Source organism: Anabrus simplex, chromosome 3 (genome assembly GCF_040414725.1).
Source record: "Anabrus simplex isolate iqAnaSimp1 chromosome 3, ASM4041472v1, whole genome shotgun sequence".
Taxonomy (NCBI): Eukaryota; Metazoa; Arthropoda; class Insecta; order Orthoptera; family Tettigoniidae; genus Anabrus; species Anabrus simplex.
This window is the reverse complement of record NC_090267.1, coordinates 329297804-329439955: the sequence shown is the minus strand read 5'-3', so window position 1 is coordinate 329439955 and position 142152 is coordinate 329297804. Positions and strand designations below refer to the sequence as shown.

Below are 142152 nucleotides of genomic sequence, written 5' to 3'. Positions count from 1 at the left end.
TTCAACTGTATTTGTTTTATCAACTTGTGTGCAGGTACTAACCATTTTTTTCTTTCCTCCCATTTCTGATCTTAGAACCTGATCAAATCTTGCCTTAGTCCTGTAGCATCTACTAGTTGATCGCAAAAGATTGTTAAGTTTTAAATAGAATTTTAAATGAGTTTCATGCTCCTGTAGATGGTTAAGTGCTCGCTTTCTGTGCTTATTGTTTCAACAGTGATTCCTAACCTATTGCCATTGCCATTTAACACTCCCACTTCAGGCGTGTTACATGGACATTAACCAGTTGGAGACAATACACAGGCACTGCCATTCCACAGCTTCCAATTGCTGTTATAAATGGAAAATAGGCAATACCCATCCTGAGTTAGAAGTTTGTATGTCTTACTTTTCCTCATAAATGGGGCTAGTTTCTTTGTTGCAATGTATTTAGTGAGGTTTATGATGTTCCTTGCAAATAACTGGCCATATAAGATTGTTATTTTTTATGGTGAGGAATGATTTTTTACAGACAGTGGTATTCACATTTGTAAATATGTTGGCTCCAATATCAAATCTCATCGCCACAAGACCTATCTGTGTCAGTGCGACGTAAAACAACTAGCAAAAAAAAAAGTCAAATCACGATGAGCCGGGCTGAGTGGCTCAGACAGATGAGGCGCTGGCCTTCTGACCCCAGCTTGGAAGGTTCGATCCTGATGGTATTTGAAAGGTGCTCAAATACGCCAGCCTCATGTCGGTAGATTTACTGGCACTTAAAAAAACTCTTGCGAGACAAAAATCCAGCACCTCGGTGTCTCCGAAAACCGTAAATATAGTTAGTCGGATGTAAAGCAAATATTATTATTATTATTATTATTATTATTATTATTATTATTATTATTATTATTATTATTATTATTAAATCACGATGAACAGTTAGTGAGAATTGAGTAATTTGCAGAACAGGTAAATGAAATATTGGACGAAAGTGATTGTGAATTTGATAAAGGAGAATCTATTGCCAGTAATGCTGATAGCAGTATGAGGGAAAGTAATGACAACAGTGTGGAATTTGTTAACGAAAACAAAACATATGATTGGATTTGGATTGCAGACAAGAAAAGCATTTTAAAAATCAATTTCACCGGTAAACCTGACATATATTCATTGATTTCCAGATAGCTGAGTGATTTGTCTTTAGAGGTGGTCATCGTTGATCACTTCTTGGGAGATGAGTTTTGGACACAGTAAGTAAAACAAACAAGTATGCACTCAAAATAAATGGACAGAGGTTACACTGGGTGAAAAGAATTCAGTGTCCAAGGGTTAAAGAATCTCTTTTTTGTAACATTTTGACAGTCCATATTTCTAAAGACAGATAGTGTTCAAGGGATATTAAAGGCACAGCATCATTATCAGGTATATTAAAAACTATAAGTGTTGTTGCAGGTCATCAGGGTCCTTAAAACTAAAATGGCTATTCAGAGAGGTAGCATGTGACACAATCGATTAAATTTATTAAAACTAATGTACAGTTATTGCAAGAGCACTCTAGTTTGAGTTTTCCACTTCTTCAGTTTGTAATCATTAGGTTGAACACAAAGCCACTGAGCTCGATAGCTGCAGTTGCTTAAGTGCGGCCAGTATCCAGTATTCGGGAGACAGTGGGTTCAAACCCCACTGTTGGCAGCCCTGAAGATGGTTTTCCGTGGTTTCCCATTTTTACACCAGGTAAACTTTGAGGCTGTACCTTAATTAAGGCCACGGCCACTTCCCTCGCTCTCCTAGCCCCTTCCTATCCCATCGTCGCCATAAGACTTATCTGTGTAGGTGCGACATAAAGCAACTTGTAAGAGCACAAAGCCCTCTGATATGGCCTCTCACAGCAGAATGTGGTTCCCAGAGAAGTTCACTCTACAACTCAACTCAACTCGTATGCCACATTTCGCATGGTCAGGACTGATCACTGATACACTCCCATATGACTTGCTCCCGACTCGCTGACTGTCTTTCTCTCCCCGGCTTCACTCTTTTGATAGGTCAGCGAAAGATTCTTCCTGGAGGATCTCCCAATTTCCACTTCTGGATATTTCTGGCCGCCTCTCAATTGTTGGCTGTTTCCAGCATCTTCAGAGGACCACAACCAACTTAGGTATTGGGTGGTGTGAATAAAAATGAGCACGCACTCTTTACTCGCGAATTTAGAGCAGGCACTCGCAATGAGGTGAATAAAAACCGCCTGTCGGAAGCAGTCACTCGCAGCAGACCTGTGACCTTGAGCACACGCTCCCGTCGCTCGAGTAGCAGAGTGGGTACTCCAGATTTCTGGTGAATAAAGATGAAGCAGGCACACTTTCCGGTAAGCGCCTGCTCATGTTCCCCAGAGCTAACTCAGTAGGTGGCTCCAAATGATAGTGTCAAGTTCAGTAGCATGGCAGAGGTGATGGTGGTGGTTAATCGGAAAAGAAAATTATATAAACTTCGCAGAGAATGACTTCAACTTGATTACAGAGTGTTATGAAGGTCCAGTAATGAGCATGCTGAAGAGCCTGCGTGGCTCAGATGGCAGCGCGCCGGCCTTTCTCCTTTGGGTTCTGTGGTTCAAATCTCGGCCACTCCATGTGGGATTTGTGCTGGACAAAGCGGAAGCGGGACAGGTTTTTCTCCGGGTACTCCAGTTTTTCCTGTCATCTTTCATTCCAGCAGCACTCTCATTATATTATATTACATTATATTATATTATATTATATTATATTATATTATATTATATTATATTATATTATATTATATTATATTATATTATATTTCATCTGTCATTCATTAATCATTGCCCCAGAGGAGTGTGACAGGTTTTGGCAGCCGGCACGATTCCTATCCTCGCCGCTTCATTCATTCCATTCCTGACCCTGTCAGATGACTGGAAACAGACTGTGAATTTTCAAGGAGCATGCTGAATGGTTAGCGGAGCATTTCCTTGGGCACTCCAAACAAACAAACAAGAGGTGGTGCACTAACATATGAAGAAAAAATGTAAATCTTCTTGCGTTTTTTTGGTGACCCTGGGTTTCAGAGTGGAGTTGGTGAAGAGATCTCGGAGAACTGTGTCAGAAACATTTTCACAGGTTTTGACATGAACAGAAATGAAAGCAGATTATTAGATAAAATTCCAACAAATGTTGCTTAGATGCAGGAAGCACGGGCTAAGTGACAAGAACGTTTGAGCTTCCCTTATGCTGTCGGAACTGATGAATGTACTCATGTACAAATTCAGAAGCCACATGTTCATGGGAATTACTACATTTGCAGAAAAGGCGTCCCTAGCATTAATGTACAGGCCACTTGCAATGGAAAGGAAGAATTCAACCACCATAGATGCATCACGGCCTGACTCTGTCTATGACTTCCGAATTTGGAGAAACTCCAATGTTCGCAGAATTATGACGCCTCTGTAGGAAGTCGAAGGGATGACAACTTCTGCAGATCTTACAACTTGCTTACATCACGCCGACACAGATAGATCTTATGACGACGATGGAATAGGAATGGCGTAGGAGTAGGAAGGGATCAGCCGTGGCCTTAATTAAGGTATAATCCCAAGATTTGCCTAGTGTGAAAATGGGGAAACCACGGAAAACCATCTGCAAGGCTGCTGACAGTGGGGATCAAACCCACTATCTCCCGGATGCAAGCTCACAGCTGCGCGCCCTTAACTGCACGGCCAACTCAGCCTGCAGATCTGGCTCCTTAAAAATTTCATTCAATTGTCAATATATTATTTTCATCATCATGAACGTTTGTTATTTACGTCATAGGCCTACCATTTTCCTCAATTTATTAATGTGATATTCAGGCTATGATTTCCTACCTTTCAGACGGCAAATTGTAGGGTTATTCTCCCCCTGCATCAGATTCATCAGCCGCTTCTCCCATTATTTTAAAAATATGCATTTGTTTCCCGTACGCTTTAATTCTACTTTATATTTCAGTCTTGTTTTCATGTTTTGTAATTTTTTACCAACAGTTGTTGGACGGAAATTCTTCTTCTACCGATTCTCCCCCCCCCCCCCTCCCCCTGCCTCTGTGGGGTCCTGGGTGTGAATTGTGCCGCACATGTGGATTTGGCCCTGTTTTACGGCCGGATGTAATCACTATTGCGTGTTTCTGCGATGGTTGGTAGCGTAGTGTGTTGTGCGAATATGAAGAGGAAAGTGTTAGGACAAACACAAACATGCAGTCTCTGGGCCAGAAGAATTAATCAGATATGATTAAAATCCCCGAACCAGCCGGGACCCTCTGAAGCGAAGGCCTCAATGTTGACCACTCAGCCAATCAGACAGTTGTTGGATGGAAATGTTTGAGTTAAATTTAGCGAGTAGTTCACAATGAACTGCATTTATTGCACCTGTTTTCTTGTGCTTCTTATCCGGTAACTGTGACTTTGAAAACATAATTTTATGTTCCTTTAAAATGGAGATAAAAGCGGACTGGAATTCCACACTGTCGTTTGTCATGTTAAGCATTGAACTACCCGGAAGTCATCGAAGTGTTATCACAGTCTAAGGTGTTATATACATGGCACGTGTACGACCTTGATCAGTGACACTGAGTGGCTGTTCCAGACACTCGAGTGTACGCTGTACTTCCGCTCTATATTTTTATTCACCGCAAATGCGGAGTGGAAGCTCATCGGCAGGAAGACACTCAGGCACTCACTGAGCACACGCTCACTCGCTCAGACTCATTTTTATTCACACCACCCATTGTGTGCCCCAACAATTCACCACCTACCGAGCTAGATAGCTGCAGTCGCTTGAGTGCGGCCAGTATAGAGATAGTAGGTTCGAACCCCACTGTCGACAGCCCTGAAAATGGTTTTCCGTGGTTTCCCATTTTCACACCAGGCAAATGCTGGGGCTGTACCTTAATTAAGGCCACAGCCACTTCCTTCCCACTCCTAGCCCTTTCCTGTTCCTTCGTCGCCATAAGACCTATCTGTGTCAGTGCGTCGTAAAGCAACTAGCAAAAAAAAACTCGTCAGGGACGCTGGCCTCACTCACATTGTCGTCTCCTAATGTCCCCTACACCCTGGCCCTCATTATCACAATATTCATCTACATAATGAGAGAAAATTCTGTGCCAGATGCCTCCTGAAAGTTTTGGTTAACTCTTTTATGACCTTTTTCATAACCAATAACATGAATTATAGGCTCTGTTAAGAGCCGGAGCTTTTGTTAGCATTGTGTTCGAGTTCATTAATACACGAGAGATCGCACCCGCGGCAATTTGCTGCACTTTTTAAATATTTAATAATTTAGTTGCTAGCCACTGTAGGCCATAAGGCACTCGTTTCATCTCTCCCCTCCCTCTCTCCCGTCTGACCCTGCTGCGTTCTGAAGTAGTTTAAGTTTTCTTTCACTCTCGCATCTGCCGCGGCAAATTGCCTTCGAGCGACCCCTCGCGTAGTTTATTCTTACATGACTGCATTTCCAAGAAAGTTTCTTAAGTAAAGTTCATGAGGTTTATGGTGGCTTTCCGTGAAGGGTGTTGCTGTAGTTTTATCTTGAATTGTGACCAAACCATTTATTGAAATGTACAAATGCAAACGTTGAGGCAATTTGCTCACGTGCGACCTCTCGCATTCTTTAAAAACTCACACAATTTTATCAGATTTTGCAAAAATATTTCATTAATTTTTTACATTGAGAAAATATTGTTACTGGGTAATTGTTAGTACTTGTTGAAAGGCAGTTAAACAGGGTACATGTTTATATTTTTATCAGAGCATTCACTGCAAAAGGAAAATAGCTGCTCGTTAGAATATTAAGCGTGAGCAATTTGCCTTCGCGCGACCTCTCGCGTGTTAAGACAGGCAAGTCTCTCCATTGCATCAGGAAACTTGACCATACTTTACTTTGCTTTCATGCCCTCAAAAGAACTCATGCCTTTTTTTACTCTTCTTTTAATCCTCTTGTAACCTATTCTATTAACTTGATCTGGATCCTGTCTTGATGAGAAAAAAATGTTTTAATTCCTGGAACTTGATAGCACTGCCCAATACCATAAAGTAGATCTCTCGAATTTAAGCAAAATGTCTCATTTCACTCAGCATATGTCCAGAAGACTCTTCTGTGTTGAAAGACTCAGCAGTTTGTTATGACAAATACTATGACCCAATGCTTCTCATAGCTCCGCATGACATTCATATGCATTCCTGCCATGGGGTACTACAATTTTCATGTATGACCACTTACACAGTCTTGGACCACAGCCACGTAACTCGCTAACTTTTTCGTATGCAGCTAGCTAGCCACCAGTGCACACAGGTGCCATCATTCGGTAGCATTCAGTAGAGTGACACAGGTTTTCAGACTTATGAAATGACTTCTGTATATTCCTTCTATCAAGAAGTTAATATACTCTTGTAAATTAAATATTTCTTGGTGCCTGTCATATGATTCATGTGATGACTGCATTAAGCTGTATGAACCTTGGACCAATTTGAGAGGGTACTCTAGCACTTTATAAAAATGAACTGCACATAGTGAAAATTTTCCTGCCAGAATATACATATTTTTTACAAGCTGCTTTACGTCGCACCGACACAGATAGATCTTATGGCGACGATGGGATGGGGAAGGAAGCAGCTGTGACTTTATTTAAGGTCCAGCCTGGTGTGAAAATGGGAAAATCATGAAAAACAATCTTTAGGGCTGCCGAAAGTGGGGTTTGAACCCACTATCTTCCGAATGCAAGCTCACAACTGTACGCCCCTAACCACACGGCCAACTCGTTCGGTCAAGAATATTTTAAGAGCACATTCTGATGGTTCTGTTAAAATGTGATTAACTGCCAATGTTTGGATAATTTGGACAGGCACATACAGTATGCCCACATTGATGGGATTCACTAGTTAGTATATACAGGGAGCCACATGAAATGTCATACTGAAAATTGTTTATAAAATTAGTGATTTTGGGTTCAGAAAACTATATCATTTTGTGATGAGAAACCTTAGTTTGTGTATAGCCTGATACATACCGATACATGTGGAGGTGCAAAATCATGGTCCAAAAGAGAGGGGGAAGGGCGGCATGATTTTCAGCCATGGAATTATTAGACTGTTGGAGAAGGCAATCAACTGCCACAAAATAGAAAATGTTCTGGAGTTGTAAGCAGCCATTGCGACTATTTTCTGAGAGATGACCAGGGACTAACATGAAAGTTTGTCTGAAAGAGGTTTTACACCAAAAAGGTAGGCATAGTGAACATGTACTGGATGCTTGTCTGGTGTACTGATCTTATTACTCTATGAAGCTATTTCATCCCTGCCTTCCCATTATATTTCACCATTTCGGGTCAAATTTCATCTATTCCTTTCCACTTCCTAATATCATTGTCGTCCTCTCTATGAGCTTGGTAGTTCGCGACATCAACAGAAAGATTTCCTTTTATATTGAGAAGGTTTTCAAAATATTCCTTCCACCTGTCCATTGGTTCCTTGGGATCTAATCTGATTTATCCAAAACATTATTCATTTCTTTTTTCCCTCCAAGATTCTTTATTACTGTCCAGAAAGATTTCCCTGACGGCTGGCCTAGCCTTTCAAAATTATTATTGAAGTCTTCCCATTACTTCTCAGATTCAACAGTTATTTGTTTCGTTCTGTTTCTTTCATCTAATTAAAATTCCCTGTCTGCATCAATCCTTGTTTGGAGCTATGTCTGATACACCTTCCTTTTATGTGTACAAGCTGACCTTACTTCATCATTCCACCAAGATATTTACTTTTTCTCATCTTAACACACAGTTGTTCTGAGGCATTCCCTTGCTGTTTCTACAACAGCATCCCTGTATGCCACCCATTCATCTTTCTATATCCTGAGCCTGCTTACTCTCTGTTACTTGGAACTATTCACTAATCATATCCATGTACTTATGTCTCATTTTCATATCCTGGAGATTTTCTACACTTATTCATCTGCAAACAGATTTCACTTTCTCCACCATAGGCCTAGAGATAGTTCACTGCAGATCAGATAGTGGTCTGTACCATCAAAATATCCCTGGAATATCCACACTTTCCTAACAGATTTCCTGACTTCAAAGTCAGTTATGATATAGTTTATTATGGATCTGGTGCCTGTATGCTCCCATGTGTAGTGGTGAATAGCGTTATGCTTCAAGAATGTATTTGAAACTACTAATCCTATACTAGCACAGAAGTCCAGTAAATGCTTCCCATTCCTCTTAGTTTCCATATCTTCTCCACTTTTACCAGTCACCTCCTCATATTTTTCAGTTCTATTTCTAAGTCTTGCATTGAAATCACCCATTAGCACTATCCTATCCTTGCTGTCGATCCTGACTACGATGTCATTCAGAGCTTCATAAAACATGTCAACTTCACCCTCATCTGCACCCTTACGTGGTGAATAGACCGAGACAGTTCTCATCCTAATTCTTCTAATTTCTGTATCTACCCCACCGAGCTCGATAGCTGCAGTCGCTTAAGTGCGGCCAGTATACAGTAATCAGGAGATAGTGGGTTCGAGCCCCACTGTCGGCAGCCCTGAAGATGGTTTTCCGTGGTTTCCCATTTTCACACCAGGCAAATACCGGGACTGTACCTTAATTAAGGCCACGGCCGCTTCCTTCCAATTCCTAGGCCTTTCCTATCCCATCATCGCCGTAAGACATATGTGGCGGTGTGACGTAAAGCAAATAGAAAAAAATATATATTTATCTACCCTCATCATTTACTCATTATTTCAAGGAGTCCCTTGCCTGCCAAATGGAAGTAGGACTCAGTTACTCCCTTAAGGTCCAAGGCTTGCTTAAAACATTCTGAGCATACTCAGTAAAAATTCTACATAGTCCCAGCGAAAATCTCTCCTCTAATGGGTTAGGAAACACCAGTGGATTTTTTATAGTCCTAGCCACCTGAGCACATGAAGGGCCATGACTCAAAGTATGTCCAAGATGCCCAGTCAGATTCCATTGAAACTGCTGTCCCCACTCTCAGGACCACTTACTAGGCCACTCAACCACTGCCCATGGTTTGAGAACTAGGACGTGACTACAGTGACCCATGCCACGATCCATCTGTACTTAGTTATGACAAATTTTCAAACGAAGTGTTGTGTTGCTTGTCTTGACTATGAAATGTCTTAGATCATAATATTTCATTGCTCGCAGCTCTTTTTACTCAAAGCTAATATTTTGTTAAGAAGGAAGCCATATTTTCCAGTGTTGATTCAGTTAATAAATCTATTTAGTCTGTTGAAATCACTTATTGTAATACATATAACATACCTGTAAAAAAGAGTACAATAATAAACAATGAATGTCATGTATCTTGTTTCAGTGTTATATATATTTGTGTTCCCGACAGACTGAAAATTTGAAAGCTAATAATCATTGCAGCTTTAAATCTTTCCATATTCAATTTTGAGTGAAAATAATTCTTAACTTGCCCTTAATAAGTGAAATTATATTTACATGATTAATTTTTTTACTACTGTTAATGTTATATTTGATTTTGAGATCTTTCACTGTGAGGTACTGTACTTAAATTTACTTTTTGTAACTGTGGAATTTCAGATTTAGTTTATTGCAGTTTAATGGCAGGACTGTTCTGTACAGTAGGACTAAACTATTTCATAATAATTTGAATTCTCTGTAAATGTCTCGTACCGAAACTTCCTATGATTTTATTTTGCAAGAATATATTCTATGCCTCTGTATGTTCTTCTTTCAATTTTGTTTATTAAAGTTCCTGGGCAGTCTTTGTTTCAGTGTCAATGTATGCAGTAAATATACATAATGTAAATCTTTACCGTGGTGAATTGCTTATATTAATTCAGTAGTTCCTGTTTTTAACCATTAGATATTTTTCTCTCTTATTCTAGTACTATTGTATTTATTATTCACTTTAATAATATTGTTGCATTGTGTATCCTTCCCCCAGTCCCTGCTTATTTTAAGCAGCTCTGGTTTGGTAATATACTCCGCAGTTTTACAAAGATTCGACAGTTCTTTTTAATACAATCTTTTACATGAAAGAAGAGCAAAAGTGTGAGATTATCCTCAAGGTCACATCAGAGGGTTGCACTTCATATTTATACTCCCTTTCAGGTAGAAAAATTGGACCCTATCCTTAGTAACAACCCTGAAATAATGATGGGTCCAGTTGCATGGTTATCATCTAAACCAGGGATGACGAACCTGTAACATGACTTCTGTGGCATGTCAGACAAAATACTAACATATTTTAATGTTTTTAATGTGTAAAAAATAGGTTGAAAATCAATCAACAGCATATTTTAACATGATGCATTAATAAGGAAGTACAGTAGAACCTCGGTAATTGGAAATCGGTTAATTAAAAATCCTGCCTAATTCAAAGAAGCTCTTGCTGCAGGAAACATGAGGTACAGTTTTGCATATATACATACATACATACATACATACATACATACATACATACATACATACATACATACATACATAACTACATACATACATACATACATACATACATACATACATACATACATACTTACTTACATACATACATAATCATTATAGACCGTTATGCCTTTCACGTTCAGTCTGCAAGCCACTGTGAATTTACTAAACGCCACCACAATCCTCTATTTGCAACTAGTGCTGTGGCCTCATTTAGTTCTATACCTCTTATCTTTAAATTAGAAACTGAATCGAACCATTGTCGTCTTGGTCTCCCTCTACTTCTCTTACCCTCCATAAGAGAGTCCATTATTCTCCTAGGTAACCTATCCTCCTCCATTAGCCCCACATGACCCCACCACCGAAGCCGATTTATGTGTACAGCTTCATCCATCTAGTTCATTCCTAACCTAGCCTTTATCTCCTCATTCGAAGTACTCTCCTGCCATTGTTCCCACCTGTTTGTGCCAGCAATCGTTCTCGCTAATTTCATATCTGTTAATTCTAACTTATGAATAAGATATCCTGAGTCCACCCAGCTTTCGCTCCCGTAAAGCAAAGTTGGTCTGAAAACAGACCGGTGTAAAGATAGTTTTGTCCGGGAGCTGACTTCCTTCTTACAGAACACTGTTGATCGCAACTGCGAGCTCACTGCATTAGCTTTACTACACCTTGATTCAATCTCACTTGCTATATTGCCATCCTGGGAGAACACGCAACGTGAATACTTAAAATTATCTACCGGTTCCAGCTTTGTACCACCAATCTGACATTCAGTTCTGTTGAATTTCTTACCTACTGACATCAATTTAGTCTTCAATAGGCTAATTTTCATACCATACTCATTGCATCTATTTTCAAGTTCCAAGATATTAGACTGCAGGCTTTCAGCACAATTTGCCATTAAGACCAAGTCGTCAGCATAGGCCAGACTGCTTACTACATTTCCACCTGCCTGAATCCCTCCCTGCCATTTTATACCTTTCAGCAGATGATCCATGTAAACTACTAACAGCAAAGGTGAAAGATTAGAGCCTTGTCTAACCCTGTAAGTACCCATTCTACCATCAATTCTCACTGCAGCCCAATTGTCAACATAAATGCCTTTGATTGATTATAACAATCTACCCTTAATTCCATAGTCCCCCAGTGTGGTGAACATCTTTTCCATCGGTACCCTGTCGTATGCTTTCTCTAGATCTACCAAACATAAACACCACTGTTTATTCCTCTCTATTTTTCATTTACCTGACGCATACTGAAAATCTGATCCTGACAGCCCCTCTGTGGTCTGAAACCACACTGGTTTTCATCCAACTTCCTGTCAAAGACTGATCGCACCCTCCCTTCCAAGATGCCAGTGAATACTTTGCCTGGTATATTAATCAATGAGATACCTCGATAGTTGTTGCAATCCTTCCTATTTCCTTTCTTATAGATAGGTGCAAATACTACTTTTGTCCAATCTGAAGGTACCTTACCAATACTCCATGCTAATCTTACTACTCTATGAAGCCATTTCATCCCTGCCTTCCCACTATACTTTACCATTTCAGGTCTAACTTCATTTATTCCTGCTGCTTTATGACAATGGAGTTTATTTGCCATCCTTTCCACTTCCTCAAGTGTAATTTCACCATCATCATTTTCCTCCTCCCCATGAGCTTAGTTGTTCGTGACACGACCAGGAAGATTTCCTTTTACATTGAGAAGATTTTCAAAATATTCCCTCCACCTCTCCAGTGATTCCCTGGGATCTATTATGAGTTCACCTGAATTACCCAAAACACTGTTCATTTCTTTTTTCCCCTCCCTTCCTAAGTTTCTTTATTACTGTCCAGAAAGGTTTCCATACTGCTTGACCTAACCTTTCCAGGTTATTACCAAAATCTTCCCACGACTTCTTTTTGGATTCAACAACTATTTGTTTCGCTCTGTTTCTTTCATCTATGTACAATTCCCTGTCTGCATCGGCCCTTGTTTGGAGCCATTTCTGATAAGCCTTCTTTTTACGTTTACAAGCTGCTCTCACTTCATCATTCTACCAGGGTGTTCACTCTTACCCATCTTTACACACAATTGTTCCTAGACATTCCCTTGCTGTTTCTACTACAGCATCCCTGTATCTCACCCATTCTCTTTTTATATCCTGAACCTGCTTACTGTCCACTGTTCGGAACTTCTCACTAATCATATCCATGTACTTCCGTCTGACTTCCTCGTCCTGGAGATTTTCTGCCCTTATTCATTTGCAGACATATTTCACTTTCTCTATCCTAGGCCTTGAGATACTTGTGGTAGTTCACTAGAGATCAGATAGTGGTCTGTATCATTGAAAAATCCCTGGATAACCCGTACATTCCTAACAGACTTCCTGAATGCGAAGTCGGTTAAGATATAGTCCATTATGGATCTGGTACCCATAGCCTCCCAGGTGTAGTGGTGAATCGTCTTATCCTTGAAGAATGTATTCATAACTGCTAAACCCATACTAGCACAGAAGTCCAGCAAATGTTTACCATTCCCATTAGCTTCCATATCTTCCCCACATTTACCAATCACCCTTTCGTATGCTTCAGTTCTATTTCTAACTCTTGCATTGAAATCGCCCATTAGCACTATCCTATCCTTGCTGTTGTCCCTGTCTACGATGTCACTTAATGCTTCATAAAACTTGTCAACTTCATCCTCATCTGCACCCTCACATGGTGAATACACTGAGACAATTCTTGTCCTAATTCCTCCAACTGACAAATCTACCCACATCATTCGCTCATTTACATGCCTAACAGAAACTATGTCGCGTGCAATGGTCTTACTGATGAACAGCCCAACCCCGCACCCTACCCTTCCCTTTTTAACACCCGTCAAGTACACTTTATAGTCTCCTCTCTCTTTCTCAATATCTCCCCGAATAGCATTTACTCCTAGCACATCCAGGTGCATTAAATTTTAAAATTCAAAATACAGATAATTCGTAATTCGAAGTACAATGTCAGTCCCATTACCGAAATTCAGACTTTTAATTCAAAACTGTCTTTACATTAAAGAAAATAGTATTTTACAGAGTAAATTAAATTTAAAATGATAGGGTACGTGCAGGGCTAGATTTCCGCACTTTAACTCACTTCGGTGTGTCTACAGTGTGCTTCATATTTGCTAAGTTTGAGTGAAATCGTAATTCTTTTGTATTCAGCGTCTTAAGGAACACCACAATATCACGTAGCAGGCGGTGTGCGGAGAAACAGAATCTGCGAACACTGGCAATGCCTACAGTTAACGAAAAAGCATGGCTCATGTAATCATTTCGTACGCACCGAACAATATTGTCAATACCGATGAAACTGCATATTTTAATGACAAGCCTAAATGGACTTATGGTTTTAAAGGAGAGAAATGCCGACCAAAAAATCGTATAAGGGTGGGGTTAATTGTACTGTGTTGCAATGCATACGGAAGTGAGAGACTTCCTCCCCTCATGATAGGAAAGTTTGATAAACCACGATGTTTTAAGGGTGTCTGACACTTCCCGTGCAAGTACAAGGCATCTAAAAAATTCAAACAGTATAGTAATATAAGAAATAAAGCATTTGCACAGGGAAGCTAGCCTAATTTGTCCTCATCTTTGAATCGTGTGTTCTTTTTTCTTTTGTTGCGTGAGGTTATGTTTGCTAGTGATTTATCCAAGTGCATTATTTGAATCATATAAATTCACCTTGTTGGATACATTTAGAAAATAGTTTTTCCGTGGCATTTGCAAGGCTTAAACTGTGAATCAAGGTGATTGAATGTATTAATGGGCTTTAGAATACTTAGTGACGCAGCAAGGGTTGGCTTTCTGAATTACAAGAAAAGTGTTATGGCGGGAAATCGTACAAGCATAGAGTCACTGTACTGTGTTGTAATGCAGATGGAAAGGAGAGACTTTCTCCCCTCGTCATAGGAAAGTTCGATAAGCCACAATGTTTTAAGGGCTTCGGGTACTTTCCGTCTAAAATGGCATCTAAAATGCATGGAGTACATTAATCCAATGAATAAAGCACTTGCGCAGGGGAGCCAGAATAGATTTTTCCTCATCTTTGAATCAGGCTTTTTTTCCTTTCGTTGCATGAAGTTATGTTTGTCAGCGAGTTATCCAAGTGCATTATTTGAATAATGTAAATACATCTTATTTTATACATTTTGGAAATAGTTTCTTTCCATGGCATTTGGAAAGTTTAAACTGTGAATCAAGGTTAATTGCATGTAGTAACGGGTCTTAGAAATTTTGTAACGCAGCAAGGGTTGGCATTTCTGAATTACGAGTTGGCCGTTAATTCAAAATCACGTAATTTGAAGTTGGATTTTTACGTCCCAATGACTTTGAATTAACGAGGTTTTACTGTATATCTCAATGGCCATATTTTTTACAAATTGTATTAGGTTAAAGCAAATTTAAAATTTACCTATTTTTCAAACTGTAATTTTCAAGTGATGTTTGCAAAATAAATCACAAAACATTCAGTAGAAGGGATTTATATGTAATGCAGTCTAATACCTAAATGAAGTTGCAATGATTTTAAATTAAAACAACCGACGGCACACTAGACAGTAAGAAGTAATAAATAAGACCACAGCTGACACATTGGTCGGTAAAGGTTTGCCATCCCTGATCTAGAGCTTTGTGATGTAAAAGCTGTTTGGCCCTGGTACTTCAAACATTTTTTGTAACTTTTTGTATTTGCCATATTTAATATATTTCTGTATATCTTCCATATAGAACTCATTCACAACAATTAATAAATTATCTGAACGTGATCCAAAAGTTCAGAAATTTTTATTTGAGTGGTTGTGTTAATTATGTGCCATGGTCTCATTTGTACATTACTTTTTATTATGATAGTTTAGTTTATATCAAGTATTGCATTTCAAGTCTTTGTTAGTTCCTCTGTTCAGAAATATAGCCATTTGCTATTGCCATGCTTGAACTAAAATAATATTTTGTATTGTAAAAGAAAAAATTCACCAAAATTATTCAATACAATTTATCAGCTTTATAACATTATTCACTATGAAATGTGGCACTTGCATGCAAATTCACTGATAATGTATATTTGCTGATTATTTGAAGGACTTTGTCTTCTGTCTATGATTACTGCTATTTAATGCAGCTGTTGTGGCATTTTGTTGTGGAGGTATTTAAACTAAATAATAATAATAATGTTAATATGCCTTGTAATGTTGACTGACTGTGAACTTATATTAATATTTTCCACAATATACAAGTTTTCTTGACTTGTGAGCAATTAAAATAAAAGCTATTTTTGGTATTTAAAAAAATTGCTATATTTATTTAATCCCTAGTTCTAAATTCTTTCTCTTTTCTATTCAAAGTATTTTTTATAGAAAATGCTGATTTGACTGAAGTCCAAAATGTATGGAAAAACAGTTTGCCCAATCACATTATATGGAACTGAATACTGGCCAACCACCAAATCTGCCAAGCACTATCTCCGAATGAAGATACACGTGACTCACTAGTCAATGAGAGTCCCCCTATTTGACCGCATACCCAACGACACAATACAATGCCAAATGGGCATCATATCCATTGCAGAAAAGATGTGCAAGAGAAGACTCCAGTGGTTTGGATATCTAGTCTGCGCTTCACAGAACATTGTTGTCAGCATCGCCCATCTCGTCCAAGTCGATAGCCATCGTTCATATGGCAGACCAAAACAGTGCTTGAGAGATACTGATTTTTTTTTTTTGTTATTGTTTTGTTTTATTATCTGAATCTCTCTTCAGTTTCAGCTCAATTTATAACTGTTAGGTTCTTCAGTCTGCCAAAACTAATTTTGAATAAATAAATTTATAAACTACCTGAAAAAGAAAACATACGTAACAGAATTTTACCTGATAATTGTTTCTTTTTCATGTATAAATCTGTTACCATATTATGTTTTCTTATTTTTTTCAAATAGTTTATAAGTGTATTTATTCAAAAGTGCCATATGATCTCGAATACCACCCGCCATCGAATAAGGCCCATACACCTGAATTTCTAACGACAAAATTTGGAAAAAAAAGTAAATCATTTTTAATTTCTGCAAATGTGTCACAAAATTGCTCATTTAAAACACATTACAAGTAACAAAAACACTAAAAAACACCACACTGAGAAATGAAACTAGTTCAATGTACAAATCAGTCACGATTCATTGTCATCAGAACTATCACCATCGGAACTTTGATCACTATCACCTTCCCATGCATAGTCATCCTCACTACTATCCATAGACTCTGAAATTCCACATTCCTTGAAGATGCTGGAGATGTGATCCCATGCAGTTTTTATCCATTTGCATAGAATTCCACTTCAGGTCGTTTCACTCATCCAGTTGGCATCAATGCGTGATCGCTGGCAGACTCCATCCACTCGGTGTAGAGTTGTTTCAATGCAGCTTTGAATGGCTGTAGCGTAGAGGTCAGCCCTCCTGGAATTATTGCCAGATCCGCTTTTCCTTTACTTATCAACTCCTTTACGGCGTCTGTAATATGTCCACAATAACTGTTGAGCACAAGCAGCCCTTCTTCTGCGATAAAGCGCCCGGGTGACATTGCCAAACGCACTTCACCCAGGCCTCAATTAGTTACTAACAACCCAGCTGGATTCTTGAGTTCAAATAAAGGTGCCAGACAGCAAATTTTGTTTTTGAAAGTTGTTTTTCTTTTCAGAACCACATACGGAGGAAGTTTGGTTCTGTCAGCTATCATGCATAACATTACCATGCAGCATTGCATTTTGTGACCACCTGTCCTGATAGTAATGCTTTTAGAGCCCTTAATGTGAACTGTATTATCTAGCAGCACTTTGAACCCAACAGTTATTTAAAACAACTTCCTTGTAACCAAATTAGTTTGCATTTATACAATTAAGTAGTATTGTAGTGTAGTAGTAGACAATATTTCTGATATGATGGCAGCTCTCATTGGCAACGGCTCTATTGGAGAGCCATTCCATATCAATACCGGTGTTAAGCAAGGCTGTGTGATAGCCCCCACTTTGTTTTCCTTGTATGTTGCCACTGTCATGGAACTTGTCAGAGATGATCTCCCTCCAGGAATTCATATAACTTACAGGATGGATGGTAAACTTTTTAATTTGAGCCGTTTAAGGGCAGGAACTCGGACATCGTCTGCAGCATTAGTTGAGTTACAGTACGCTGATGATAATGCTGTCGTAGCTCAGACACAAGAAGAGCTTGTGAGAATCCTGAATTCTTTCTATGCTGCGTACAACAAGATCGGACTCAAACTGAATACCAGCAAAACACAGATCCTATACCAACCAGCCCCTGGGGAAGGTCAAAGAGATATCAATGTCACAATTGATGAAGTGAGCCTTCAAGTTGTAAACACCTTCCCATACCTTGGCAGCACCCTCTCATCAAGCGCAAATATAGATTCAGAAATCCAATACAGAATTAACCGTGCAGGAGCATCCTTTGCTAAGTTAAGATCTCGAGTTTTTGACAATCACGATGTCAGTATCACAACAAAGATTCTTGTGTACAATTCTGTTGTAGTTCCAACCTTACTCTATGGATCTGAATCCTGGACATGCTACAGTCGACACCTTAAGAAGCTGGAACAGTATCATCAACGTTGCTTGAGTAGAATACTGTAAATAACTTGGCAAGACAGGCGCACAAATATCAGCGTTCTTGAAGAGGCACACACCACCAGTATAGAATTGATGGTTTTAAGACGCCAGCTACGATGGACAGGCCACGTAGTTCGCATGCCCAATAATCGCATTCCCAAGCAAGTGTTTTACTCTGAGCTATCAGTAGGTAAACGCTGTGCAGGCGGTCAGAGGAAGCGATTTAAAGATGTAATCAAGGCTAACTTGAAGAGATGTAACATTGATGTTGATAACTGGGAGAGCTTAGCGCTTGACCGTTCATCCTGGAGATCACTAGTCCATTACGGCACACTGTCTTTTGAAGAAAACCGCCGACGTACAGCGAATGACAAGAGGCAACATAGGAAAGAAAAAGAAGTGCTGAGAAGACATAGAAATAACATGACTGCTCCACCTGGAACTACCTGTAATCACTGTGGCAAATTGTGTAACTCCCACATTGGACTGTATAGTCACCTCCGAACACATAGATGAAGAGACATCCTACCTGGAAGACAAACCTACTCGTTTACGAGTGTTTGCTATCGTCATGAATATTTCTTTCCTTTCATTTTTGTTTTGTACACAATAAGTTTTCTTATGTTCTTTTTCTTTTCGTTATTTAGTAAAGAATGGCTAAGGAGTGCAAGTGTAGGAACTTTGGGTGTGGCCAGGCATTAAGGAGTATGAGAGAGGAGTTGGAGAGCTTGAGGGAGATAATTAGGATTCTCTCAGAGGACAAGAAGGAAAGTAGGCCTCCCTCATACAATGTACAGGATACAGTAGGTATAATAGAGGGATGGGAAGGGAAGGGGGGAATTGTAGACGACAGGTGGTCTAATGTTTTAAGGGGAAGGAGACTGCAGGCTAAGGGCTCCATTCAGGATCAGAATTCAGGACAGGTGTCGGTGAGAAATCGGTACGAGTCACTGCAGGTAGAACAACCGAGCGAAGATGAGGAACAGGGAACTGTTGCCGAGAAGTGTAGAAGTAGGAAAAAGGAAAGAGGTAGGAAAGGTAAATGTGGAGTAGTGGATAGGAAAAGACAGGTGGAACAGGGACATGGGATGGAGAAAAGGGAGGAGGAAGTAGCTTCTGCAGCTGTCAGGATTGACTGACCACAGGAGAGGGGATCAAATGAGATGTGTAGGGTTGAGGCTCTGGTCATGGGGGATTCTATCGTTAGACATGTCGGGAAAGTGTGTGGAGGAAAGGGTACCAGGGTAGAGTGTTATCCAGGAATTAGGTTTAGGCAGATGTTGAGGAAAGTAGAAGAGAAGGAGGAGGGAAAAGAGAAGGTAATAGTGTTTCACGTTGGTACTAACAACGTAAGACAAGCAGGTATAAGTTCCAACATAGTTGGGGATGTGTGGGACCTGGTAAATGCAGCACGGGTGAGGTTTAAGGAAGCGGAGACTGTTATCAGTGGTATACTGTGTAGGAGGGATACTGACTGGAAAGTGATTGGGGATTTAAATGAGACTATGAAGTGGGTATGTGGGAAACTGGGTGTGAGATTTCTAGATCCTAATGGGTGGGTAGGAGATACGGATCTGCGCTCAGATGGCCTTCACTTAAATCGCAGTGGTACATATAAATTAGAAAATTTGTTTAGAAGGGTTATAGGGAGATACATTCAGGGATATAGGGTGGCCTAGGGAGTGGTGTTAAGGGAACAGGGAACTGGAAATCAGGTAGGGATGACATAAAAATGTTAGTGCTCAACTGTAGAAGTATAGTAAAAAAGGAATAGAATTAAGTAATTTAATAGATATATACTTACCAGATATTGTAATAGGAGTTGAATCATGGCTGAGAAATGATATAATGGATGCAGAAATTTTCTCACGGAACTGGAGGGTGTATCGTAGAGATAGGATAGGAATGGTACAACGGATAATAGGCAACTTGATGTTTTTGGACTGTACAGACCAGGAAAGGGTAGCGCAGATGCTGAGTCAGAATTATTTGATAAGATAATCAGCTATGTGGGAAACGATAAGGAAAGGAACGTGATTGTAGCGGGTGATCTCAATTTACCAAATGTCAATTGGGAAGGTAATGCAAATGACAGGAAGCATGACCAATAAATGGCAAATAAGTTAATATGGGAAGGGCACCTGATTCAGAAAGAGATGGAACCAACTAGAGGGAAGAATATTCTGGATGTGGTGCTGGTAAAACCAAATGAGCTCTATAGAGAAACCGAAGTAATAGATGGTAATAGTGATCATGAAACTGTTTTTGTGGTAATTAAAAATAAATGTACCGGGCGAGTTGGCCGTGCGCGTAGAGGCGCGCGGCTGTGAGCTTGCATCCGGGAGATAGTAGGTTCGAATCCCAGTATCGGCAGCCCTGAAGATGGTTTTTCCGTGGTTTCCCATTTTCACACCAGGCAAATGCTGGGGCTGTACCTTAATTAAGGCCACGGCCGCTTCCTTCCAACTCCTAGGCCTTTCCTATCCCATCGTCGCCATAAGACCTATCTGTGTCGGTGCGACGTAAAGCCCGTAGCAAAAAAAAATAAAAAATAAAAAATAAATGTGAAAGAAAGGAAGATATTAATATTAGGACTATTAGGCAGTACCATATGGCTGATAAAACAGGCATGAGGAAGTTTCTAATAAGCAACTATGATCGGTGGAAAACGGTAAATAAAAATGTAAACAGACTCTAGGATGGGTTTAAAGCAATTGTTGAGGAATGTGAAAATAGTTTTGTACCTTTAAAGGTGATAAGGAATGGTAAAGCTCCACTATATTATAACAGGCTTCTGGTAAGTTCATCTGCATACACCCAGCGTCAGTGGGTAGGGTCTGACACATCCCACTCTGAAGAGTCTAGTGTCAGACCTAAGATGAAACGCTGGTAAATAGAGCAAACGCCTGAAAAGCCATACATCTAATATGTTTTTGACATGCTCTATTGGTGAAAAATATCTAATTCCTTCCATGGGAATTTAGAATTTTCAATAAGTTGGGTTCATCAGTTGGTAAATAGCACACCCACCAAGATGCATGGCTAGTGCATACCGTGGAGGCCACTGCGTAGGTTCCCCTATGGGAATCAACATTTATATCAAATGTAGACATGTTTTCTCTGTAATATACCGTTCAAATTAGGTTTATGGATAGCACGGTCGTAGACCATATGTACAAAGTTGGACATGTAATTCTTTTGCGAATTAATGCAGCTGGCATTATGTTTAAAGACACTGAAATGAATATCTATGAGTTAATTTATTAGGATAGATCAATTATCCAATGATAGGAAGGAGGTTCTTCCATTTATTTAATTTTGCACAGCCTCAATATATGGCTAATTTTATTATTTTACTTTCTCTTGCAGAATATTCCAGATATGTCATCGTCATCAAAATACAGCAATTTGATTATGTAAAATATACATTTTTTTAAAACTTGTAAATTCATGAGTCATTCAGGCAATGTCTAGCAAGAGAAGATTTTGTTAAATTTTGATTGTTGTTTTGTGCATATCTTAAAAATAAATATCAAGCCTGTTTTAAATTGTTTTCTTTTGTGTTGTCATCAAGCCTTGTCCATTAAATGCCTCTAAAATTGGGACAGCTGGTATGCTCGATGAGTTAGACCGGGAAAATCGGGTGCATTACACATCTCGTTTTATTACCCCAAATTAAGGATAGGGGCTGATGTTTTTCAGAATTTTTATAATAAATGTAGTGGGTTGCATAAAACTAGATCGCAAGGGGTGAGCACACCACCTTGGATATGACCGGGTGAGTTGGCCGTGCGGATAGGGGCACGCGACTATGATCTTGCATCCAGGAGATAGTTTGTTCGAACCCCACTGTCAGCAGCCCTGAAGATGGTTTTCTATGGTTTCCCATTTTCACACCAGGCAAATGCCAGGGCTATTCCTTAATTAAGGCCACAGCCGCTTCCTTCCCACTCCTAGGCCTTTCCTATCCCATCATTGCCATAAGACATAACTGTGTCTGTGTGATGTAAAGCCAATTGTAAAAATGTGATATAGGCTATGTATAATGTTGATGTTGTTATTTGAGTCATCAGTCTATATATATATATATTGATTTGATGCAGCGCTCCATGCTACCCTATCCTGTGCTAACCTTTTCTTTTCTACATAACTATTACATCCTACATCTGCACTAATCTGCTTGTCATATTCATATCTTGGTCTACCCTTACCATTCTTACCACCTATTCTTCCCTCAAAAACCAACTGAACAAGGCTTGGGTGTCTTAAGATCATTCGTCCTGTCTTTTATTCTGGTCAAATTTAACCAAAGTCTCCTTTCACCAGTTCATTTCATTATCTGTTCATTCACAATCTGATCTAGCCATCTCACCTTCAGCATTCTTTTGTAACACTACATTTCAAAAGCTTCTATTCTCTTTCTTTCTGAGCTAGTTATTGTCCATGTTTTGCTTCCATACAATGCCATGCTCCAGACAAAAGTCTTCAAAAACATCTTTCTAATTCCTATATCAATTTTTGAAATGAGAAATTTCTTTTCTTAAGAAAGTTTTTTTTGCTTTTGCTCATCTATATTTTATGTCCTCCTTACTTCTTCCATTGATAGTTATTTTACTGTCCAAGTAAGAATTCATCTACTTCGTTTAAGACTTCATTTTCTAATCTAATATTTCCTGCATCACTTGATTTCGTTCGACTGCACTCCATAACTTCTGTTTTGCACTTATTTATTTTCATCTTGTACTCCATCTCTATTCAGCAATTTCTCCAGCTCTTCTGCAGACTCAGATAAAATAACAATATCACCAGCAAATCTCAGAGTTTGGACTGTGATTCCCTTTCCAAATTCCTCTTTGATTTTATTTATGCTCTGTTCTATATAATGTATTTAATAACAATAATGTTATTGCTTTTCCGTCCCACTAACTACCTTTATGGTTTTTACAGATGCTGAGGCGCTGGAATTTTGTCTCAGAGGAGTTCTTTTACGTGCTGGTACACCTATTGCTTAAGGGGGACGTATTTGAGCTCCTTCAAATGCCACAGGACTGAGGCACGATCAAACCTGCCAACTTGAGCCCAGAAGGCCAGAACTCTACCATCTAAGCTGTTCAGCCCAGTATATATGTATGTATGTATGTATGTATGTATGTATGTATGTATGTATGTATGTACTGAACCATTCTGTTCATGGTCAAAGAATGTTGATATAATAATAATTATGGGAATCATATGAGATCACAAAGAAAGGGCTGTGGGTGGCATCTTATTGTGCAATAGTATCTGAGATTGCGCGCTTTTCGAGAGAACTTAGCGTCAGAAGCGAGCTGAAGATTCTAGAGGCTCATTAAAATTTATTGCCCCAGCGAACCTCTTCACTTGCAGCGTGGGATGCAAGCAGCTCTGTGAGAAATCGCGGGGAGGTTCATGTTGGAGGGAAAAGAATTTATTCAATATCTTCACCTACAAGAGGAATGCAGAGGATTGGATGCAACAACTGCAATCAGAATATTTTTCTGAAAATTTTGATATGCTGCATGGCACTAGTTGTAATCACAATGAATGTATGAGTAATTAATATGCATACCGCGGGAGAAATTTTTCCACTCTGCGGGCCACACACGTAGAGCTTGGTAGCGTGGGTGTGAGATTGCTAATATATATGACTGCCGAGGGCGCGAGAGTCATTTCACTGTGTGTATCGCTGTCACGTAGGTGTCTGTCACGCCGCTACTCAGCGAAGAGAAGACCACCTTTATCTACAAGCAACGCAGTCAGAGTTCACCTTATACTTCGGACGTGTAAGTAACAACCATTTGTAATAGAGATCAGAACTTTGTACAGCAAATGTTGACCTGATTTCCTGTGAGAATATTCCGCTGCTAGTAATGGTGTTCACGCATAGTCACATCGCATAATCTGAGACTAATATTGTCCTAAACGAATGGCACATACTAGTGTAGGCTCAGAAGATTGATATTAATTCAATTCGGTCAGTAGAAAGAGCGGTCAAGAGTAAAGTAAATTGCAGTTGATAATTGAGTAACTGTCTTACAAGGATAACGCTCAGAATGTGACCTGATATTACAGGATTAAAATAAAAGGTTAGAGGGGAGATATAGGCATCGAATTGAGGACACACTGTAATCTGATTTTCTTTACAGTTTCTCCTACATCACATGTGGACTGGACACTGCTCATCCATCACATTGAAGCGGTAATTGGGACTGAAGCTGCCGAGTATTCTTCACGGCATCGAGGTGCGAACGTGGACCATCAGCGACGTCCAATCATCACGACATCGAGGAGGCGTTAATCAAGTCACCTGAACGAGTTGCAGAGAACATCGCAGCCGACCAGGTTGTCACCAGTCATTGAACCACGAGTGCTGTCACCAGCTTCTAACGTCAACATGATGGCGTAAATTCGCAGTGTCCACAGGGGGACTGTTCCATTATATCATCAGACACAGGTTGAATAATTCCATTGTTTAAGCATGCAGCAGTATGATAATGGTTAGATCAATAGTAGATAAATTTGGCCTTCCGCCACTATGTAAATAGCTTGGGATATGAATGCCCGTGTAAATAGCATTTATGCCCAGGAATCAAGCTTAGTTAGATAGTTAATATTTGCATGTTGTTATTCTCATTTGTTTTGTTAGTTTCATTATTGTAGGGATATTATGTTCAAGGTAGGGAAATTGAGCTTGTGTATTTTCATTTCACCGGGACCTATGCGGTCTCGTATGAGTGTAACCCAGACAAGCAGTTTAGGTGCTAGCAAAGTGCATGAGCAGGGTAGCCTGTAATGTTATTTGTCGAATGAAGAAAGCCTAAGATCTTCTATATCTCTTGAATGCACTCGGATTGGTGTATTAAGCTGAGCAAGTCATGTCGAAGGAAGCCCATAAGAAATGAGGAATAATGTTGTTATGCCCAGAGTATTGAGTTGAGGCCCTAAATAGCATGAGAAATAATGCTTACATAGTAATTTGTGAATGTGAGTGCCAATAAGAAGGCCAGGGTATGTATATGAATGTGCCGCTGAGAGCACCAGTATTAAATAGTGAATGGGCCAGTTGTGTTTGAGTTTTATCTATGCTAGAGTGTTGAATTTGAACTCTCAGGAATAAAATGGCCTGTAGTAATTATATTATAATGAGGGCAATACGTATGGTAGATTCATGGGCCGGAAAGAGGGGAGAGTCGCAACACGAAAGTCTGAAGGTGGAAACTGTGCGTTTGTCTGTCAAGATGACGGGAGAGCGGTGACCTTTTTATACTATGGTCCGGAAGATGAAATTTTATACACGATTGTCGGTGTCATTCAAAGAGGCACATAACTATTCATATGTATCTGCATGATGTAAATTATGTTCTTCTAATTTTATTTGATGTCATATGGTTGTTGTACGTGGGAAAGTCTCGCGATCGATTCCCAGACAGTAGAGTGTATATTGGATGCTTGTTTAGAACTTGTAGGCTAATTATGAGCACTGAGGCATAGATTCACGTCAGAAATAGATTATGTTCTTTGTAGATATGAGTTGCCTGCGAGCAGATTTATGATACAATTCATTTTATTTGATGTAACCATTATGCTGCCTGTTGCAGTGTCAGATGTTTCCTTGAAGCAAGACATCTCCTCCACAAGGTCTATAACTTCAATCGAGATACCCGTTTATGTCAAGAAATCATTTAGATTTGTTTATGACAATTATGTCAGTTATGTAAATTTCATTGGATATTTGTTCATTATCAGAAATTTTCAATTATTGTAATAAACCAGTGTGTTAAATCGAAGATGCAGCTCAACCGTTGTTTATTTTGATTAGATTTGTTCATGATCTGCTCGTTGTTATTCCTCTTCATTTAATTTATTTTATCACGTTGACACTTTTCTTACCCGATACCCCCTGGAGATTGCTGTTACGCTGGAGCGGATGAAGAGGATTATTGAGCAAGGTAAGCTATGTGCCAAAGCGATTCACCTGGCGGTGAGTGTATTGATAACTATAATGTACTTGGTCAGATTTCTGCATTGGCTTGACGTTGACGAAGGCAATACAGGGCTCAGTATGTATGTATGTATGTATGTATGTATGTATGTATGTATGTATGTATGTATGTATGTACTTTGAATACAATTCAATTAATTCTAAAACTCAATATCTGCCAGGCAGTCTCTTTTGCCATATGGGTGCATGCATCATAAAAAATAAACTATACTGTATGTGAACAATTGCAGTAAAACAATTTATTTAGGCTTTCTTATTATAATCAAGTTTTCAATATTCATTGTTAACATCTAAGAAGAGACACTGATGATATACATTTCTTATCTCTTAAATGGCAAGATTAATACTGTGTATTGATCTGTTTGTATCCAGTCTAGATTTTTCTTGCAAGTCCTAAAGTTTTGAGAGCTATTCTAGCTGCAATGTGTCCTGGAGTCCCCATCACTCCACCTCCTGGATGCATTCCACTTCCACAAAGCAAAAGTCGTGGCACAGGAGTCAAGGGAGCAGTTGGGCCAACAGATGTTGGACGGCATAGAAACAACTGGTCTGGTGACATCGCACCATGGAAGATGTTCTATGAACAGAAAATATTATGTTTTATACAGGCTGAAAATTCAGAAAGGATATATTTTACTCTGCTAAAATGTTATAACTTTTATCCTCAATGTCAATAAGCAGAGTAACATAAACAGATTATGAGAGTAATGAACTTTGTTGCAAAGTAAGAAAACCAGTCTTGATTATAATAAGCAGTAGTGGAGAAAACATTATATTTTTATTCCATTTTAGCTGGCAAAAACTAGGAATTATAGGAATTATTAAAAAAACTATTTGTACAAACCCTGTTTACTTATCAGCTGATTCTTCCCTTTATTTAATTATTAACAAAATTATTATCGAAAACACGCATAAAATGTCATTCATTGTGGCTAACCAATTTGTATAGTGCCACAGCAAGTAGTGGAGACTTTGCACATGCTGTGAGGAAGGGTAGCAGGGGTATAATTTTTGCCAAGGTAATGGACACTGAGGTATGATTCACCCACTTGCCGTGCGCATTCATCAGTCAGGCAGTCTCTTTAGTGTTTATTAATTTCTTAGTGTGTAGTCAAATACTCCTCTCTAAAGAACCAGAGAAAAAAGGAAATGCCATTTGGTCCTTGTTTCAATGACGGTGAAATCCTAACATTCACCTTCCCGCGGTAGAGAGGGGGCAACGACTGCATAATCTTTTATATGCAGGCGGCTAACGAATGAAGGGACCGATTATCTCCTGGTATAAGGAGATCCCCTATACCAAGTGCCAACAATCTCTTTGAGAGTGGATGAGCGGGTATGGGTAAGGGCACTCTATTGTCCTGGGGACAAGAAATTGTTCCCAAAGGCAGAGGAACCAGTTTGGTCAACGGTATTAGGATGCAGAAGGCAATGGGAAACCACTGCATTAAAGATCCTGAGAGATATTCCAATAAATTCACATGGCATGGCTGCAACATCAAGATTAAAGCTGGCTGTGTGGTACCTCCGTTTGGAGACAACATCTTAAGAAGTCAAATACTAAATTATTTTTAATTGTATAATCATGCCATACTTTTATTTAATTGTAATACATGTGTAATATTGTATCTTTGGTGAAAGTTTTATTGTACAGTATTGAATCAAAACCTCAAAAAAAACATTATTGCTGCACTTAAATTAATAAACTGTCAACCTTCACCTTTCTGTTGAAATTCGCTAAAAGAGCATCACAACTTACTATTTTGTAGCTTTCTTATAGCTATATTCCTCAAACCCGGGTACTTTTTGTTGTCTGTAAATTTTTTTGCCCCCCTCCCACTTCTAATTCCCAATTGCCTCTGCTGCATAAAACAGAAAGTGAACTACTAGGAGTTATTTGAAAGTACTGGCTCCTATCCTTTTTCTCAAGAACTGTAATTGCTAATCTTGTAACATTTGTCTGAAATATTCTAGCAGATTTCATTAATATTCTGTAAAATTTCCTCATAGTTACTTTCTGTTGCTATGCACTTGTGCCACCTGTGAGTGACAGGCTGTATCTCAACCTTGTAAAATTCCTTGTTCTGGTTCAGGAGATCAGCACAAACACTTTCCTTTTCTCATCATCAGTAATGGCAAACACAAAGGGCACCCTTCAAGGGGCTAATAAGATTACTTTGTTGTGGGTACTCTGATCTGACTGAAACTTTACTTTCGGAATAGCGTAATGGTACACTACATACCCGAACCAGTATTCAGCCACAGCCAATTGTATGTTGCACTACCTCGGGCAAGATCGTTTGAAAATGTTAAGATCCAGACACGGCCAAATGGTCGAAGCACAGAGAATGTTGTACGGAAAGAAGTGTTGTAAAACTAAATTACAAATGAATCAGTTATTATGTACTGGTATTAAATGTTCATAAAACTATTGAAAAGGGCAGGCAGAACAATATGACTGCGACAGGCATGTAAAACAAGTTATCTGACCTATTTATAAGGAATGTTGTGAAGCAGCACGGGTCCACTAGTACTGAAGAAAAAGCTACAGAGACTATTACTAAGGAGAGAGGTTTTAACAATTTTATGTTCATGTGAGAACAGAATATTAAATGGTAGTTATGATGCCTGATACACAGGGAATATTTTATGTAAACAATAAATCGTTTATTGAAAATTCAGGTTATTGAAGGATGTAGGAATCATTAGAGATCTCTGATGGTCTGAACATCATACTTTAGAGACCACTGGTGTAGATCATTTTTCTGTCAAAACCTAAAAATGTAGTAAAATACTTATTCAGTTGGTAGCATTGCATATTCTTGAAAGGAGATGAAAGACAGGAAACTAAGAAGGAAGACAGGAACATGTATCAAGGATATAAGCAATGATATGCCAGAATGGAAGAAGGAGCAATCAACAAAGAGATATATGAAAACACAAAGATGGACATAGCAAAATATGGTGGAAACTGAAATTTTATCATGTTGTTAAGAAATTTTTTAACATAGAACAAGTCACAGAATTCTCCTATTTGGGTAGTGTGATAACAGATCCCTTTCTGAAATCAAGAAAATAATAATGGTAGCAAAACAAGCCTTCCAAAATAAGAAAAACTTATTGCTAAACAACCATCTCAGTTTGGAGACCAGAAAATCATTTCTCAAGACCTTTGTTTGGAGTGTGCTACTGTATGGATGCAAAACCTGGATATTAGGGAAACAGGAAGAAACAGAATGTGAGGATGCAGAAATGTGGTTTTGGAGAAGAATTTAAAAAATAAGCTGGATGGATAAAAAAAAAATGACCTTGTTTTAGAAAACGTAAAGGAGGATCAATGTTTAATAAGTACAATAAAGAAGAGGAAAACAAAGTTCCTTGGACACGTACTGAGACATGATTCTCTTCTTCAAACAATCATCGAAGGTAAAGAATTGGGAAAGAGACCCAGGGGACGACCAAGAATGTCATATATGAGGAATTCCGTCAGTGAACTGGCACGTGGTTCATATAGCAACATGAAGAGTCTATCAGAAGATTGTCAGATGTAGCTACAGCGACAATGCATTGCCTTTAGTAGACGATCATGATGAAAATTACAGTATACGATGATTGTTGTTCCACTCAAGAACAGTTGATAATATACTTTTTACATTTCAAATATGTGGTCCTTTTCAAATCGGACATATGCATACACAGTTTTCATTAAAAGCAGACAAAGCTAAGGAAGCTAACCTTGGAACAAGGACACTATTACATCTACTTTTTACAACAGAAACGGTAATAAACTTTCAAGTTTAATCCATACAAAGTATCATTCTGTCTGTTGAATCAACAAGCTCAGAGGCTGGTTGGATCCCCAAATAGCATTACCAGAGGTTATGCGGTTATAATAAAACCGCAGAAACAAACGATGGCACTAAAATGAGGTGTACGGTACTAGGCAAGATGAGGAATGAGGCCAGAAAGTGCTATTCCAACATGATTGACCCTAGGAGTAACACTCAGACACATTAGTCATGCTCCAAATGTCATTTAAGTACCACCCATAACTCAGCAGCTTCCATACTCTCACAACCATGGATGAGAATGAGACTTCAGTGGAAGCCACATTTTGCTTTGGCCTGTGGCAAGAGACAGATGCAAAAGTACTGCATCCATCAAGAAGTGGTACATGGCAGGCAAAGCATCAGTAGCTCATAAATTAACCCCTACTGATCCAGCTGTGCGCTCTAATTTTTTGTAGATAGATTTTAGAATCCTACACTTCTTTTAAGAACTGATGAAGCTTGGGTTCACCACAGCAGATATGTGAATGCTCAGACTACATAATAAATATATTACTCCTGTGCATCATGTTAAAGCTCTTCATGGTAAGGCTACATGTTCTGTCAGTCAAACAAGACCTGCTTCAGCCTGTGAACTCAACAGTGCATTAGATTTGCATCTTCCTGAGTAAAGAAAATTATAATTCATGTGTTATATCATTAACCCACATTGTTTATTATTTCCATCCATTTCTTTTGTAAAAAGTAGATATAAAAGTGTCCTTAACTGGGCGAGTTGGCCGTGCGGTTACGAGCGCGCAGCTGTGAGCTCGCATCCGGGAGATAGTGGGTTCGAACCCCACTGTCGGCAGCCCTGAAAATGGTTTTCCTGGTTTCCCATTTTCACACCAGGTAAATGCTGGGGCTGTACCTTAATTAAGGCCACAGCCGCTTCCTTCCCATTCCTAGACTTTTCCTGTCCCATCGTCACCATAAGACCTATCTGTGTCGGTGCGACATAAAGCAACTAGCAAAAAAAAAAAATATATATCCTTGTGCCGAGTTTAGCTTCCTTAGCTTCTCCTCGGGCATACCTCTCAATGAAGGTGAGCTGTATGTCACCTTTTCAACAACATACTCTTTTTGAAGAGCACAATATATTTTCTTACCCCTCCAGTTAGTCCAAATATTCTCTCCAAGTCAGGAGGTGTGAGAACTTCCTTTCCTATAATACTGCTTTTGAATCCAGGAGCATATTCTTCAATGTTATCAAACACCTAGAATAACAACATTGTTTCAGTATTGGGGACTAATAATCAAATTCAAACTCACATATGCTACCATAGGTACTTACCTTATTGGCATATTGTTCCTTTGCTTCATCATCCCATGCTTTACCTCCAGCCAAATGATAAGGTGTGTACTGGGTGAAAAGTAGACACACGTGGCAGCCAGGAGGTGCAATTGTCGGGTCTCTACTGGATGGAATTACCATCTCTATCATTGGCCTGAAAGAGGTCAAGGCTATTTAATAGAGTGAAGATTAGTTTTCATGAATGCAATGCAGAACTGCCAAGGGTCATTATGGTAAATGAGTGAGATCACTCATCAGAACGAGTGAGATTCAAGGAAGATGAGTAAGATAAAGTTAGTGGACAAATACATTACACTAAAATGCAGGTGGATCACCTGAAACTGCAGACACAGGACATGGCGTCTGTCAAGCAACATTGTAGCAAGTTTTATATTTTGCAGCTCCCTTGAAAGATCTAGGATTTGCATGTCAGTTTGGAGAAATTCCTCCTAGAAAAGGAATTGTTTTGTGAAAACAAAGACTGCATACACTTCATAGATGTATGAGAATATGTGAAGCATTGACAAGAGCAGAAGTGAGACTCATGTTACGGTATTCCAATTCATGTACACAAGAAGTACCTCAACTGAATAAACTGAATCTAATGCTGCATGTGCGAGTGAACTTCTAGCAGTGACAGAAAGATAAAGGTGCTGTCACCATCTGTTGGTAACCATCACAATCCATTCCATTTTCATAACATGCCATCTTTTAGCATCTACTGCAATGACCAAAAGCGGACAAAAAAAAAAAACAACAACTAAGTATCAAAGTACAAACTTAAAATCTTCAATTGCCAAATGCATGACATTTCAGTTGCAGTGTGTAAGAATTTGAGATTTTTCTATGGTGAGTGAGTTCCATACTCAGTGTGAGAATTGGCGGGTCTGGTAATGTTTCAAATTATGCAAATTACCAATGAATGTCTACTGAAAACCAAATGAGTTGGCTATGCGGTTTGGGTCAGGTAGCTGTGAACTGCATTCAGAAAATAGTGGGTTTGAACCCCCGTGTCAGCAACCCTGAATATGCTTTTCCATGGTTTCCCATTTTCATACCATGCAAATGCTTGGGCTGTTCCTTAATTAAGGCCACAGTTACTTCCTTCCCAGTTCTAGCCATTTTCTATCTCATCATCACCTTAAGACCTGTCTGTGTTGGAGCAATGTAAAACAAATAGCAAGAAGCCTACTGAAATTCAAATCTTAGGAATTTAATTCATTCTAGAGGCTCAATACACTATGGTTATAAATTTTTAAAATACACACAACTCTCTCTGTCACACACACAATTCATTTACATATATGTAAATAAGAAAGTCACAATATATTAGCCAAAATGTCAAAATGAGCAGACCGAAAAACAATAGTGTGCCAGAAAAGAAGTATACCAAAATGCAAGATATAAATTGTTATATTTAATTAAATTATGCAAGTATAATGAAAAATTTTGTGAGCAGACTAGAGTCTTTGTAGTCCGACTCTTTGCCAGTCCAATGCATCCAGTAGTCTGACAGAACAAGCCCTGATCATGTGATATTTTCATTGTTATAGAGTCCGACTTGTTGGCTGAATGGTCAGTGTACTGGCCTTCAGTTCAGAGGGCCCTGGGTTCGATTTCTGGCTGAGTCGGGGATTTTAACCTTCATTGGTTAATTCAAATGACCCGGGGGCTGGGTGTTTGTGCTGTCCCCAACATCACTGCAACTCACACACCATACATAACACTATCCTCCACTACAATAACACGCAGTTACCTACATATGGCAGATGCCGCCCACCCTCATCAGAGGGTCTGCCCTACAATGGCTGCACTCGGCTAGAAATAGCCACACAGAATTATTATTAATTAATTGTCATAGAAGGTTCTAAAAATCACTTTTAAAAAAGACTAATGGTTTTATTCTCCAGGATAGGCCTATTGTTGTAGAAGATGGGACTTATTGCTCTTTGTTAAATAAAATGATTTTTCATTTCATATGTCTTTATAAATATAGAAACATCAGAGATGTAAACTATGCCAGGACCAGCCACGTCCCCCACCTTCCATTAAGTGTAATTATGTTTCATGCCAGAATTGTTCTGCTAAGCCATCAAAGACATCTGCATAGTGTATACAGATAATGAAAGAATTGCAGGAGAGAAATGAGAAATGAATATTCAGATACGAGTATGAGCGACAACGATAAATACGGTACTGTTTTTCTTTAAATTTGTACTCTTAGCAGTACACAGCCAGCGGTGGTGGCAGCTGATATTCGTATGCGTGTATTCACGTCTCTGATATAGATTTTGATTCCCACAGGGAACCTGAAATATTGTCCCAAATGAGTACATTTATAATACCAACTATATTGGTATTATTCACGCCTCTCCTGTGATTCTTCCAATATTTGAATTCAGGGATGCAGATGCCTTTGATGGCTAACAAGACCAATCCTGGCATGAAACATACCACCACATTGGTAGCATCTTATAGAGGGTTGAGGTCGTGGTTGAGCCTGGTGGTGTTTATCTGATATTTTTCTGCTTCTATACTTGTATAAATTTGAGGTATGGTAATAACACCAAGGGAAGATTCATTCCTTAGATCAAATGATATGTTAGTAGCAATGTGTGTTTCTTACCTATTGGAGATACATCCTCTTTGGGCTTCCTTGTATGCATCTGTTATTAGACCAGTCTCTTCACAGTTGAGATGTATGGTGGACTGATGGTGTGGCATAATGCAGTGCTCTGATGTACAAGGATCTGCCATGAAATTTGGTATCCTGTCCACAGCCACTGCAAACAGCCATATTCATTCATAACTTAAATTTCAACATTACCTTCTCTCACTCCTTCGTCCACTCTGGTCACTCGTACACTTACACTGTATTTATCAGCTATCAAGGATACAAAGTTACGGAGGATAATAAGAAAACACAAAAGGAAGAACGCAATAAAAGACTAGTGTGGGAAGAACGAGTAATGGACGGGAGAGATGATGAAAAACATGAAAGTAAAAAATGGGCGGGAGCTGTGTCAGAGCCACAGCTGCAGGTCTTTTGGGCACAGAATAAGTTATGTGGGTAATAGAAATGAATGCACAACATTTAGGTTTAAGGAGGTCTTTTTCTTTGCCTGGGCTCTCCTTTTGTAATATTGTCAAAACCCAATGTTTTATCTTCGTCAGATTGATTACATCTTCTTGATTGTCTTTGGGTGGACCTACTTTCATAGGCTAGATGGAAGCAGAAGACATCCTCAGTCTTAGCTTGCAGTGTTCGACCACCTCAAATTTCTTACCTTGTTTGTAGACTCCCTTACACACAGCCCCAGATATTTTAGACTTGTTTGATTCCTTTTGACATTCTTTCTGATTGTGAAAGGTTTGAACTTTATTTAAATTTACTGAGATATTTCAGAAATGTATACAAAGTTCACAATATTATTTAATAATTTTTCACAAATCTCACAAATATTATTAGACTAGCTACTGACCCTGGCTTTGCACAGGAGCAGTTATGAATTTAAGGCGATAAGTTGCTTTTAACCGAGGACTTATAAGATTTCCTTGTATACGACATTAGTTGCTTTTCCTCCAATAATGAACACGAAAAGATTTTGTTTTGATGTAACACGCAAAAGGGACATGTAAAGCTGCCCATGAGAAAAACATTCTCCACTGAGACCAACTCCAGCCACACTGTGTCTGACCCTGTGCTTTGTTTATTGTCATGCCAAAACAGACTTTTACCAGGAACTGAACTTATTTGAAATCAAAAGGCAAATCTGAAGGAATCATAGAAATTGTTGGTATTAAGACTGCTTTTCATGTGCCTCAGCCAGGACATACAGGGTGCACCTGATGTTTCTGCTTTTAGACATCACAACGAATGTCAGTGGGGTGATGGTCGATTTTCCTTTGCTGTATACCAAGCTTTAAAGCACTTACTGTGTCATCACTGCATGAATTTTGCAAAAACATGTATGCAACAGGTATTTACACAATACATCAAACTGTCATACGGTTATGTAAAATGTACGTGCCAATTACAAGCTTTCAATTGGTTATGAAATTATCGCTAAAAGTGATGGCATACTGATAGAAAATGTGTGTGAGTTTGTGAAATGGGATGTAGTTTTACACCAAGTAAGTTTTCTGATAAACTGGATGCAACAGTCACAGTGGTGTAGTGGACTAACTACAGATGTGTTGACGCATGTTTGCGTTGATAGGTGGGTTTGAATCCCACGAGCGATAAACATTTTTATTCATATTTTAAACTTTGAGGATCAAATAAGAGGCCATTAGTGCCACATTCGACCAATAGCATTCACGTTGAAAGTGTAGTGGCCTGACACCTGGTGTAGCCTAGCAGTCCTGGTCATTTCTTCACTATGTATTCAACAGGTGAGTATGTTGACATGTTCCTCATCTATGGTGAACCAAGACAGAACGCACAGGAAGCACAGCACCTGTACCAGGAAAGATTTCCACGCAGACAACAACCAAACGCAAATACGTTTAGGAGGGTGGAATGACTTTTGCATACATTGTCACTTTCCCGAACAGGTCCTGTTAGAGAGGTGCCAGTTACGTCTGGTGAAACTGCTGAGATGGTTTTGGATATTTTCTGGGAAAATCCTCACACGAGTACCCGGGCAGTAGCACAACAAGCCAACATCATCCACTCGTCTGTTGTAAGGATATTGCATTCCTGGTTTTTTTTTTCCGTCCATATCACCTGCTACTACATCAAGAACTTCAAGGACGAGATTTTGAAACTTATGTTGATTTCTGTGCATGGATACTGATGCAAGTGGCAAATGATCCAGCGTTTGTATCTCACATTTTATTTTTGGACAAGGCACGATTTCATAATAATCGCTCTGTGAATCGTCATAATATACACTACTGGAGTGTTGAAAATTCCCACTGGGTAAGGCAGGCAGCATTTCAGGCCTGATGGGGATGGGGAGTAAATGTCTGGTGTGGTATACTGGGTGATCACCTAATTGGACCATATTTCTTTGAAGATCATTTGACAGGAGCCCAGTACCTACAGTTTCTTCAAGACCAACTACCATTGCTGCTAGAAGATGTGCCCCTGGGCGAGCGTGTAACCATGTGGTATCAAAATAACGGAGCTCCCCCTCACATGTCAGCAGATGTTCACAACTACTTGAATGTTATAATCACAAGAATAGAACCAGCTTTTGGGTGGTTAGGCCGTGTGCATTATGCAGAGTTTCGTCCAGACGTGCCATTTGGACTCATCAGCTGGAATGGCACGCCCCTCCAGGACTCTGCTTAGCAGTGGCAGACCAAACTGTGTGGCCCCGCCGTGTTAGCAAATCAAGTTTGCTAACCTGCTAAAGGAGAAATGATTTGATACTTGAATGTTACACATCCCGGTCGATGGATAGGAAGGGGAGGACCTGTCACCTGGCCTGCTGGATCGCCTGATTTGACACCACTGCTTTTTCCTATGGGGCTATTTGAAGGATGTAGTGTATGCTCAGCAGCCAGAAAATCCTGAAAGCCTTCGAAACCTTATTACGGAAGCCTGTAAATCCGTAACACCTACAATGCTACAAGAACCCGAATGGCAGATGAACGGCGTGCTGAAACGTGCATTACTGCAGAAGGCCATGTATTCAAACACTTACTGCGCTAACAGGCTGTTGCTCAGTCAAGCGGATTCAAACCCCCAACCATTCTATCCTCGTCCAGCCCTACTTATAAAACATCCACATAAACAGCCCTAATGGCCTAGAACAGTGCCAAAATAAATGTTTGTTTGTCCAACCCATGTCCCGTTTCCCTATGGGGTCGGGTATGAGATGAGGTGAATCTGTCGTGGCGGGTTTTTATGACCGGATCCCCTTCCTGACGTCAACCTCATCAGAGGAGTTAATGAGATGAAATGAATGACGTGATGTATGATAGTAGGGAGAGGGTGAAACCCGATGCCGACACATAGCCTACTCCTGTCGAATAGCACCAAGGGGTCTGCTCAAAAGGCTTAACGTCTCCATCTGACGGATGAATCACCATATGCCCTCACTCCATATGAACACTGCAGAGAAGCTTTTAGCATGCAATCTAGTGATTAGAAATTGTATACCACCACCTCCCCTACCCTGCCGCCTCCATTCTGATGGTGAAATTTTTTTCGACCAACGGGACTCGACCTCGGTGTCAGACCGTTTAGACTTCAGCGCCTTAACGATCATGGCCATCAAGCGGGCTAGTGCCAAAATAAATAAATGAGTAAATTAATTAACCCACGACATGAGGGCATTCGGATACATTGACTCTGTGGATGATTTTCGAAGTACAAAATGCGAATAAAATTTACAGGCTCAAGTGGGATTTAAACCCACCTACCAAACGCAGCTGTATTAACAACACCGCACTTAACCTATGACACCACGGTGACTCCAGTGAGTAGGCTTCCAGAAAGCCTACTAGATGGACTACTACTTCCACTTCACAAATGCACATACGTTTACTATGAGTATGCCATCACTTTTAGCATTCATTTCATAACCTACTGAAAGCTCATAATTGGCATGTATTTTTTACATAACCATATGATAGTTTGATGCGTTGTGGAAATGCCTGTCACATACGGTACATGTTTTTGCAAAGGTAATGATGCAGTGAGTGTTTAAAGGTGATTGTTGCTTGGTATATGGCATAGGAGAATAGACCATAATGACACCAGTGACATTTGGTGGGATGCCTAACAGCATAAAACATCAGGTGCACCTGACTCACCTGGTAGTCTCTGGTAAGACCCCAACTAGAGTATAGTCTATAGTATAGACCCTCACCAGAATTACTTGATTCGAGAACTGGACAAAATCTAAAGAAAAACAGGTCGATTTTTTCCCGAGTGATTTCCAACAAAAGAGCAGTGTTACAAAAATGTAAGTTTGGGCTGGGAAGACTTGGGAGAAAGGAGACAGGCTGCTCAACTAAGTGGTATATTTCAAGCTGTCAGTGGGGAGTTGGCATGGAATGACATTAGTAGACGAATAAGTTTGAGTGGTGTTTTTAAAAGCAGGAAAGATCACAATATGAAGGTAAAGTTGGAATTCAAGAGGACAAATTAGGGAAAATATTTCTTTATAGCAAGAGGAGTTAGGGAATGGAATAATTAACCATGGGAGATGTTCAATAAATTTACAAAATCTTTGTAATTATTTAAGAAAAGACTAGGTAAACAGCAAGTAGGGAATATACCACCTGGGCAGCTGCCCTAAATGCAGATCAGTGGTGATTGATTGATTGATTGATTGATTGATTGATTGATTGATTGATTGATTGATTGATTGATTGATTGATCAATCGATCACCATGAGGTACATTCACCTCATCAACACAGTAATTAAAAGTGAGAGGTCTTTTCCTCTTGGTAAAACTTACAATCTGAGTTTTCATCCTGTTTACCATTATACCATAGTCTGCTGTTCACCTCAACATACTGTCGGCACTTTTTGCAGTCATTCACAATACTGTAATTTATTTACTATTCTATACAGTATAACATCATCTGAAAAAAGCCTTATCTGTTATTCCAGTTCTCTACTCGTATCATTTATATGCATGAGAAAACATAAAGGTCTAATGTTATTGTAATGAATGACCTTAATTGACCAAACAATGTAAACTGGGAAGAAAATATCAATGACAGAAAACATGATCAACAAATGGTAAATCTGGTAATCAGTTACCAGTTCATGCTAATCTGCTGAACCAGATGATTTTACATACTAGATTTTAACATCATGACCCCTCCCAATATCTGAGAGTTTCATATACTCTGAAAATGCTTTTAATCTGAAGCAAAAGTAGAATGAATAATGGTCCTCCAAAGCTCCTCCGCAGTGGTATGCATCAAAAAAGACCCACTCCGTTATCTTTGAGCGCAACTTAATAGAGTGCGAACCAATCATGGACGCTGTTGCAGTGAAGTGGGGTTTAAAGCAGTCAGCTGCCTGTGACTGTGGAAATGTCAACCAGACCATCAGCCATATCACATTTGAATGGCATGTCAGGTCTTATGCAGGCAAAGGAGAAGAATTTATTGATGTCACCGCTGAGGTAGTTCACTGGCTGAAAAATCTTGATTGTCAATTGTGAGGGCTGCTGCACCATGGCTCACTGAATTCTCTCCTTTTCATTTGTAAAACCTGTATATTCTTTAATTTTACTTTATCTATATGCTTTTTAAGTCATACAACAAACAAACAAACAAACAAACAAACAAACCATGAAGTCTTACAAGTTGTTATCCCCTGAGCCAATTTAGCAATACTCACCATTTATCTTGGTGACAGGTGATGTGTAGTCGATTCCCTGAACAGCTGTTTGGAATGTTTCTGGTAACAACCCTGATGGTAACAAATCTACAAAGGTTACCTTTGGTGTTGCATTTGATAAAACAACATCAGCTTTAATAAGATGACCATCAGACGTCACAACACCAATGGCTTGACCGCTGGAGTTGCACTCTATCTGAGATACTTCCTGTCAAAGATCACATTTTATTTAATAATCAAGTATTATCTGATAAATAAGTTTACAATAAATGTTATAGGAAATAAGGTAAGTCAAGGGAACAGGTGTGGAAACAGAAACTTACTATATTTAGCCTTTATAAACTGTCTGACATAAAAATGTGTACACCTTGTGGAATGCACCCAAAAGAGAGGCAGACAAACACAGAAAATGGGAAAATGCAAAAAGATAAAGGTGAGCACAGGTGGTATACATTAAACACAAACACAGAAGTGTGAGTATGAATATGTGGGGATCGTCCTTATCGTTTTGTGTTTCATGTTTGTCCTGGTTCCTTCTTTCCATTGCTCCCTCTTCCTATACTGACCTGTCATTGTGTTTATCCTATTATGTTTTCCTACTCATGCTCCTAATGCTCTATATACAACTTGATTTGTCACTTGATTGTTCCCTTGTGTTTCTTATACTGACCTGCTGGGCTCAATCTTTCCCTCTATGTCTATCCTGGATTCCCAGCATTTTTACTGCTGTATTCACCTCCATTTTTCTTTCTCTTTCTTTTTTTCTTTGTCCAGCATGATTTTTATCTTACATTTCTCATATCAGACTGAAGATCTATCAAGACAGCCCCACAATAAGTGAAATCACATTATTATTATTATTTATTATTATTATTATTAATAATAATAATTATTATTATTACCACTACTACCACTACTACAGTAAAACCTATGTTAACCGAAATAAAGGGCGCTGACCCCATTGTGGATTGGATGTAACCCACTTCTGCAACTACACTTCACAAAATTTCTCCATTTTCACTCTCCTGACTTTCTCAAGTTTTTGTTCATTCATTATTATAAACCATTTTCATGCTGGCATATTACATGCACAACAAAATCACACATAACACAACTGACAAGTCACAGTGAGACTCAAAGCATAGGCAGGGGTAAACCCGGCCATGTGGGAGGGAAGGGGTGGGTTTATTCGGCTTGCATTAATAATAAGGGTTGTCAACCTCGCATACATTTCTCTGACCAGCTTAGTGAAAACAACTTCTTTTCTTCCAAAACTACTTGGCTCTTAAAGTGTTGAAATAAAAAATTACCAGATAAATTTTGTACTTCATAAACACAGTATGTACATAATTTAAATTTCTTCACAAAACTTAAGCTATATGATTCATTGAAACCAATTTTTGGTTGACAGAGGTTTTATTGTATCATCATCATCATTTTAGATGATCATCATTTTAGGCTAACATTTTATTGATAAGGTGTCTCCAAACAGTTATATCAAAAAATGACATTCTTCTGGTCTACTGTAATTAATTAGAATAATTCATTTTACTTTCATTATAATGTATGAGGTGATCAAGTTTCATTTTCTGACATAATTATGTAATTACTAATAACTGTCACTTCCATGTCTTATCCACATCAATCAGATATAAAAGTAATCTCCTCCATTGTCCTATCAAGTGCTAACTGGTGCTAATCTTCAAATGTAGGTATCTGATGCAATTGCAACACACAAGATAAGATAAAAACCTTAGGAAAGATAAGATAAGTAAGTCAAGTTCGTTTGTCAGCTTTTATTGGTAATATTTAAATCTTCCATATGTTCAGTGAGAGGGTCATCAGAAACATTACAAAAATGTGGTTACAAGGTGCAAGTGATTTTGTAGATATTTTGTTTTGATTAGTGAGTGTAATTAGCAGTCAAAGGAACAATGGCAGGGCGAAGGATGTTTAGTTTTTTGTCACTAGAGAAATCCTGGTCTCCTAATCCAAGTGGAAGCAGCACAGAAGGTGACAACAGAACTGAAAGCAGACGACGCTTGTCCATCTCACGTTCTGGCAGATTCAAGGAGCAGAACAGACGACGAAAAATGTTGAGTGAAAATGTGTATGTTCCACCATCAGAAGATGACAAAATCAAGAGTACAGAAGAACTCCAAGAGGAGATGGAGTCTATTATGGCTATTGAGAAGGCCCTTCCTCCAGATCTTGTTGATGACTGGAAGCCTAATGCAGCTACTGAAGACCTTGAGAGGAGGGAGGCCACACTACGCAAGATTCGTACGCAAATCAGGGAGCGCTTGGAGACAGCCATGTGATCTAAAGTAGGTACAATTTCATAACTCCTCACCATATAATGAAATGTTATGGAAGTACTTCTGCTATAAACAATATTTTCACATAAGATTTATATATTGAACATTAAATTTTAAATGCAGTCCAACAATTCAGTGAAATACATTCTGTAAGATATGTTTCCACACAGCAGTTATATAACTTTTACAAATGTAATAAAATCATACATCATGTATGTAGGATCAAAGAACATCAATTAAGCAATTTCTTCTAAGAGAAACATGTAGATAAGTATACACTTATGACAGAATGTAGCATGTTTTACTCTAACACCATCATCCTTGTTCCTTATAATGGATATGAGATTACCTGAATAGAACAAAAATTGAAACGTTCATTCTCTGAATGTGAAGATTTGAGATGAATTGCTTGCCAATTTTTTGTGGCATCTTATTACCTAGGATTCTACTTAAATGTATACCAGCTTATTTGAGAGTGTTCTTATGCAGCCAAAAAGTCTTTATAAACATGAGCTCAAACTACGTTACTTGAGAGGCAGTGTTTACTCACTAGGTGCATATTTAAATACCAAAATGATAACAGATCATCAAGTTCCCTAATCCAGCTCCAGCTGGGTTGTAATATTAACAACCCTTTTCCATTTCTCTCTATCCAACCACCATTGCTGCTCCTCAGCTGTACTCCAATCCAGACTCCCTCTTATTACACTGTCCTTGATCAAGACCAGCCACGTTAGTCTGGGTTTACCCCATGGTCTACTTCCTTCAGTCTTAGCCTGCATCATCCACTCTGGTATCCTTCCAACTTCGATCCTCTTAACATGTCCAAACCATCTCAGTTTCTTTCTCTCTGTTCTGTCTGCAAGCTTTCCTACTCCACTTTCCTTCCTCACATTCTCATTTCTTACCCTGTCCTTTCTGGCCTTTCCTACCATACTTCTTTAAAACATTCATCTCACTGGACTGAATTAGACTCTCCTGTCCCTTCATTACTGTCCAGATCTCTGCTGCATATATGTGACAATAATACATCTCATACATTACCTCTTTACACTCCCTTGGTACTTCCAACCAATCAATCAATCAATCAATCAATCAATTTAAATTTCTACCTCAACTTGCTCTCCCTTATTCATCTCCTTCTCTTTCAATCTATTATCATTCTCTTATTTTACTCTATTGTTTCTATTACATTATTCCAAAAATGATTGACAAAGTTTCATCAATACTCTTCTAGATATACAGTTAATGACTATTAAGGGTTTTTTTGTTAAGAAGGAAGAACGTAAATATATTTGTTTTCTAAAGCAAATCATTAAATGATCACTCCAATAATGTTGTTAAGAAGGAAGCCATACTTTCCAGTGTCAACTTAGTCACATAGGACATAAAAACTTTCCAGTCTGTCAAACACACACAAATTTCAATAAAAATTATAACACTATAAACATGGCTGTAAAAATACACACTATTACACAAAGAATGACATGTTTTGTTCTACAAGAATATCCTCAGATTCTATCAAATCACTTAAATCATGCGTAAATATGTACAGTATTGTTTACATTGCGTAAACTTGTCAATGATAAGAGATTTAGGTGATAATATGAACAAGTGTTAACAAATGATGATTATAAGTACTCAACCAACACTGCATTAACATAATGAAAAACAAAATTGTGTACTTATCTTGTGTGGAAATTATGTCTTGTTTTACCTGTATATTGCAGGTAGTTTCTTGGCACTTGAGTTCATAAATTCCTGACTTGGAAAAAAGGTCTTTCTTGTTTAGGTTGCATTTGCTGATGTGTCTTTGCAGTTTGTTGTTCATTCTAAAGATTACTTTTTGACCTAGTTTTATGAAAAAATGTTCACTATTTTGTACGTGTTCTTGTTGATGTAGTTGAAGACAATGTGTTTTTCTCTTTCATGCATTTTTCTTTTGGTTATTTTTAATAGTTTATCTACTGTGCCCGGAGGGTGGTTGTTTAATTTCACGATTTGGTTTATTGTTTGTATTTCTTCATTGAAATCAATTGTCAGTAGACGAATAAGTTTGAGTGGTGTCTTTAAAAGCAGGAAAGATCACAATATGAAGATAAAGCTGGAATTCAAGAGCACAAATTGGGGCAAATATTCATTTATAGGAAGGGGAGTTAGGGATTGGAATAACTTACCAAGGGAGATGTTCAGTAAATTTCCAATTTCTTTGCAAGCATTTAAGAAAAGGCCAGGAAAACAAATATGGAATCTGCCACCTGGGTGACTGCTCTAAATGCAGATCAGTAGTGACTGGTTTTGATTTTGAAACATACACCAAGTGGCACCAAGCATCAGAATTTGGTACCATTACTCGTTTACACAGGATATTCAAATCCTTGAAAACTCTGGGCAACAACTTGTGTGTAAATGATGTTTGGTCAAAAGAATCTCATGTTTGTGTTGTTCCATATTGACTGTATGGTATAATAAAACTACAATTAAAAGGTCCACCATAGTCAATCACTATATGTCTGAAAGAAACTTTAAAAAATAAGACAAAAAATGTACATTTTCTCAATTTGGGCCTTGTATGTCTTAATTCTTGAAGTTCCTTTCAGACATATAGTGATTGACTACAGTGGACCTCTTAGTTGTACATTTTCTTGTAAATGATGTGTATTGAGACAAACACAAACAGTTGGTTCCCAAGCAAGAGAAATTACCGTATTTACTCGCCTATTAGGTCCCCTTTTTTTCCCCCACTTTTACAGCCAAAAATTGTAAAGGGGGGTCCAATATCCTGTAACCTCAAAATGTTGTGCAGTGAACACATGACTTCTAGGTTATAAAGAGCTATAAATTGTACGAGTAAACATTCTATACTATTATTTAACAAACTTAGAATGTATATAAGTTATACTGGCTATTTTCATTGGAAGGCAGTATTTCTAAATGTAAAAAGACAATAAATGGTGAACACGACTTTTAGGCCTACAGTACATATAAAAGTCTGTTTTAGTTACTCATATCACATCATTCGTTACATCTCGTTACAGTAATTCCTCTGGTGAGGTTGACGTCAGGAAGGGCATACGGCCGTAAAAAGAACTTAATGGCCAGTCATTTGTCTCTGTCAGTTCAGCAGTAGGCCTATCACACAGTAAACCTGATCACTGCTTTCATTTGAATTATCGCCAACTTCCCTGCTTTGCTACCGGCGTGTCGGCATTTCAAGTGACGTCATCTTCACTTCTATCTCTCGTCAGTCGCATCAGCCATGCACTGCAATCAAGAGCTTACGAGGTCCCGTCTTTTTGAACCTTTAAAAAAAATATAGAGACTATAGAGTCTAAACAGTGTAAATCTATTCCAGATGGTCTCTGATATTCCCAGTTGGTGTATATGTAGCAGAAGGCACTCCTTCCGAATAAAGCCGTGCGTAGAAGGCATGCCAAACCATCAGCTGATAACTAGCGTATGTTGACGAGTTGTACTTCCGAATGTAGAACATAGTAACTGGAAACATTCTTTTGATACCTGCGGCTGTTGAAACACAGACCCTTGTTTTTAAGTACATTTCATGCTTGTTCTCTATATTTATCACATCAGAATTTTGGTACACAGCTGTCCATGAGATAAGACAGACCACATTATTTAGGTTAGGTATATTATCACCCTGATAGTGCCAAAAGTTCGAACAGGAAAATATACTGCATTTATGGATATCTACAGGTGTGGCGGTAATGCGTTTTATCATCATAATGTTTAATTTCGTACGTTTGTGTCTCTTTTTTTTCATGTTTTGTTTGGCATCTCTGAAAATCATTTAAAGTACGTGGGGACATAAAATTATTATTATTATTATTATTATTATTATTATTATTATTATTATTATTATTATTATTATTATTATTATTATTATTATTATTATTATTATTATTATTTGTTAGTTACGTTGGTGAGTAAAACAATCGTTTTAATTGGATAGCTTTTATCACATTTTAAACTTACTTCTCTCCAAATATATACCTTTATTGGCCCGAGTTACAAGATATTAAACGACCACTTTGTTAATGATCTCGCCTGCTGTATAAACAGCAACAACCGTGAATATTTCTCAACTAAGGTAAACTCGTTTCCTCATCCCAAGGTGGTACAGCTCTTTTTAGAGTTTAGACACACCCCCAGTGGAGGGGAGTTACATTGTACTGCTTTTACCGCATATCAACCTTCCTGCCATTCGTAAATCTCTGGCAGTGCGGTACCTGAAATCGAAGTCAGACCCCCAAAAACAACAACTAATTGTGCTAACCATTACGCTGGCGGACATTATTAACTACAAAACACAGACATAGAGCATGACTGATGCATGCTTGCAATGCGCGGGTTGGACATGAAGCTAGGCCTATTTATGTATTTGTGCGATGACACCAGAGCTGCAGTAGACCTACGCTACAGAGGCGGACATTTCTTAACTATGAAACACATAGATGTACCGCATGGATTCAATGGTTTTTCATTGTATAGGTCGTATGGACGAAACTATTCACAAATTTCTGCGATGTCATCAGAGCTGCAATAACACTTGTAATCGCTTCGAAGCGGAATCGTCGTCATTCTCTGACGAATTACGTTGGGGGGTCTTATAGGCGAGATTCTTTTTTTTTTTCGTTTTCTTCGTCTCAAAAAGCCAGGGGGGGGGGGTCTAATACGTGAGGGGGTCTAATACACGAGTAAATACGGTAATCAGACACATTTAAAATCCCCAGACCATCCAGGAATTAAACCCGGAGGCCTCTGAACTTAAGGCTACTCCACTGAGGAATCAGAGAATAAAGTAATTAAATTATCCATTTATCAGTTCATTCTTACTGTATCTGTGAAGATATGGGCTCCATGAGCACAGGCTGAGGCAGCCATTGCTTGAGTGACAGCTCCCATACCTCCTTCGGGATAGCCCCAGGCTCCCTTTATTCCTTCTAGTTCTCCCATGACATGGTGCAAGAGCACATACCTGTAAACACAAACAATGTGTAAAATACGGATATTATTAAATTGATATTATCAATAAAATCTATTGGTATTGTGAATTTTAGATTATTTCATTAACTGTCCTAGAAATAGCTTGCCAAACACAGACTGTAACCCTTAACTGGCATGGTGAACTTGAGTTACGTACCGTAACTAGTATTGCAATGGGTTTGATTATTTTTGGTTGTCTGCTACCATATGACAGGGTGGATTTGGTAGCAGATACCACACATTGTTTAAGTGACTCACAATAAAAAACATTATTGGTGAATCAAGTTCAAAATAGGAAGCAGAGTATAATAGAAGCACTAGGCCCAAGTAATAAAGCTATGGATTGATGAACATTAATACTAAGTAAAGTGGAATCTAATATAAATACCCTCAAAATATAAAGTAATACTTCACGTAGACATTTAAGAAACATCAACATGTGTCATCCGTTAAAAGGTGTAGTCAAGAGACTGAAGCAATAATAACAGGCAAAGGGAAAGAGAATGAATGAGGAGTTCACTTTGGAAATAAATTCAAACAAAGTATTTCTGATCACATATCAATCAGATAATAGGACAACAACAAAAAAATGAAACAATTTTTTTAAAAATCAATAACTATAAACATATACAAATTTGTAACCAAAAAAACACATCCTATTAAAAACAGGAATAATTTCATAAACTAGAATAACAAACAAGTACAAGATGTAATAGGAGTTCAAAATACAATTACCACCAAGAAAATTTTGCCTAAGAGGTAGGATGATCTTTAAACTTACTTTTTTTTTTCTAGGATTGGGCTAGGATTGGGAAGGAAGCAGAAGTGGCCTTAAAGGTACAGCCATGCCACAGTCTGATTGGATACAGTGAATCCTGTTGTCCTTCTGAGGTTGTGCTGCAGTTCTCTAGCACTGGCAACACAGAAATGAGGAGATATTGGTCGTCATTTTGGGTTATGATGCATTAATGACCTTATTATACCCGCCTGGTGCAAAAATGAGAAACCATGGAAAACCATCTGCAGGGCTGCCGATGGTAGAATTAGAACACCCACCATCTCGCAAATGCAAGCTCACAGCTATGCGACCCCATCAACATGGCCAACTCATTCAGTGTAGGCTGATTTGCAAGACCAATTGAAAGAATAATTTTCAATATTATTGGATCTGAAGAGTCACAAATACAATCTTAAATTTACCTAATATGATTTTTAAAATGAACACACCATGATAAATATGCAAAAATTAGGAAATAAACCTAAAATGTTTTACTAGAATAGAGCAGCATTCATTAAGGAAAGGACAGGAATGAATAATATGGAGGGAATATAGTAAAAAGTATAAAGGCAAAATGGGACTGTGGGCATTGTATATGTTACAGAATAGAAGTAATCAATATTCACTAGCAAAGAATTAGAAAAGAATCAGAATAAAGCATCAACAAGGGGCAAAATTGGGGAGGCCAAATTTTAATTAAAGGACTGGAGCAAGAATTAAAGCTAAACATTGATACTTATAAGGCTATACCTCAATAAGAGGTAACTTTGGAAACTTTCTTCAGCAGAGCAAAATCCATCTTGACAATTTTATAGTAAGAGAAAGATAGCTCATAAATGAAGTGTCCACAGCCTCATATACAAGTCAAACAGAAGTCCTCCTATTTGGATAATTCCATTTGGTGGAGATTATTTCACACACAGTAAAAGTATTTGCCTACGACACACATAGTTCACAAGTTTCATAGGCTCATCAAGATTAACACACTATGCATTGATGAATGATCAGTGCCCAATAAATAGAATGCTAACAGGACTTTTAAGCAGTCCAGATCCATTGACAGCAGGGCATTTCATCACTTAGCTTCAGAGCGACGGTCATTATGGCCACTGATTGGATACAGTGAATCCTGTTGGCCTTCCAAGCTCTTACTGCAGTTCTCTAGCACTAGCGGTATGATGACGCAACCCAGAAATGACCAGATATCAGTTGTCATTTTGAGTTGTGATGCATCAATGACCTTATCATACATGCCTGGTGAACTGACCTGCCTCACTGTGGACTAGACAAAAGAGTGGTTGAATGGATGGCTAAATTTGTAGAAAATAGAATGCAGTGAATTAGAAAAAGTGAAGGATTATCTTATCCTTTACTGATTAAGAGAGGGGATCCTATTGGAACTTTATGTTTTCTTATGTACATAAATGATACCAGTAAAGGACTGAAATTACAAAAAAAGAAAAATTTGTAGATGGTGTTAAATTGTATACAGCAGTAAATAAGTTACAGGATTCACAGCGAATGCAAAATGACCTTAATAATGTTGTGAAATGGACAGCAGAAAATATTATGATGGCAAATGGGATTAAAATTCAGGTTGTAAATTTCACCAAGAGGAAAAGACCTTTAATTTTCAATTACTGTGTTGAAGAAATAAAAATACCTCCCAGGAATCACTATAAGCACCATGTTGATAATAAAAGTACAGATGTTATTGAGGCAATAACATTGAAATTTACCTATGATAAAAGAAAAAAAAGACATTTGCAATAAGATACAGAAGTTGAAAACTAGAAAGTTATTGAGGCAATAACATTGAAATTTACCTATGATAAAAGAAAAAAAAGACATTTGCAATAAGATACAGAAGTTGAAAACTAGAAAAGCTGCTGGAAATGATAATATTTCTGAGGATATGTGTTGGCAACTTATACCACATCTGAAGTACTTAGCGTACAGTGGCGGCTCGTGACAAGATTTTTAGGGTGTTCACAATATTTTTGTTCATGTCTCAAATCAGCAAAAAAGTAACATAGGTACAAAAATCATTTCCCTAACAGTTCCTTGTACGGTTCCTTCTTCACAAATAATTTGGTAGAACCCCTATAACCGTGGATAAATTTTATACGAGACTAATTTGTTAGTGTAGAACTAAAGTAAAATGCGAATATTGAAGGATGCGAGCACTATTCTTGGTTTTTAAATAGCACGAACTTCACCTGGGTGTTAGTGTAGAACCAAACAAAACCCCATGGCCTACCAAGCGAGTGCTGCTCAGCCCGCTGGTCTGCAGATTACGAAGTGTCGTGCGGTTAGCACGACGAATCGTCTGGGCAGTTATTCTTGGCTTTTGACCGCCATGTCACCGTCAGATAGCTCCTCAATTGTAGTGGACCTCTAACCAGCCCTCAGATCCAGGTTAAAATCCCTGACCTGGCCGGGAATCGAACCCGGGGCCTACAGGTAAGAGGCAGGCATGCTACCTTTACACCATGGGGCCGGTAGAGTTCTACTGTGTCATATGTTAATAATAATAATAATAATAATAATAATAATAATAATAATAATAATAATAATAATAATAATAATCGTATGGCCTCAGCTACCGTGTGCAGACATTTCAATTTGACGCCATCTGGCTGTCTGCTCGTCAATTTCGACGTTTCGTTTTATTCTAGGCCCCCACTAGATGGCAGACCAAGTAAACCGAAACTCTCTTGGGCGTCTATGGCTGAGATTTAATGAATTTTGTCGGGTAAACATCAAATGTGTCACCAGAGATCTTTTACATGCCGACATCGTACGACATGGAGTGTCGAATGGACTTTTTTCCGCCCTTCAAAAATCCGACTACCTCTGCCGGGTTTGAACCCGCTATCTTGGGATCCGGAGGCCGACACTCTACCGCTGATCCACAGAGGCAGCTATATGTTAATTATTCTCGTCTTGGAAATTATAGACAATACTACCGTAGGGAATTCAATACTCGCGTTTTTGTGTGCATGAGAATTTTCATGTTTATTTATTTTTGCACTCAAATGAGCAAGGTCTGTGCACCCAGCTGAATTCCATTCACTTCTTTCTTTGTTGAACAATAAACAGGGCAAACAAAAAAGCGCGTTCCTAGATCTATATCCACAGAGACACTTGCGTGTTTCGTACACCTCTCTCTTAAACTTACGCCTATACTCGCGTTTGTCAGTTTTTGTATATTTTTCGATAATCAAATTTGGTCTGTTCGGTCCAAGCCTTTTAAATTCTAACTTATCCTGATAGGTTAATATTTCACTGGTTAAAATTACCTGAACCGAATTCATTTCCTCTTACACAAAGAATACCATGGTCACAAACCATACAAACACAGAAGCAGAACAGAACACTTAAATTAATTTCACTTGAAAATATTTTCCAGTCACAAGGTAAAGCAAACTTCTTCCCGCGATTACAAACAACTGTTCACAACGAGCTAGAAAATGCCTATTCAGAATTAGGGTACCAGCGAAATCTGCCGGTAATGTAATGCAATAGTAGTTCCTGGGAGGCTGTGGCTAACCGTAATAGGGGAGGTGGCGGACCCTTGTGGTCAACTGTCATACTGCCACTGGGTTGAGAGTGGCTCTAGACGACAAGGCACGTACCTTGCCGTGCTCTTCGCTAATGGGAATATCAGTGCAGAAAACCATGACGTCATCTGCTTTGCGCATGCGTATAGTCTTCAGCACAATAGCGCATTATCCAGTGTGCTCGCTGCACTGTCAGTCAAAACGAACAACTGTCGGTGTAACGGAGCTTCGATATAAGTCGAATGCTTTCGATCGATTGTTGAATCAGGTCGAAAGAAAGGAAAGTTTTAAATTATCCATGAATGCGTAAATATGTATTAAAACTGGGTGTTCACGTGCTCCTGTGCTCCTGAGAGCCCACCGCCACTGTTAGCGTATTTGATTACATTCTGCCAGAATAAGCTAATCCAAATGAATGTGGAGATGCTATAGTAGCCCATATGTATAAAGGAAACAGTGATAAACATAAAGCTGAAAATTACAGGCCAGTCAGCTTTACATGTATTGCATATAAGCTTTGGAAAGCCTTCTTCCTATTTATATTAGACATGTATGCAAAATTACTAACTGGTTTGATTAAAGGCAGTTCAGGTTTACAAAAAGTTATTCCACTGAAGATCAACTTGCAGGATTCCAGCAAGATATAGCAGATACTTTAGATTCAGGAGGTCAAATGAACTGTATCGTGACTGACCTGTCTAAGGTATTTGATAGGGTAGATCATGGGAGAATGCTCACAAAAATGAGTGCAATTGGACTAGACAAAAGAGTGACTGAAAGCTTGGCTATATTTGTAGAAAATAGAACTCAGAGAGATGGGGTAATTACTCCATTGAAGATCATTCTTTATATTAACACCTACTGTAGGTGCTTACATCGATCCCCATGACGTTCTGTCACATTATCAACACAGTATTATTTGACAACCGACCGACGATAATTGATCTGCATTTAGTGCAGTTGCCCAGGTGGCAGATTCCCTGCGAATTTTGTACCTAGCCTTTTCTTAAATGTTTTCAAAGAACTTGGAAATTAATCAAACATTTCCCTTGGAAAATTATTCCAATCCCTTATCCCTCATACTATAAATGAATACTGCCCCAACTTGTCCAACTTTATTTTCATATTATGATCCTTCCTACTTTTAAAGCTCCGCTCAAGCTTATTCATCTATTAATGTCATTATATGCCATCTCTTCACTGACAGCTTAGAATATACCACTTAGTCAAGCATCTCGTCTCTTTACTGCCAAGTATTCCTGGCTAAAAATTTGCAGTATTTTGGTAACACTACTCTTTTGTCAGATCACCCAGAACAAATTGTGCTGCTTTCCATTAATGCCTAGGTACTTACATTACTATCCCTCTTTCAACACAGTAATTAAAACTGACAGAACTTTTCCTCTTGGTGAAACTTACAATCTGACTTTTCATCCCGCTCACAGTCATACCATTGTCTGCTGTCCATCTCACAACATTGTCTAGGTCTTTTTTTTTAAAGTTGCTCACAATCATGTAACTTATTTGCTACTCTATTAGAGTACAACATCATCTGCAAATGACCTTATCTAAACCCAACATTTGGGGAAAAGCTGCCAGGAGTGTGTATCATAGAGATAGGATAGGAATAGTAGGAGGAGGTGTATTCATTCTGGTGAAGGAAGAATTTGTGTATGTTTAGTCCTCAGCCCGAAGGCTGGTTGGATCCTCAACAGTTCCGCCATCAGCTGTCATAGATGGCCTAGGCATCACTGAAGAGGTGTACTAGGGAAATGAGGAGTGAGGTAGTTTCCTGTTGCTTTCCTCGCCGAGCCAGAAGTTGCTATTACATATCAGACTGCCAAGCCCACTGAAATGCATGCACTAACTGACCCTATGAGCAATATTTTCACACCATTCATAGCAGGGACTGGCTGCAAAAGGAATGGCATTACTAGCATCACTCATACCTCAGTCACTTTCATTTTGTCCAAGCCAAGGATAAAGCTGAGACAGATCAATGAAAGTAACAAAATTGCTCTAGCCTATACCAGAAGACATAGTGCACTGTAAACACTAGGTCATGCCAGCAAAGGCACGAAGAATTTGTAAGCTACAAAAAAGTTAAAGACATACATGAAATTCAAGGTGAAAGGCTCATTTCTAAAGGTAATGTTAGTGAAAAATAGAAGAGTATGTATAGGTACTTTAAGGCAGAAACAGGTTCCAAGAGGGACATTCCAGAAATCATTAATGAACAAGGGGAGTGTGTATGCGAGGATCTACAAAAGACAGGAGTATTCAGTCAGCAGTTTGTAAAGATTGTTGGTTACAAAGATAATGTTCAGATAGAGAAGGTGAGTAATTCTACAGAAGTATTAAAATTTACCTAAGATAACAATGACATTTACAGTAAGATACAAAAGTTGAAAACTAGAAAAGCAGCTGGAATTGATAAGGTTTCAGGGGATATTCTAAAGACAATGGGTTGGGATATAATACCATATCCGAGGTACTTATTTGATTATTGTTTACATGATAGAGCTATACAAAATGAATGGAGAGTTGCTATAGTAACCCCTGTTTATAAAGGAAAGGGTGATAGACATAAAGCTGAAAATTACAGGCCAGTCAGTTTGACATGCATTGCATGTAATCTTTGGTAAAGCATTCTTTCTGATTATATTACACGTTTGCAAAATTAAAAACTGGTTTGACAGAAGGCAGTTCGGGTTCAGGAAAGGTTATTCCACTGAAGATATCTTCGATTCAGGAGGTCAAATGGATTGTATCGCGATTGACCTGTCTAAGGCATTTGATAGGGTGGATCATGGAAGACTACTGGCAAAAATGAGTGCAACTGGACTAGACAAAAGAGTGACTGAATGCGTGATATATTCATAGAAAATAGATCTCAAAGAATTAGAGTAGGTGAAGCTTTATCTAACCCTGTAATAATTAAGAGGGGAATTCCTCAAGGCAGTATTATTGGAACTGTATGTTTTCTTACATATATAAATGATATGAGTAAAGAGGTGGAATCAAAGATAGGGTTTTTGCAGATGATGTTATTCTGTATAGAGTAATAAATAAGTTACAAGATTATGAGCAACTGCAAAATTACCTCAATAATGTTGTGAGATGGACAGTATGCAATGGTATGATGATAAACGGAGTCAAAAGTCAGGTTGTGAGTTTCATAAATAGGAAAAGTCCTCTCAGTTTTAATTACTGTGCTGATGGGGTGAAAGTTCCTTATGGGGATCATTATAAGTACCTAGGTGTTAATATAAAGAAAGATCTTCATTGGGGTAATCACATAAATAGGATTGTAAATAAAGGGTACAGATCATTGCACATCGTTATGAGGGTGTTTAGGGGTTGTAGTAAAGATGTAAAAGAGAGGGCATATAAGTCTCTGCTAAGATCCCAACTAGAGTATGGTTCCACTGTATGGGACCCTCACCAGGATTACTTGATTCAAGAACTGGAAAAAATCGAAAGAAAAGCAGCTCGGTTTGTTCTGGGTGATTTCCGACAAAAGAGTAACGTTACAAAAATGTTGCAAAGTTTGGGCTGGGGAGACTTGGGAGAAAAGAGATGAGCTGCTCAACTAAATGGTATGTTCTGAGCTGTCAGTGGAGAGATGTCCAGCTCCATGGCTAAATTGTTAGCGCGCTGGCCTTTGGTCACAGGGTAGGGTCGGGAATTTTAACCATAATTGGTTAATTTCACTGGCACGAGGACTGAGTGTATGTGTCGTCTTCATCATCATTTCATCCTCATCATGAAGCGCAGGTCGCAGGTCATCTACAAGCATCAAATCAAAAGACCTGCATCTGGTGAGCCGAACTTGTCCTCGGACACTCCCGGCACTAAAAGCCATACGCCATTTCATTTCTTTTCAGTGGAGAGATGGTATGGAATGACATTAGTAGATGAATAAGTTTGAGTGGTGTCTTTAAAAGTAGGAAAGATCACAATATGAATATAAAGTTGGATATCAAGAGGACAAATTTGGACAAATATTTATTTATAGGTGAGAGAGTTAGGGATCATTCAATCACTATCAGCATACTCACATCACTTTGTTCAATCAGTCACTCCTGATCTGCATTTATGGCAGTCCCCCAGGTGGCAGATTCCCTATCTGTTGTTTCCCTAGTCTTTTCTTGAATGATTAAAAAGAAATCATAAATTTATTGAACATCCCCTAACTTCCCTTCCTATAAATAAATATTTGCCCCAATTTGTCCTACTGGATTCCTACTTTATCTTCATAATGTGATCTTTCCTACTTTTAAAGATACCACTCAAACTTATTCATCTACTAATGTCATTCCATACCATCTCTCCACTGACAGCTTGGAACATACCACTTTTGTTATAAATGTTATTCTCATAGGGAACCTGAAATATTTGTCCTGAATGAGCAAATTTATAATACCAATATAAATGGTCCGTTATTGGACATTATAAATTTTCCAGCCAACTCACTCCTGGTTGCCAGCGATTCGGCCCAGTGTGCCAAGTTGGGCTCATCTGTTGGCAAATAGCACACCCACCAAGATGCATGGCTAGTGCATACTGTGGAGGCCAGAGCGTAGGCTACTTGGAGTATAAATTATTATTATAAATTTGCTCATTCGGGACAAATATTTCAGGTTCCCCATGGGAATCTATAACATCTGATAGCCAGGCAGGCATCAATTTTTGGCAATGAGACTAAGTCTCTCATAGTGCATTGACACTGCCAGTGGCTCCAAGTAGCCTATGCAGTGGCCTCCACAGTATGCACTAGCCATGTGTCCTGATGGGTGTGCTATTTTCCACCTGTTGAGCCCAACTTGGCACACTGGGGCAAATCGCTAGCAACCAGGAGTGAGTTGGCTGGAAAATTTATAATGTCCAATAACGGACCATTTATATTGGTATTATAACTTTGCTCACTCAGGACAAATATTTCAGGTTCCCTATGGGAATCAACATCTATAACAGGGGTTCCCAACCTGGGGGGCGCGCCCCCCTAGGGGAGCGTGGGTCAGGGGGGTGTGAAGTGATTTCCGAATTAATTTTTAAACTCTAATATTACAATTTTTTGTAATAAACATTTTTAGAATCTCTCCAAGTGATTGTCGCGCCAAGTCAATTGTTCAAAAGGACTGGTAATTGACAACTGTCAGCACACACCTCTGTGGAGCCACGACGTTGGAGATGAAATAAGGAATTTGCTGTGTTGTGAGGACCAAAATGAAGCCTAGGAGGTGGTGCGGGAACAAGACCACTCAACGTACGTTTAATTGCACACTTTGTGGACTTACTTGCGTGAAAGTAAACTATGAACATATGCGACATGTTTCAACTCATCAACGATGTGGTACTTTCTTTTATTTTTCCAGTATTATTGTTACATACTGTACAAGGTTTTTCTCATAAACAAAATATATTACATGAAGGAGGTACTCGTATAAATGCCAGTATTATATCAAATTGATCTAGTAGTGAGAACAACAGGAGATAAAGCAATAATAGTAGGCTAAATAAAATTATAATAAATTTATTTAATATAACATGTTAGACTTTCGTGGCTAGCATGAAATTCTATGCGAGCCTACTGGTATTTTGGGGTATAACTAATTACAGTAATGTTTAACCACAGCAATTAATGAAACAGTGACATTTTCTCACCAAAGATCTTACTGGCAATAAGTTACTACAGTCAGGAGTCAACATTAACTCTCAAGAACAAAGAATATTAGAGTTTCAGAAGCAACAAATGAAGCGGAAGTTCCTCTCTCCCTGTCACTCTGCGATATATAGACTCGTTTTGTGGGTAGCTCGTCCTCGAATGCTCTGTTCCCACCCCTACAAATTCTTATTCTTCCCTTGCAGTCAAATTGGCGAGAGCTGCATAGTACAACTGTCCCATCAGAGATGGTGCAGTAATGGCCATGACAACACATCGCCGATAGACCATCAGTGGCCAGACCCTTCGACTGTTGATTCTGTATCTCGTATACTTTCGCAGTGGATGTGTCTGTCAAGTTGTTTATTGTGAGTGTTGTGTACGCTTCGCTGTAACAGTGCGACTGTGTGAATTGTGTTAATTAATATTGTGACTTAAAATAAATTGATAACGATGTCCAAGAAGAGACTGTACAATGATGACTACATTAAATATGGCTTCACAGTCGTTAAACAGAACGGAATACAACAGCCTCAATGCGTAATCTGCCATTGTGTTCTAAGTAACGATGCGACGAAGCCTGTGCGTTTGGAGAGACATTTAAACACGAATCATTCAGGCTTAAAAGACAAACCAACAGAATTTTTTGCAACCAAACTCAACTCACTAAAACGTATGACATTAGATTAATCGGGTACTTTTAACCAAGAAAATGAGAAAGCAGTGGAAGCATCCTATGGACTAGCTCTTATGATTATCAAAGACAAAAAAGCACACACAATTGGGGAAACATTAGTAAAGCCATGTATGTTATTAGCCGCAAATATAGTTTTGGGTGAAGGGAGTCGGCAGAAATTGTCTAAAATTTCTCTTTCTGATAACGCAGTGAAGTGCAGACTTCAAGAACTGTCAGAAGACATTACAATGCAAATTTTGGAGAAGGTGAAAGCATCTCCAGTGTTTTCAATTCAGTGTGATGAAACAACCGATGTGGCACATTGTTGTCAATTGATTGTATATTGTCGATTTGTCGACAGTGGCATTTTAAGAGAAGAAATGTTATTTTCCAAATGTCTGAAAACAACTTCAAAAGCTTGTGATGTGTTTTCTGCCATCGATAGTTTTTTCCAAGGACATGGACTTTTCTGGGAAAATGTAGTGGGTGTACGTATGGATGGTGCACCTGCTATGATTGGGTAACGTTTCCGGGTTTCTCAAACTGGCCAAAGATAAAAATCCAAACATCATGAGAACCCACTGTATAATTCACAGCCAGGCTTTGGCGGCCAAAACCTTGCCCCAAGATTTTAATAACACTCTAAAAGTCGCTATAAGAATTGTGAACTCTGTGAAGACAAGTTCTTTACAGACAAGATTGTTTGAAGCCCTTTGTGTTTACCTTCAAGCCGATCACAAAACTCTCCTTTTCCACACAGAGGTTCACTGGCTATCAAAAGGTAACATGTTGGTTCGGTTGTATGAATTAAAGTCTGAAGTTGACATTTTTCTTGGTGAAGGTAAGAACGATCTGTATGAAGTGTTTACTGATGCCAATTTTATCGTCTCATTGGCATATCTTTGTGATTTGTTGAAGCTTTGAACAGTTTGAACATTAAGCTTCAAGGCAAAAACTCCAATATTATGCTTGCTTATGATGCCATCAGAGCTTTCCTGGAAAAATAGTTATGGAAACGCCGGCTTCAGTTGAACAACTTCTCATCCTTTCAGCGCCTTAATGAAATTTTGCTGGAAAATGAACGTGATCGTAAAAAACTTAAGGTGCAAATTCAATCACATTTGGATTCCCTGGCACAAGAATTCAATTTCTACTTTCCTTATATCTCGTCAGATGAATGGTCCTGAATGTTAACAAGAAATCCGTTTCCCATTGACGTTGAAGTACTGCCAGCACAACTTCCAGAAGAAGCCATAGATTTGAAGTGTGATTCAAAGCTAAAAGACGATTACAAAATATTAGGACTGGGCGACTTTTGGGTAAACTGTCTTGCAGTGTATCCCGAAATAGCCAAAGTAGCACTGCGTGTCATTGTCCCATTTTCAACGACATATTTATGCGAGTCAGGATTTTCAATGCTGAGTGTCATAAAAACAAAGCGCTGTCGGCTTGATGTTGCAAGTGATCTCCGCTGTGCTCTGTCAAATATCAGACCAAACATACCGAATTTTACCAAGAGAAAACAGTGTCAACCCTTTCACTGACATTTGTTGACTAATTTAAGGATTTATTGTAAAAGTGCGTTCTTTGTATTGTGCTAAAATGAAATTAGAATGTCATAGATATAAAGCGCGTACTTCATATTCTTTTTTCATAAATAATTGAATAATGGAATAATTCATTATGTAGTGTCATTATGTTAGGTCTGTATCCTCCACGTCAGTTTATCGGAGAGGTTATAGAAGCACCTGGGGGCGGGGGGGCGATGACGACCTGTACCTGAAAATGGGGGCGCCAGCTGGCAAAGGTTGGGAACCACTGATCTATAACATCCGATGGCCTGGCCGGCATCAATTTTTGGTAATGAGACTAAGTCTCTCATAGCGCATTGGCACTTCTGGTCTCTCCAATTAGCCTATGTAGTGGCCTCCGTGGTATGCACTAGCCATGCGTCTTGGTGGGTGTGCTATTTGCCAACTGATGACTCCAACTTGGCACACTGGGGCGAAGCACTTGCAACCAGGAGTGAGTTGGCTGGAAAATTTATAATGTCCAATAACAGACCATTTATGCTAGTATTACACACCACTCTGTCAAGCAGCTCATCTTCTTTCTCCCAAGTCTTTCCAGCCCAAACTTTTCAAGGACTGGAATAAGTTACCAAGAGAGATGTTCAATAAATTTCCAATTTCTTTGAAATCATTTAAGAAAAGGCTAGGAAAACAATAGATAGGGAATCTGCCACCTGGATGACTGTCCTAAATGCAGATCAGTAGTGACTGATTTACATTACTCAAATAATGCACTTGTGTTTCTGTAAATTTAAATAGTAAGAAAAATAAAAATTTTAAAGATGTTGTTAATAATGTTTCCTTTCAGGTGACCAGATTTAATTTTTAAAGTAATTTCCTACATGTCAGAGAAAAGTCAGGTCTGCATAAGTTAAATAACACAAATACTAGGATGATTTCTAACACATACTTCCTTCAGGCTAGCAACCCGTCGGAAGGACATTTGATTGCTTTCAAGTCTTGCAAAAAGTAAAATGCAAGACCATAACGGGTCACATGGCCCAATACTTGGAAGGAAGAAGATGATGATGATGATGATGATTTCTAACACAATACTGTATATTTTTTCTGACTGACTTCAATAGCAACAAATGGTTAGAAATCTAACCTTGTATAAGGATTAGCAAATATATTTCTTGGACATTAAATTCAGTGATGGTGATTTGTATGCTGCAGGATTTATATTGTCTATTGAGTGGTGATAAGCATGAATATATGAGTACAATAGAGTTTAGGGAAAGAATATTTCAAATTCCATCCAAGGGGCTCAGCTAACATTCACCTAAAATAAAATAGTGGCTCACAGAGGGCAGGATTTAATAACATCCTGATCTCCCAGGTATATTGCTTGTAATTTTATAGGCATAATTAAATTTTCACACAATCTGATATATTACCAACAATGGAAGTAATGACAACAATAGAAATTAAATTTACCCTGTTCCTGCCATATCTGGACTAGCCATAAAGCCAATCACTGAATCAGTAGCAAGCGTAGCCTTCAAAGGTTCTGATTCAAACCAACGAGATAGAATTCTTGCAGCAGGGGCTGTCAGGAACTCGTACAATGCTGGCAGTTCAGGTCCAAGGGAGAGTAGTGATTGAGCTGAAAGAAAAAAGAAAAAAATACCACCTGATAATATTTCACTATCTATAACTCTGAGCACTAGTAGCATGTACGTGTACATTTATAGAGTAGGGCAAAATATATTGGGAGCTATCTGATTGTCTGACACATACTCAGCTCACCCAGAATGGCATCATTTTCTTATGTCCATGTTGGACACATAATCCTGTCTAGTGGTACTGGAAGACTATTTCAGCAACTTAGTCTCTTTGTCATGTTTAGTAGATATTCCACCTTTTTCATTGTTGACCAACATTCAGTACCATAGAAAACAACAGGACAGATCATGGCAGGATAGGTCTTTGATTACCAAGCGAGTTGGCTATGCAGTTCAGGCCATAGGGTTGATTGTTGGACATGCTAGTGAGTGGTTAGCTGTTGAAAGTGCTCTGTCTTAGCACAGTGATGAAGTAGTTAATACCTATTGATATTTTGGTTAATTTTATGTGTGTGATCCATTTAGTGTTATAAATATTGGTGTTTAGTATGGGTTGGTAGTAAATAAGATTAGTAATATTTATTAAATTTGGTATTAAGTAGTTCCGAACGACCTGCCTAAGCAGAAACTTGTCAGGAAGAAGAAGAGGATTAAGTAGTTCCATTGGTGTTTGGTAGATGATGTGTTCTAGGTTACGTAGGTTAGGTTTGGGCTTATTTTGTTTCTATTTTGGGTTGGGAGAAATAGGACATAATATTCCCGATCATTTTTGTTTAATCCTTATATCTGTAGGTTTATTGAAATAATTTAACAACAGTTTATTATAAGGAGTTTTAACTTCCGTAGCTCTTACATTTGTGCAGGCAATAGACATGGTATTTTGTACCAAAATTCAAGATCCATTCAAACTATCATGAGGGCAATCATTTCTTCAATTAAATAAGATGACACGCTTGTAAATATTGTTTTATAGAAAATTAGTTTTACAGAATATATGGTATTTCAACTAGTGAAATAGTTAACAGTTTTTAGATTGTTCATGATCATTGAGATGCTCTTTGTATTCAAATATTGCACTGTGGGTGTACAGATGAGAACACAGTACAGGGTAGTCGAGAAAACAAAAATAATAATCAGGTGATTCCTGTATTCTGATATTTGTAGTTTTAAGTCTCCAGTGTAGTTTGTACTCTCCACTTTCAATCTTTCAGCACTTAAGGGAAGTTTTAATTTCTGTTAGCTAGTAGTTTTTACTACATTTCAGTTGTTTCAGTTAACCTGCAATAATTATGATGCATCTAACAAGGGAAGGTCAGACCCTGCATCCAACCAATTTAAATGAGCTTCGATGTACCTGTTGGAGGACACTCAACAGTAACTCGTGTAGAAGGGTGGTCAATATGCTTTCTTTTTTGATAAAAATTGAGGTCAAATTTCATGGCACAGGATCTGCTTCGGACCAAGCGGATATGATAGAACACTAAAAGGTGAACAAATTTTATTTAAACATGTCAGGTCCACAACCTAATCATTTCCGAAAAATCGATGAACCCCTGATACCAATGCAATGGGTATATATTTGCAGAGTTACACCGCAGTCAACCGAAATGGTAGTCGAGAGGTCACCGTACTTGCCTCTGAACCTTGACGACGTGAGTTTGAGTCTCGTCGCACCTACTTTTGGTACAAAATAAATTGTTGACGATGATGCTTGTTGTTTAAAGGGGCCTAACATCTAGGTCATCAGCCCAAAATAAATTGTTATTTGAGGGAACAAGAAAATAAAAATGGAACCAAAATATTAAAAACTGTAATAGACTCTATTTTCTACCTGAAATTAATATAGGCCTGAAAGTTCTCACAAGACCATAAGACTGCATGTGTCGGTGCAACGTAAAGCCACTTGTAAATATATATACACTGTGAAGAGACTCGAACTCACATCGTCTAGGTTCGCAGACAAGTTCAGTGTTCAATCAGCCACTGTTCCGGTTGACTGCGGTGTAACTCTCCAAGTATATATGCGTCATCTATTTTTTTTTTTTTGGAAATCATTAGTTTGTGGAGCTGACATGTTTAAGTCAAATTTGTTCGCCTTTTAGTGTTCTATCATCTCCAGTTGGTCCGAATCGGATCTTGTGTCATGATATTTGACCTTAAGTTTTTCAAAAACGAAAGCGTATTGACCTAAACCCTTCAACACGAGTTACTGTTGAGTGTCTCCCAATAGGTTCTGTACATTGAAGCTCGTCGAAATTGGTTGGATGTAGGGTCTGGCCTCTCCTTGTAAGTGCAATTAAAAATTGTAATGTAGTTATTTTATTATAAAATATCTTACTTGCTTTAATATTGTGTAATCCTTGTGTAGTAGGAGAAAAAAATCTCTCTAGGAATTTAGTTCTAACTACATTTCTCTTATTCCAGTCAACCTGTTGAAATTAGGATAGGATTAAGTGCAGTTTGGAATTGTAGACTAGCTATTTTCTTAGATAGTGTCTTGTTTGCTTTATTGTTGTGATGTTGTATATGTCGTATTTCAACATTTAAAGGCAATTTTCATTTCTGATTGTGAATAATAATAATAATAATAATAATAATAATAATAATAATAATAATAATAATAATAATAATAATAATAATAATAATAATAATAATAATAATAATAATAATAATAATAATAATAATAATAATAATAATAATAATAATAATTTTTTTACAAGTTGCTTTACGTCGCACTGACACAGATAAGTCGTATGACATTGATAGGATAGGAAAGGGCTAGGAGTTGGAAGGAAGTGGGCATGGCTTTACTTAAGATACAGCCCCAGCATTTGCCTGGTGTGAAAATAGGAAACCATGGAAAACGATCTTCAGGGCTGCCAACAGTCAGGTTCGAACCCATCTCCCAAATGCAAGCTCACAGCTGTGCATCCCTAACTGCATGGCTAACTCGCTTGGTAAATAATAAAAATAATAATAATCCATTCATGTATTGACATATTTAGTGTAACTACACATTTCTATATACCGTACAGGCTTATTATTTAAAAAACAGAAACAACCTCCTGTGTTAACAGGCTGCCATGAATGACAAGGTAATATGGATCATATGTGATGCAGACATTACAAAGGAATGAACATAGACATTACATAATTTCAAAAATTCTTTTAGTAACAACAATAAACAACTTAAGGCAGAGGGAAGTGCTACAGAGGCAAGAGGAAAGGGGAAATGGAATGGTAGGAAAGGGAAACGTAGAGTAAAGGATAGGAAGAAGAAGGTGGAATAGGGGTTGTGAGAGGAGAGAAGGGAGAAGGAAATAGGTTCAGCAGTAGCCAGGGAGTTATTCCTCTTATTTTATACAATATTTCTATTATTTTATAATTAGGATTTGCCTGAGTAGAATTGTAGTGTAGTTATTTGATCAGTTTGTATTATGCTTGATTTATTATCAATAAATTCTTGTGTAATACACAGTACTTCCTTCATCTGATATATCTAGGAATATCTATATTTATTCAAAGAATATACTTTTTTCTGTTGATATTTTTATATTATTTTATATTTCTGTGGAGGAGATAAAAGAATGGCCGAAAGAGGCAGCTATAAGAACTGTGAGAGTGAGTGAGTGGCATTACGGAGAATGAGGGAAGAGTCAGTTTGAGTGAGATAATTAAGCTTTTAACAGAGGACAGGAATGAAGGCAGGTCTCCTCAAGCAACGTTCAGGGCGTGGTTAGTAGGCAAAAAGGAGAGGAAGGAAGATGAGAAGTTGTGGAAGGCAGGTGGGCTAATGTTTTAAGGGGAAGGAAAATGAGGGCTAAGGGTACTCATCACAAAGCAAATTCAGGGGAAGTATCAGTGAGGAATTGGTATGACTCACTGTAGGTAGAACAGCAAAGGAAAGATGGGGAACAGGGATGTGTGACAGGGGAGGCAAGAGGCAAGGGAAAAGGGAATGGTAGGAAAGGGAAATGTAGAGTAGAGGATAGGAAGAAGGAGGTGGAATAGGGGTTGTGAAAGGAGAGAAGGGAGGAGGAAATAGGTTCAGCAGTAGCCACGGAATCAGGGAAGTTAACGGAGACCAGGAGAGATGGGGATCTAATGAGGTGGGTGGGAATGAGGTTATGGTCATGGTCAACTCAATTATTTTTTGGCATGTGGTGAAAGAGTGTAGAGCACTGGTTCTGAACATTTTCAGCCTTGTTACCCCTATGACCTTTAAAATGTTATTAATAATCTTGACCATAATGGCCAATTAAAATGTTATCGAAGAAAACAACACATGCATACAAATGAACAGCAGCCTCGATTAGTGTGTGAGGAGAAAAAGGCCATATATGATCCATGCATTGATGATCTTGGAAAGAAGTATGAAGTTACAAAATGGGAAGTCATTGGCCTTATGATTGGCGCTAGAGGGACAATTCCTAAGGAGATGCTAAACTTCTTAAGAATAAACAAAATCCCTGACACCATTATCCAGACCATAGCGGACTCTGCATTGAAAACTTCATTGGTGATTGTTAGACACCATTTGTACAGCCTGACTTGAAGTTATTACTCAAGCCCTGCTTAATCCAAAACACCATATAAAATAAATATTGTTCATATGAACTGATTAGGAGGCCAGTTGTTTGATTTCCTACTAAGGGCGGCTATCAGGTGGATTATCTCTCTAAAATTCCACAAAAATATATGTAATTATAATTTCATTGTACAGTACTCCCTTAATTAATTAATGACCAGTTAATGTGAAGGTTGGAATTGTTTTGCATTCACAAGTTTTTTATGTTAGATTTAGTTTCAACGTGCATCTCAATTCATGTTCCACATTGAGACAGTTTCTGGACTTTGCTTTTACTGTTAGTAAAGTTGAGAAACCACTCTCACATTTATAAGTGGTAGCAAAGGTATTATCATTCCTAGAGCTCTGTCAGCTATAATAGGATTTTGACCACCTACTTTTAGCCAAAATATACCGAGGTCATAATTTTTAAATTCCACTTTGAAATTGTTATCCTTGCATAGTACGAGAAATTCTACTTTGGTTGACATATCTTTGTCTAAAAATTTTATCATCAGTAGAAAATGGTCTTAATATCCAACAATTGGACTGATGATTGTCCATGTCTGGGAAATATTGCTTCAGTGAGTCTATTAATGCAGATAAATGGTGAATCACGGAATTTTCAAACCTGATTTTTTTCAGATTCGTCATTTACCAATTGCTCACACAGCTGTATAAACATCGACATATTGCTAGTTGCTTTACGTCGCACCGACACAGATAGGTCTTATGGCGATGATGGGACAGGGAAGGACTAAGAGTGGGAAGGAAGTGCCGTGGCCTTAATTAAGGTACAGCCCCAGCATTTGCCTGGTGTGAAAATGGGAAACCATGGAAAACCATTTTCAGGGCTGCCGACAGTGGGGTTCGAACCTACTATCTCCCGAATACTGGATACTGGCCGCACTTAAGCGACTGTAGCTATCGAGCTCGGTCGACATATTGCCAACTTAAACTCTGTGTTGGTAAAGTTCTAATTTACGCAGAGAACTTGCAACTTTATCCGGTGTTGTCAAGATAGTCATCATATTTCCTTGTAATGAGATTTCAGACTGTTAATTTTACTGAAAAAATCAGCAAGATATGTCAGCATTTCAACAGATGTTTTATCTTTTATTTTTTAGTACAATTCTATTTCTTTTTGTGTTGTCTGGTTTTCAAGAAACAATCCTATTTCTTCACCCTGTTTAAAACCATATTTAAAACTCTTCCCTCTCAACAACCAGCGAACATTGGTGTGGTACAAAAGACCATTAAATTTGGCACCATCTTCATCATACAAAACTTTGAATAATCTGGAACTCATAGCGCTGCGACGATTATGATTCACAACTTTTACTATGTCACTCAACGCACTTAGTAACTCTGAAGGAAGCATCTTAACAGACAAAGTGTAACGATGTAGCATGCAGTGGTAAGATAAAACTTGAGGGGCAACTTGTTTCACAAGTGCTTGAAATCCAGAACGAATACCCATCACGCCAACTACCTTTGACTAGTCCAGTCCTTTTTCCTCACTAAACTGTTTTAGCATTTTGAATACGTCTTCACCGCGAGCAGCGGTGGGCGAAGACTTGTAGAGCAAGTATTCCTCTTTTACACGGTCTTCTTTAATGAAAATAAAAATCCACAGCCTGTTTTCAGTCATACAACTGGGTCAGGAAATAAAATGAATGAAGCCCCCATCTAGCGGCGAGGATTGGAACTGTGCCAGCTGCCGAAGCCTGTCACACTCCTCTGGGGAAATGATTAATGACTGATGGATGAAAAGAAACAATACTGGAGAGTGTTGCTGGAATGAATGATGACAGGGAAAACCGGAGTACCCGGAGAAAAACCTGTTCCGCCTCTGCTTTGTCCAGCACAAATCTCACATGGAGTGACTGGGGTTTGAACCATGAAACTCAGCGGTGAGAGGATGGTGTGCTGCCACCTGAGCCATGGAGTAAATACCAGTAATTGCGAATATGAAGCTACATCGGGTGACTTGTCCATAAAACTTTCTTTAATTTCAGATATAATGGTTGCCAAAATGTCATCACTCAACTCTAAAATACAACTTCAAACTGTTGTATTGGAGAGTTATATTTGATTAATCTTAGCCACGTGTTACTCACCAATAACGAGCGACACTGCATCACACAAACAAGGTTTGATGAGTTCCTTTCCTACAGTGTGAGGTTCTTTGTTCATAGCAATACAATAAGAAATTTGATACAAAGCTTGAAGACATGATTCAGTTGCCTTTTGTACATTTCCTGTGGAATTCAATTGCAAAGACTTCAGAACACTCTATTTTCTCTTTAAAAAAGTTTTTTTTGCTAGTGGCTTTACGTCACATTGACACACATAGGTCTTATGGCGACGATGGGATAGGAAAGGCCTATAAGTTGGAAGGAAGTGGCCGTGGCCTTAATTAAGGTACAGCCTGGTGTGAAAATGGGAAACCACAGAAAACCATCTTCAGGGCTGCTGACAGTGGGATTTGAACCCACTATCTCCCGGATGCAAGCTCACAGGCGTGCGCCCCTAACTGCACAACCAACTCGCCCGGTCTCTTAAAAAAAAATCAAAAATCAATGTCTTTACCTGCAAACTGCTTATGAACTTTCTCGAAATGTTCTTTTAGTTTGCTCAGTTTCATGCTCTCTATACTAAGAACTTTATTACACATAACACACTGAGGCTTGTCTATATTCCCGTCAACAAGATTTGTTAAACCCCATTAAAGGCTTCTTTATACCATTGCTTTTTTTCCAGATCTAGAAGCCATGTCACCTACAAAAATTATTAAACACTGTTACAAAATGAGCAGACAATAGAAAAATACATGAACTACTTACTACTGGCTAATGACTTTTATTCTATTGTTCACTATGTTGCATGAAAATAACCTCTCATGATGCAAAATAATTGGGTGAAATTGTTGGTACTTACCTAAAAATAATACATAGATGTTTTTAGAATGGGGCGTAGGATCTTGTAGAACAGTACATACACTTTTACAGCTTGATACTAAGTATAATGCAAAACAAATGAAACGTGTGAGTTAGTACTCGAGTAAACTCAAACTGAGTCATCCTTGTCCCTCTCCTTTGCATGCAAGAAAGCAGGCACAGTGGCTAGAAAGGGATAGAACACAGATCGCCACATTTTATTAGTGAACATGCAGCGCAAGAGAGCAGATGCCACATGGTGCTGATCAGTGATTCTATTATGTACATACCAAAAATTACCAGCATTTTTACCCCTCCAGAATAGCTGTTTTACCCCCACAGGGATAATTATCCCCAGGTTAGGAACCCATGATGTAGAGGATATGGAAGTAGGATAGAATATTAGCAAAGAATTAGATTAACGCAGATGTTAAACAGTGTAGAAGAGAAAGAGGAAGGTAAGGAAAAGGTGATAATTTTCCATGTTTTTTTTTTTTTTTTTTTTTGCTATTTGCTTTACGTCGCACTGACACAGATAGGTCTTATGGTGACGATGGGATAGGAAAGGCCTAGGAGTTGGAAGGAAGTGGCCGTGGCCTTAATTATGGTACAGCCCCGGCATTTGCTTGGTGTGAAAATTGGAAACCACGGAAAACCATCTTCAAGGCTGCCGACAGTGGGACTCGAACTCACTCTCTCCCGATTACTGGATACTGGCTGCACTTAAGCGACTGCAGCTATCGAGCTCGGTTTTCCATGTTGTTACCAACAATATAAGGCAAGCAGGAAAAGGTACTAACATAGTCAGTGATGTGTGGTATCAAGTTGCAACACCATGGGAGAAATTCAAGGGAGTGCAGATTGTTCAGTGGGATACCGACTGGAGAGTGATCGTGACTGGGTATGTGGGAAATTAGGAGTGAGATTTGTAGATCCTAATGCATGGGTAGGAGATAGATGTATACACTCAAATGGCTTTCACTTAGGGGTTTTGTTTAGAAGGGCAATAGGGAAATGGGTTGGACTAGGGAATGGTGATGAGAGCATAGGAAGCTGGAAGTCAATTAAGGATGACATAAAATTGTTAATGTTAAACTGTAGAAGTATTGGAAAGAAAGGAATACATTTAAGTAATTTTATAGATATAAATTTACCAGATATTGTAATAAGTAGGACCCGGATTCTGATGACATGTCATCTTTTAAATGGTTCACCACAGACATTGCTAACTTACGAGGGCCATCCGGAAAGTAGTACCCGTTAGCGCCGCATGAAGCGCTGACAACTCGGGTAGCCACTGGGCAAGGTCAGACCACATCAGTGGCTTGTCTGCCTGCTCTGTGCAAGGTTGCGTGACGCTAGCATTGCCTGTGTTGTGTCTGTGATCGTTTAAAATGTTTAAACAAATTGAGAACCCCGCCAGTTGCGAAGTGAGGGCTGTGATTAAATTTCTTAATGCACGAAACGTTTGATCTTGTGATATTCATCGCCAATTAACGGAGGTGTATGGAGACAATGTGATGGACGAGTCGTCTAATCGGCGCTGGTGTCGCAACTTCAACCTGGGAGGGAGAATACACATGACGACGAGCGTTCAGGGAGACCATCTGTCATTACAGACCAACTGCTGAGCGCAGTAGACGAATGCGTGAGGAACGATTGGCGCGTCACAATTGATGAACTCTGTGAACATTTTCCTAATGTGTCTCGAACAATTGTTTATGAAATTGTCAAAGACCATCTGCATTATTCAAAATCTGTGCAAGGTGGGTCCCTCGCATGCTTACAGAGGAGCACAAAACCAAGCGTATGGCTGCAACACTGACGTTTCTGGGACGTTATTCCGATGAAGGAGACTCTTCCCTGACTCGCATCATTACTGGGGACAAAACATGGGTTTGTCATGCATCACCTGAGAGTAAACAACAGTCAACGGAGTGGCATCATGCTCATTCGCCAACCAAACCAAAAAAATTCAAGACAGTTCTGTCCACCAGGAAACTCATGGCAACCATTTTCTGGGATCGCCGAGGTGTGCTGCTCTTTGATTTTATGGCCCGTGGAGACACAATTAATGCTAATGCGTATTGTGAAACACTGAAGAAATTAAGGCGGGCAATACAAAATCGACGGTGAGGTCTATTGTCTATAGGCGTCATTCTCCTTCATGACAATGCCAGGTCTCATGCAGCTGCGATAACACAACAACTTTTGCAGCAATTCAAGTGGGAAACCTTCGACCATCCCCCGTATAGCCCAGATTTGGCCCCTTCGGATTTTCATATCTTTACGAAGCTTAAAGACTTTCTGGCGGGAAAAAAATTTGACAGCAATGAAGAACTTAAACGAGCCGTGACTACGTATCTCAATACACTGGCGGCGGAGGACTATGACGCTGGAATACAAAAACTCGTCCCATGTTATGACAAATACCTAATTTTGCTTATAGATTATGTGGAGAAGTAGTGTAAAGTATGCTCTTTCCAATAAAAATGTGTATTTTTGTTAATATTTACTCCTGTATCTTTATTGCGCAAATGGGTACCACTTTCCGGATGGCCTTCGTATATAGAAATCCTGTTCATGTCACCCATATTACAGAAATGCATATTTATTAAGTCATTTTTTGTCATTTTTCTAAGTATTTTATTTTTAGATCATTTTCTTGCTTTTTGCCTCATTATTGTAATTTTAAGGAATTTATTAGAATATTTTGTATGTTTTGAGTCATTTCCTCGCATTCTTAATGGTTTATGATGCATTTTTTGCATATGGTACTGGATAGTAACAGAAATGAAAGTGAGGATGAATACAAGACATGAGAATCTTCACAACTTTGTTCAACCCTTATTTCTTGGAATATCCACATTCCAGGAGACACACATGCGCTTGCAGCTAATCCGGAATTGATGTTGAAATCGAGGGGGTAAGAAGACAGACAACTGTAGGCTCAGTAATACCAGTCTGGTTAAGTACCTCAGTGGAACCATATGTGAGCTAAGTGGATTTGTGTTATCAGCCATGATTGTTTTTTGAGTGTATCTAAAATGCTGAAGTTAAAGCCATCTAGGGCTGTTCATTTCAAACAAATAATTTCGGAATTCATTGAGGATATTTTTACCACCGATGGCGAAATTCTTTTCTGCAAAACATGAAAGTGGCAGGAGATAGGATATTTACCGTTCAGCATCATATCGGTTGAGAGAAGCACATACGTGGAGTTCAAAATAGTAGCAAACGAAGAGTTTCTCAACTGTTACTCTCACAGTCATTCTCCAATGTGTTATGTAAAGACTTGTGTGAAGCTTTGGTTTCTTCGAACATTCCATTCTGGAAATTGAACAATATTAAACCGAGAGATTTCTTAGAAATGCATACGGGCTGTGTAATTCCGGAGGAGTCTACTCTGAGAAAGAACTATGTATCCCAATGCTATGGACGACACAATAAGGAATATCAGAGAAGAAGTCTGTGTAAAAAAAAATACTCGTTTGAATTGATGAAACAATTGATGTAGAGGGCCGTTACATTGCCAATGTTATCGTAGGTACGTTAGAAGTAGAAAAGCCTGGAAAATATATTTGCTTACAACTGAAGTTTTGCAATCTGTGAACCATTCTACAATATGTCGCCTTTTCGATAAATCAATGGGACTACTATGGACCGAGGGTGTAAGGTAAGATGAAGTTCTACTCTTTGTGACTGATGCAGCGCCTTACATAGTTAAAGCTGCCAATGCAATCGAAGCATTTTACTAAAAAATGGTGCATGTAACCTGCCTAGCTCACGCTTTTTGCAGAGTGACCGAAGAAGTCAGACCAAATTTCCCTGAAGTTGACTAGCTTGTGTCCCTAACTAAGAAGGTATTTACTAAGGCTGAATCACGCAGGGAACTTTTCACATCCTAAGCCCCTGACATTCCATTGCCACCGCAGCCTTGCATCACACGGTGGGGTATGTGGATCGACGCCTGTATTTACTATCATGACCACTTTCAGATAATGAAGCATGTAATAGATTCTTTCGACGTATAAGATGCCAAGGCCATTCAAATGGCTCAAGAATTGTTTTCGGATACACAAATGGAGGGAAAACTAGCGTGCATCAAAGCAAATTTCAGTTCCTTGTAGTCAATTATTACACGTCTTCAGGAGAGAGGCGTGGCTCTAGAAAAAAAAATGATCAATTTAGTCAGAAGAACCACAGATGAATTAAAATGCATTTGTGGTGGTTCTGGAGTGGCAGTGTCAGACAAACTGAAACGTGTTCTTGACAAGAACTCGGGTTTTAGTGTTTTGTGCTCCATCTCTCGGATTTTGGCGGGTGAAGATTTCAGCATTATTGGCATTGAAGAAGAACTTACATCCAGTAATTTAGTGCACTTCAAGCATGCTCCAATAGCATCTATAGACGCTGGTAAGAGCTTTTCAAAGTACAAAAAAAGTGCTGGTTGACAATCATTGTTCTTTTTCCCCGTGAGAATCTACGAATGGTCACAGTCATCTATTGTAATGTGGAGTGAGGTAAGTCTGTATAGTCTGTCGTGTATTTTAAGTGCACATTTTTCTTATTGTCTCTAATCTGATAAAGAATTCGAGTAACTAACGGTAAAAATTCTCTCTTTTTTGTTCTTCAGATGTAGCCTTAAAGTTCCACATACTATGAAGTGTTATTTTCCTTGAAGAAAAGAACACAGAACTTTGAGTGCCTAACAATAGACTGAAATAATAACCAGTATTTGTGTGCAAATAATTTGTATTTGTCAAATAATAATTAAATTATATTAGATACCTATTAAAATCATTTCAACACACAATGATGTAGTCTAGAAATAAAATTCAAGAAACTCAATCGTCAAAAGTTACCAGTGTTTCGCCCAGAGTGCGACACGGGCTCATCAGTTGGATACCGCACCTTTTCCAAGACACTGGCCGGCTAGCACGCCGGTAGCGACACCACTGCAAGCCATACATGTGATAAGCACAATGCAGTGCCGACGTACTAGGGGAGAATAGCCCGGGAGGGCGATATAGCAAGTGGAGATGCAATGATGTAGTCTATTTGTATTTTTTTGTGTGATGAAATTATGTCAGTTTCATTCAAATTTTTAGGTCATTTTTTAAGTTTCTGGGTCATTTTATGGGATATTTGCAGTCATTATATAGGTCATTTTTAAAACATTTTAGGTCATCAAAATCTGGGCCCTGGTAATAAGTGTTGAATCATGGCTGAGAAGTGATATAATTTTCTCACGGGACTGGAGTGTTTATCAGAGAGACAGGATAGGAATGGCAGTAGGCGGATTAATCATACTGGTGAAAGAAGAATTCTACGAAGAAAATTGAGTATGAAAAACATGAAATTCTCTGTGTAAGGCTCATCTTTAATGGGCAACTTGATGTTTTTGGGGTGCAGGAACACGGAAAAAAGTGACACCAATGCAAAATTATTTGATAACGCAATCAGCTATGCGGGAAACAACACAGGAAGGAATGTGATCGTAGCGATTGATCTCAATTTACCAAATGTTAACTGGAAAGATAATATGAGTGACGGCAAGCATGACCAACAAATGGTAAATACTGTAAGATAATATGGGAAGGACAGCTGATTCAGAAAGTGATGGAACCAACTAGAGGGAAGAAATGATACTAATAAAACTACATGAGCTCCATAGAGAAACTGAACTGATAGATGGTGTAAGTGACCCTGAAGCTACTTTTTGTCATAGTTAAAAATAAATGCAATAGAACGGGGGGCTGCAAAACTAGGACTATTTGAAAAAACCATATGGTTGATAAGAGAGACATGGGTAAGTTTTAAAAAGCAATAATGATCAGTGGAAAATGGTAAATAAAAATTTAAACAGTGTATAGGATGGGTTTAAAGCAATTGTTGAACTATGTGAAAGTACTTTTAAAGGTCGTGAGGAATAGTAAATACCCACTATGTTATACCAGAAAAATACAGAGATCAATAAGAAGGTGCAGGTTAGAAAAAAAATGAAACGGTTATGGAAGTAAGGAGAGAGTGAAGAAATGTAATAGGAAATTCAATTTAGCGAAGAAGTTAGCTAAGAATAACATGATGGCAAACATAATTGGCAGTCAAATGAATTTTAGAGAAAAATGGAAGGATATATACAACTACTTTAAAGTAGAAGCAGGTTCTAGGAAGGACATTCCATGTAACATTAACAGACAAGGGGAGCATATATGTCAGGACATACAGAAATATTCAGTCAACAGTATGAAAAGATAACTTGATATAGGTATGTCCAGGTTGAAGAGATGGCTAATACTGGTGAAGTACTGAAATTTACATATTATAATAAAGACATTTACAAAAATATACAAAGGTTTAAAGCTAGAAAAGCAACTAGAATCAATAAGATTTCTGGGGAAATATTAAAGGCCATGTTTTGGGATATAGTGCCATATCTGAAATGATTACTGTTTGCATGAAGGAGCTATACGAAATGAATGGAGAGTTGAAATTGTAACCCCACTGTAGACAGGCAAGGGTGATAAACAAAAGTGAATAATTACAGGCCAGTCAGCTTGACATGTGTTGTATGTAAGCTCTGGAAAAGCATTCTTTCTGAATATTTAGACTCGTATGCAAAATTACTAACTGGTTGGATAGAAGGCAGTTTGGGTTCAGGAAAATTCATTCCAGTGAGGCTCAACTGGTTGGATACCATAAGATATAGCAGAGATTTTAGATTCAGGCAGTCAAATGGACTGTATCACTATTGTCCTATCCAAGGTTTTAGATAGGGTAGATCATAGCAGAGTACAGATGAAAATAAAGGCTATTGGATTAGACAAAAGAATGGTGATTGGGTGGCTAAATTTCTTGAAAACAGAACTCAGAGAATTAGAGTACATGAAGCATTATCTGATCCTGTAATGACAAAGAAGAGCATTCCCCAAGGCAGTATTATTCCACCTTGATGTTTTTCTTATGTATATAATGTTATGAATAAAGAAGTGGAATCACAGATTAGGCTTTTTGCAGATGATGTTTTATTGGATAGAGTAGTAAATGAGTCACAGGATTGTGAGCAACTACAAAAAGACAATGCTATGAGACTGAGAGCAGACACTGATCGGTCAATTGATTGATTGATTGATTGATTGATTGATTTATATAGCTGTCAGCTTGCATTCAGGAGATGGTGATCTCAAACCCAGCAGTCAGCAGACATAAAGATGGTTTCTCATGGTTTCTCATTTTCACACCAAGTAAATGCTGAGGCTGTACCTTAATGAAGACCACGGTTACTTCCTTCCCACTCCTAGCCCTTTATTATCCCATTATCACCATAAGACCTACCTGTGTCAATGCGATGTAAAGCAAATTGTAAAAAAAAGAAAAAGACCTATCTGAGTTGATGTATTATAAAATCATACATTTCATTATAGAATGTTATACCTCTCAGCATTCATTCTGCAAGCCTGTGTGAATTAATTAAATGCCTCCACAATCCTTCATTTTGTAACTAGCTCTATAGCCTTGTTTAGTTCTATACTCCTTAAATCATTTGAACCTGAGTCTAAACATCGTTATCTTGGTCTCCCTCTACTTCTCTTACCCGCCTATGACCAATTCTATTTTCCCCCAGGTAACCTATCCTCCTCCAAACCCCTCACATAAAATTTATCTCCTCATTCCACTCAGTAAATTCCTGCCATTGTTCCCACCTGTTTGTGCTACTTTCATGTCTGTTACTTCCAACTTACGAATAAGATATAGTGAGACCACTCCCATACAGCAAAACAGTATGAAAACAGAAAGGTGTAAAGACGGAAGCACACGTCTTTCTTACAGAACAGTGTTTGATGTAACTGCAAAGCTCACTGCATTCTTTGCTGCACCTTGACCCAGTCTCACTTATTTATTATACTATCATCCTTGAAATGATTTGTCTGTTCCAGTTTTGTATTTCTGACCTGGCCTTTGATTCTCTTTAGTACGTATCTTCCCTACTGACATCACTTTAGTCTTGGAATGCTAATTTTCATATCATACTCACTGTACCTCTTTCCACGTTAAGACATTCAGGCTCTCAGCACTGTCTCTTAATAAGACCAAGTCACCGGCATAGACCAAGCGGCTTACTACATTTCTATGTAACTGAATTCCTCCCTGCCTCTTTATACCTTTCTTTAAATAATCCATACAAACCACGAAAAACAAATGAGAAACATTACAGCCTTATCTAACCCCTGTAAGTACCTCGAACCATGAACTCATTCTGTCATTAATTCTCACCATAGCCCAATACTGTCAACAATAATACCTTTCATTGCTTTTAATAATCAACCTTTCATCCCATAATAACTCAGTATGGCTAATATATTTTCCCTTGGTACTCTGTCATGTGGCTTCTCTAGATCTATGAATCGTTGACATAACTTTCTATTCTTCTCATAGCATTTTTCAATTACTTGGTGCATACCAAATCTGATCCCGATAGCCCCTCTGTGGTCCGAATTCACACTGGTTTTCATCCAATTTACTCTCAAACATTGATCATATCCTACATTCCAAAGTGCCTGTGAACACCTTGCCTTTTATGCTGAACAATGAAATACCTTGATGGTAGTTGCTAACCTTTTTTTGTTCCCTTGCTCACAGATAGGTGTAATTACTGCTTTTGACCAATCACAATATACCTAACTAACATTCCATGCTACTTTAATTACTCTATGAAGCCATTACATCCCTGCCTTTCCACTATATTTCACTATTTAAGGTCTAATATCATCTGTCCCTGCTGTTTTATGAAAAAGGAGTTTATTTACCATCCTTTCCACATATTCAAGAGTAATTTCACCAACATCATTGTCCTCTTTCCCATGATCTCGGTTGTTCGCAGCATCACCGGAAACATTTCTTTTTAGTTTGAGAAGATTTTCAAAATATTACTTCCATCTGTCCAGTGATTACCTGGCATCTATTAAGAGTTCACCTGATTTACTAAAAACACTATTCATTTCTTTTTCCCCCCTCCCTTTCTAAGATTCTCTGTTATTGTCCAGAAAGGTTTTCCAGCCCCTTGATCTGCCTTTCCAGGTTATTACTAAAATCTTCCCATGACTTCTTCTTCAGTTCAATAATTATTTGCTTTTCTCTATTCCTTTCATCTACATACAGCTCAATTTCTGCATCAGTCCTTGTTTGGAGCCATTTTTTATATGCCCTCCATATATGTTTACAAGCTCCTTTCATTTCATCATTCCACCAAGATGTTTGCTTTTTTCCCATTTTTACACATAGCTGTTCCTAGATATTACCTTGCTGTTTCTACTACAGCATCCCTCTATGCAACCCATTCTATTTCTATATCCTGAACCTACTTACTGTCTACTCTTTGGAACTTTACACTAATCATATCCATGCACTTCTGTCTAATTTCCTCATCCTGTAGATTCTCTACCCTTATTTGTCTGCAAGCAGATTTCACTTTCTCTATCCTGGCCTAGAGATACTTAGCTCACTACAGATCATATCACAGAAGAAAACCTGGAATACCCATTCATTTTCTGAATTTTCTGAATTCAAAGTCAGCTATGATATAGTTGGTTATGATATGTTTGGTAGTTCTACTACTCCACCATTGTCCAGTCCCAAGTCTGGAATGGGAAAGGAGGAGAGTTAGCTGGCTTGGCAACCAGCTGTAAAAACAGCTAACGCTGAGCGTCGAGTGACGGTAAATAACTCGACCCCCCATAGGGGCCAACAGCTTTGGGCGAATGAGCCCCTTTGGGTGGGATCATGGTCCCCACAGTGTAGGAAATGACACTGGAACCCATCATCTGTATCTCTGGCCCAACGGCAAAATGGACGGAGGAACCACCTTTTGTGATTCTCATCGGTCGTGGAGGCGGATGAGGTTATGCCAAACGGACTGGCCGTGAAGGCGCAACTCAATGGTATTTCGAGTCTGCGGCAGTCCACTGCAGTTTTACTAGAACCTGCATGTTGCATTTCATTTGTGCCGCAGGTTCTGAGACCATAGTGTGTGAGTCACTTCCTTGCAAGCTGCGATCCACCTTAAACAAAATCCTGCTTGTGACACTTTTTCCTGTTGTCACCCCCTTCAACTCAAGTCCAGCGGCAATGGGATAAGGATGTGGAGGCAGGTTTTTTGGTGAAACTGGAAGCCTCTAGTTCGGACCTGCACGTTGGCAGCAAATGTGTGATGGTCGTCTATCTGAGACCCCGTGACTACTCAGGAATTTGGTCCTGCATCTGTGTTTGGGCAGGCCTATTTAGGATCACCACTGCCCACTCTGAATGGGGAAGTCCCTAGAAAATGTGGGCTAAACATCAGTAGTCACCCCTTATGCGGTTGAAAAACGAAGATTATAGGAACCTGGAATGTTCGAACCCTACTTAATTTGAAAGACAATAACAGACCTGAGAGAAGAACAGCACTTGTCACCCATGAGCTTGGACGAGTGAATATTGATATTGCTGCCTTAAGTGAAACCAGACTGTCCAGGGAAAGTAAACTTACAGAGTTCAGCTCAGGTTACACAATCTTCTGGAAGGGAAAAGATGAGGGAGAACACCGCATTCATGGTGTGGGATTCACTGTGAAGACCACATTAGTGAATGATTATCAGCTAACTCCAACCGCTGTCAGTGAAAGAATTATGACTTTCCGAATCCCACTTTCTGGAACCAAATCTATGACACTCAACTCTGCATATGCTCCTACCTTGGATGCTGATGTAGAAACTAAAGACCAGTTCTACAACCTGCTGAGCACTACCATCACTAAAGTACCACCAAGAGACAAGCTCTTACTACTTGACGATTTCAACACCAGAGTTGGTAAAGATCACCAATTATGGTGCAATGTGATGGGAAAACATGGACTTCGCAACTGTATGCCAATGGTCTACTGCTCCTTGGTTTATGTGCTGAACATGAGCTCTTCATTACTAATACTTAGTTCTGCCTGCCTAATCGCTACAAGACCACTTGGATGCATTCTTGCTCAAAGCACTGGCACATCCTTGACTATACGTATCATCACCAGGCAATGCGATAAAAAAGATGTCCTTGTTACAAGGACCGCAAGAAATGTCGATGGCTGCTGGACAGCTCATAAGCTCCTTTTTTGCCGGTTGAGAATCTCAATCTGTCACAAATCACAAAGTACCATCCACAACCTGCCCAGAAAGAAATTCGATACTTCTAAACTTCAAATTGAATCCATTGCTACAGATTACAGAAATGCAATCTCAAACAAACTGGCTAGTCATCCAGTCAGCAGTGATAGTACAAATTAGGAATGGGCCATGCTTCAGAAGGTCATCACTGAGTTAGGTGAGGAAACAGTGGTTTTGTGAGGGGGAAAAAAAAGACAGGACTGGTTTGATGAAAATAATGAAGAAAAATGAAATGTATGATCAATGCCAAACGGGAAGCCCATCTATTCTATCTTCAAGATCCATCTTCTAATGTGAAGAAATCACATTTCTTGAAACTTAAAGGAAAATGTTAGGCAAAAATTTGGGAACCGGAAATCAAGAATAACTGGTGGCAACAAAAAGTTGAACTGCAAAGACTATCTGATGCCCGTGACCTGTAAAACTTCTATGCTGGCATAAAAGAGATATATGGTCCAATTCGATCTTCATCGGGGTCATTGAAGACTGATGACAACACCATTATTTTAACTGATAATGGAGAAATTTAGAGCACTGGAAGGAAGATTTCTCTGTGCTTCTAAATCCTGTCTCCAATGTTGGTGAGGACCTTCTTCGTAATGTCCCTCAGCAGTCCCAACAACCATGGATGGCAGTTCCACCTACATACAGAGACTTCACCAAAGCACTCAATCAACTAAAACCAAGAAAGGCTCCTGGTCCTGATAATATCTCCCTGGAACTGATACAAAATGGAGGTATACTCTTGAAGACTAGACTTTTCACACTCATCCTCTTGATATGGGAAACTCGAGAAATACCTAACAACTTGAAGAATGCAATCATCATCACTATCTTCAAGAAAGGCAATCGTAGTGTCTGTGGGAACTACCATGGTATATCGCTTTTGTCAATTGCAGGTAAAATTCTTGCAAGAATTCTATTAAACCGGCTCAGAGTTATCTCAGAGAGGATTTTGCCTGAGTCTCAATGTGCTTTCCAAACCTCCAGAGGCACAACAGATATGATCTTCTGTGCTAGACAACTCCAGGAAAAATGCAGAGAACAACAGCAGCCTCTGTATTTAGTTTTCTATGATCAGGAAAAAGCCTTTGATGCAGTACCAAGATCTGCTATGAGGAAAGTATTGAGACATTTTGGATGTCCTGAACATTATGTGGAATTGGTTCAAGCTCTTCATGATGGCATGTCTGGACAGGTTCTTCATGGTGACTCAATATCAGATTCGCTCCCAATCACCCATGGATTGAAACAAGGCTGTGTGCTTGCTCCTACACTTTTTGCACTGTAAATGGCTGCCATGGTGCATGAATCATCTGCAAACAACTTAGGCCTTTTCAGTCTGGCGAGACTTCGCTCACAATGAAGTACTCTGGTTACCCAGGTGACAGAACGGCAGTATGCTGATGACACCGCATCACACCTGCAGAACTACAACAGTCAGTCAACTGCTTTAAAAAATTGCATGTGATCGCTTTGGTCTTGCCATTAATGCAAAAAAAACAACAAAGGTACTTGCACAACCTGCCCCAGGATTAACCTTTTCTGAGTTCAGTATCTCCATCTTAGACACAATATTGGAACAGGTTGATCACTTTTCATATCTTGGAAGCATCTTGTCTAAACGGTGCACCTGCGAACAAGACATTGATAAAAGAATTGGGGCTGCTCATACAGTATCCAGATGGTTAATGCACAGAGTCTTCATGAATAACGACCTAAAACTCCATACCAAACTCATGGTGTACAAAGCTGTTGTCATTTCCACGCTGCTGTATGGTTGTGAAACTTGGACACTCTATTGCCATGATATCAAAAAACTTGAGTGCTTCCACCAACAGAAAATGAGATTCATCTTGAATATTAACTGGGAGAACTATGTGACCAACACGGCAGTTCTGGACAAAGTGCATCTAAATAGCATTGAGGCAACAATCATCGCTCATCAACTGAGATGGTTAGGTCATGTTCACCGCATGGGTGATACCAGGCTTCCCTGCCAAATTCTTTATGGTGAACTTTGCTCCAGCAGTAGACCTCGTGGAGCCCCTCTTAAGTGTTTTAAGGACCAGCTGAAACACATCATGAAGACAACTGGTATTTATATATACAGACATGGGAAGAATGTGCTGTGGACTATTCACTGTGGCGGAACATTACATCCACCGCTGTCAACTTATTTGAAAGAGAATACCACAGGCATCAAGAAGCCAAGCGACAAGCAAGACAACTCCGTCAATTACAACCCCACCCTCTTCCACCCATTCAGTGCGATTTGTTTGGGTATATGTTTTATGCCAGGATTGGTCTGTTTAGTCATCGCAAACACATCCATAAACTGAGTTGAACTGGTCAATGTATGCAGGAAGAAGTTATTTATACTTGGATTGAGTTACAGCCAATGACGACAGTTGTTCTGCCCTTTTAAGTGTAACAGTGAATAACCTTATACATGATGAAAGAATTTGCAACTGCTAATCCTATACTAGTACAGAAGTCCAGTAAACGCTTCCCATTCCTATATTTGCTGTTGATCTTGATTACGATGTCGCTCAATAGTTAATTCTCATCTGCACCCTCACAAGATGAATAGACAGAAACAATTCTTATCCTTATTACCCCAACTGCAAAATCTACCCATATCTTTTGCTCATATATGAAGGTAATCCCAAAAATAAGGTCTCCTATTTTTTTATAAATGCACAGACCTGTTTATTTCTACAATGGTTTACATCATTTTACAGCTTGAACATTAGGCTATTTTTCTACATAATCACCATTTTGGTCAATGCATTTTTGTTGATGCTGTGACAGTTTTTGTATGTCCATGTCATATCAGCTCGCCGCTATGCCTTTCAGGAAGTTGTGAGCGGCGCTTCAGGAAACCTCAGGAACCAAAGTGCAGAGATCATCCAGAGTGATCCACCGATCTTCACGCATGACTTTCTCAACCTTCACGACTGTCTCGATGGAAATTTACGGTCTCCCGCTCCTTTGTTCGTTCGTCGTGAAATTCATTCTGACCAGCTGCAAACTCTCTACACCATTTATGGACATTTTTGACATCCATGCACGACTCACCATTCACTCTAATCAATTGGCAATGGATTTCAATTGGTTCAGTACCTTTTGTGTTAAAAAACCAAATAACTGCACGCACTTCGCACTTGGCGGTAACATCCAACGGGAGCTCCATTCTCAACGGCTGCCAATCCAAGACTGAGTGCCTCAGTGCGGCATGCACACGTTTATATGTGAGCGCGGGAAATACTCTTCACAATATTGTGACCAACAGTCACATGAATAAAGTTCTGTATTTATAAAAATATAGGAGACTTATTTTTGGGATTACCTAACAGAAATGACAATGTGTGATATAGTGTTCCTGATGAACGTTTCTAACCTATACTCTGCCCTTCCATTTGTAACACCTGTTAAGAATATTTCATAATCTCCTATCTCTTACTTGTTATCTCCCTTTACCCAAATATCATCAACTACTAACACATCCAGATTTATTCACTTTCACTTACTCAGCCAGTTCTGCTTTTTTCTTCCATAAACACCATTAATCCATCAAATTCCATTTCATTCGCCAAGTTGTTTCCAAGGAGTCCCTCGTCTGTCAAATGGAATTGGGCCTCTGTTACTCCCGTATGTTTGAGGACTGTTTAAAATATTCTAGGCTCAGTCAATTCTGTAAAGCAGGATGCTACCCTACTTACACATACAGAAGGTTGTTCAGGATCTCTAGCGATGAGTTTGAAGGGTGCTGGTGGAGCTGTTATCAATTTGAGCACGCCAAACCGGGGAGTGATGATTCACGTCAGAACTGAGAACATGTGTAGAGTTTCATGATATTAGCTGCATGATGCCGAAGCAGATTGGCGCTTATTAGGGGGGTTACATAACAGCCCTTTCCAATGCTAAATATAGCTATTCTGCAGTCGAAGTAATGTGTAAGAAACATGCTTTATTTATATCAAAGAACGAGATCAGTGCTGTATTGCATAAAAAAGGCAAAGGCCGAAGTAACTTAATTCCAGAGGGGAAAATACAGGCAACTCCACGACCAGCCACCAGCCGTATATCACAAGCGGTGAGGAAAGTGAAGGCCCTTGTCTCAGGTGGTAATACTGCACAGCCCCCCAAAAAACTATTGTACGTAAGTTGGGATGTCTGTTTCAATAGGACCTGCAATTAGAAAAGGGGTATTAGCACCGAGTTCATAAGCTGTTGCCTCGTCACATTTCAGAATGTCACACTAACGCTAGAAAGCTCTATGAGGGCTACCTGGCAGGAGGCAGATGGAAAAATGTGGTGACATTAAACGAAGCATATGTGTACCTTAATGACTGTAACAAACCCTGCTCGATTTACTATCGCCCTAGAGACAACAAAAAAAATCAAACATTGTATAAAGAATGTCAGGAAAGTTTTCCAAGGGGTTTCATGATCATCGCTGGATACTACTACAGTGGCAAGTTAACCATTCGCCATGTCGCTAATAATGTGAAGGTGAACTGTACATACTATCAGCAAGAAGTTTTAACACCCATTTTCAATACAGATATCCCAGTACTGTATGGGAGGGCGAAAAATCAGGTATGGGTACATTAAGGTAAAGCATCCAGCCACATCTCTTGTTTGACTCGTTTGTTCTTAGAGAGAATGGAGATGGAAACTGGAATCCATGCAATTCCTTTTACTGACATTCCAGTGAAGGCACCCGATGAGTCACCCATGGACTTCTGTGCAATCGGACTCCTACAAAGGGCCTTAGGAATTAGACATCCACGCACTATCAATGGCCTCTGGAAAGTACATCAGGAGGAGTGGGATAAGATAGACATGCTAGGTCTGCGAAAAAGTCTGCTTCATTGTTGTCGAGCTATAGCTAGAAATGCTGGCTTTCAAACTGAGCATGATCGGTGGTGGAGACGTGGCCTTTCATAAGCTAATTACCCTTCAAACATCATCCCCAGAGATCCCGAACGACCTTCTGTAGTCCAAATGAGAATTTATCCTACACACGCATGCGCGCACACACACACATTCATTATAGACTGCTATACCTTTCAGTGTTCAGTCTGCAAGCCTCTGTACATTCCATATTCCTTTATTTGCAACTAGCTCCATGACCTTGTTAGTTTTACACCCCTTATCCTTAAATTGTTACCCATCCTCATCTTGATCTTCCTCTGCTTTTCTTACCATCCATGGTCAAGTCTAATTCTCTCCTAGGTAAACTACTCTCTTCTGTCTGTCTCATAGGACCCACCCACCATCAAAGCCAGTTTATAATCCCAGCTTTTTCCAACCGGATGAGTTGGCCGTGCAGTTAGGGGCGCGTGGCCGTGAGCTTGCATCCGGGAGATAGTGGGTTCGAATACCACTGTCGGCAACCCTGAAGATGGTTTTCCATGGTTTCCCATTTTCACACCAGGCAATGCTGGGGCTGTACTTTAAATAAGGCCACGGCCGCTTCCTTCCCACTCCTAGCCCTATCCTCTCCAATCGTCACCATAAGACCTATCTGTGTTGGTGCAACGTAAAGCCACAAAAAAAAAAAAAAAAAAAAAAAAAAAAAAAAAAAAAAAAAAAAAAAAAAGCAGCTTTATCCATTAAGTTTATTTTTAACTCAGCCTTTATATCACCATTCCAAGAACTCTCCTGCCTTTGTTTCCACTTTTTTTTTGTACCAGCTACCAATCTTGTTACCTTAATGTCTGTTACTTCCAACTTATGAAAACAGGTCCTGAGACCACCTTGCTTTCAGTCCCATATACATTACATATTTATAGTTAAAATGAAAGATTTGATGTAATCATTATTATCATCAATAGCTAAGTAAATGAATATAATCTAATATTGACACTAATACCTGCTTCCCTCAGGGGCCGTGACTGCGCAGCTGAGGTTATCCTACGCCACACAGATGGAGCTTCAAAGAATGTCAGCAAGTCAGATGGCGGAAGATCTAACATCTTGTTAATGACATTTGCTAATCTTCCTAGCTGTGCCTCATAGTGAAAGTATGCCTGCAGCAAGTGAAAACATCATTTAGAATGAAATATCATTTCATGGGTTTTGGAACATATGCAAACATTATCTTAACTTCTTTCTATATATTTCATCAGTATTGGAAGTTTACATCATTGTTACAGAATCTACAACCAAGGCTGAACAACTCCTTGATATACAACGCTGTTCAGTGCTTACTTCAACTTCAGAAAACTTGTTTGAAGAGCAGTATTTCTTATTCTTATAAAGTGTATTAATTTATTTCATTTATAGCATAATGATCATGCACATATATAAACATATAAGATATAAATGACTAATAAATATACATTATGGTTACTCATAATCTCATTGGTTTCAGAAATATAATTCAGCTTTTAACTAATACTTTTCACCGTCTCACTAGCGATGGTGATTTTTTAGCATTTTGAAAAAATCAGTAGATTTGTATATTTAGCATTTTGTAGTGTGTATACACTTGTAATTTAGCATTAAGCTTTATTTTGAAGAAAACCACAGAATCTGAGTCAATTCTGATAAATAGGTAAAATGATCTTTAAAAATAGGCTATTAACATGAAAGTAAAATCACTTTTGCATAGAACTAATAGTAAAATAAGAATGCACAAAATATGATGAAATTTGACATTTGTTTTAAACTCATACATAGACTAAACATAACAGAAAAAAATATCATCAACAATATCAATTTTCCTCATTTAGCTTCTGTCAGGTTGGCATGCTTATAGCACCTTTCCAACTGCCTCTATCCAATCACCATTGTTCCTCCTTAACTGTATTCCAATCCAGGTTTTTTCTAATTACACTATTCTTGATTGTTTTCAACCACCTTAGTTTGGATTTTCTTGACCTCCTTCCTTCTATCTGGGTCAATCATCTGCTTCAATATCCTTCCTTCTTCTATCCTTTTAACATTTCCACACTATCTAAAATTAATTTTGTCTATTCTGTTGTAAAGTTTTTTTCACTCTGATCCCCCCCCTTGCAATATTCTCATATCTTAATCTGTCCTTTCTTATCTTTCATATCATCTTAAAATTTTCATTTCACTGTCTTTCTTTCTCCTATCTTTTTGCCAGTGTCCAAGTCTCTGCTATGTATTAGTATTGGGCAGTAATACATCTTATACATGACCTCTTTACACTTAATTGGTACTTCCTTCCTCCACATCAGGTTTCTCAAACTCTGGTAAAATGCATTTCCCTGTTGAATCCTTTTGCTGATCTCCATGTTCAGGCCTGCATTCTGCATCAGTCTGCTTCCCAAGTACTTTAATCTCTCCACAGTTTCAAGGTTTTGTTCCCTAATTTTTATCATTCCCTTCCCTTTTTCCTCTAGTTAGCAGCATTGTCTTACTCTTTTCCATGATGATTAATAGGAAAAATAGAATGGTACAAAATCAGAATAATAAAAATAATAATAATAATAATAATAATAATAAAGCCATGTTCATTAATCAGTGACACTGTTGAGGAAAATCATGGAACATACCCCAAACATTTTGTTTTGTCATTTGTGTTTTATCACCTACAATAAAACTGTACATCTTTCAGCATCTACAATCTTGGTAGGACCCCAAATACATTACAAAACTGCTTGGGCAAATTCTGGGTATCTGAGCTTAACAGCCAACAGCATTTACAGATTGTTGAAGAGGACACAAAATTCCTTTTTTCAGAAAAAGAATAAACACATAAAGTTTTATTTGAAAAATAATGTTTTGCTTTTACATAGCATTTTAATAAAATGTTGAATTTTAAGTAAATTTAATATTTTGTTGCATTTTCAAAACACATTCAAAAGTAGTTTACAGGTTGTGCATTTTGTGTAAAATCACTACAGTAAAAAATCACCACCCCTACTAATCACAGTAGAAACATATTTATACCTAATCCAAGTTGAACAATTTGAAGCACAGTACTTATAACGCAGAACTACTTACAATTAAGTTTGTGGTTTAAACAAATTCTTAATGGAAAATAAATGTTTACAAAAAATTGCTTTAATGATGATTTTAAATGTATGTTCATTAATCTGACAATGTAATGGACCTGTCTTTCAAGAATGTTTGATTTCAATATTTCCTTACCTACAAGCGAAGACTTGATTTTGTTCAAGTCTTATAAGAAAGCGACTTTTCTATGTCTGAAAACTTCCCTTCCAGTAGACAACTGTGTTTTGAAGATGAAAATTCATCATCATATTATCCTTATTCTAAAGGCTAAGCTTGTTGTCGCAGCCAGAGATGTCTATCTTTAACTCAGTGTAGGTCTTGCTGTTCATCCTCAGAAACAGGTTCTTGAAGTAAGACATTCTAGATCATCCTCCTTCGCTTTAACTGGCATTTCTTCCTTCAGAAACATTGCAAAGCTGCGGAGCTCATGATGTAGTCGAAGATCCTGCACTGCAGATAGTAACTAATAAATTGTATTTTCCTTTTTTTATTTCAGTGACCAGGGTCCATTTTTTTTTTCCTTCAGGTCTTCGGTACCGGTATTGCTCTTCATTTCAGTCTGACTTATTCTTTCCATTCTCCTCTAGACAGGCATTTCATCTGTCTCTAAACTTTTCCTGTTCTCCTAATGTCCAGATTTTACAACCATACAGCAGCAAGCTCCACATGAACGTACTGATAAAGATCTTCCGAGTTTGAATACCTATATGTATGTTGAACAGCAGGGCCTTTTTACCTTGGGAGATTTAGATCCCACATCAGAAAATTCTTTAAAACTGATCTTTTCCTCTTAAATATTGTACAAAACATAGTGAACCTAGTCCCAAGACTAGTGCCAGTATCTGCTTTTGAATTCTGTGGGTTCCTCCACTTCTCAAATAAATTTCATGTCTTTTTCTCTACAGAAACACAAACAAAACAACTGCATTGATTTGAAAATAAATAAACTTGTATTCCCACAGTTAGTGTAACCATCATGTAGGCCTATTGCAGAAATAATTCACCTCTCAGCATTTGATTCTCCCCTTGTATACCAGCAGCACTAGCGCAGCGGTAAGATTTATATTTTCTCTTTGAACTAGTCCTGTTTTGCTGTGAGGTAATATACATGTTGTTATAGTGGTATTTTTGTGAACACATGAGTGTGATAGCCTGTGATTACATCACAAACAGAAAGGTGGAACAATGGGCCAACGAAAAATTTTGCGGTGAACTAGGCAAATGGGCCACAGAGACATTGAACATGCTTCAGCAAACAAACGGTGATTAGGCAATGAGTCATATGCAATGTTTTGTTTTGAGTGACACAGGTGCTTCAGAGGTGAAAGAACATACCTTGAAGATGAAGAGCGATCTGGAAGACCTTCCATAACCATTACACCCAACAATGTGCAACGAATTTGGGAACTTGTGCATGAGGATGATTAGTGACAATGCAGACACTGTTCATGTGCATAACATTCAACAAAAAGGAATTGTAATAAACTGCATTGACAGTGTGCCCCTCACACATTGGATGATACACAAGAACACCTAGAACATTGTATGCCAGGATTACCATAACCTTATTGGGCGATTCATTTTGTCTAACCTTGTGTCTCCTTGGTGACCCCTGATGATGCCATTCACTTGACTGTCTCTTCAGTTCAGGTTCATAAGCATGTGCCCATGTTTCATCGACTGCAATAATGCGATTCAACATGGCTTGTCCTTCTGGCTGAAACCTCTCCAGATAGATGTGACATATTTCATAACAAGTCCATTTCTGTACCTCAGTTAAGTGACGTGGCACTCACTTTGCACAAAGTTTACACATCTGTAGGTCCTTGTGTAAAATGCGCCGTATTGTTGCCGCTGGTATTGCTGTATGTTCTCGCAATTCCGCTAGAGTCCAGCACCTGTCCTCATGTAAACACTGATCAATCACCATTATCCGTACATCTCTGTCCATGGACACTGGACGGCCTGGGCGAGGCAAATCGGCAGTTGATACTCTACCCAGTTTGAAGGTCTCCACCCACCTTGCCACTGTTCTATAGGGTATGGCGTGCACACCTAATGCTTCCTGCAGCTCTACATGGCATTGGCGTGCATTTCTGCCATGGAGAACTGCTATTTTTATATACTATTGTTGTTCCTGCTTGTTGACTTCCATTTTGTGACACTCTCACTCACACACTGAACTTGGGGGCATACTTAGACCCACACTGTTGTTTACATACACCATCTAGTGGCATCATACGCAAGTACATACTGTACGTTTCCAAATGCATATCTTAGATTTTCCGTGTTGCCTCCTGTTCACGAGAAAAAAATAGTTGCTATGACTTATGACTCGCCCTACGTATTATGCTCTTGGTGTCTTAGACTGGCCGACTTCCAAATCTCGTTGAATGTTTTAATTGGATATAACATGTTTTATGAATATATATTGATATGTTAGGCATTATTATGATGTTTCCTTGTAGCTAATATGTTCCTTCCTCAAATTTTCTTCTTTTCTTGATACTTTTCTTTTGAATCAGCTTACAACTTATTCGTGCCACGTCTTCTCGCAAAGATAGTCAGTCATTTTCTTATCCTTTCTACAGTGTTGAGTTTCTTAACAATGCAAGTCCCCATTTTTTTGTCTTTCTCACTGCCACCATGATTATATAACTTTTGATATTGTGTCATTCTGAATTTCTGTGACATATTACAACGTTATTCATTCTGCTTAACGTCGCTGTGGGTAATTGTGTTTACTCCAACTCGACTAGAACTTCACTTTTGGAATAGTGTAATGGCACATTATAGATTCTTATTTTCATTTTAGGCCTATATATTTTCTTCTATTGGCACAACCAGACATCCAGTCTGCACGCTTTCCAAACAAAAAAGTTCCTCCTACAAATCACCTTATAACAGGATTAATTATAACAAATTGCACCAATCTTCGAGTCCAATATATCAAGAGTCCATCCAACAGCCATATTTTTAACAAGAACTTTTTATGTGCTAATGTGCTATAAATACGCAAGCCAACAACATTGTCTGTTACCGCTACCAAAATTATTCATCATACTCTAGGAGAGCACAGATGTGTTCGGTCTGTGAATTTTGAAGCAAATATTTAAAGGTGATAACTTAAAAATTACTAACACTAAATCAGATAAAATGGGAAAGAATCAACAAAAAATCTGGTTTAAAGACTTTTCTCCCATTCTCAGATGACAAATACACCCTGCTCTTTGACTTCTGAACCGTGTACAGTGATACAGCCTGCCTTGAATACATTCCTTGGGGCCGATAACCTTCGATGTTAGGCCCCTTAAAATAACAAGCATCATCATCATCATCATCATCATCATCATCATCATCATCATCATCATCAACACATTTCTCCAGGTAAAGCCACAGAACTGTTCCAAATTCCTCCTAGTACCATGGGAAAAATCCAGCCACTAAACAAGTTTTTCTTTTGGCAGTGGAAATTGTTTCATTGCTGACTAACAGAAAATTTGGCAGCTTGTGAAGACATTTCCTTTGAGCTTTTCCAATGAGACAGTATTCATTCATTTTCAACATTCCTCTCCTCGGTTTCAGGACATGGTCAGATATTCATAGTTGCAAGTGGTTCCACAGAGAAGGAACTGCTGGAGTTCCCACTACCTGTAAAATACTGCCTAGAGAACAGTATGACAGACAGAAAAATAAAATTGCTTGTTCAAGGTGTTTGGTACCAAAGAAATATGTGTTTACATCATTCGAGCAATTTCTGCTTCACATTCATTTTACACTGACATACTGTTATGAGGAAACCACCAGCCTGCCAACCAACACTCCGGCTGCTTGACTTGCCATAGCTAGAGTCTGCAAGTGTCCAATTGCTGTTTCTGGCCACTTTATCTTGCAAAGTTTCTACATGTATTTCATGATCTTACAGTTGTAAGCAGCAGCTGATTTTTTTTCGAGTCAATTGGAGCCATGCAAGCGAAGCAGATGTGTGTGTTGGAGTGCTGAGTGTTTGTTGGCTTAAGTGAAATGGGGATGGACATAGAACTCTACTGAGCGGTCATTGGCCGATGAAATAACCGCAAAAAGTACCAGGTATGTGGACTAAAACGTGATGTAAATTACTTTGAAATGGTGTTGGCAGTAATAGTGATCACGGTGCTATTGGTAATCGGAGGAGTGGAAAGCAACCCTGCACCATTGAGTTCGGAGGTCAGCCAAGCAGACAAAATGAGAGAGCTGATCATGGAACAGAATAAGGACATCCATGACTTGAAAGAGAGGTGACATGGCAGGTATAAGAGAATGGCTGGTTAAATACCAGTAGGAAGTGGAAATTGCAAAGGAACATTGCTTGGTGTTGGAGCAGCGCACATGAGAGCTGCAGATGCAGGTCCGGAGATTAACACTTGCCTAACATAGTAGATGTCTGATCATATATGGGATTAAAGAGAATAGGGGCGAGGGTAAATTGGCATTATTATCTTCTGTATTAGAAGTGCTTACGGCAGGAGTGAAAGTAAATTGCACGAAATACGATCTGGATGACGTTCAGAGAATAGGAAGAACCTGTAGAAATAGGCTGATTAAGGTGCAATTGGTATCCAGGATGAAAGCCTATCAAATTCTCCGGAATGCCAAGAATTTAAAAGGGACAGAAGTTTGGATCCAGAGAGACCTCAGAGTTGAAGAGAGAAAGGAGACTAGAGTTCTTCGATTCCGCCTGGGTAGAGCAAGAAGTGAGGGCATTACAGCGTTCATAAGGGGTAAGAGACTTTTAATTGTAGGTGATGGTTGGAGAAAGAATTACTTGTCATCTCAGCTGGAAGCCTTGGCACGAGAAGGTAGTGCAGTGCCAGCACCACAACACGAAAGAAGGAATGATGATATGCAAGAACCAGGAGAACGGCTTTGCTTACAGCTACAGAGAATGAGAACATAGTCACCAGTGCTGAGCAGCGGCCTGTGACTAAGTGCTTAACACCTGATGTTGAATAGGGGGTAGCACCTGTAGTACATCTGTAACTGTAAAAGGCCGTGGTAACATAGAAGATCATCAGAAAAAGAAACAAGGACAGAACTCGAAATACATTTGGGCTAAGAAGGGGGATCTCATAGAGGGAAAAGCAAATAAACAGGAAGGAAAGATGCTGGAGGGAATTTATAGATCTCCTTATGGAAGTATAGTCCAAATTGGTAAGACAATAAACAGACAAACTAAAACAGGGAGTGTGACTTAAACCAGAAAAACAAAATAACTAGTATGGAGGGCTGGCTTTGTTAATACAGAAGGCTTATTAAGTAAACTGGGGAATGATGAAGTGTTTGTGCTTGTGGAACATTTTGTGATATTTGCCTTTTTATAAACATGGATGCCCGAAGGGAGGATCTTATCATGGAAGGGGTATGTTATGAGAAGTGTAATGAAAAGAAAGAGACGAGCATGAGGGAGAACCTCTGGAGGAATATCATTTCTAATAAAGGAAAAGATTAGTAATCAGATAGAAGAATTACATAACGATATGGAAGATGTAGTTTGGATAAAGCTCAATTTGGAAGGTAGAAGACAGAGAGATATATGCAGGGCTTTTTTCTGCTGGTATGTTTCAGTACGCACACCAGTAAACTTTATATTGTAACATTTGTACTTGTACTGAAGATTTTGATTTACTATTTAAAAGTGGTCTCCATTTAAGGTGCTACCATCAACGCTTGATGTCGACCATTAGTATTGCATAACCATTAGTATGAGGCACACAACAATAGGCCATACACCACACGCCACAACGAAAGGATAACTTCATGGACACCGCACTGCATTGCAAATGTCTACCAGCAACAAATTAAGAACATGCCAGTTATTTAACTATATCTTTGTGTGCCGTTCCTTGATTCAACCACTGACAATGTCCAACAGAGGAACTTTTCAGCATTTTCATGTTATTTTAACAACAAGCACTAATGGAACCTTTGAACATGATGCAACGCATCTAAGAATTTTAGAGCCTGATTTTAATTTCATCATATTTTACACATTGTGCACATAGTTCATCCCAGATGTTTTTAACACTTTTTAATGTCATTTGTGTGTGTTTGTACATTTGTTTTAGTTATTGGGTGTGTTTGTACAGTTTTGCATTAAGGCTGATGATGGCCAGCCAAGGCCAAAACTAGTTCCTAGATTAGAAATGTAATTTAAACATTGAAAAGGTGGTCCGTTATGACATAAGTTTAATTATTATTGTACCGTGGTTGGTATCAATCAATCAATCAATCAATCAATCAATCAATCAATCAATCAATCAATCAATCAATCGATCGATCAATCAATCAATCAATCAAGAAATCAATCAATCAATCAATCAATCAATACTGATCTGCATTTAGGGCAGTCACCCAGGTGGCAGATTCCCTATCTGTTGCTTTCCTAGCCTTTACCTAAATGCTTTCAAAGAAATTGGAAATTTATTGAACGTCTCCCTTGGTAAGTTATTCCAATCCCTAACTCCCCTTCCTATAAATGAATATTTGCCCCAGTTTGTCCTCTTGAATTCCAACTTTATCTTTATATTGTGAGCTTTCCTACTTTTATAAACGCCATTCAAACTTATTCGTCTACTAATGTCATTCCATGCCATCCCTCCGCTGACAGCTCGGAACATACCACTTAATGATGTAGATGTTGATTCCCATAGGGAACCTAAAATATTTGTCCTGAATGAGTAAATTTATAATACCAATATAATGGTCCGTTATTTCCAGCTAACTCATTCTTGGTTGCCTGCGTTTCGCCCTCGTGTGCTAAGTTAGGCTCGTCAGTTGGGACTTAGCACACCACCCAAGACGCAAGGCTAGTGCATACCGTGGAGGCTACTGCATAGGCTATTTGAAGCCACCAGCAGTGCCAATGCATTGTGAGAGCTATGACTCATTTCCAAAAATTATTATTACATACCACTTAGTCGAGCAGCTCTTCTTCTTTCTCTCAATTCTTCCCAACCCAAACTTTGCAATATTTTTGTAACGCTACTCTTTTGCCGGAAATCACCCAGAACAAATCGAGCTGCTTTTCTTTGGATTTTTTCCAGTTCTTGAATAAGGTAATCCTGGTGAGGGTACCATGCACTGGAACCATACTCTAGTTGGAGTCTTACCAGAGACTTATATGCCCTCTCCTTTACATCCTTACTACAACCCCTAAACACCCTCATAACTATGTGCAGAGATCTGTACCCTTTATTTACAATCATATTTATGTGATTACCCCAATGAAGATCTTTCCTTATATTAACACCTAGATACTTACAATGATCCCTAAAAGGAACTTTCACCCCATCAACGCAGTAATTAAAACTGAGAGGACTTTTCCTATTTGTGAAACTCACAACCTGACTTTAACCCCATTTATCAACATACCATTGCCAGCTGTCCATCTCACAACATTTTCGAGGTCACGTTGCAGTTGTTCACAATCTTGTAACTTATTTATCACTCTATAAAGAATAACATCATACGCAAAAAGCCTTACCTCCGATTCCACTCCTTTACTCATATCATTTATATATATAAGAAAACATAAAGGTCCGATAATACTGCCTTGAGGAATTCCCCTCTTGATTATTACAGGGTCAGATAAAGCTTCACCTACTCTAATTCTCTGAGATCTATTTTCTAGAAATATAGCAACCCATTCAGTCACTATTTTGTCTAGTCCAATTGCACTCATTTTTGCCAGTAGTCTCCCATGATCCACCCTATCAAATGCTTTAGACAGGTCGATCGCGATACAGTCCATTTGACCTCCAGAATCCAAGATATCTGCTATATCTTGCTGAAATCCTACAAGTTGAGCTTCAGTGGAATAACCTTTCCTAAAACCGAATTGCCTTCTATCGAACCAGTTATTAATTTCACAAACATGTCTAATATAATCAGAAAGAATGCCTTCCCGAAGCTTACATACAATGCATGTCAAACTTACTGGCCTGTAATTTTCAGCTTTATGTCTATCACCCTTTCTTTCATACACAGGGGCTACTATAGCAACTCTCCACTCATCTGGTATAGCTCCTCCGACCTAACAATAATCAAATAAGTACTTCAGATATGGTACTATATCCCAACCCATTGTCTTTAGTATATCCCCAGAAATCTGATCAATTCCAGCCGCTTTTCTAGTTTTCAACTTTTGTAACTTATTGTAAATGTCATCGTTATCCTATGTAAATTTTATTACTTCTTTGGCCTTAGTCTCCTCCTCTATCTTGCCATCATCCTTGTAACCAACAATCTTTACATACTGCTGACTGAATACTTCTGCCTTTTGAAGATCCTCACATACACACTCCCCTTGTTCATTAATTATTCCTGGAATGTCCTTCTTGGAACCTGTTTCTGCCTCAAAATACCTATACATACCCTTCCATTTTTCACTAAAATTTGTATGACTGCCAATTATGCTTGCCATCATGTTATCCTTAGCTGCCTTCTTTGCTAGATTCAATTTTCTAGTAAGTTCCTTCAATTTCTCCTTACTTCCACAGCCATTTCTAACTCTATTTCTTTCCAGTCTGCACCTCTTTCTTAGTCTCTTTATTTCTCTATTATAATAAGGTGGGTCTTTACCATTCCTTACCACCCTTAAAGGTACAAACCTGTTTTCGCATTCCTCAACAATTTCTTTAAACCCATTCCAGAGTCTGTTTACATTTTTATTTACCATTTTCCACCGATCATAGTTACTTTTTAGAAACTGCCTCATGCCTGCTTTATCAGCCATATGGTACTGCCTAATAGTCCTACTTTTAAGACCTTCCTTTCTATCACATTTATTTTTAACTACCACAAAAACAGCTTCATGATCACTAATACCATCTATTACTTCAGTTTCCCTATAGAGCTCATCTGGTTTTATCAGCACCACATCCAGGATATTTTTCCCTCTCGTTGGTTCCATCACTTTCTGAATCAGCTGTCCTTCCCATATTAACTTATTTGCCTGTCATTCGCATTTCCTTCCCAATTGACATCTGGCAAATTCAGATCTCCCGCTACAATCACATTTCTTTCCATGTCGTTTCCCACATAGCCGACTATCCTATCAAATAATTCCGAATCCGCGTCAGTGCTACCCTTGCCCGATCTGTACACTCCAAATATATCAAGTTGCCTATTATCTTTAGAAATTAGCCTTACACCTAGAATTTAATGTGTCTCATCTTTAACTTTTTTGTAGCTTACAAATTCTTCTTTCACCAGAATGAACACTCCCCCTCCCACCATTCCTATCCTATCTCTACGATACACACTCCAGTGCCGTGAGAAAATTTCTGCATCCATTATATCATTTCTCAGCCATGATTCAACTCCTATTACAATATCTGGTAAATATATATCTATTAAATTACTTAATTCTATTCCTTTCTTTACAATACTTCTACAGTTCAACACTAAAAATTTTATGCCATCCCTACTTGATTTCCAGTTCCCTGTTCCCTTATCACCGCTCCCTAGGCCATCCCGTTTCCCTGAATGTACCTCCCTGTTACCCTTCCAAACAAATTTCCTAACTTATACGTACCACTGCGGTTTAAATGAAGGCCATCCAAGCGCAGATCCCTATCTCCTACCCACCCATTAGGATCTAGAAATTTCACTCCCAGTTTCCCACATACCCACTCCATAGTCTCATTTAAATCCCCAATCACCCTCCAATCAGTATCCCTCCTATACAGTATTCCACTAATAACAATCTCCGCTTTCTTAAACTTCACCCGTGCTGCATTTACCAGATCCCACACATCTCTAACTATGTTGGTACTTATATCAGCTTGCCTTACGTTGTTGGTACCAACGTGAAACACTACCACCTTCTCCTTCCCCTCCTCCCTCTCTTCTACTTTCCTCAACATCTGCCTCAACCTAATTCCTGGATAACATTCTACCCTAGTTCCCTTTCCTCCACACACTTTCTCCACATGTCTAACGATGGAATCCCCCATGACCAGAGCCTCAAACCTACCCACCTCAATTGATCCCCTCCCTTCCTGGTCAGCCCTATCTTTCCTGATAGCTGCAGAAGCTACTTCCTCCTCCCTTTTCTCCTTCCCATGACCCTGTTCCACCTGTCTTGTCCTATCCTCTATTCTACATTTCCCTTTCCTACCTTTTCCCTTCCTCCTACTTCCACACATCTCACCAACAGTTCCCTGTCCCTCATCTTCCCTCTGTTGTTCTACCTGGAGTAACTCGTACCGATTTCGCACAGACACCTCTCCTGAATTCTGATCCTGAATAGAGCCCTTAGCCTGCAATCTCCTTCCCCTTAGAACATTAGACCACCTGTCTTCTATAACTCCCCCCTTTCCTTCCCCTCCCTCTTGTACACCTACTGTAACCTGTACATTGTTTGAGGGAGTCCTATCTTCCTTCCTGTCTTCTGTGAAAATCCTAATTATCTCCCTCAAACTTTCCAACTCCTCCCTCATACCCCTCAATGCCTCGCTACACCCACAGTTCGTACACTCGCGCTCCTTAGCCATTCTTTACGGGAAAAAAGTGAAATTAAAAATAAAATAACTTATTTGCAAAAAATAAATGAACGGAGGGATATATTGTCTGGGATAGTACTCAAAGATCACACAACAATAAGGTAATTAATATACGACTACAACACTACATTACTACTTAGTCGTGCTCTATTTTTTGTCCTACAACCCCTAACAGGATAAAAACTGCTGTTAATTACTGAATATCAAAAGTAATACACAAGAACTACACAATTCCAAACTGCAATTAAGCCTATCCTAATTACAACAACAGTATTTAGTAAGAATTTCTACGGATATCTCTACTACACCAGTACTACACAAATATTTTACAATAATAAAATAAGCACACTAAATTCTAATAGGATATTTCTCATATACGACTGTACAGTACACTACAGTAATTTTTAAACTACTTTCAGACGTATCCTAATTACGATACCGGTACCGTACCGTATGTCACTACTAAGCACAACAGAAATGAAATTTGCAAGAACTACTGTACTCAAAGATTACCAACGAAGCTAAATGCTTAGACAAATTATTATTATTAGTATTACGGTCTAATAGATACACACGAAAAATAACACACGAATATAGCAGGCAGGATACGGCACTATCTAAATGTACTGTATCTACACTACACTACACTGCGTTTGGTTAAATGCTTAAGTATCGAAAGGATTGCCGTACACGAAGAAAAACACGAATATAACTGGCAAGATACTATCTAATATATTATACCTTATCTTCACTTCAATTCTACTGAAATGTGGTTATGTGATTATTACAGCTGGTGGATTACTATTATTTTCCCTACTCCACAGGACGGAGAATAAAAGTGTCCTTAATTAGGCCTACTGAAAAATACAAGGTTGTCTACAATAATTTCTCAAATATTTCTATCAAAACTACTCCTACTACTCCAGGGACTTGAACTGCAATTACCGCTCATAAATACTGAAAAATCGAGGGAGCAAAATATAAATTACGGATACTTTAACTACCTACTCAGAAGTACAAATGATTGGAATACAAGATCAGCTGATTTTTATTTATATTTACTTGACTACACTACTCCCTTTGTTCACGACTGTAGCCAACAATGCAATATTTGAATATGAGGAGCGACAATAATCAATACCAATACAACGACTGTTAACTATTACTGTATAATCTCTTGAACTACTTTTTAAATGGAAGTTTACAGGCGTATCGTGTTTTTTAATGTAGTAAATTATTACCTTCGCGATAGTTTGGACGGATATCTATATGAAATACCGGAGAAATTTCGGCGGAAGTTACGGTACTATTCCTTATGATAATCTGCCTTTGTAAGTATTATACCAACGAACCTACGGATATTCACAAATATTTTTAAAGATAATATTATTACCTAAACCTAAATTAGAAACAAGGTACACCTAGCTAGCCTACTTAACCTAGAAAACGTAATTTACTGAAGACCAACTGAATTACTTGTTATAAAATTTAAATAAATATCACTACTCCCAATTTCTACCAACAAGCACTACACACCACTATATAAATAACACTAAATGAATCACAAATACAAAAAAATTAAGCTATTTCAATAGGTTTTAACAACTTTATCACTACAATAATGCAAGAGCTCTCTCAACAGCCAACCGTTCTCAAACACATCCAACAATGCATGTAGGAGCAGGGCGACCCTCTCAGAATTCAATTGGATAAGTCAGGGTATGAGCATAAATATTGTGAATGTAAATAGGAGAGAAACATGAGATTTGATCTGGTGGATGATGGGATATAATAAAAATAAGGGATGGATTAGGGGGAAGGATACAGTAAGGTGCCTTCTCTGAAGTGAACATGGAGAAATCCTGTAAAGAAACCCTAGCAGTTACAAGGATATTTTTTAATAAAATGTACGACATGATAAGTGATGATGAAAATGGCTAGAATTATTAGGATGATAAGCAAAGAATGGTATAAGCCTAGTAATCTCAGTAAGTTATTAATTGTAATTAAAAATTTATATAGAAGAAAGTTGCAAGATTCTGTAATGCAGGTAGAGCAGACTACAGCTAGCTAGATAGATAAGTCTGTTGGACCATGAATCTGTTATTCAAGAATCTGTCAGTAGTAGTAGCAGCAGCAGCAGCAGTAGTAGTAGTTGTTTTGTTATTGTTACACCTTAATGTAATTAATTGTTAAATTGCATGTAATGGGTTAGGATCCAATAGATGGAATGTTTCTTCCTCAGCTGCTGGGTTCCATAGCTATAGGATGAAAACATGAATTAATTAATTCATTGATTCATTCAACTCTCCGCAGTTACTAGTTATCCGTGACTGGGAGTGAAGAGTTTCCTTTGCTTTACATGCATGCATGAATTCTGTTATTCATACATTCATTCAATGGAATGTTCTCTCCATAGCTGCTGGGGTTTTGTAGCTATGGGTCAAGTGCAATTAATTAATCCATTCATTCATAAATTAATTCATCGACTCATTCAATTAGGAATGCTCTCTCCCCAGTTGGTGGCTATCCGTGACTGGGAGAGAAGTGTTTATTCATTCATGCATCCATGAATACAATTCAGTCATGCAATCATTCATTCACTCATTCATTCATGCAGCTATTCATTTATTCAATTCATGCATAGTGTCTGTTGAATGTGGAGGAGTACTCTGTACAGACTTATGACAAATAAAAAAAAAAATATATATGTTGCCATTGATGCTTTCACGGCCCGTACTTATAGACATGATACTGTATAGGCTTTTGGGCTTATGCCGTGTCAAGAAAATAAGGTGAAATACTTTATGTTTCGCAGAGAACTGTGCTCTGCGTCATCAGAAGAAAATCACAACTGTCCACGAGAAAGGCTTCTTAAACAATTACTTTTTGAAATTTAGACACATTATAATAGAAGTGGAAATGGTACGTTCATTCATCACCAGATGGCCCCCGGACATGGCACAGCGCTAGTGTTTGAAGCAGAAGCTGATTCTGATGATTCTTTTGATAATTTTTGTGAAAAATCCATTAAATAAAAGCTTTTAATACCTGAGCATCCTTTTGGGAGAATTGTGCAATCTGACTGGCATTAAGGTGTTCATTTCTTCCAAGTGTGAGTGACTTTGGTCCTCCAGATTTGCAAGATCTCATTGGTGTATAAGAGGTAGGCTCTCGAATGTAGACCTTCAACCCATATTTCTGAAAACAAACATTAGCAAACTGAAAGTACATAAACCATGATAATAGCACTCATACAAATAGATTTCCTAGCAACTGTGTAAAGGGTTTCTGATGCAAGATTGGAACTTACAAATATTTAAATCAGATTCTCAGCAAACATATGGTTCCTTAGTGAATACACTCAGTAAGAACTCTTCTTTTAACATAGTGTACATACACATTTTTAACACAGTGTACATACGCATATCTTCATTATACACTGTTATGCCTTTCAGCATACAGTCTGCAAGCCTCTGTGAATTTACTAAACACAACCACAATCCTCTATTTGTAACAAGATTTGTGGCCTCACTTAATTCCATACCGCTTATCTTCAGTTCATAAAAAACTGAGTATAAACATCATAACCTTACTTACTTACCCTCCAAGACCAAATCCAATATTCTCCTAGGTAATCTATCTTCCTCCATTCACCTCACAAGACCCCATCACAGAAGCCAGTTTATGCATACAATTTCTTCAATTGAGTTCATTCCTACCTTAACCTTTATCTCCTCATTCTAAGTACCCACCTGTCATTGTTCCCACTTGTTCATACCAGCAACCATTCTCGCTACTCTCATGTATGTTGCTTCCAAATTATGAATAGGATACCTGACTCCAGCGAGCTTTCACTCCCGTAAAGCAAAGTTGCTCTGAAAACAAACAGATGTAAAGATAGTTTTGTCCAGCAGCTGATTTCTATCTTACAAAATACTGTTGATCGCAACTGAGATCTCACTGAATTAGCTTTGCTACACCTTCATTCAATCTCACTTACAATGCTACAATACTGGGAGAAAACACGTCCTAAATACTTGAAATAATCTTTCTGTTCCAGCTTTGTGTTCCCATCCTGACATTCAATTCTCATAAGTTTCTTCCCTACTGGCATCACTTAAGTCTTGGAAAGGCTAATTTTCATATCATACTCATTGGACCTATTTTTAAATTCCAAGGTGTTAGACTGCAGGCTTTCAGCACAATCTGCCATTAAGACCAAGTCGTTGGTATCAACCAAACTGCTTACTACATTTCTACCAAATTGAATCAAACCCTGCAACTTTTCACCTTTCAGTAAACTATGAACAACAAAGGTGAAAGATTACAACCTTGTCTAATCACTGTAAATACCTTGAACGAAGAATTTATTCTACCATCAATTTTCACTGCAGCCCAATTGTCAATATAATAATGCCTTTGATTGCTTTTATAATACTGTCAATTCTCACTGCAGACAATTGTCAATACAAATGCCTTTGATTGGTTTTAGTAATTTACTAATCTACCCTTAATTCCATAATCCTCCAGTACAGTTAACATCTTTTCCCTTGATACTCCTGTCATATGCCTTCTCTAGATCTACAAAACATAACTGTCTATTCCTCTAGTAGCATATTTCAGTTATCTGTCGCATACTGAAAATCTCTTTTGTGGTCTGAAACCACACTGGTTTTCATCCAACTTACTCTCAACCACTGATCACACCATCATAATCATCATCGTCATCATCATCATCAACATCCCAATCCAGTCGTCTGGGTGTGGTTAACAAGCCTCCTCCACTCTTTTCTGTCCTTCCATTTTTCTTGCTCCATTACTTCTGCCACATCCAATCCAGCTTCTCTAATCCATATCTGATCCATATCTGATCCATCCACCTTCTTCTCGGTCTTCCAACTGGTCTCTTTCCCTCAACTTCTCTTTCCTATTCCCTTCTTGCTACCCATTCCTTTCCCATTCTTTTCACATGTCCGAAACCATCTCAGTCTTGCTTTCTGTATGTTCTGTACTAACGGTTCTATATTTAGTTCTTCTCTGATTTTGATATTTTGGATTCTATCTCTTCTTGTCTTTTTAACCAATGTTCTTAAAAATTTCATTTCTACTACTTGGATCTTACTATATTGTCTCTTATTAGTTACCAGCATTTCTAGTCTGTATGTTACAATTGGTATGAAATACTGGTTATATAATGTTAATTTCATTCTCTTGGATACTTTGTCATCCCATAAAAGTCCTCTGTCTTGATATAAAATGTTGTACCTTTACTTAGTCTGTTATTAATTTCAGGGTTGATTTCATTACTTCCATTGATAATGCTACCCAGATATGTAAACTGTTCTACATTCTCTAACTGTTCTCTGTCTATGTTCACTTGGCTTCTCTTTTCTCCTCTTATCCACAGTGCATGACTACAGTTTTCTTTTTACTAATTACCACTCCAAACTCCTTCAGATTTTCATTCCAAATGTCCATTCTTCTTTGTAGTTTCTTTTCTCCCTTTCCCCAAATCACCACATCATCTGCAAATACCAAAGCATTCATTTCATCACTACTGATACTCTGTTTTACAAATTTTACAGTATGATTTCATCCATCAATATAATAAACAATAATGGCGACAGTGCACTTCCTTGCTTGAGACCTTTTTAGTATAAAATGTTTTAGAATCACCACTTCCCACTTGTACACTGCTTTTACTCTCATGATACAACATTTTTATCTTGTTAATTATTTTGGTACATTCCTTTTCCGTAGGCATTCCCATACATGTTTTCTCTTAACTGTATCATAAGCTTTTTCCAAATCCAAAAATACGAAGATGTTTTCCTTGTTCCTTTCCAAGTGTTTTTCATTATCATTCACACTGTATATATCAAATCTATTGTTGATCTATTTGGTCTAAAGACATATTGTTCTTCCTCTAACTGTGTTTCTATTATATCCCTCAGTCTTTTGTCTATGACTTTCTTCATTAGTTTTAGCCCATGTGATAATAGGGTTATACCTCTATAATTTTCACATTTCTTCCTATTTCACTTTTTTGAACAATGGTACAATGCTTCCTTATGCAAATCTTAAGGCATCCTTTCATCCTTCCATATGGCATTGAGGGCTCAGTATAGCCACTGTAGATCACTGCTTCCTGCTGCCTTAATCGTATCAGCATTGAATTTGTCTTCTCCACTTGCTTTGCCTTTGGTCATTGCTTTCACTGCCCTTTCAAGTTCCAACCATGTTATTGGGTTTTCTTCTTTTTCTCCATCTATTATTTCCATTTTCTTATCTCCTTCTTCCTCCAAGCAGTCATCCTCATTATAAAGTTTTTCAAAATATTTTGCCATCACCTTCTGAAGACCCTTTTCATCATGTACTATCGATCCATCTTCTCTCTCTAATGCCCTGATTTTTCCTTGATTTATTCTTTTTGATTTTATTACTCTGTATAATAGTTTCTGATTTCCTTGACTATCTTGCTCAATTTTGTTTGTAAACTCTCCCCAACCTTTCTCCTTTTCTTCCTTGATATTCCTCTTTACTTATAGTTTCAATCTTTTAAGATAACCACCGATAGCCACATTTAACTCATGACACAAGCTATCAATTCAAAACCAAACCGGCTGTGTGACATTCAGCCGGTTTTGGTACCTCTGGTGGTATTGTGTACTAAAGATGCATTGATAGCTTGGGTGCAGCAGCATTTCATGAATTTTGGCAGTGTACGTGAGGAGTAACTGCTGCCTCCTTATTCATAAAGATGGAACTTCTGCTTCAGGAAGTAGGCTGGGAATGGGGCTAGTATAGAAACTTCCTGTTGCCAGCCTAACTCCATTATGATGAGCACTGTCTAAAAGGCTCACCACGGATCTTGATGCTGAACCATAAGCCTCACTACTATAGTCGATTCAGGAGAGGACTGTTGCTGTGTAGAAACATTGCAGCACCACACGATCAGCTCTCCACAAAGTGCCACTGAGAAACTTAAGCTTGTTAAGTCTTCATGTAGGCAACCTTCAGCTGACGGATGTGGGGATGCCATGCAAGTCTCTTATCAAAATAGAGTCCCAGGAACCTGCAGGTGTCTACCACTGGTAAGACACTGTTTCGCAAGCAGAGCTCTAGTTCAGGATGCACAAGCCGATGTTGACAGAAGTGTACAACCAAGGGTTTCACAACTGAAAATCAAAAATCATGTTGCAGGACCCATTAGTCGACTCGGTTAATAGCTTGCTGTAACTGCCTCTCAGCAAATGCCATTCTTCCTTAGCTGTAATGTAGAGCTAAATTGTCTACATACAGCGACAGAATGACTGCGGATCCAGGAGCAGCAATTATCCCGCTGATGGCAATTGCGAACAGCATGACACTCAGTACAGATCGCTGCAGTACTGCATTTTCTTGAACGTAATATTGAGAAAATGCATTTCCTACTCAGACTTGAAAGAGACAGAGGGACAAGAAGATCTCAATAACCGTTCGTAAATTTCCCCAAAATGCCTACTAGTACAGTGTGGAGAGAATCCCATATCACCAGATAGTATTGTAAACTTTCTCCATGTAAAAAAAAAAAAAATGGCTACTACGTGTAGGTCTTCTGAATGGTGTTTTCCAGTCTTACCAGATGATCGGTGGCAGACCAATGAGAGCAAAAACCACACTGGTAGTTAGTTAAGAGACCTTCCTTTTACATGGCCCACACAAGATGCTGGTTAACCATCCTTTCAAATAGCTTATTGTACCCGTCCAAATGGTGTTTTATTGAATTTTGGGAAGTTGGTAAAATTTTGTAATGCAATACGGGTTTACGCGTGAGCGAGCACCAGCTGATCACTGTGCCATTCCACTGCGGACGAGTGAGAACTGGGTCAGCAGGTGAAGGTCACCATGTCACAGAGGTTACGTCACCTAGCGAGCCGATAGCCAAGGGTGAGCGACATTCCAGAGAAATCGGCTCACAAGTTTGAAGGATGAATCACGTTGCAGGATAGCTGACAGCCAATGAAAATCAGTGAAGGTGTCAGATGGTCGGAGGAGTTTTCTAGAAAGAAGTCGATCAGTGGAGTTACACGAAAGAAGTCGAACAGTATAGTTCTAGGAGAGACAGCTAACAGTGTATTTTCCAGAAGAGTTAGCTAACAGTGGTATTAACTGTTCACCTCTTGTACTGCACGACTATTATTAAAGAGTGCTAATTCACATTTTGTAAAATCAATTCAGTATAGTGCGATATTATTGCTGCTGCACATTTTCCTGGGTGCAACTTTCCAAACCACGGACAGTCAGCGCACTCATTACGCCGAGCGTTACTGCAGAAGTTTGTAGAATGTTCCAGTAAGAATTACAAGGGAGGATGACCATCGAAAGAGAACCTTTGAAAATAAACCAGGCCTATGAATACCGTCTTGTTAGTAATATAATATATTACTCAAAATTCCATCAGCTCAACGATGTACTGTAGACTGGTAAATGTGCTCGAAAATTGAAGTTTTGGTAGGACTGAACCCCAGTGTACATCATTGCGCCAGTGAAGTACCGTAAGACAATCTAGTGATATACAACGAGTGTGGATCCAATTTTTATAATAAATTTCAGTTTCAGCTACCTCCGCGCTATTGGACTTCACCAGGGTCATGATGTGTTAAACCAACGTGTGCAAGCCAGCACGATGAATTTGTTCGTCCACAAGCCACCGTAGTAGTGTTGGCTACTGAATGCATGATTCGAAGCAGTGTATCGATTCATTCAAGTGTCCGAGTGAATCAATTCACAGGAACGGCAAGCTCACGGCACATGATTCAGATTACTCCCAGCGGACAGTGCTGAGTGGCACACTCACTGGACGTTGACAGGGAGCCGAGCTTCCGCTGCAGCGAGACAGTGAATCATGGCACATTGAAAGAATCATGAACGAGCGCGGCTCAGTGAGACATAAGATACACACGGCTCCTTATCGGCTCACTGGACACGCGGAGAGCTGAGCTTCCGCTGCAGCAAGACATACAGTGAGCCATGGCACACCGAAAGAATCGTGAACGAGCACGGCTCAGTGAGACACAAGATACACAGCTCCTTATCGGAACACTGGACAGTTGGACGCTGGCGCAGAGCCGAGCTGCAGCGAGACATACAGTGAGCCATGGTACAGTACATTGAAAGAATCGTATGCTGTAATGGATTCTTGAGCTCAGCTCATTTTAAAATAATACCCATTTGCTCTCACTGTTCTCTTCTTACAGGGAGGTTTAAATAATAGATGGTTTTATTTGCAGTGTTAAAAAGGTAGTCAAAACATAATTCTGAAGTAGCTAGTAAGTAGGTAGGCTATTAGGTTATACTATTTATTAGTTTAATGAATCTTAGTATTATAACTTAGTTGACATTTGACAATTAAACTCGACTCTAGCCTGCCCTATGACTATGAGTCATGCTCATGACCACTCAAAAGTATCTGTTTTATATGGGGAAGAACGGCTCAGTATTCTCTCAGTTCATATGCCACATCGTTGCACAAGACTCCAATCATATGTGGACAGACGCAATAACTTAACCAACAGTATGTTGAATCAGAAAAACCAGCGAGCTACTGTACATCTCGGGTAGCCTATACAAAATCCTCAGCTGATAGAAAAATACATATTTTTAAAAATGACTGAGCGAGTTGTCATGCGGTTAGTATCGCGTTGCTATGCGCTTGCATTCGGGGGATGGTCGGTTCGAATCCCACCGTCGGCAGCCGTTAAGATGGTTTCCGTAATTTCCCCATTTTCACACCAGGAAATGCTGGGACTGTACCTTAATTCAGGCCATGGCTGCTACCTTCCTAATCCTAACTTTTCTCACCTTGCGTCGCCGGAAACCTTCGATGTATTAGAGTGACTAGCATTTTTTTCTAAGAAAGGAGTTCATAGTTTGAAGACCAGATGGCAGCTGCAAGCACTGAATGCTGTTGCTGCTGTCTTACCAGCACATACTACACAGATGCAGTAGGAGCGGTGACTAATATGCCATGAATCGGATCACTGTATAGATTCAGTAACGTGAACGGAATCAAATGGATCGATTCAGTAAAATGAATCGAATGTCCCATCACTACACCATAGTGAACAAGAGGAACCGACATCTATAGCGACATCCAGACGCCGGAGATTTACATTGGAACAATAAGTACTTTTGTTACATTTCTTCTCTTTCAGTAGATGGCTAGTTGGATTGTATTCTTATTTAACGAAATGTAGTTTCTTTAGTAATGTCTGTATTTAAGTGGTGGTGATGGTAGAGTAGTCATGGATTCATTGATTCATTGATTCATTAGTTTCATTTTTTTTCTCTTTTGCATTTTCTTGGGATATTGCTATTTGATTCAGTGATTGATAACCCCAGTTGCTAGTGAATTTCACAAGGTTATGAACAATTAAGGTCTTCAAAAGGAATTATGGGGGAATGAAGCCTAATAATAAGTGTAGTAATAATAATAAGAATAAAATATGACTTCATAAAAAAAATCATGACGACGAGGATGAAATTAATTAAATAAGATTTAAACTATAATTAAATCGAAGCTTTGATGAACAACTGGTTTGTGAAATAAGATTGATTTTAGAAGGGAAGGTGATTGCTGTGGACAGTAGGCAGCTCATCGAGAAGACGCTTTTAGGAGCAATAATCGGGGAGTTAATAATAATAATTATTATAATAATAACAATGAGTCAGAAATTTTAAATGGTTGTTGAGGATTAAAACTAAGCGATGATTGTGATTAAGGATTTTTATGATGATATTTGACGACATGGGACCGCTAGGGTACAAGTTAGTCGCGAAGATTTTAGGGACCCGGTGTGTAACATCTGGTATGGGTCCCAGCTCAGGGTTACGAGTGAAGACCTCAACGGCATCTACGGCGGAGAAGGTGGACTTCAGTACGGCGGAGATGGCGGAAGGGGCATACCCGTAGCGTCTGTACTCCAGAGGAGCGGCTACGAAAGGCGTCTGTCTCCATGTTAGGGGCGGCCTAATTTTGAACCTGGCAGTAGGTATAAAATGCCTTTGGGTGTGGCAAGCCCATCGTAAAAATACCCTATATGGACAAAGCAGATATGGTGCCTCGGAAAAGGTTAGGGCGTCCCCTGCTAAAAGCGACGCTCAGCTCTTCAGGTGCTGGGGGAACTGTGAAAAATGGGCAACCAGCACCAAACTACATCAAAATTGCAACAGTTAATGTACTGACCCTGACGGGAAAGACAGAATAACTGGTTGACTTCATGATAGAAAAAGATATAGCCATACTTGGACTGTGCGAGACCAAGAAGAGGGGTACAGGGGAGATCCCTCTGAGAGAAGGATAGGCTGTATTACAGCGGAGGACCTGAAGCAAAAAATGGAGTGGCCATCATACTTAGAAGAGAAATCCAAGAATATCTGGAATATACAAAGTACGTCAGCGATAGGATGATGATGATGAGACTCCAGTTTGAAAATGGCGTGAAAGATCTATTTCAGTTGTATGCCCCACAAACTGGTTGCATAGATGAACATCTAGAGGACTTCTTAGAGGAAGTGGAGAGACAGATAGAAGATAAGGAAGTACTATTGACGGGAGATCTAAATGCACAAGTTGGAATGAAAAGACAAGGAAAGGAAGATGTTGTAGGGCCCTTTGGATATGGAAATGTAAATCCAGAAGGCGAGTTGTTGGTGGATTTTTGCATGAGGAATCAAATGATTGTTGGAAACACCTGGTTTAGGAAGAAGAACAGTCAGAAGATTACAAGGTATGGCTGGGGAGACAGACGAACAAAGACCATGATTGATTATATAATCATAGAGAAAGAACACCGGAAGAACGTTGTAGATGTAACAGCCATGCCTGAAGAAGCCTTTGGTGGAGATCATAGAGTTGTGATAGGAAAATTGAAAGTTGGAAAGATTGAAAAACTCCAATTAAGAAGAGAGAAAAGAATTAAAGTATGGAAGTTGAAGGAGAAAAGCATACAAGAAGAATTTCAAAGGGAAATAATACCCTTGGCACCCAGGACAGAGGTGGGGAATGTTGAAGAGGAATGGAAAAGATTTAAGGAAGCACTGGTTGGATGTGCAGAAAAGGTGTGTGGTAGAACATCAGGAAATGTGAAAGACAAAGAAACACACTGGTGGAATGACAGGGTAAAGATTAAAGTGAAGGAAAAGAAAATTGCATGGAAAGCATGGAAAACATCTAAGAATGAAGAAAGTAGAAGAAAATATGTGGAGGCAAAGAATTTGGCCAAGAAAGTAGTGGAGGAAGAAAAGAGGAAAAGCTGGGCCTTATTCACACAGACATTGAGAGATGATACGCAGGGCAGCAAGAAATTGGTGTATGGTATCTTAAGAAACAAAAAGAGAGATCAAGTAAACACCAGATTTGTGAAGGATGAAGGTGGCATAATTTTAACAAAGCCAGAAGAAATAAGAAATAGATGGAGAGAGTATTTTCAGAAGCTGCTGAACATAAGAACGGATGACAGTCATTCAATGGATGACCAGGAAAGGCAATTAATTAGTTGACGAAGAAATGGATAAAGAAATTACAATGAATGAAATTGAAAAGGCAGTAAGAAAGATGAAGAATGGAAAAACTGCTGGAATAGATGAAATTTCAGTGGAGATGATAAAGGCAGCTGGAGCTGTAGGCCTGCGGTGGACATATCGGGTTCTCAGGAATGTCTGGGAGAATAAGGAGGTCCCTGAGGATTGGCAAAAAGGAATAATCATCCCAATTTTCAAGAAAGGTGATAAGAAAGTTTTGAAGAACTACAGGGGAATTACTCTAATATCCCATGTTGCTAAGATAATGGAAAGGATACTGGAAAGTAGAATAAGGTTGAGGATTGAGAAGCAGATACAGGAAAATCAGTTTGGTTTCAGAAGTGTCAACAATAGAACCCATTTTCATTATGAGACAACTAATGGAAAAGCATTGGGAATACGGGAATGATATGGTGATGACATTCATTGATATTGAAAAGGCATATGACAGTGTCCCTAGGACGAAAGAATGGGACAGTCTGGTGCAAAAAGGAATTGGACAGGGATTAATAAAAATGATCATGGCATTGTATAAGGAATGTTGTAGTTGCGTGCAAACACAAGTTGGCAGGACAAGTTGGTTCAAAATAACTAGTGGGCTGAGACAGGGAAGTGTTCTATCACCAATCCTGTTTACAATAGTAATGGATGACATCATGAGAACAGCAAAAGCAGCATATTGTACCACGAAAGCCTAGGTCCTGGTCCATAGTTAAATGTTGTTCCAGCATATAAGATCCGTCCGACGTACGAACATCTAAGTAAAAGAATGTTCCAGTATGTACCGGACTCCACGAGTGCGCTAGGCGGAGTCAAGTGACGTCACCTGTCGTTTAAAGCTCACCTCCCCTAGAGATATTTCTCGAAAATATCTTTCTTTTTGCAAGTTTTCAACGCCTGTACCAATTTTAATGGAACAAACGCTAAATGGTAGCGGACGTCATGAAAATTAACCTCTATAAATTCCAAACTAATCCATCCTATGGTTGCTGAGTTACAATGATTTAAAATCTAACAGAAATTACGCACTCACGGTCACATGACCGAGAGAAACTACCCCTCCCAGCGCCAGCTATATATGCCACTGGGTCAAGGCTAACAGGTAGTTGTGTGTTGAGCTGAGTTCAGTTCATTGCAAGCAGTCCAGTCTAGCAGTGCAGTATGTGTATGAGTAAGAGAGAGGGGAGACTGGCCCTCACATAGTATGTTCGTGCAGTCTCGAAGACAGTACTTTTCATCATGTTTCGCGGAGACGAAATTACGGGCTAGTAAATCGCCATCATACTTGAAAAAAAAAAAAAAAAAGACGTCGCACTGTAAGTAGTCTATTGTGCCGCGACTACGATATAACTTACAGACATTTCAAAGTATAACACGCACGAAATCAGTGAAGTTCGAAGTTATATATTGGACATTCACAACATGACGTGTGGACTTAATTAATTGCACACAATATTAAATTACCAACAGAAACTGTCGTGTACAGTAACTTTAACTACTCTAGAACTTATTTTCTAACATAGCACATCCTTGGACTATGTCTTTTTATTTATGTGCCATATTAGGACTTGACGTGTTACAGTGATAAATTCAGTGAAAGTTAAGAACTTTTTCTAAAATAAGATAGTCCTATCAACATTAGAGAATCAGTGTTATCTGTCAGGACAACGATTCAAAGACTGTGGTTAGAGACGGTCATGAGAAATATTACGTGTTTGCACTGTGTTGGACGTTCTCAGTGACAGTTTAAAATATTTATTTACTTTTTTTTTTTTTTGCAACAAGGACTGTGATCACTCATTGGACGTCCTAAAATTAACATAGTATCTGTAAATACTACTTGCATGTTCCGTGTGTTAAGATCATTTCCACGAGCAGCAGAAATCTTCAGAAAATTCTACAAGATCCAATTACCTTCAACATCATTTCATCTATGACGTCAACGTGGTTTCTTGGTGAAACTTCAAGTTTGAGTCATCATCCGCACCCGCGGAATGTTCCAGATTCTCATCAGTATTCGTAAGCCAAGTTTTTTAATAAGTGAGTAGTCACAAACTGACTTTCTTTTTTTTTTCCTTTCTTTCCAATCGTGAACAGTGGTTTACCCAGTGCTGCGTGTGACGATACTTCGTAGTTTTCCACCATTACTCAAAATTCATCTTTTAATGATAAATCTATTTTCAAAATCTATTTCACATAAGAAAGACTCTAGGAGTTTCAAGTGTTCTATGTTTCAAGGCTCACAAACTGAGAAACTCTCAACAGAAGTTCAAATTCTTATTTTCAATTATAAGTGTGCTCATGTCATGTCATAATACTTAGAAAGACTTTAGGTGAAAAACTGACATTTTATGTTTTCGCAAAAGACTATTGGATCTGTGAGATTTATTTATTTTCACAAATTGCATTCTAGAAGATTTACGTTAACCCTTTTGATTTTAACAAATTATTTACATTCTATATTGACATTGCAGGGTGGTGAATTGATTAACATTATTAATAAATTGTTTGAAAAAGGGTATAACCATCTATTATTCGCCCTGCGAGTCTATCCTGCTCTGTACCGGCTCCAAAAACCAACTTCCACAACCTGAGTTCCTTCTCATGCCTTACGCCCCGAACTTTTACTGGTACAATATGGAGGAAGAGAAATGAACATGATGTTATTTGCAGATGATATTGTGATTTGGGGAGAAGACGACAGGAAGGTTCAAGAACAGTTGAGTGTGGTGAATGGGAAGATTGAAGAATGTGGATTGAAAATAAGTGTAGAAAAGAGTAAAACTCTTGTTATGACTAGAGGGGAGAAAGAAGGGAAAGGTCAGATTAGACTTGCAGACAAGCCCCTGGAAGTAGTGGAAACGTTTAAATACCTGGGGAGTGAATTAATGGAGAATGCTCGACTGGATGCTGAGATTAGCAAAAGGATTCAAGCTGGAAGTTGTTTCTATCATAGTGTAAGAAATATGTTATGGGACAAAGATGTGCCAATGGAACCAAAGGATACTATGTACAAGATGTATTACGTACCCATAACAACTTACGGAGCAGAAACTTGGACAATGACAAAGAAGGATGAGAGTCGAATACAGGCAGCCGAAATGAAATTCTTCAGGAGTATGATACAGAAGAGTAGAAGAGACAAAATAAGGAATGAGAAAATCCGGGAAGAAATTGGAGTGGAAAAAATGAATGATAGAATAGAGAAGAGCCGACTAAGATGGTTTGGGCACATAAAGCGAATGAGCGACGATAGAATGCCAAAAAAGGTGATGGAAATGCAAATCCAAAGAAGGAGAGGCCGTGGACGACCACGATTGAGATGGAAGGATACCATCCAACGCAGCATTATAGAAAGAAACCTGGACTGGGACACAGTGTTGGAGGAGGAGTGGTGGAACGACCAAAGTAAGTGGAGAGGAACCATATTTGCCCCTACCCGGCTACAGCTGGATAAAGGGAAATGATGATGATGATGATGATGATGATGATGATGACGATGATTGTGATATAATTAAGTGTTCAGGGAATAATAATGATTTTCCACCCAACAACTGGTATTGTGTAATATATGACTCAATTATTATTTTTCTTTTCCCTGAGGGTTACGAGCGCGTTCTTCGAAGTTCCCTAACCGATGGTGGTGACGATTATTTCTTCAATGCTATTCTTTTACTCATCCTATTTTGTCGTTCAACACAAGTCATGGTGAATCTTTACTATTACTGGCTAATAATGCGAGGGTCTTCAACCTAATTCTGAAGGGAGACTTAATAATAATAAATAATAATAATAAAAATAATATCTTCGACAGTGTGATAAAATCTGTTGATAAACAGTTGGGGGTGATTGTGTTACTGTGCCACAACTTATCCCTGTGTTTCCAGGAGTGTTTATTCTTTCAGTGATTTTCTTGTGATTTATTGTCTACTGATATTGTAGTTCACATTGATTGCGCGTTTTGCTACGTGATACTCTATCTATCCACAGTGTATTAGTTAGTAAGATATCGTTTCATATGGTTTATAAAATGAATACAGTCGAACGAAATCTATGAAAGAGGGGAAATATGCCAAAGAATTTCCAAAGAGTTTTGTAAAGAATTTCCAAAGAAAATGGTAAAGAATTTCCAAAGAATTTGTTTAGAATTTTCTAAGAGATTTTCAAAAATGTGTCAAAGAAGTTGTAAAGAAATTCTGTCGAAGTATCTTCTGATGATAATGTTTTGAGATTTCCAAGTGTTTTGCAAGCCGATTTTCAGAGTATGGGAAAAATCGTTTTTTTTATTGTGCTAAATCTTCTAAAGCAAGATAAAGGAAACTTCTAGAAAGAAAATAATAATTTATATTTTCAGATGAAAGACATTGTAATTTGTAATTTGGAAAGAGTTAATTGGTGGGAAGTTACCCAAACTTTCACGAGGAGGAAAATAATTTATAAAGATTGATGAAGCAAGGGAATATTGTAAATTTCATGGTTTAATGTAGCATTTTCCTTTTTTTTTTTGATCATAACAACATTATCGCTAATTTTGTGAATTGGTCAAACGTTGCAGTTCTTTACGTGGAGAATTGACCTAGGGTATGGCTTCGGAGAGTGTTTCATTGAAGATGAAATCGAAGCTAATGGAACCCATGAGCATGCTGTGGACTCATATTTATTTCGCTAATGAGAAGCAGTTAATTTAAATTATGTTTGTGTAAATATATTTTCTCTTCCTTTTTCTTGCACTGTCTAGACTGGTTTTATATTTTAATAAATAGTATTGTTATTTTGTTCTAAATTTTCTTTTTTCCATGTTATGTCACCTATCCAGTCACTTATGGCCCTGCAAATATAAATTTTCTGAAGGTCAGTCCCGAAATAGTAAAGTTGGCCCTGCCAACGGTCCACCCTTTTGGGACTCTCGCTCCGCCGACTGAGTGACCCCGGAGAAGCGGACATTATGAAGGCTATTTGTGAGACATATTGGCCTATAACTATCCAGAAGTTTTGGATCTTTACCTGGCTTGGGAATTGGTATTACAATATCCTCACATCATTGAGATGGAAACACTCCCTCATTCCATATTCTGTTGAATACAGTGAAGATCTTCTTCTTGAGACATTGGTCGTGGACTTTGTCCAGTCAAATGTGGGGAAGATACAGAAGCTAACAGAAATGGAAAGCATTTACTGTACTTCTATGCTAATATGCGAATAGCAGTTACGAACACATTCTTCAAGTATAAGGCTATTCATCACTACACATGAATGGGTTGAATTCAGGAAATCTGTTAGGAATATGCAATTATTCCAGGTATTTTTTGATGATACAGGCCGCTATCTAATCTGTAGTGAACTAAGTGTTAAGTAACAAACAAGTGTCATATCCAGTCATATATAGATAGATAGGAGAAACAAGAAAAGGAACATGGAATAGGACAAACATAAAGGCAGGTCAGTGTGTATGTGAAGATGGAGCAACAGAAAGAGGAGACAAGAATAAACATAAAAACAAGGACAGTTTCCATATCTTCTTACAATGCCATCTTCAAATAGATAAGCTCTTCCATCATCAACCCAAGTTTGCCATTCCACTATTCCAGAAATAAAACTCAATCAAGTTGGAATGAACGCAATTACTGACAACGAAATTAAACCTAATGAATAACATTATAGAACGTCATGGAAGTTCAGAATAATGCAATGTCGAATTATATAGGATCGTAATGGCAGTGATAAAGACAAAATAAGAATTTGAATTGTTAAAAAAACAACACTGTACAAAAGACACAAATGAAAAGACAAGCTTAGAAAGCAGACGTATTGTGACTGAGAAGCAAGCTGAATCTTTTAAAATATCAAGAAAGAAGATAATTTAAGAAAAAGAAGTTATTGACGTCAACAAAATAACAAGATAACACAAAACGTATAAGATTATTAATATAAAACGTGTTATATATATATCTAAAATACATTATGAGACTTAGTTATCAGCCATACTATAGACGGCAAGAAAAAGGCTTTGATCAGAGAAGCAATCAATCAATCAATCAATCAATACTGATCTGCATTTAGGGCAGTTGCCCAGGTGGCAGATTCCCTATCTGTTGCTTTCCTAGCCTTTTCCAAAATGATTTCAAAGAAATTGGAAATTTATTGAACATCTCCCTTGGTAAGTTATTCCAATCCCTAACTCCCCTTCCTATAAATGAATATTTGCCCCAGTTTGTCCTCTTGAATTCCAACTTTATCTTCATATTGTGATCTTTCCTACTTTTATAAACGCCATTCAAACTTATTCGTCTACTAATGTAATTCCACGCCATCTCTCCGCTGACAGCTCGGAACATACCACATAGTCGAGCAGCTCTTCTTCTTTCTCTCAATTCTTTCCAACCCAAACATTGCAACATTTTTGGAACGCTACTCTTTTGTCGGAAATCACTCAGAACAAATCGAGCTGCTTTTCTTTGGATTTTTTCCAGTTCTTAAATCAGGTAATCCTGGTGAGGGTCCCATACACTGGAACCATACTCTAGTTGGGGTCTTACCAGAGACTTATATGCCCTCTCCTTTACAAACTGTCGATATAATGCAATATCGTCATTGTATAATTCATAAGGCAATTCTATATGACATATAAACTGAGATAATTGCAGACATCTTAGAGGACTGACAGAAATTAGAATTACGCAAAGCAATCTTAAACGAAATCTAATTGTTTAAGTATGTTACAAGGATTTGATATCGTTCATATGCTACAGCTGATTTCATCACTGTATTTTATCTTTGTAATTTAGCAAGTCAAGATCTTCATGGCTCTCTAAGAAGACATGGGATAAGCTACCTGGATGAACAAGAGCTAGACCAACACCGCAGATGACATCTAGATCACCCACAACTGCAGAGGATGAATGAGCAATGATATTGTAGCACTTGATGAGCGTTTAAATAATAATAATAATAATAATAATAATAATAATAATAATAATAATAATAATAATAATAATAATAATAATAATAATAATAATAATAATAATAATAATAATAATAATAATAATAATAATAATAATAACAATATGGTTTTCCATGGTTTCCCATTTTCACACCAGGCAAATGCTGGGGCTGTACCTTAATTAAGGCCACGGCCGCTTCCTTCCCACTCCCAGCCCTTTCCTATCCCATCATCGCCATAAGACCTATCTGTGTCGGTGCGATGTAAAGCAACTAGCAAAAAATAATAATAATAATAAAAGAAAGGAAAATAGAAATAATATTGGAATAGAAACAAATATTTAACGCCATGTTCGTGTAGCGACAACTTTAAACTTACAGGTCTAACAAATGACAACTACGGAAGGATTTGGAACGTGGAAGGAACCCTAATGAGGCCATGAGATCATATCTCATTGTGGGGAAAGGGTAACACATGACAACCACCCTGCTCAAATATATTAAAAACCAAAAGTACAATATTACAGCGAAAATGAGGCCAGCTAACAATGTGAAAAATAAAACAATAAAACTTAACACAGAATATAAATACATACTAACGGACAATTGAATACTACAGCTCTTCGGATAGTAGGTTAGGTTACAAATTTAGAACCAAATAAGAGTTGGCTTGAAAAACACAAATGTTGCTGTGACTGTCCATCAAGGCACGGTCATTCAAAAATTTTAATTTAATTTAATTAGTCTAGAGGAAAACTCTGTTACGCGAAACAAATTACATTACCACAGAAATTTATGGTTATGAATTTCATGTTTTTGGTCCGTATTGAACTTAGAATAATATATAAGTAATAATAATAACAACATAAACGTTTCCACCTTTTCAATACTAAAATATATTCACAAAATTATAAATTACCCGGTACTAGTTTCGACCCATCTAGGGGTCATCATCAGCCGTATTGGAGCAAAGATTTCGCCAAAAGTGATCTTTGCTCCAATACGGCTGATGATGACCCCTAGATGGGTCGAAACTAGTACTGTGTAATTTATAATTTTGTGAATATATTTTAATATTGAAAAGGTGGAAACGTTTACATTGTTATTATTATTATTACTTATATATTACCACAGAAAGTTACATTAAAAAAAAAAAAAAGGCCGAAACACAAGAATAAATTTAAATTAAGTGAAAAGCAATAACATAGTGGTTACCGTGAGATACCTAGGACCCAAAACGGGATGGACGCAAAGCGTATCAGCTCGCTGAGGCGATCAGAATTCAAAGACGCGGACAAATTGCCTTGTACACACGAGGAGCCCAAAACCGGAAATCGTGCGATTAAAAGGTAAACAATGAAAAGTCCGGCCCCGTGGTGTATGGGGCAATGCGTCCGCCTGTCACCCGGCGGTCCCAGGTTCAATTCCTGGCTGGGTCAGGGGTGTTTAATTGTAAATGATTAATAACCCTGGCCAGGGGGCTGGATGTTTGTGTAGTCCTTAACGTTCCTTTCCTCACATTCAACACTCTACACTTCCACAATTCCAATTACACGCAGGTTCATATCATATGGTGCAAGTAGGGGCAAAAGATCTCTATAGGTCGACGCCCCGAACAAATAGCATTATTTTTTTAATCGAAAAAAACAAACAAACTGAAAACACAGAATTTCCCTAGACCAGGGCCTCTCAAACGCCCAAAATCTCACGCGTGCAGAGCGAGGCGCAAGAGCACCGTGCACTGTGCATCGGTGTTGCTCGGCATGACTCGGATCAACGCTTTGTCTCTGGGCTACTCGGCTAAGCTCGGCTCTACTCGGCTATACTCGGCTAAACTCAGCCCGGATTTGGAGCGCTACGGCGCAAGTGGGGCAGAGGGAGACAGGCGGAGCGAGCGAGACAGGCGTGAGGAAAGAGAGAGTAAACGCTATTGCTCCAAATCGAGGAGTGGGGGGTCTGCACTCTGGTCAACCAAGCGAAGTCGTCTTTTGCACCGTGCACAGTGCATGCACCACGCGCATGCACCCTGAGAGGCCCTGCCCTAGACCTTCATATTTACCAATTAAAAATGTTAATACACTAGAGTCCCGCTAATCCGAACCCTGTTAATCTGAAAGTCCGGTTAATCTGAACTGAAATATTCAATTTTTTAAAAAAAAATCTCCTTATTTAAATGAAAGAACATATTTTATAATGAAGATTTACTTGCATTTTATTAGTCATATTTTACTAGAATAACTTAATGTAAACATAATTACACATGATAAACCATCAATCATTGGTCATTTATCTTTACAAAGTCTGTTAGTTTCTTTTGCCGTAGTGATTGAAACCTACTCGAAGATGCAATGTTAAACCAGCGTCTCATAATCATCACATCAGGGGGCGTAGCAGCGGAGTGTTGCTCGACGTAGCGTACGGCAAGTTCTAAGGCGGCCGCGGCATCTGAATGTGACACTAGTTGTTCATTGTGGTCTTCTTCGCCATCACACTGTTTCTCATCAACTCCAGATTCTTTCTCCACCATAGCTATAATTTCTTGGTCTGTTTGTAATTGCTGACAGTCAGCTTCCATCCACTCACTAATGTCATTTCCAATGGCTTCCTCACACCCAGGAAGTTTTTCAACGATTTCAAGGAGATTGACATTTGCAGGGACTTCCGCTGGACTCTCGATGAATGCGAGACTCAGCCACAATTTCTTCCACGTATTCCTCATGAACTGCTCACCGACACCCTCACGTTCTGCAGCGCTACCACTGAGAGAGCGGCAGAACTATTAAATAAACATCACAAGCATCCCGGGCACAATGCAAAAGTTGTGGGTGTGCTAGGTACCAACTGATGAGCCCAACCTAGCACACGGGGGCGAAACACTAGCAACCAGGAATGAGTTAGCTGGAAAATTTTATAATATCCAATAACGGACCATTTACATTGGTATTATAAATTTACTAATTCGGGACAAATATTTCAGGTTTCCTACTGGAATCAACATCTATATCATCTGATTGCCAAGCAGGCATCAATCTTTTGGTAAAGAGACGTAGTCTCTCATAGTGCATTGGCACTGCCGGTGGCTCAAAGTAGCCTACGCAGTGGCCTCCACCGTCATCCACCAATACTACGTCCCGCCTCACTATTTTTGCGGCTGGGTGGCCCTCTTCTCGTCGCTGTCTCAGCCGGCCCAAGAACAATCTAATTGTCAGACGCCTAGTTGGCTGTCGCCTTCCCAGAAATGTATACCTGTCTCATCAAGGGCGTGGACACCTCCTACTCCCCAACTGCCATCCGCGACTCAATCCGCAGCCACGGAACCTACGTCGAAGCAATTCTCCACCTCCAGGATGGCTTTTCTGGTCAACCTTCTCCGGATGTGGTGGCCTTTTTTCAAAATCCAGGACCGCCGGAGGGCATCATTGCAAACGGTATCCGTCTCGATGGTGTTCATGATGCGTTTCCTACTCCGGATCGTCTCTTGCAGCAAATGGCCTCCCTCCCTGATTTTCCTTTTGGCCCTCACTTCAAACCGCTCCGCACACACCTTCCTACCTCCTGCGCTACCGCTTCTACCACTACTACTATTACCACGACGGTCCACTCTTCTTCGACTTCTCTTACTCTCACTACCACTGCCAGCCAGTCTTCCCCTCTTATGTCAACGACTTCCTGCATCACTACCCCTTCTTGTTCACAGCAATCTCCTGCCTCCTCCCGGCTGCCACCGGCACGACTCACTCAGCCTATGAAGACCAAGCAACTACCGCCTCACCGACCCGACGTCATCTACTATTGCCGAGCTGTGTCGTCCGAGGGGTTGACCCTGCCATAATTGAAGAGGACATCATGCACGACCTTCACACAGCAGGAATCTCCGCTCACCGAGTTTTTCGCATATACAACGATCGTGGTCCTACGTTCATGGTGCGCCTCCACCTTCCTAGTGATGCCGCTGTCCATCAACTGGTTTCCTCTGGCGTCCGCCTACGTCGTCGGCACCATCGTGTGGAACATTCCCGTTCCCCGCCCCATCTGGCCCGCGCCGCTCCTCCCGTCACTCCGCCTCGTCCCCAAGTTGCCCCGCCACCTACCCCCCACCGCAAACAGTTCACTCTTTCCCTACAAATGACTTCTTTACCGCCTTTCTCAATATTGGAACTTCTCTGTCTCCTTTCCACTGCTGTCACTAACATCACGACCACTTTATATTACCTTCTGACCCAATACTACCAACCTTCTCCTTACTTCCTTCCTACTCCGAATCCACATCTCGTTCCATCTACTATTATGTAAATACTTAAGTCATACAATGTAAATTATCCTTTTCATAAATGCGCGTCCGAGATACACCTCACTAACCCTCAATAAAGGTAAACCCAGTGGGAGTTTGCCCCGGTGGGTGCGGTGTGGACCCGCCCTGTGGGTCCCCTTGCTTGATCGCGGCCCCCTGCGCCACCGCTACACCGTTCTCCTCTATGTATGTACTATACATACTTCTCTTCTATTCGGTTCCCTTCCACATATTTTTATTCCTATTGGCCGAAGAGCTCCTTAGTTGAGCTGGTGGCCCGCCCCCTCCTCTCCTGAGGAAGGGGAATGAACCAACCTTATGATGATGATGATGGCCTCCACAGTATGCACTAACCAGCGTCTTGGTGGGTGTGCTAGGTACCAACTGATGAGCCCAACCTAGCACAGGGGGGCGAAATGCTGGCAACCAGGAATGGGTTACCTGGAAAATTTATAATATCCAATAACGGACCATTTATATTGGTATTATAAATTTACTCATTCAGAACAAATATTTCAGGTTTGCTATGGGAATCAAGCTGCCTCTGTGGATCAGTGGTAGAGTGTCGGCCTCCGGATCCCAAGATAGCGGGTTCAAACCCAGCAGAGGTAGTCGGATTTTTGAAGGGCGGAAAAAAGCCCATTCGACACTCCACGTCGTACGATGTCAGCATGTAAAAGATCTCTGGTGATTCATTTGGTGTTTACCCGACAAAATTAATTAAATCTCAGCCATAGACACCCAAGAGAGTTTCGGTTTACTTGGTCTGCCATCTAGTGGTCCTAGAGTAAAACGGAACGTCGAAATTGACAGGCAGACAGCCAGATGACGTCACACTGGAATGTCTGCACACGGTAGCTGAGGCCATATGATTATTATTATTATTATTTTGGGAATCAACATATATATCATCTGATGGCCAAGCAGGCATTCATTTTTGGTAAAGAGACGTAGTTTCTCATAGTACATTGGCACTGCCGGTGGCTCAAAGTAGCCAACGCAGTGGCCTCCACGGTATGCACTAGCCAGCGTCTTGGTGTGTGTGCTAGGTACCAACTGATGAGCTCAACCTAGCACGTGGGGGCAAAACGCTGGCAACCAGGAATGAGTTAGCTAGAAAATTTATAATACCCAATAATGGAACATTTATATTGGTATTATAAATTCACTCATTCGGGACAAATATTTCAGGTTTTCTATGGAAATCAACATCTATATCATCTGATGGCCAAGCAGAGGAGCTCATTTATAGAATTTTAATTAAGAAAATGCAATCTGGTGGCACTGTCAGTACGGATGTGTCATGCCTCAAAGAAACCTTGTAACTACCTATTTGTATTCTGATCTATGGGGAGAAAAAATTTGAAGAGTCCTTGTCTATAATCGAGTCTAATATTGCAGTGTAATTTTAGAGTCAGCTTTCATCATTTGAAAATGTAACTCCTGTCTCCTATAGATCATCTTATTCAGAGGCAAATTCTTTCTGCACCACCCAAATATGACAAGGTTTTCCATTAGCAGTTAATATTGTACATGTAAACTACATGGTGTTTGTTGCTTTTGACAATATCAACAACATTGTGCTTTCCTGATCCCATTCACAAACTGGAACAAAAAGAGAAGTGTTTTTGGGCTTTGCATGGTTACCATCATGATAAAATACATGGCAAAATAGCAGCTCTATTAGCCGAACCATCACTGCAACCCACTGCCGTTATTATGAACAAATAAAATGTTATTCTACAAAGATGATAAAATTCTTATAATATTTATTAAATGTGGTGGAGTGATTGTTACACTTTAAAAAATAAATACCTTCAGTTCAAGATCAGCAATGATGTGAGGCTGTAATAAGCTCAGAACATATGAAGCCCTTGAGAACTTGAATCCTGGAACAATCTCTTCTGTTACTGCTGCTCCACCAACAACAGGCCTTTTCTCCAGCACACAAACGTTTATTCCTGCTCTCTGAAGATATGCAGCACTCACAAGTCCATTGTGACCTGAGAAAAAGAGGCATCAAATTATGGAATTCTACTAGTACCTATCAATTATAATTCTAAAGTCTTTAATAGCCTGAATAACAACAGCTATGCATATTCTTAAATAATAATGAAAAGAAGAAGAAGAACAATAATAATAATAATAATAATAATAATAATCATCATCATCATCATCATCATCCCCTGTGAACCATGTGACCTTGCCATGATTGGGAGGCTTGCCTGCCCCAATGAAGCAGATAGCCGAGCCAAAGGTACAACCATATTGGATGGGAATCTGTCAAGAAACCAGACTAACAAAATGGGGGTAGCAGCCTTTCAGAAGTTGCAAGGGCAGCAGTCTGATGATTGACTGGTATGGACTTGTACTAATACTCAACATGGCTTAGCTGTGTTGATACTGCTACACAGCTGAAAGCAATGGGAAACTACAGCCATAACAAACTCCCAAGGACAGGCAGCTCTCTCTGTATGAATAGTGTACAGATGGCGGCTTCCTCCCGGGTAAAACATTCTGCGAATCACAGCATGGAATGTTAGAAGTTTTAATCGTTGTGGTAGGTTAGAGAATCAAAAAAGGGAGATAGATAGACTAAAGTTAGATGTAGTTGGTATAAGTGAAGTACGTTGGCAAGCAGAGCAGGATTTTGGTCAGGTGACTACCAAATTATCAACACAAAATCAAACAGGAGTAATGCAGGAGTTGGTTTAATACTGAATAAGAAAATAGGGCAGCGGGTAAGCTACTACAACCAGCATAGTGAAAGAATTATTGTCGTCAAGATAGACACCAAACCAATGCCCACCACAATAGTGCAGGTCTACAGTATATGCCTGATGTAGAAACCTAAAGAATATATGAAGAGATAGAAGATTTAATACAATATGTAAAAAGTGGGGAGAATCTAATTGTGATGGGAGACTGGAATACAGTTGTAAGCCAAGGAAGGGAAGGTAATACAGTAGGAGAATTCAGATTGGGACTAAGGAATGAAAGAGGAAGTCAGCTGGTTGAATTCTGCACTGATCATAATTTTGTCCATGCTAATACTTGGTTCAAACACCACAAACGACGGCTGTATGTGTGGACGAGACCTGGAGACACTGGAAGGTATTAAATAGACTTCATTATGATTAGGCAGAGATTCAGAAATCAGGTGTTGGATTGCAAAACTTTCCCAGGAGCAGACGTGGACTCTGGCCACATTTTGTTGGTCATGAAATGCTGTCTGAAGTTGAAGAAATTGAAGAAAGGAAGGAATGCAAGGAGATATGATCTATAGAAGTTCAAAAAAAAAAAAAAAAAAGAGTGTGAGGGACTGTTTCAAGGAACCTGTTGCACAAGGACTAAATGAAAAGGCTGAAGGAAACATAATAGAGAAAGAATGGTCAGTCATAAAGAATAAGGTCTCTAGGACTGCTGAAGAAATGTTAGGAACAAACAAAAGATCAACTAAGAATCAATGGATAACTCAGGAGATAATATACCTAATTATTGATGAACAATGAAAGTACAAGAGTGAAAAAAATTATGAGGACAGAAAGGAATACAGCCGATTAAAGAATGAAGTGGACTGAAAGTGCAGAAGAGTTAAGGAAGAATGGCTGAAAGAGAAGTGCAAGGTTGTATAGGAAAGGTATATGCTGCATACAGGAAAATCAAGGAAACCTTTGGAGAAAAGAAAACTAAGTATATAAATATTAAGAGCTCAGATGGAAAACCACATCCAGGGAAAGAAGACAAGGCTGAAAGATAACAGGAATGATTCCAACAGTTGTATCAAGATGAAGACTTAGATGATATGGTTCTGGAACAAGTTGCTGATGAAATGGGAGACCAAATTTTGAGGTCAGTATTTGACAGAGCTTTGAGAGACCTAAACAGGAACAAGGCACCTGGAATTGATGGCATTCTCTCTGAATTACTGACTGCCTTAGGAGAAACCAGCATGACGAGGTTATTCCATCTAGTGTGTATGATATATGAGACAGTACAAGTGCCATCAGATTTTCGGCAGAATGTTGTTATACCTATACCCACAAAAGCCGGTGCTGACAAGTGTGAACACTACCGCACCATTAGTTTAGTATCTCGTGCCTGCAAAATTTTAACACATAATTTACAGAAGAATGGAAAGACAAGTTGAAACTGAGTTGGGAGAAGATCAATTTGGCTTCAAAAGAAATATTGGAACACGTGAAGCAATCCTGACTTTATGTCTGATCTCAGGGGATTGAATTAAGAAGGACAAGCCCACATACATAGCATTCATAGATCTTGAAAAGGTATTTGGTAATGTTGATTCAACCAAGCTATTTGATATTCTGAAGGTGATTGGGTTCAGGTACCAAGAATGAAGAATGATCTACAATCTGTATAAAAATCAGTCTACAGTGATAAGAATTGAAGGCTTTGAAAAAGAAGCAACAATCCAGAAAGGAGTGAGGCAAGGTTGCAGTTTGTCCCCCCTCCTTTTCAATGTTTATATCAGGCAGTAAAGAAAATCAAAGGGGAATTTGGGAAGGAAATCACAATCCACTTTCCTAGGAGGGAAAGTGTAATAAAGCTACTGCAGTGAGCTCGCAGTTGCGATCAACAATAATCTGTAAGAAGGAAGTCAGTTCCCAGACGAAACTATCTTTACATCGGTCTGTTTTCAGACCAATTTTGCTTTACGGGACCGAAAGCTGGGTGGACTCAGGATATGTTATTCGTAAGTTAGAAGTAACAGATATGAAAGTAGCAAGAATGATTGCTGGTACAAACAGGTGGGAACAATGGCAGGAGGGTACTTCAAATGAGGAGATAAAGGCTAATTTAGGAAAGGAAATCAAAACCCTGAGATTTGCTGTCAATATTGTTATTTTATCTGAGAGTGCAGAAGATCTGGAGAAATTGCTGAATGGTATGGTCAAAGTCTTGGGTAAGGAGTACAAGATGAAAATAAATAAGTCAAAAACCAAAGTTTTTCTTTTTTTACAATTGGCTTTATGTTGCACCAGCACAGATAGATCTTATGGCAGCGATGGGATAGGAAAGAACTAGGAGCGGGAAGGAAGCAGCCATAGCCTTAATTATGGTACAGCCGCAGTGTTCACCTGGTATGAAAATGGGAAACCACGGAAAACATCTTAACAACTTCAGGGTTGCGGACAGTGGGGCTTGAACCAACTATCTCCCAGATGAAAGTTCAGAGCTGTGTGTCCCTAACCACATGGCCATCTCGCTTGGTCAAAACAAAAGTAATGGAGTGCAGTCGAACGAAGTCGGCTGATGTAGGAAATATTAGATTAGGGAATGAAATCTTAAAGTAAGTAGATGAATATTGTTCCTTGGGTAGTAAAATAACTAATGTTGGCACAAGTAAGGAGGACATAAAACGCCGACTAGCACAAGCTAAGAATGCCTTTCTTAAGAAAAGAAATTTACTCACCTCGAACATGGATATAGGAATTAGAAAGGTGTTTTTGAGGACTTTTGTCTGGAGCATGGCTCTGTATGGAAGTGAAACATGAATGATAACTAGCTCAGAAAGAATAAGATAAGAGGCTTTTGAAATGTGGTGTTACAGAAGAATGCTGAAGGAGAGATGGATAGGTCAAATCAAGAATGAAGAGATACTGAATTGAATTGGTGAGAGGAGATTGATTTGGCTAAATTTAACCAGAAGAAGAGGTAGAATGATAGGACACATCTTAAGACACCCAGGACTTGTGCAGTTGGTTTTTGAAGTAAGTGTAGGCAGTAAGAATGCTAGGGGTAGACCAAGGTATGAATATGACAAGCAGATTAAAGCAGATGTAGGATGCAACAGTTACGTAGAAATAAAAAGGTTAGCACATGATAGGGTGGCATGGAGGGCTGCATCAAACCAGTTTGTGGACTGATTACTATAATAATAATAATAATAATAATAATAATAATAATAATAATAATAATAATTGACAGATTATCAAAATTATAGACACTCTCTCTCCATTTACACTCGTATTTGTATACCTTGGCATTAGGATGTTGCTGCCTTGGCCGTGAATCTCCAGGCTTCTCTGTCTTGGGCTACTATTTTGGCTTCATATAGGTTCAGACCCGTAAATCCAGCCATCATGTTGGTCACCATCCTCTCAGCCGCTTCCCATTTACCCTTCCAAGAATTCTAAGCCCTTCAAGGTTGTTTGTTTGATGCATAAAATGACCAAAGTATTTTGGGTATCTTCTGCCAATTCTGAGGGGAAAGTCTATCTCTGATTTGTAGTTGTTCTATGATCAATACATTGGTGTGATAATTCTGTCCAAGATATTCTTAGCATCCTTCTGTATGGCTACATTTCAATGGAGTTGACAATCTCCAGTCACTTACTTTGAGTGTTCATGCCTCAGTGGCATAGATTGCTTCAATAAATGAAATAAATCTAAATTCCTTTAAGGTGTAGAGCTAATGCAGCGAGCTCGCAGTTGTGATCAACACTATTCTGTAAGAAGGAAGTCAGCTCCTAGACAAAACTATCTTTACATCGGTCTGTTTTCAGACCAACTTTGCTTTACGGGACCGAAAGCTGGGTGGACTCAGAATATCTTATTCATAAGTTACAAGTAACAGATATGAAAGTAGCAAGAATGATTGCTGGTACAAACAGGAGGGAACACTAAATGGGAAGATAAAGGTTAATTTAGGAATGAACTCGATGGATGAAGCTGTACGCATAAACCGGTTTTGGAGGTGGGGTCATGTGAGGCGAATGGAGGAGGATAGGTTACCTAGGAGAATAATGGATTTTGTTATAAAGGGTAACGGAAGTAGAGGGAGACCAAGACGGCGATGGTTAGACTCAGTTTCTAATGATTTAAAGATAAGAGGTATAGAACTAAACGAGGCCACAGCACTAGTTGCAAATAGAGAATTGTAGCGACGTTTAGTAAATTCACAGAGGCTTGCAGACTGAACGCTGAAAGGCATAACAGTCTATAATGATAATCTATGTATGTAAATTCCTTCAAAATTCTTCAATTGAGTCTTGTTGTTTGGGTCATCAGAACATAGAATGATTAACTGCATTTCTCCATATTCGGGCTAATATTTTCATCTCAACTGCAAATAGTTACTCAGAGATGAATAGATCCTTCCTAAAAACTTTTTTGTCATATTCCTACCTCATGATCCCCTGGCAGATTTTATCCCATACATTTTCTCCAATGCTGAATGCTTAATGTCAAAAGAAGTGCTGGAATGATCTACTTTGGTCAAATTACATCAAATCATTCTCTTCTCAACAGTATGATCATCTATTAATTTATGTTACAATTTATTCTGTAATATTAAATTTAAATATTCTATTTTCTCTCTTTTTCCACTAGCTATTGTCCATGCACCATAATCCTTATCATACCCAAGAAGGGAGGAAATGCAGTTGAGGTAAGCTAAGAAGATTAGGCTGTCGCCCTCTTTGCCACTCCACCAAGGATCCTACCATTGGTCACAGCAACACTTTCAGTCAAGGAAACCTACCTGTGTCATTGCAGACAAACTCATCACAGATGTGTTTAGTTCAAATCAAACCTGGAAGGATGAGTGGTCTATGAAAACAATGAGAACACATGCCTATTCCTTCAATCCTACAAAGATGTCGAAGAGTTTTGAACTTCCCAAGAAAGCTTTGCTGCCACCTCAATATTGGACATGGCTGCTGCAACTACTTCCAGCACAAATGGAACTGGATCAGCTCAGCATCGTGTAACTGTGGTCTAGAGTATTGAACACCTCATCCAGCGCTACCCTCTGTATTCTTATCCTGGAAGTGCTAATGACCTGTTTCTCACCTCCAACGCTATCAGATGGCTACAGAATAAGGACCTTAATGTGTAGTTTTGTAGTGTTTTTCATTCCATGTAATCACCATAGAAATAAATAAATAAATAAATAAATAAATAAATAAATAAATAAATAAATAAATAAATAAATAAATAAATAAATTCCCTCTCTGTCATTATTTATGATTTTCTTACTCACATAGAAAAATATCAATATTCTTTAAGGTTTAATTTAATTTTTTATTCAACACATTCTTTTACTTTCCATTACCATTGTTTTAGGTTTAGTTTCTATACTTTTTTGTATACTCTAAGACAGTGTCCATAAAATTCTGCAACTTCTTACATCCTCTTCAGACTTGGATAAAAATATTAGTTGAAAAAACCTAGAATTTATTTCCCTCTACATTATTATTATTATTATTATTATTATTATTATTATGTGTGGTTTTTAGTGGGTAAGAATCCACGTTTGTGGAGTGCAAACCCTTCATAAGTGTCTCATGCAATATTTTCCACACTTCCTTGTTAAAAATATTATTGTTATTACTATCATTATTATTGTTATGTGTGGTTTTTAGTGGGTAAGAATCCACGTTTGTGGAGTGCAAACCCTTCATAAGTGTCTCATGCAATATTTTCCACACTTCCTTGTTAAAAATATTATTGTTATTACTATCATTATTATTGTTATGTGTGGTTTTTAGTGGGTAAGAATCCATGATTGTGGAATGCGAACCCTTCACAAGTGTCTCATGTGAGATTTTCCACACTCCCACATTCAAAATTATTATTATTATTATTATTATTATTATTATTATTATTATTATTATTATTATTATTATTATTATTATTATTAGGGAAATACTGAATATTCTCCAAACTGACGCTACACATCTGTGAGTATAAGTCAGCAGCCTGAACACTGATTGTATCGTAAACAGCTCCACCATCAGCTGTCAAAAATAGTTCAGGTACCCTTGAAGAAGCATACTAGGGAAATTAGGAGTGAGGTAAGCTCATCGGACAAACAATTACACTAGTATGCAGGCACAGATGGGTAGTTAAGCCTGTACAGGTGGCACAAGGGATGAGTCCCTTGCTCAACTGCACGCTCACTGCCTCTTTGTCAGCATACAGCAGCAGCGATCAGTGAGACATTGATGTTTCAAGCAGACAGTGTACATCAACAGGGGTAGACCTAAGGATGTGACAGAGTGGAGAAAGGGGCAATCATGTTTGGCCATGCCCATGCCCAGATGGTGCATGAAGTTGCTGGATTTGTTGGTGTTTCGCAGCAGACTGTTCAACGTGTCTACAAGCAGTGGTGTGCTACATGTGGCCACGAAACACATCAGAATTGTGGTCGAAGAAAGATCCTGACTGAGAGGGTCCGGAGATGCATTTCGTGGCTTGTGAATCAAATTTGCTTCCAAACATGACAGGAATCACTGCAGTCAGTAAATGAAGGTCCATCCCAACCTGTTAGCGAGAGATCACTGCGACGGGAACTGCATGCAATGAACATTTGGAGTCGGTTACATTGCAAGAGACCACAGCTCACACAGGCACATAAAGTTGTGCGTCTCTAACAAGCTAGAAATCATTGAACGTGGACAGTAGCTGACTGGCGGAACGTAATGTGGTCTGATGAATTATGTTTTTGTCTGTATTCCAATGATGCACGTCACAGAGTGTACTGAAGGCCAAATTAAGCATTCCATTCTTGATGTGTGCAAGGTCAAGTTCAAGCCATAGGTGGGTCTGTGATGTTTCGGGGATGTTTTTCATATCATGGATTGGGCCTACTCACTGAGGTGACCACTAATATGAACCAGCATATTTATTTAAACATTCTGGATGATCAGGTGTTGCCTTTCAGTCAACACCTGCACGATGAGTACGCTATTGATACTCCGAATTGTCAAGATGACAATAGCAAAATTCATTGGGCTGGATGCACATGTGACTGGTTTTATGAACACTCCCGTACCCAATTACATTTTGATTGGCCTGTAAAATCACCCAACTTGAACCCCATTGAAAATTTGTGGGACATTGGAATGGTGGGTAATACGCCGACATCAGTATCCCCCGCAATTTGGTGGAATTGTGCAATCAGATCCTCAGCTAGTTGCTTAACCTGGATGTCAAAGTTATAAATTTCATAGTTGGTTCCGTATTGAGTAAAGACTATACGTAAAAATAAATACAAATTTTTTTATTTTTTTTATTTTTATGTATAACCTGGATATGACGTATCTGCACAACCTTGTGAACTCACTTCCTAACCGAATCCAGGTGATTATCAAGTCCAGAGGCAGAGTTACATGGTATTAAATGATGCTTGTAATGATTTCTCCAGAGGTGACTAATTTTTTGTCCGATGAGCTTAGTTCCCTGTTATCTTCACTCAGCCAGAAGATGCTATTGCACATCAGTTTGCCAGGCCCATTGAAATGCATACATTAACAAACCCTATCATCAACACTTTCACACCATTCATCACAGGGACTGGCTGCATAAATAATGATGTCACTAGTATTAATACCTCAGTCACTTCCATATTGTCAAAGCCAAGGATAAGACTGAGACAGGTCATGAAAGTAACAAATTTGTGCTGGTCCATACCAGAAGATGTAGTGCACACAAACATATCTTGCCCAAAATGGACCTGGACTGAAACTCCACATAGATACCTCAATATCAATACATAACAGACTACTGATAACTAAGGTCATAGAAGACTTAACTTTCACATGACAATGACATAATATATGAAATGACATCACCTCCACCAACAATCACAGCATCATATTTTCCTTTAGGTTCAGCCAACCTGGTGTAACAGCTCAGGTGTCTAGCAAAATCATGACTACATCTGCATGCTGCACTCAAAACATCAGACCTAAGATACTTCATACTGACACCCAGCTGAGACAAAGTCAGAAAGGAGGTTTATCTGCTTTAGAGCTCATTTTATTCCTCTTATAGTAGTGATGTAGATAAGTTTGTTTGTTTTGGCACTGTGCCACTCTGAGCACATGGTAACTGGAATATCAACAGGCATATACACATGAACTTCCTAAAAGTAGATAGGCTTATTAATAGAGCCTGCTGTTTGAAAGAGTAGTTTTTTTGTTTGTTTTGGTTAGGATTGTAGTGCTTTTAACAATTGAGGACAAATATTCATGGTATTCATAATATTACAAAAGGCTGTCCTGCTTTAGTTCTGGTTGACTGTTTTAAGAAATTGCCTTTCGTTATTTTCTTGTCTTAATTGTAATGAAATGTGTATAGCCTACCTCAATAATTCTGAAAGCGTGACTGAGTGTATACTTGAGAACAAGGCTTAATTTTCTTGATCTATTATCTGGCTTGAAAAAGCCTACACAAGAAAACAAGCATTTAGGACTGTAGTATGAAAGAAATTTTCCCTCAGACACCATTGAGCAGGAGATTCATTTTCTTTACACATGGAACTGATAAAAGTTATAGTCAAGAAATTCATCTTTGGACTCTATTTATGATAAGGTCAGTTAGCAAGTAATACAGCAGCTGACCACCACTCTACCATATTTGGATAGGAACAACAAAAGGCTAAACTTCATTCATTAGGTACTTGTTTATTCCTTTCCATTACTATAGCATACCATTCTTGATTCACAAATTCATAGTAACTAGCTGAGATGAAGCTATTTGGAGGTATTTGAGGCAATGTCTATCCTGAAGAACTCTTCAGAATTAAAAACCATTATGTAATTAAATGTATCTGTACTGGTCACGAATAACATTAGCTTAACGTGTTTTACCGAGCGACCACTAGGGACTGACATTCAGCAGAAGCAATGTGTCAAGCTCTCTTGTACAGTGCTCTGAGATTTTGTTGTACGGTATATATGTTGAGTACTCTGACTGAAGGCTGGTTGGATCCTCAACAGATCTGCTATCAGCTACCTAGGCCTTTGGCTAAGTGTTGCCAAAGAGGCTTACAAGGGAAAATGAGGAGTGAGGTGGTTTCCCATTGCTTTCCTCACTGGGACAGAAGTTTTTATTACATATCAGTCTGCCAAGCCCACTGAAATGCATACACCAACCAACCCTATGAACAACATTTTGCATACCGTTCATAGCAGGGATTGGCTGCATAAGGAATGTTGTTACTAACATCGTTCATACCTCAGTCATTTCTGTATGGTCAAAGTCAAGGATGAGACAGAGACAGGTCAATGAGAGTAACATTTTTATTTTAGAACATACCAGAAGACACAGTGCACTGTAAACACTAGGTCTTGCCAGCAAGGGCAGAAATAAGCACACAGAAGAACAAAACAGTAGTGATGACAAGAGATACAACAGAAGTTGTGAAAAGTTTCAAATACTTGGGAAAAGGAATCACAGAAGATGGGAAGATAACTAAGGATATTGGAAAGAGAGTCTAACAAGCAAATGGCCTTTACCAGATTGTGAGGGGTATACTGTAGAACCACAAAGTTCCAAGGAAATGCAAAGAAGTTCTATATTCAACTTAATATGTACCAATATTGGCATATGGAGTAGGTACATGGACAACAACAAAATAAGATGAGCACCGAGTTCAGGCGGTTGAGATGAATTTCCTTAGAGGTATCCGACAGAAGACAAGAAAAGACAGAATCAGAAATGAAGAGATGAGAAAGAGGATTGGAGTTTCAAAACTGCAAGACAGGATAGAAGCAAACAAGCTGAAATGTACACATGATGTAAATGGGAGAAGACAGAAAGGTTATTTACAGAGAAATCAACAAGTGAGAGAGAGCATACAGAAGGCCTTGAAAGAGGTGGATGGATACAGTGGAGGAGAGTACAGAGGAAAAAAAGGAGAAAAGAGGGAAGAAATATTGGAAAGAGGGAAAGAGTAGTGGGAGACAGGCAACAATGGAGGTCTTTTATTCACTTAAATAAGATTTTGCTGCTTAGTATGCATTTGCTCTAAATGAATTGTATATTTCCTAAAACATGAAATCACCCCATAAAGAGAAAACTGTAAATTACTCCAAATTTTCCTTTACCAGTACCACTGTGATGCTTCCACAAACCAAGATACTGGCCAACAGAAACCAGAATGGAAGACCTCAATATGTAAAACTGCCTCACCAGCCATTGTTCTTTTTGCTTGCTGTTGGTCAGCTCCATGGCATTATAATTGGGGGGGATGAGAAGCAAAGGGATTGTGTCCCTGCACGCTTCTCTCCTGGTATCCTAGCTGTTGAGGCATGACTCATTATGGTCCTATTTAGTGCAGTGCAAGTGCCAAATGGGTGAATGCTGTAAACAGGTGGTTTTATTTAATAGTTCACGTATAATTGCTGTGGATAACATTATAGGTATGATTTCAGACCTGGAAACAAAACGACAAGTACAAAAGTTATCATAATTAAAAGCTTCAGTTAGTTTTAATTCAAAGTAATACTATAATAAAAAATTATGTAGCCCAAAATGAGTGAAAACAACCCCAGAAGAAACTTGTCAAGCATACTGAACTTATTAAAAGATAAATCAATTCCTGTTAGACGTTCAAGGAAAAAATTGAAATAGTAAAAGATTCACACCATATTTAAGTCATTAAATACTGTATGTTGACGGTAAAGTAAGCAGGAAATTTCACTTTTCTTGGTACACATGATATTTGTGGTCAAAAGGCTGTACCAATACAAACAAACTGTGCTGTTGCAAATGTGTTTTGTTTGGCAGTGAAAAAGAATGGTCTTTACATAGGGTAGCACTTTTTAAAAAATCTGAGGAAAGCTGAAAAAACACCAGAAGTCTAATAACCACATTCATAATGAAGAGGCATTCTGCTTACTGGGCCATGCAAGGATAGAATTTTCCCTCTATGAAGGCACAAGAAGAGTCACTATTAAACAAAATGAAATTGTAAAACAAAATAGGCTCATTTTTGACAGACTTGTTGACAATGTGTGTTTTTGGGGCACAGGAAATAATTTGTAGTCAACATCCGGCTTTAAGGGTACAACAAGCGACATACAGAACAAGTTGGGTTTAATGTGATTAATATAATTCAAAAACAAATTAAAATATTGTTAGATTCTTGTGATTTCATTGACATTCAAGCAGACAAAACCTCAGACGTATCAAATAGATCTCAAGTCAGCATAATATTCAGATTCTGCTCAAAACAAGGTCCCTGGTTTTATGATGTCCAAGCAGATAAGACTGCATCAGGTTTATTGCAAGTTATTATTAAGGTGCTTCAAAAGTGGGGACTAATGGACAAAGTAGTTTGTCAAACATACAATGGTGCTTCAGTGATGGCTATGTACCATGATGGTGTTCAGCACTATGTCAGATAAGTGTGCCCAAGAGCATTATTTCTGCAATGTTATGCTCACAATTTAACTCTCATTCTTCATTGCTCCAAATTAATCAAATCAATTAGGCTTTTCATTCATAATCTGACAGGATTTCATTTGTCTCTTAGCAGATCCTTAAAAAGAGCCCAACTTTCGGAATCCAGAGGATTCAGATTTCCTCAAACATCTACAATCCATCAGAATGTTCATTCGAGAGTTGTTCATATTATCTTTTCCCACTGTTATGATCTAAGACAGATTTTTGAGGACATTACTGAAAATGATGAAGGATGGGATAGTGACTGCGAGGTAAATGTCAAAATGTTGCAGATGTTGAAAACTTTAACTTATGAAGTTCTTGGCACTTTCATTGTACAGATGAAAGTATGCTTTGTTGAGTTAATGTAACCCACACACTTCATTGTTGACCAACAGAGTTGAAGAGTCTTCTGAAAAACAACCCTTCTTTAATAGAGAACAGCTGGAAAGTGAATTCATAAACATCTATGCTGACATAGGAAAGCACTTGTCCTCAAGAAAACTTCTGTATTACATTGTGCTTAATGACTTAGAATCAGTCTATGTGGAAGTTTCAAAGTTAATTAGTTTAACTTTAATCTCTCTTGTCACCATGGCTTCCTCTGAAAGGAATATGAGTACTGTGAAAAGGATAAAGGATTACTTGCATAATACTACATTCAATGAATTGCAACTCAAATCATTTACATACCTGCCGATGGTGTGTACGTGTACGAAGTTAAATTGACATACGACCATTTCTTCTGGGGGCTTCAATTTTCTTGTTAGGCAGTGTAGTTCATGCAATACTGAACCTTAGATGACAGAACCTTCCTAGTCAGAGTCCTCAGCTGAAATATTATCACAGAGCGGTTTTTCTAGGCACAACGACAATATACCATATTTACTGTCTTCAGGTGAAGAAGGAAGAAAAGCAAGGATGACAGGAGAAAGTGAGATTTAAATAAATAGCAATACTTCACAAGTTGGGAAATACAGTACAGATCATTAATGTACAGTATCATAATCAGTGGTATACTGGATGCTTTTTGACATGTGAAGAAGTAGACATTCTTGCTAACTTCATCATACTGAGTGAGTTGGCCGTGCATCTGTGAGCTGGGAGATAGTAGGTTCGAACCCCACTGTCAGCAGCCCTGAAGATGGTTTTCTGTGTTGTTGCATTTTCACACCATGCAAAGCCTGGGGTTGTACCTTAATTAAAGCCATGACTGCTTCCTTCTCATTCCTAGCCCTTTCCTATCCAATCATTGCCATAAAACCTATCTGTGTTGGCACAATGTAAAGCAAGTTGTAAAAAAAAATTCATCATCATCATCATAATTCTTCAACTCCAGTTATCAGTGTGGTAAAACAAGCACTTGCCACTTCTTGATATCTTCATACTTTCTTGGATATCTTCCCCTTGTGAATCCCTTTATCTCCGACTAGAATTTGTAAGTATGTTAAAAACTACAAATCAGTCTATCGAAGAGTTCTTATGGCAGCTAAGATAATGCACAATAACAAGAAAGTTACAGAGTCGTGCAATAAATCACGAACCATATTGAATGTAATCACCGACAGACACGCAGTTGGAAATAAAGTTGCTGCCATAAAAAATGATAAGGGAATACAAATGAATGATTCTCATCATTTAGCTAATTATACAAATGATTTCTTTCTATCCCTACCACACAAACTTGAAAATGCAAATAAATCGGATGTATTACCAGAACTCACGACCTTTGTGCAAAACTCTATGCAGTTAACTCCAGTAACAGAATTGGAAGTTCTTGAAATCATACAGTCTTTGAAGAACAAAACTTCCACAGATGTAGATGAAGTTACCACAAAACTCATTAAAAAATGTTCTCCTTATCTGGTACAGCCTTTAACTTATCTCATCAATGAATCATTTTCTAGTGGTCAGTTTCCTAATCTCCTAAAAATAGCTAAAGTTATCCCAGTCTTTAAAAGTGGAAACTTACACAATTTACATAACTACAGACCAATATCAATACTTACTGTTATTTCAAAAAGATTTGAATGTGCTATGAAAGATCGGTTTACTAAATTTTTAATCAAACATAACTTGTTAAATAATGCACAACATGGGTTCAGAGCTGGCAGAAGTACTTTGTCTGCTTTATCACATTTTATACAGTTGGTCGTAAATGCTCTTGATAATGATAAAACTGTGATAGCACTATTTCTTGACCTTTTAAAGGCATCTGATACTGTTGATCATGAAATATTGTTGCACAAATTATATCAGACTGGAGTTAGAGGAATTGTTAATGACTGGTTTAGATCATACCTGGATAAATGAACCAAGTTTGTTACACATTGTAACAGTAAAGGACATAATGAGACATATCACTCTCAGATAAAAAACATAGACTTAGGTATTCCACAGGGTAGTATTTTGGGGTCTGTTCTTTTCTTGATCTATGTGAATGATCTTCCTCACAATAATCAAGTAGAAACAACAGTTCTGTATGCTGATGATACAAACATAATGTGGCGTGTTGGTGGGGTAAATAAGTAAATAAATGTGTACAGAACCTGGTAGCAACCTATTTCTAAGATTTATTAACTAAGCACTACAATTACAGATTTACACACACACAGACGATAGCCGAGCCACAACTTACACGCTTACGCACTTACACGGTTCGCGCTCTTTCTTTTAGTTTCTCATGTCACACACACACACACACACACACACACACACACACACACACACACACACACACACACACACACACACACACACACACACACACACACACACACACACACACACACACACACACACACACACACACACACACACACACACACACACACACACACACACACACACACACACACACACACACACACACACACACACACACACACACACACACACACACACACACACACACACACACACACACACACACACACACACACACACACACACACACACACACACACAGAGAGAGAGAGAGAGAGAGAGAGAGTCATCGATTATTTACAGTACACTCTCTCAACCACTCAGTCACACTCGTTAGCACTGTCACGGCCCACAGCCTACACGTCAGTCTCGCAGGTCGGGATAGTATCCGCTGTTCACTCAATCCGTTGAACTCCGCAGTCTACACAAGTCGGCACCCAGTGTTCCCTTCGCGCTACTCCAGAACACCCAAGGTTCTTCTCCAGCAGCCAGCCCCATGAGATACACATGCACGATGTCAACGAAACAGGAATGAGTCCTCGGCTCCAACAGGCAGATACTCCATCAGGCTGACACCTCAGCCCAGGCTATCACTGACTCCACTCTTCGCTAACTCACACCAGTGAACTCAATCTCGCTCTCACTCACTCACTCACTCACTGACTAACTCTCACTCACCGCAGGCAGGTCGTTCCTCTCTTATATACCTGTGCTGGCCCTTCTAGAATCGTCCGGAAGTTCGATGGATCCAGGAACCTCGTGAGATGGAACACTCCAGATTAATACACACATACATTATCATTATAGACTGTTATGCCTTTCAGCATTCAGTCTGCAAGCCTCTGTGAATTTACTAAACATCGCCACAATCCTCGATTTGCAACTAGTGTTGTGGCCTCATTTAGTTCTATACCTCTTATCTTTAAATCAATAGAAACTAAGTCTAACCATCGTCATCTTTGTCTCCCTCTACTTCTCTTACCCTCCATAGCAGAGTCCATTATTCTCCTAGGTAACCTATCCTCCTCCATTCGCCTCACATGACCCCACCACCGAAGCTGGTTTATGCGTACAGCTTCATCCATCGAATTCATTCCTAAATTAGCCTTTATCTCCTCATTCCGAGTACCCTCCTGCCATTCCCACCTGTTTGTACCAGCAATCATTCTTGCTACTTTCACGTCTGTTACTTTTAACTTATGAATAAGATATCCTGAGTCCACCCAGCTTTCACTCCCATAAAGCAAAGTTGATCTGAAAACAGACTGATGTAAAGATAGTTTCGTCTGGGGGCTGACTTCCTTCTTACAGAACACTGCTGATCGCAACTGCGAGCTCACTGCATTAGCCTTACTACACCTTGATTCAATCTCACTTACTATATTACCATCCTGGGAGAACACACAACCTAAATACTTGAAATTATCGATCTGTTCTAGCTTTGTATCACCAATCTGACATTCAATTCTGTTGAATTTCTTACCTACTGACATCAATTTAGTCTTCGAGAGGCTAATTTTCATACCATACTCATTGCACCTATTTTCAAGTTCCAAGATATTAGACTGCAGGCTTTCGGCACAGTCTGCCATTAACACCAAGTCGTCAGCATAGGCCAAACTGCTTACTACATTTCCACCTAACTGAATCCCTCCATGCCAATTTATACCTTTCAGCAGATGATCCATGTAAACTACGAACAGCAAAGGTGAAAGATTACAGCCTGATCTAACCCCTGTAAGTACCCTGAACCAGGAACTCATTCTACCATCAATTCTCACTGAAGCCCAATTGTCAACATAAATGCCTTTGATTGATTTTAATAACCTACCTTTATTTCCATAGTCCCCCAGTATAGTGAACATCTTTTCCCTCGGTACCCTGTCATATGCTTTTTCTAGATCTACGAAACATAAACACAACGGCCTATTCCTCTCGTAGCATTTTTCAATTACCTGGCGCATACTGAAAATCTGATCTTGACAGCCTCTCTGAGGTCTGAAACCACACTGGTTTTCATCCAACTTCCTCTCAACGACTGATCGCACCCTCCCTTCCAAGATGCCAGTGAATACTTTGCCTGGAATACTAATCAATGAGATACCACGATGGTTGTTGCAATCCTTCCTGTTCCCTTGCTTATAGATAGGTGCAATTACCGCTTTTGTCCAATTTAAAGGTACCTTACCAATACTCCACGCTAATTTTACTACTCTATGAAGCCATTTCATCCCTGCCTTCCCACTATACTTCACCATTTTAAGTACAATTTCATCTATTCCTGCTGCCTTATGACAATGGAGTTTTTTTTTTACAATCCTTTCCACTCTCTCAAGCATAATTTCACCAACATCATTATCCTCCTCACTATGAGCTTAGCTGTTTGCAACACCACCAGGATGATTTCCTTTTACACTGGGAAGATGTTCAAAATATTTCCTCCACCTCTCCAGTGATTCCCTGGGATCTATTACGAGTTCACCTGAATTACTCAAAACACTGTTCATTTCCTTTTTCCCTCCCGTCCTAAGATTCTTTATTACTGTCCAGAAAGGTTTCCCTGCTGCTTGACCTAGCCTTTCCAGGTTATTACCAAAATCTTCCCATGACTTCTTTTTGGATTCAACAACTATTTGTTTCGCTCTGTTTCTTTCATCTACGCACAAATCCCTGTCTGCCTTGGCCCTTGTTTAGAGCCATTTCTGATAAGCCGTCTTTTTATGTTTACAGGCTGCTCTCACTTCATCATTCCACCAAGATGTTCGCCTTTTCCCATCTTTACACACAGTTGTTCCAAGGCATTCCCTTGCTGTTTCTACTACAGCATCCCTGTATGCCACCCATTCACTTTCAATATCCTGAACCTGCTTACTGTCTACTGTTCGAAACTTCTCACTAATCATATCCATGTACTTCTGACTAATTTCCTCATCCTGGAGATTTTCTACCCTTATTCGTTTGCAGACAGATTTCACTTTCTCTACACTAGGCCTAGAGATACTTAGCTCACTACAGATCAGATAGTGGTCTGTATCATTGAAAAATCCGCGAAAAACTCGTACATTCCTAACAGATTTCCTGAATTCGAAGTCGGTTAAGATATAATCTATTATGGATCTGGTACCCCTAGCCTCCCATGTGTAGCGGTGAATAGCCTTATGCTTTAAGAATGTATTCACAACAGCTAAACCCATACTAGCACAGAAATCCAGCAAACACTTCCCTTTCCCATTAGCTTCCATATCTTCCCCACATTTTCCAATCACCATTTCGTATCCTTCAGTTCTATTCCCAACTCTCGCATTGAAATAGCCCATTAGCACTATTCTATCCTTGCTGTTGACCCTGATCACGATGTCACTCAATGCTTCATAAAACTTGTCAACTTCATCCTCATCTGCACCCTCACATGGTGAATACACGGACACAATTCTTGTCCTAATTCCTCCAACTGACAAATCTACCCACATCATTCGCTCATTTACGTGCCTAACAGAAACTATGTTGTGTGCAATGATATTCC

General features: G+C 38.8%; 1 protein-coding gene across 1 annotated transcript; it reads right to left on the bottom strand.

The window, feature by feature from the left end:
• Positions 1 to 26331: 26331 nt before the first annotated feature.
• On the bottom strand, positions 26332 to 132472 carry LOC136866321 (pyridine nucleotide-disulfide oxidoreductase domain-containing protein 2). Its single transcript, XM_067143172.2, has 11 exons — positions 132326 to 132472; positions 123540 to 123727; positions 100979 to 101128; positions 85270 to 85426; positions 60563 to 60731; positions 46723 to 46864; positions 39551 to 39758; positions 33862 to 34018; positions 31236 to 31389; positions 31051 to 31158; positions 26332 to 26691 (listed from the first exon to the last, which is right to left on the bottom strand). The coding sequence occupies exons 1-11, from the start codon at positions 132453 to 132455 to the stop codon at positions 26488 to 26490; spliced, it is 1767 nt and encodes a 588-aa protein (XP_066999273.2). The 5' UTR covers positions 132456 to 132472; the 3' UTR covers positions 26332 to 26487.
• Positions 132473 to 142152: the final 9680 nt, after the last annotated feature.

Coding starts and splice junctions, on each gene's coding strand:
- LOC136866321 (XM_067143172.2), bottom strand. CDS start 132,455: ATGAAGTATCTTAGGTCTGATGTTTTGAGTGCAGCATGCAGATGTAGT. Junction 85,427..100,978: donor TCTCCCAAAAGGATGCTCAG/GTATTAAAAGCT, acceptor CACTTGCTGCAG/GCATACTTTCACTATGAGGC. Junction 46,865..60,562: donor CCAGATATGGCAGGAACAGG/GTAAATTTAATT, acceptor TTGTGTTTACAG/GTATGTGCTCTTGCACCATG.